Below are 140,032 nucleotides of genomic sequence, written 5' to 3' on the forward strand. Positions count from 1 at the left end.
TATGAACTTTTTTTCCTATATCCCTGCCCTCTTTCCCCTGGATTATTTCAAAGCAAATTCCAGACACCCTATACTTGCTTCTTAGTTATGTTTTATGTTACTCCTCCAAATAAGGGCACCTTTGAAAATAATATCATTACCTCACCTAAAAAATTTATAATCCCAGATTATCAGCAAGTGTCTAGTGTTCAAATGTCCCCATTTGTATTATACATTTTTAAATGAATGGTTTGAATCATGATGCAAATAAGTCTCACATGTTATAGTTAGGTGATATATTTCTTAAATTTCTTAATTTATGTACTCCTCATCCACCTCTTTTATCCCTCCTTGTATGTATTTGTTGATGAAAAGAGATAGTTTTGAAGACCTTCAATGAATGTATTTGGAATGGATTTCAAACGCACCCCACAGTATTAGTTTATATGTTCCTCTGTTTTCTACATTTCTGGTCAATTGGTGGGTAGATCTATTGATAAGATTCTGTGTCGGGAGCCAGTACAGGAGGCCTACTATAAGAGCTGTAAGGGACTGAATATGATTGGCTGTTCATTTAGGTCCACTCACGCGGGAGGTGCATGAGCACTGCATTCTGATTGGTTAACACTGCCTGCATAAAAACCCATGCGCCTGGGGTTAGAGGAGAAGGAAGAAAAAAGTGATTAATAAAAAAGGTTCGCCGCTATGTGAGTCTCCGAGTCGTTCTTGCTGGCGAGAGCGACAATTCTGATTCAATTTTCTGTCATTTATGTCATTTATGCTTCAGAGGTGGTGTGACCAACGTGCTTTCTTCAGGTTGGGATGTTAGGCTGTCATTTTTTTGTGATTTTATTAGTAATTGGTGGTTATTGCCTAATAACACTAACTCACAATGGTTTACAAAATAATGATATTCTATCACTCTTCTTCACTTGTTATAAAAGTACTTTTATGAAGAAAAGCTTTCTCTCATCAACTGCTAGCTTTGATCAAAAATGATACAAAAAAGCAGAATAAATGTTTGATTCTTTCCCTGTATTTAAGCAAATTTTAAATTAATGAAATGGTTTATAAGCATTTCTAAATGTGACATAGGAGTTGTTTTTATATCAATATGAACTCCTGGATTTAAACATATTTAATGTGCTTTGAACCATTGCAGTTATCCCTAATGATGCTCAAATTGTCCCATCTTTCACCAGTGGAAGCTTCTTCAGTTGGTTTCTGACTTATTTTGACATGACAATAGTAGTCTTTGAAAGCTTCCTAGCCAGCTGGAATAACATGATGGTCCAATACAATTTTACACACTTCCTTTTACAGTCATAAAATCACTCCCTGATTGCTTTTAGTGAGTAATGGTATATATAGGCTCCCATCCAGATACTGGGAATGCTCAAGGCCACTGCATTGACCATTGCTTCTAAGTCTTTTCCATAAACAGAGCTAGAAAATAACTACTTTTTAACCATAAAAGACATCATGATTCACATTGATACTTGTTTATATTTTTTACCTTAATTTAAGTGTAGTAAACATATAGTGTTATGTTTTAGGTGTACAATATGGTGATTCAATACTTCCATATTTACTCAATGCATATCAGTTTAAGTGTACTCTTAATCCCCTTCACCTATGTCACCCATTCCCCCACCTATCTCCCCTCTGGTAACCATCAGTTTGTTCTCTATAATTTAGAGACAGGTTCTTGGTTTGTCTTTTGTTTCTTTCCTTTGTTCATTTGTTTTTTTCCTAAATTCCACATGGGAGTGAAATCATATTTGTCTTTCTCTGACTGACTTATTTCCCTTAGCATTATACTCTTTAGCTCCATCCACGTCATTGCAAATGGCAAGAGTTCATTCTTTTTATGGCTGAATACTATTCCATTGTGTGTGTGTGTGCATGTGCGCACATGAGTGTGTGTGTGTGTGTGTGTGTGTGTGTGTATACCACTTTATCCATTCCTCTATCTGTGGACACTTGGGCTGCTTCCATAGTTTGGTTATTATAAATAATGCTGCAATAAATTTAGGAACGCATACATCCCTTTGAATTAGTGTTTTTGTATCTTTTAGGTAAATACCCAGTAGGCTGATTACTGGATCATAGAGTAGTTCTATTTTAAATTTTAATTTTTTAAAAAAATTTTAATTTTGACGAACCTCCATACTGTTTGCCACAGTGACTGCATCAGAATTGCATTCCCACCTACAGTGTGCGTTCATTTTCCTCCACATCCCTGCCAACACTTGTTTCTTGTGTTGATTTGAGTCATTCTGACAGGGATGGGGTGATATTGTAGTTTTGATTTGCATTTCCCTACTAGTAAGTGATGTTGAACATCTTTTCATGTGTCTGTTGGCCATTTATATGTCTTCTTTGGAGAAATGTCTGTTCATCTCTTCTGCTTATTTTTAATCGGATTATTTGGTGGGGTTTTTTGGTGTGGAGTTTTATAAATCATTATTATTTTAAATATTGATTATCGAATCATTTGCAAGTATTTCCTCCCATTCAGTGGGTTGTCTTTTAGTTTTATTGGTTATTTCCTTTGCTGTATGGATGTTTTTTGTTTGACGTAGTCCTAATAGTTTATTTTTGCTTTTATTTCCCTTGTTTTAGGAGACATATCTAGAAAAATGTTAAGACTGGTTTTGTGGGCTGATATGTGATCTATTCTGGGAAATGTTCCATGTACATTTGAAAAGAATGCGTATTCTGCTGTTTTAGAATGGAATGTTCTGAATGTACCTGTTATATCCACCTGAGTGTGTCACTCAAAGCCATTGTTTCCTTTTTTTATTTTCTGTTTGGATGATCTGTCCATTGATATAAGTGGGATGTTAAGATGCTCTACTATTATTGTATTATGGTTGATTAGTTCCTTTACTTTTGTTATTAACTGTTTTATGTATTTGGGTGCTCCCAGGTTGGGTGCATAAATATTTGTAATAGTTATATCTTCTTGTTGGATTGTCCCCTTATTAAGTATAAAGTGTCCTTCTTTGTCTCTTGTTGAGTCTTTTAAAAAAGTCTATTTTGTCCAAAGTAAGGATTGCAACCCCAGCTTTCTTTTGGAATTTGTTTTCATTTGTGGAACATAAGGAATAGCATGGAGGACATTAGGAGAAGGAAAGGGAAAATGAAGGGGGAGGGAATCGGAGGGACAGATGAACCATGAGAGACTATGGACTCTGAGAAACAAACTGAGGGTTTTAGAGGGGAGGGGGCTGGGGGAAGTGGTTACCCCGGTGACGGGTATTAAAGTGAGCATGTATTGCCTGGAGCACTAGGTGTTATATGCAAACAATGAATCATGGAACACCACATCAAAAACTAATGATGTACTTCAATGTGGGAAAGGAATCCATCAAAATCCTTAAGGAGAACACAGGCAGCAACCTCTTCGACCTCAGCCACAGCAACTTCTTCCTAGGAACATCACCAAAGGCAAAGGAAGCAAGGGCAAAAATGAACTATTGGGACTTCATCAAGATCAAAAGCTTGCACAGCAAAGGAAACAGTTAAGAAAACCAAAAGACAACTGACAGAATGGGAGAAGATATTTGCAAACGACATATCAGATAAAGGGCTAGTATCCAAAATCTATAAAGAGCTTAGCAAACTCAAAACCCAAAGAACAAATAATCCAATCAAGAAATGGACAGAGGACATGAACAGACATTTCTGCAAAGAAGACATCCAGATGGCCAACAGACACATGAAAAAGTGCTCCACACTACTCGGCATCAGGGAAATACAAATCAAAACCACAATGAGATCCCACCTCACACCAGTCAGAATGGCTAAAATTCACAAGTCAGGAAATGACAGATGCTGGTGAGGATGCAGAGAAAGGGGAACCCACAACCCACACTATTGGTGAGAATGCAAGCTGGTGCAACCACTCTGGAAAACAGCATGGAGATTCATCAAAAAGCTGAAAATAGAGCTACCTAACAACCCAGCAACTGCATTACTGGGTATTTACCCTAAAGATACAAACGTAGTGATCCAAAGGGGCACGTGCATCCAAATGTTTATAGTAGCAATGTCCGCAATAGCCAACCTATGGAAAGAACCCAGATGTCCATCAACAGATGAATAGATAAAGAAGGTGTGGTATAATATATACAATGGAATACTATGCAGACATCAAAAGAAGTGAAAATGTGCCATTTGCAATGATATGGATGGAACTAGAGGGTATTTATGCTTAGCGAAAGTCAATCAGAGAAAGACAACTATCATATGATCTCCCTGATATGAGGAAGTGGAGATGCAACGTGGGGGGTTTCGGGGGTAGGAAAAGAATAAATGAAAAAAAGATGGGATCGGGAGGGAGACAAACTGTAAGACTGTTAATATCATGAAACAAACTGAAGGTGGCCGGGGGGAGGTGGGTAAGGAGAGGGTGGTGGGGTTATGGACATTGGGGAGGGTATGTGCTATGGTGAGTGCTGTGAAGTGTGTAAACCTGGCGATTCACAGACCTGTCCCCCTGGGGCTAATAATACATTATATATTTATTTAAAAATTAATTTAAAATCTTAAAAAAAACTAATGATGTACTCTATGGTGCCTAATATAACATAATAAAAATAAATTTAAAAATAATAAAAAATAAGGATTTTATTTATTTACTTGAGAGAGGAGGGAGGGAGAGAGAGAGAGAGAACATGAGCATGGGGAGAAACAGAGGAGGAAGAAGGGAGCCCAGTGTGGGGCTCAATCCCAAGACCCTGAACTGAAGGCAGATGTTTAACTGACTGAGCCACCCAGATGCATCCCCTGCTTTTTTTGACATCCATTTGCATGAGCGATGTTTCTCCATCCCCTCACTTCCCATGTGCAGATGTCTTTGGTCTGAAATGATGGGTCTTGCTTTTTTTATCCATTCCATTACCTGATGTCTTTTAATGGTTTGCAAAGCCTAAAATATTTATTCTCTCATCCTTTTACAGAAAAAAGACCACAGAGGATTGGTTAGAATATTTAATTCCATACATTAAATATATGGCTTCATTACTAACATTCTATATAGTATCTGACTAAATTATGCTCATTATCTATTAGAATCAAGTTATAAAGATAGTCATAATTTAGTCTGATTAGCATAAATTCAGCAGACTAATTAATAATAGTTCAGAAAGCATATATTTCTACTATATATTATACACAATCATCATTGCACTATATGCCTGTGATTCTAAATAATCCTTTCGTATCATCCATAAACAAATTTGTTTTCAAAGGTGGTTTGGCAGTAATCCGAAATATTTTACTTTATAAAATCAAACGTTCATTATTTTTAGGGGCACCTGGGTGGCATCCTACTCTTGATTTCAGCCCAGGTCTTGATCTCAGGATCGTGAGTTCAAGTCCCGCCATGGGCTCCAAGCTGGGCATGGAGCCTACTTAAAATAATAAATACATAAAAATTAAAAACTACGATTAAAAAAGATACTTCCGTATTTTCTCCCCAGTATTGGCTTCCCCTCATACCTGTCAACTCCAGCCAAATGGAGATGAGCCTCTCAGATTCCTCTTCTAGAAAGGACTCATTGCCCAGCTGTAAGAAGTGTGGTTACTGGAGAGACTCCAGTTAGCTCTGCTAGGCTTCATCTCAGCTTTAGCACTAAGGGCCTGCTATTCTCAGGGCTGTCTCCAGCCTATGACTGAGCAATGAGGGGGTTCAAAGGGCTAGGTGGGACTCCTCTAACAGTGAATCTTTGCTCTGGAGCTCTATGTTGGGCTAGCGGCAAGTCTGTCAGGTTGACATCATGGTCTGAAGCTCCCACTGCTCAATCCTGCTTCCCCACTTTGCTTTCACAGGTGCCCAATACACCTGCACTTCTAATTCCATGTCAGTATCTTCTTCCTGTGACACCAACAGTGTATTACATATCCTTCTGGTCTTTTCCAACTTGATACATGAAAAACAGCATTTCACAGGTTTTCTTTGGCATTTCACTATGACCGAGGATGAACATATTGTCACATATTTAGAAGTGATCTGCATATCTATGAATTGTCTCTGTCCTGTTTCTTTTAAACTGCTGGGCTTTTATATTGATTTACAGGAGCATGTTATTGATTGCATCTGTTGCAAATTTTTCTTTGCAACTTGCCATTTGGCTTTAAGGTTTTTAAGGTTAATTGAGCATCCAGTAATTTTATGAACACAGTGTATTGATACTTTCACGACTTCAGAATTTTATGGCATCACTACAAAGGATTTCAGTCTAAGATAATAAATACTTTCCCATTTTTTCCTTCTCACACACTGATGGTTCCATTTTTATATTTAAATCTTTAATCCACCTGGCATTTATTTTAGTGTAGGAAGTAAGGGAGAGTTCTAATTTTATTGTTTCCTGGAGAATGACATGAAATATTTCCTTCTGCTGATGAACTGGCATGTTTTCCTCGTGGACGATACAAATCATGTAACTGACTCCATTTCCCCTTTTGCTATTGTTGTAGAAAGATCAGAGACAAATTCACAAGCACACAAGTGAATTTCATACCAACATCCCAATTTTCCTTGATGTCAATTTTCTATCTGTTTGTGTTTTTTGTGATCCTCCCTTTATTTTTCAATTTTATGAGATGTATTCTTACCAGGTTCCAAGTATCCAGTGGAAAATAAAATAGGGAGTAAATGAATACATAAGCTCTAACTCAGCTGGGCCTCAGTCATTTCTTGCTCTTCCTTCCCTTTGGGTAGGAAGCTGGCTGGGAGGGAGAGAAAATACAAATGTAGATGAGAGACACGGTCTGACACGGTCTGCCTCACCTCTCCCAGAAGCACCAGGCTGGAAACGCCCACCCATGAGCCAGGTAAGAGGTCACCAGTGGAAGCTTGGGAGGCCCACATGCTTAGAGCACCAACGTATGTATTGGTGACTGGCAGAGTTGTACAGATATGACATGATTGGGGCTGGCAAACCTCTCCTATTAAAGCCCAGATAGTAAATACTTCAGGATCTTCAGGCTATCTGGTCTCTTTGGCAGCTACTTTGCCAGTAACAAGCACGAAAGCATCCACAGACAATAAATAAGCAATTGAGTATAGCTGTGTTCCAATAAAACTTTACTATTTGACACTAAAGTCTGAACTTTATGTACTCTTCAAACATCACAAAATATTCTTCTTTTTACTTTTTCAAGCATTTAAAATAGGGAAAACCATGTTCTTAGATTTCAGGCTGTAAAAAAAAGGGTCAGAAACCCTCGATGCAGAGCTTAGATGAGAAAGTTTGTTATTGGGAATATGTGTATCATTGTTAATGCTTGATTGTCAATGCAGTGACCTCCTTTAGATCAATAATTCTATGTCTAGAAATTTATTACAAGGAAATAATCACGGTGGTACACAAAAATCTGAAAGCAAAGACTGTTATTCCATCCTGGATTATAACAATGAAAAAAATTGGGACACATCCAAACATCCAATAACAGAGGAGTGGCTCAAAAATCTGAGGCCATCCAAAACATGGAATGTGATGCAGCCATGTCAATTATCGTGTGGCTCACAAAGAGAGAAAGCAAATGCGGTCAAATATTAACATTTGTTGAGTCTAAATGCAGGCTCTATGCACTGCCAACTTCTCTGTAGTTTTAAAATGTAAAAATAAAGTTGGGTACATGGTTTTATAAGGTAAAAAATGAGGGCACCTAGGTGATTCAGCATCTGCCTTGAGCTCAGGTCATGATCCCAGGGTCATGACTCCCAGGTCATGAGCCCAAGTTGGGCTCCCTGCTCAGCTGAGAGTCTGCTTCTCCCTCTGCACCTCCCCCTGCTGGTGCTCTCTCTCTATGTCTCCCTCCCTCTCTCTCTTAAATAAATAGAATCTTAAAAAAAAAAAAGTTAAAAATGTTGGTGTGAAATATAAGTTAATAGGCTTGTACGGACTCATCTCCAGCTCATCAGAATTCTGTGTTCTTTTGTGTTAAATAAAGATAATAAACATAACACTCTTTTTTCCCCACAGGAAAATGGTATAGATTAACTCAATAATACTTGTCTACCTACCTGGTGTCTGTTTTGGTCATACCAAATGTAATTCTAACTATATGAAACATGAGAAGATTTTTTTAAAGATTTTATTTATTTATTTGACACAGAGAGAGAGATCACAAGTAGGCAGAGAGTCAGGCAGAGAGGGTTGGGGCGGGGGGGGGGGCGCGGGGGGTTGGCAAGCTCCCTACTGAGCAGAGAGCCCGATGCAGGGCTCAATCCCAGGACCTTGAGCTCATGACCTGAGCCAAAGGCAGAGGCTTAACCCACTGAGCCCTCCAGACGCCCCTGAAACATGAGATTTAAAAAAAAAAAAAAAACCACATTTTAAAAAATCACGTTTCCTTTACAAGCATCTTGTTCTAAGGGCAAAGAAAAGCTTGACTTGCTTAGGTTTTGAGCATTTGAAAGAAAAACTTGATTTTACATGGGAAACACACAAATTATCTGAGAAGACTTCCCTGGTAGAAAGGTGTTCTCTAGGCCCTATAAGCGGAACAGCATTTGAGGGATCTGGCCATCTAGGTTCTCCCTTCAGACTCAGCCTCCACTTCCTGGGTTTGATGCTATTATTTGAAAATCTAACATGGGAAAATAAATTCATTAACTTGCGTGCGTACAAATAAATAAAAAGTTTACATATTTAAGTAATGACATAGGAACTATTTCTAACTACAGAACAGAGCACTTGAGCAGAGGACTTGAGCGATCTTGAGCAGAGGACTTCAGCGACCCTCCAGTCGCCGCCTTTCTTAAACGAGGTAATAGACATAGTGCGTTGTCGGTATCTGCTTGAAACTTAGTTATGGATTGCAAACTGCAAAACTGGAGTTATCGAAGACGAGTTTCAGAAAATCTGTCTCCGTTTAAATTTGTTTTTTTAATGCTCACATTCATTCCTATTACCGGGAGTCAAACCGGGACACATCTCCCGCCTGAAAAATCAAAATCACAGCGATAGTTCACAGGGAGGTACACTCCCTTTTACAAACCAGAACCATAATCAATTTTTGCCCGTCTGCTTTCAAAGCTCTGACTTTTAAATACTAAACGATTTACTTTCTTTACCTCTACCTGCGCGACCCGCCTCACCCAAAACCTGCCAGATCCCAATAAAGTCCGCCCCCGCGAGCCACTTACTCCCCAGAGGCTCTGCGCGTCTCCCTGTTCCCACGCTCTGCGGTCGCGCGTACTCTCTTCGGATTCCCTGAAGCCCCGCCCTTCTCTCCTCCGCGTTCAGCCCTTTAGAACCGCCTTCCCCACCTGGCTATTTGGTTGGCCAGCGCCCTTGTCATACGTCATTCTCCCGCGCCACCCGGAAGCCACGGTTTATAGAAACGGTTCTTATTGCCGGCGGCTCTAAGGTGAGGGCCGCGTTTGGGTGTCCCTGGGTGGCCGAGTTCCAGTGTTGGGAGGGGAAGAAGGCAGAACTCCCTGGCAGGAGCCAGACGAGCCCACTCCCGCTGTTGAGAGGGTGCAGATGTACTGTGCCGGAGGCACAGAGTGGTCAACGTGGTCTACCCCCTCCCGATTCCTCAGGAGCCCATCATGGCGACGCCCCCTAAACGGCGGGCGCTGGAAGCCACGGGGGAGAAAGTGCTGCGCTACGAGGCCTTCATCTGTGACGTGCTACAGCGGGACCTGCGGTGAGTGACAGCGTGGAGGGCCTGGCGTGTGGAACGTTCCACGTGGGGGGCGGGGCGTTCGAAGTCAGGGCCTAGCCTTCTGATTGGTGGGGGAGGCGTTTGGCGTCCGGCCCCGTGCGCGGATCCGGCGAGAAGGAGGGGCGACATCCGGGGTGCGACTTGGGCTGGGAGGTGGCGGTCTTAGTAGAGGGTGCGTCCGCGCAAGAGCGGCCTCCCATATCACTTACAGGTTGAGCTAGAGTCCAAAGCGGGAGTTCTCAGGTTCGAATCCATGGCCATTTCGCCATCCGTGTGAAGACGTTGTACCCTGACTCGCCTTTCATTGCCTCACTTTTCTTATCTGTGAAATGGGAAAATTGATGGAACCTTCTTGATGGGGTGGTTTTGAGTTTTTAATGTGTTCAGTGCCTGTAAAGGATTTAACATGGATACTACGGGCTCAGTGTGTATGAAAATTATTACTATCATTATTAATCTGAGCAAGAAGTAGAGTGTCCAAAAGTAGGATAATGAACATCCTAAAAGGGATGGAAGATTTTTTTTTTTTTTACAGTGAGAATGGGACACTTTTTTTTTTCTTTTTTAGAATGGACATTCTGATTGGAGGGAGGTATTGGGAGTAGAGTGTGATAATAGAACTAATAAATAGTAGCTAATACATACATAGAGCTTACTATTTGGTTAGGCACTCCTATAAGTACTTTGTAGTAAACACTCGTTTAATTCTCCTAATGCCTCTGAGGTAATACTTGTGATCCCTTTCCTATAGATAGGGAAATTGAATCCTAAAGACGTTATTTAATTGCCAAAGTCACACAACTAGTAAAAAAGGGGAGCCTGGGTTCAAACCCAGGCAGTCTGACCCACAATTCAAATCTTAACTTCTGCACTAAAATGCTTCTTTAGAGCATGGCAACATGAGGGTCTTGGTGATAAATTGAGGTATTCTGAAAGGGCCAGGGTTTCCCTTTGGTCACTGTTGTCCTCTTGCCCCATCAGAAAAGTGCTGGACCATCGCGACAAGGTATATGAGCAGCTGGCCAAATACCTTCAACTGAGAAATGTCATTGAGCGACTTCAGGTAAAAACACCAAGGTTAGGTACCATTTTGGTGTGTGTGGGCAAGGGAGGGGGATGGGAGGAGAGACCCCAGACCAAAAGCTGTCAGCTGACCTGAAAGTTGACCACTGACCCCTACCTCTTTTTCCCTGGCCTCACAGGAAGCTAAGCCCTCGGAGTTATATATGCAGGTGGATTTGGGCTGTAACTTCTTCGTTGACACAGTTGTGTGAGTGTCTACCTGCCCCTCTGAGCCCACAGGGCTCAGCTTCCCCCTTCCTTCATTCAACAAATATTTTTTTGAGTACTTGCTGTGTACCAGACGTTGCCCTGGGTGCTGGGGATATGACAGTGAATCAAATAGGACAAAATCCCCGCCCTCCCAGAGCTCCAGTTTGGGTAAGGTGGGAGGAGTGGACTGAAAAAAAAAAAAATCTTTAGTAGGCTATATGGTATGCTAAACAGTGATAAGGACTTCCCCCACTTCCTCTAATGATTGTTTCCTCAGCTCAGACACTTCACGAATCTATGTGGCCCTTGGATATGGTTTTTTCCTGGAGTTGACACTGGCAGAAGCTCTCAAGTTCATTGATCGTAAGAGCAATCTCCTCACAGAGTAAGTCCATCCTATGAGGATAGTGTCTAAAATGCCATCATTTGCAACACCCTTTTCCCTTTCCCCATGGCTCCCTGGGATGAGACTTCAGGGGCCATTTCCCCTCCTCCTCAGGGCTAGGGCTGAGAAAGTGGAGAAACAAAGCTTAGCCCCAAGTATAGCACATAGTAACCACTCAATAAATAAATGGTCTTTGTATTGTTCATTCACCACATTTGTTGGCTCTCTGTTCTGTGTCAGGCTCTGTACTTGGCAGTGGGGAGGTAGCAGTGAACAAGACAGAAGGGTTCCTTGAAGGTCTAATTTTGACCAGATCCAGGAGGTTTTGGCCTATAAATCAGTAACAGCAAGACAAATTACCTCTGAATCCACCTCCTACTAATTTTCCTGCTCATTCACTGTACTCTCACCACACTGACCTTCCCGGGCTTCTTGAAACACCCTCAGAATGATCCCACCTGAGGGTGACTGCAGTGGCTGTGCTCTCTGCCAATAACACACTTTTCCAAAGTGCATACATGGCTCCTTTTCTCCTCAGTTTGAGTCTTTCTTAAATGTCACCTCCTCAGTGAGGCCTTCTGTAACCTAACTTGAAAATTGCAACCTCTGGGGGTGCCTGGGTAGCTCAGTTAGTTGAGCATCCGACTCTTGGTTTCAGCTCAAGTCATGATCTCGGGGTTGTGAGATAGAGCCCCACATCAAGCTCTGGACTCAGCTGGAAGTCTGCTTGGAAATTCTTTCCCTCTCCCTCTGCCCCTCCCCACTCACTTTATCTATCTATCTATCTATCTATCTCTCTCTGGGTAAAATCTTTAAAAAAAATTGCAACCCCTGGCACTGCTCATTCCTCTCTCTTGTTCTACTTATGACCTCTTAATGTTTACTGTATAATTTAGTTCTTTCTAAAATTCATTGCCTTCGCCCATTAAGGGGAATAGATTGTCTATACCTTCAAGAGACCAGAGTAGTACATAGCATTCAGTAGGCATTCTATGTTTATTGAATGAATTTAAAAGGGTATGCCAGAAGGGGGGGATTGAAGCAGATCTCTGGTGGTGGAGGGGAAGGTAATGTGGGGAGAAAGTGTGAGCTCCAGTTGAGTTTAAGGCTTTGTGCAGGGAAGGGAAATTGGGAGTGTGGATGAGAGGTTTGAAATGTAGCTAGGGAAGGCTTTCCAGGGGGAAATGACATTTGAGTCTCTCGGTTGTGTGAACAAGCCGTGGGGCTATTTCTGGCGAGGGGACCACATGTGACTGCCACATTTGCAGAATTGCTAAGAGAGGCAAACATGCCAGGAGAGGGAACACCGAGCAATATACTTAGATGAATACCATCTTACAAGAGTGAATATCACTTATCTAAAATGGTTAAATTTTTCCTACATTCATTTCTTCCAGACTTGTCTCTCTCATGGTTTTAGTAATTCTTCTCTTTTCAAACCACTCCAAGGTTTCAGTGTTAGTAGACCCGAAAGAGCCTCAGATCTGCTGAGATTTATAAATCTCAGTGATCAGACCAGTTGGTGAGGGGGTCAAGGGGCCTGCTCTCATGGGCCAACATGAGACCAACCACGTGGTCTCATCGTGGCCAATGGACCACGAGTTCTGAACTAGTGGTCATTTAGGCCACATCCATTTTTTATAACAAAACTTTCCTTGTTCTGTGACAGGACTTCTGATACTTTCAGATAGAGATTTTAATTTTTTTAAGATTTTTTTTATTTGAGAGAGAGAATGAGAGAGAGAGCTTGAGAAGGGGGAGGGTCAGAGGGAGAAGCAGACTCTCAATAAGCAGGGAGCCTGATGCGGGACTCAATCCAGGGACTTCAGGATCATGACCTGAGCTGAAGGCAGTTGCTTAACCAACTGAGCCACTCAGGCGCCCCGAGATTTTAATATTTTGAGACTTGATGTATTTACCAAAAATATATTTACATTGTCAGTGCCTGCCCCCCTTGTCTGTCTTTTTGATATATTTATCTGGTTTACTAGTGTCATGAGAAATGTGATTCGCTCTCTTATTATTTTATTATAATTAGGAGGGCTTCCTAGAAGCTTAATCTTTCTAGGAGATGAAGATTTGAGTCTGGGTAGCTCGCTCTCCTCTTTAAAATACTTTGTTCTGGGCACCTGGGTGGCTCACTGGGTTTAGCCTCTGCCTTCAGCTTGGGTCGTGATCCCGGAGTCCTGGGATTAAGTCCCACATCGGGCTCTCTGCTTTTGCGGGGAGCCTGCTTCCCCCTCTTTCTCTGCCTGCCTCTCTGCCTACTAGTGCTCTCTGTCTGTCAAATAAATTTTTAAAAATCTTTTAAAAAAATACTTTGTTCCTTGGGATACACTTGGAACTAACTTTCTTTCAGGTTATTGTATGCAGCCAAAAAGACTGTCAGTCCTTATTTTTAGCATATTTCTTTGGGGATTGGGAGGATCAGGTCTGTGTGTGTATTCTTTCCTAATTACACAGAAAAGAGTAGACGTCCACAAACGTGTAACTGTAGAAGAGACAGATTAAGGGCACCTGCTGGGCTCAGTAGGTGGAACATGTGACTCTTAATCCCAGGGTTGTGGGTTCAAGTCCCACACTGGGTGTAGAGACTGCTTAAAAATAAAATCTTTTTAAAAAGAGAGAGAAGAGACAGTAACCATTTGACTGTTAACACTGCCTTACATATTGAAACAGTAGCAAAAAACAGAACATCTCTCATTTGTGTTACAACTAGCCTTTGGTGGACTTTGCATTTCCCTCCTTTTTAAAAAGTATTGCAGCTCACAGCCCTTCCTAGACCAGGCTTGTACCATTAACTAATTTTGTTCTCTTTATGGATGTTCCTATTGCCCTTAGAAGCTGATCAGTTTCATTACTCTGTTCTTTGAGTAGTAACCCTGATATTCTTGAAAGCATTCTTGCTCTCTGGTAAAAATACCATGCTTCACTGGTTTCTTGTCTTTAAACACATATTCAACCATCTCCTGAGGACTTCAGGCACCTTTGCATGGAGTAGCCATTCAGTCATTCATTCAATATACTTTGGTGCATACTATGGGCCACACACAGTTTGCATCCTGGAGAGACAGCAGGGAACAAAGCAGACCAGTCTCTGTTCTCTGCCCTTACATAGCTTACATTCTAGGCAGGGGAGCCAGACAATAAAAAATAAGTAAATGATGTAGTATGTCACAGGTTGGCAGTGCTACAGAGAACAGCAGGGAACAGAGAGAAGAAACATTGCCTGGGAAAAATTTTTTTGTATGATGATTTTTTTGTATGATGACCATTACCAATTAGTCTTATTGTGATGATCCCTTCACAGTGTATACAAATACCGAATCATTATGTTGTGCCCTTGAAACTAATGTTACATGTCAGTTATACTTTAATAATTTAAAAAGGGATGGGTGCCTGGGTGGCTCAGTCGGATAAGCTGCCCCACTCTTGATTTCAGCTCAGATCATGATCTCAGGGTCCTGGGACCAAGCCCCACGTCGGGCTTTGTGCTCAGTGGGGAGTCTGCTTGAGGTTTGTCTCTCTCCCTCTCCCTTTGCCCCTCCTCCACTCTCTCTCTCTCAAATAAATAAATCTTTAAAAAAAATTTAAAAAGGAAATAAAACACTGCCTAGGATGGGGTGGTTGTAATTTTTTTTTAATTTTATTTATTTATTTGACAGAGATCACAAGCAGGCAGAGAGGCAGGCAGAGAGAGGGGGAAGCATGCTCCCTGCTGAGCAGAGAGCCCGATGTGGGGCTCGATCCCAGGACCCTGGGATCATGACCCGGGCTGAAGGCAGAGGCTTTAACCCACTGAGCCACCCAGGCACCCCGGGCGGTTGTAATTTTAAATAGAATGCAGGGAGCTGCCATTATCTGAGAGGGAGATGATAGAGAAAGAGCAGATTTAGAGAGAAAGACCCAGGAGTTCAGCCTAGACCCATTAAGTATGAGGTGCTTATTAAACGCTGAAGTGGAGTTTTTGAAGATGTAGTTAAAACTCCCAAGGCTGGAGTTCAGGAGAGGGGTCTGGACTGAAAATATAAATTTGGGAGATAGTGATACATAAATGGGTTCATAGTGCTGTATTTTTCCCCCCAATTTAATCTTCTGTGTTGTTACCTTCTACTTTCCTTATCTAGTTTGCTTAAAACTGATTTCTACTTTGATGGATAGTTCAGCAAAATAAAATATACATTCCTTATCACAGTTTCAAGACCCTGCACGATCCAGCCACTTCCTACCCCTCGGACCTTCTCTCATACCACTTTCCTTCCACCATTCACTTAATTCCTAACACTCTGACTTCCTGACTGCTCTTTCCTGCATCTTGGCCTTTTTGAGGAAAAGACCCTATCTTACTATATTACTTACTCATTCTTCATTCTTCATTCTTCAGAAGGGCCTTCCTTGATCCTTTCTATCAATTAGGATTCTTTTGGGTGAGACTGATCCCAGTCGGCCCAGAAGATATAAGGAACTGACTGGTTTCTGTACTCAACAGTCACGGGCCAGAGTGGTTTCCGGCAATTCCAGCTTTGCAGTTGCTTAGGCCTGAGCATCCTTCGTGAGTCGTCTCTCTCTCTCTCTCTCTTTCTCTCATACCTGACATCCAACCGTTTGGTAAATCCTGTTGATTCTGCCTTCAGAATATATTCCATATCCAGTCACTGATCACCTCAGCTGCTGACAGTGGTCTGAGTCTCCCTCTCTCACCTAGGCTATTACAGTAGCCTTCTCACTGGACTTCGGCTTCCACACTAGCTCTCCTTATCCCCAGTTCTCCATACTGCAACCAGGTGGATCCACCAAAACCCTAGTCAGCAGAGCCCCTGGTGGTTCAGTGGGTTAAGCGTCTGCCTTCAGCTCGGGTCATGATCTCAGTGTCCCGGGAACGAGTCCCACATCGGGCTCCCTGTGTAGTGGGTGGTCTGCTTCCTTCTCTCCCTCTGCCCCTCCCCCTGCTCATGCACTCTCTCTCAAATAAATAAATAGAATCTTTAAAAAAAAAACACCCTTTGTCAGTTCACATCCCTTCTCTGATTACAAGCTTCCCTTGGCTCCCATCTCACTTAGAGTAAAAGTCAGAGCCTTGTGGCTTTCACCTGATCTGCCTCCCCAGCTTACCTCTCTGACCTCACCTCCTACCATACCCCCTTCACTTATTCTTCTTCAGCCACACCAGCCTCTTTGCTGTGCTTCAGACATGCCACGTACACCCCCACCTCAGCATCTTGCCATGTGCTGGCCCTTGTGTCTGGGACTTTCATCTTCCATCTGTCCACATGATTCACGTCTTTAAGTCTTGACTCAAGTGCTTCTCAGTGCAGCCGTTTGTAAGTACCCTCAGAATTAGCAGGCCTCACTCCTGCACTCCGTATCCTCTCTCATCATTTAACTTTTTCATTCTGCTTACAACCATCCAACATATTCTTGGTGTTACTCTATCATTCGTCCCTCTTAATGAGAGCTCGAGCTCTGGAAGACCGAGATTTTTGTCTTTTGTGTTTGCTGTTTTCTCCCCAGTACCTAAAATTGCCTGGCATAGAGTATGGATTCAGTAAATGTCTCCGAGTTAGTGCAGTCCAGAGGGTGGCTAGGCGTTTGTGCACAGGAGCAGGTCAGGCAGCAACGTATCCTACCACCTGTCACAGGAGGTAGGTAGTTCTCGAAGTGATGTGGAAGCATCATTCTCATGAGCGTTAAGTGGGGCCCACTTCGCCCTTTCTTGTTTCTTTTCTCCAGGCTCAGCGACAGCCTCACCAAGGACTCCATGAATATCAAGGCCCATATCCACATGTTACTAGAGGTGAGAGCAGCTCAGCCCACTCTTAGACTCTGTCTCCAGATGTGTTCAGGGTGCTGTGACCTGAGGAAGGGAGAGAGCCAGGGACTGGAAGGACCATCTTTCTCTCTAAGCTGAAGCCAAGCTGGAGCCAGGCGAGCTCTGAGGGAGGGGAGGTCACAGCAAGCCTGTGTGGAGGCCCAGACCCAGTCTCTGCTCAGTGCCTTCTGTCCTCTTTTTCAGGGGCTTAGAGAACTACAAGGCCTGCAGAATTTCCCGGAGACACCTCACCATTGACTTCTTCCCCGCTTCCTCAGACATTAAAGAGCCTGAATGCCTTTGAGTCACATGGCCCTTTTTTCCCTACCTCAACCCCTGCTGTTTGCTGAAGGTGCCCTGTTTCTAAAGCACAAAGTTACCAGGAGCCCTAGAGATATAGTCTCTGTGTGGAACCTATAAAGTAACCCTGAAGTCCCGCCTCCAGCCTGTTGCCTGGCAACATTTGCCACTTGGCTTTCCACTCTGCCCTCTCTTCCGTTGTCTTGGCAACCTGGGCCTCCCACCTGACCTTCTCTTTTTTCTATTTCTTTTCCTGGACATAACTCTTACTTGTCTTAGAGAATGGGCCGATTCAAGGTGGAGGTTTGTAACCAAGACAATCAGCCTTTCCCTCCTGGCCCAAAGGTTTATCCCTCTTCCCCACCTCAATCGTGACTGGGGTGCCTTACGTTACACCCACGCTCGCCTCGGCCCAACTTTGGCCTCGCCCCGCTTCTAAATAGTTCTAGGTTCCACCAAGGGCTGCAGAACCGCATCCCTCCCTCCTCGGTCCGGCCCCTATTTTAGGTTGAGTCCAGCTTTCGCCAATCAACACAGAGCCAAGTTCCGCCCCTTTCTAACTGACTGCTACTCACCGCTGACCTCGTAGGCATTTAGTTTCCGCCACTCAACGCTCCTTTGCGTGCCTGGCGGCTGTCCAAACCTCCTACCTGGGCTCGGTTCTAAACTCGTCTTTTCTAGCCAATCACGGTAGAGTTATCCTGCCCACCTACGCACGGCCCAGACCCAACCCCCTCCTTGCCTGCTGCTCCGCCCGCTTCCATACAAGTCCAGCTTCCGCTGAGCGGCGTGGAGTACAGCACCGCCCCGTTGGTGTTTTGGCAGCTGTCTGGAGTCCCTCATCCACCAATCAACAGGGAGCAGAGTCCATCCGCCCCTGTCCTCGGAGGCTGTCTTTCGTATAGGCCAATTGTTGTGAGGCAGGCGCCCCCAGGATCTTGTCAATCGCCCACGGGCTGTCAGGCTTGAGCCAATCAGCGTGAAGCACCGGCGGGTTCCCGCACGCCTGCTCTGGATGCAAGCGGCCATCTGCGGTCCATCAGTTCCCCTTGGACCAATCACGGCACAGCTCTATGGAGCAGGACCCGCCTCTCAACCCTAGAAGCCTCGCGGTCGAGCCAAGCGCTCTGTCCAATCAACGAGTGGCAGAATGCTCGGCTCCTCCCCCGTAGGCCCACGTGAGCGGTGAGGAAAGGCAGGGGCGGCTTCTAGGTGCTGCCGCCGCCGCCGCCACCGCCGCCGCCGCCACCGCCGCCACCGCCGCCTCGGAGCCCGGGCCTGGGGGGCGGTGGGGCTGCGCATGGAGCCCCCGCCCCCCGGAGCTGCCAATACTGCCACTGCGCTACACACAGGTGAGCCCGGGGCTTGGAGGGTGGAGGGCCCGTCCGTGACCCCACGTATCCTTCCCGCCCCCGCGCGAGGGATGTGGCTTGGCCCGTGGCCTGCTGATGTTCGACTGCCCACCGCCGCCACCACGGCTGGTGGACCTGCCTGTGGTATTGTCCCCTCCTTTCGCCCCTGTAGTGGATCTGACCGTGGCCTGACCCCCCTTCCTGTTTTATAATGGATCGGTCTGCGGGCTTGTATTTTCTCCCCACCCCACCGTACAGTGGACTCGTCCGTGGTCCTGCCCCCACCCCCACTTATAGGGGAGCAGTCTTTAGCATTGTCCGATTACTTGACAGTAGGTGCATCTGAATGTTTTTCTCCCGTCCTTAACTTTCAAGGGCCCCGTCTGTGGCCTTGTTTGTTCCGCCACTCCTTTTCCTTGCAGTGAATCAATCCATGGCGTTGTACACCCCCTAACCCCCTTTAACAGTGAGTTAATCTGTGAAGTTGTATTCCTGCCTCCTCCAGTCCCCCAGTGCATTAGTCCACGGTTTTATCACACACTCTGTTTTACGGTGGACCCGTCTAAATGCCTGTATTCACATCCCCTTAATCATCAGCCCATTGCCCTAATCTTTTTTTTTTTTTTTTTTGTAGACTATTGCCCCAGTCCCTGGGATTCTCCCTTCCTTTTAATAGTGGGTCAGATCAGTGCTTTTTATCTCCCCATTTTCAGTAGCCTAGTCCATGGCCTCGTTCTCTTCTTTTAATTGGTCTGTGTGATGGCTTTTCACCCCATCTACTGTGGTACAGTCAGTATGCCTTTCTGCTCCCCTTGCACCACCCCAATAAGATGAGCCTTTGCACTCCCCCACCCCCGCCTTTGCAGCGGATCTGTTCATTGGCCTCCCTGCTACCCATGTGCTTGCATTCAGGCACACACCCCCATGCCCTCCCCTGAGTCCAGTGTGCTTTGTAATCCCTCTTCCAGGAGGGGGTTTTATTTCGCCCCTCTTTTCCTTGTGATGGATCAGTCCATGCCTTCCCTGCCCCCCCATCAGTGGCTCCTCCCTTGTGCTTGTTGAACCCAGGGCTTTTTTACTCTAGAATACACCCCCCTCATACACATAATTAACTCCTAAGACTGTCTGCCTCCTTCCAATAAGTGGGTGTATCAGAGATAGTGATAATGCCTTTAGGCGCTAATGTTTACTGAGTGCCTACTAAGTACCTGCCAGAGAGCTTTGTGTCAGTGAGCTCATTGAATCCTCACCACAACCCTGGAGATAGGTACCCAGGAAAGTTTCAGCATAGGGGGTTCAATACGTCATTTGGAGGTAAGTACACAGTTAGGCTGCCCCTCAGAACACAGACTAATTTTTGAGGCTCCCCTCTCTCACTCCCATCCCACCTGAGACCCCACTCCCCAAACACCACATTACTTGCCATCTCCAAGCTTTTGTTTTTGCCATTCTCCCCGGGACTGCAGAGCTGTCTCCATTCTACACCTTGTCTCAGCACCCATCCACCCCCAATCACAGCAGCTTATGACCTGAGTGACTTAACCACTTTCTCTCTGCCTCCGCTTCCTCATTTCTAAAATGGAGGAATCAGAACCAGAACCCCCTCCAGTGTGAAGCATCCCAGGGAGTTAATAAAACAAGTCACCTCCCTGACCTCACCTCCTGCACCTCATCCTCCCACCTCTGTGCCAGCCACACTGAGCTCCTCACTCATTCCCAGGTGCAGCAAATGCAGTCCAGCCTCAGGGCCTTTGCTTCGGCTCTGTTTTCTGCCTGGAACGCTCTACCCCCAGTCTTTGCATGATTGGGTTCAGAGCTCTGATCAGATGTCAGCCTGTCCCTGACAATCTGAACCTGCGTAGGTAGCAGGCCTCAGGTCCCTTCTTGGCTTGACTGGTCCCTTTGCCCTCGGTCGCTATCAGACACACCGTGTAGTTTACCAGTTTATTGGCCCTCACCATTAGAACAGGAGTCCCATGAGGGCTTACAGTTTCTTGTCCACTTATTTATTGCTGGGTAGATATACCTAGTATATAGTAGCTGCCCAATAAGACTTTATCACATGAATGAATGTGAAAAATACTATTTTAGACAGATCAGGGTTGGGAAGATGGAGATGAAGAGGGCATGGGAGAGCTAGTTAAAGAAGCTAATTGGGACTGTTCATTCAGCCAACACTTAGCACCTACTGAGTACCAGGCACTCTTCTAGGTGCTGGGGATATGGCAGGGAACAGAACAGGCAGAAATTCCTGTCCTTGTGGAGCAGACGTTTGCTAAAAGTAGGGGAGATGGACTATATAAATAAAACAGTAAGTAAAATTAGATAGTATGTTAGACAGGCGCTAAGGGGGAAAATGAAGTAGGGAAGACAGGGAGAGAATATTAGGGTGGTTGAAATCTTAGGCACCGGGCAGGCCTCCTTTAGAAGGTGACTCTTGAATTAAGGTCTGAAGGAGATCAGGGAGGAAGCCATCAAGTCTAGGGGCAGAAGGACCAGCTGGTGCAAAGGCCCTGAGGTGGGATTATGCCTAGTGCATTCAAGAAACATGGAGAAGGCCATTGTGGCTAGGGCAGAGTGGAGGGAGGGAGGCAGGCAGGAGACAAGGTTAGAGCGGTGATGGGAGCCAGGCGGTGTAGGCCATGGTAATACATAAGGTTGGAGAGTGAGGGGATGGAAACAGCTAATACATGAGGTGAGAGCTAACATTTGTCCAGTGTCTACCACATGCCAGAGAGATTTTTCTAAGTCCTTTACATATATTGGCACTTAATCTTCACAAAAGCCTTTGAGAATCATGTATCTGGAGGATATTTTGCAGATGCAGAAACAGACCCAGAGAGGTTGAGTAACTCACCCAAGGACACACAGCTAGAACAGGGCAGAGGAGCAGGAGACCAGAGAGCCAGAGAGAAGGGCTTTGCAAGAGCAGACAGGTTTATTTGGCACACTGGATCACACAGAGGAGGAATTCATTCTGCCCAGGAGATAGGAGAACCTGAGGACCGTAAAGAGTTCATCAGGTGTGAGAAGGGGGAAGGGTATGTGCGTGTCCTCAGAGATGGGAACTGGGTGAACTCACAGTGCCCATGATGCAGGGTGCCAAGCTTGTGGGCACTTTAGTCTTCATACAAAGGCCCTTCCCACAGATGTTCACGTGGCTTGCTACCTCCCCTCCTTGAGGTCTCTGCCAGCATGACACTTCCTCGGGGAACACTCCCTGCTCACCCCATGGGAAACACCATCCCCGATACCCTCGAGGGTCTTGCCTCTCTGTCTCACTTTAGAAGGAGCTGCTCTTGTAAAGCACTGGGACCACTGCCTGCAGCCAGGCTGCCTGGGCTTGAACCCCAAGTCTGCAAACTTCCAGCTGCATAATGTGGGACAGGTGACTGAAGTCTGCGCCTATTTCCTCCTCAGGAAAATGGGAGGATCATAATAACGCCCGCCCCCACGGTGTTGCTGTGATGATTACATGAGTTAAATGATGAAAACGGTGTGTGATACACAGTAAGGGTTGTATGACTATTTTCAAAATTCTCATCATTATTCATAGTGTGCATGTAGGTGTCTAACAGGCCTCTGAGATCTCCTGAATTGACCTGACCTTGTCCCAACCCCTGCTCTCCTGCTATGCTCCCAGCTCAGAGGGTCCCAGGTCCATCCTTCCAGGCACTCAGGCCACACACCTAGAATCCCCTTTGATGATGTCTCTCTCACTGCCCCCCACCCCGGCCCACCGCCATACTGTTTGATCAGCAAGTCCCACTCACTCTCTTTCCACATTTCGTCCAGAACTCAGCCATCCCTCCCCAGTTCCACTGCAGCCGTGGCCATCACTCACTTGAACGGTCACCATAGCCTCGCCAGACCCTCCAGCCAGTTCTCCTCACAATAACCAGAAGGATCCAGTTAAAGTCCAGGTCATGGCCTGTTGCCCCTCTGTTCACAGCCCTCATGTGGCTCTTCTCTCAGAGTCAGAGTCCTGGCAGGGCCCACAAAAGCCTTACTCAGCCTGGCCCCCATAACCCCTCTCTTCTCACCTCACTACTACTTTTTGGACCCGTACTCCTTCCTCTCTGATCTTGCCTGACACCTTGCTCTTCCTCTGACCTGCCCTGCGCGCTCCCGCCTCAGGGTTGTTCACCCTAGCGGTGTCCTCTGCCTGGATCACCCTGTTCCCCAGGTCATCGCTGACCTGACTCGCTCACCTCATTTAGGTGTTTGCTCAAATGTCACCTGCTCAGGGCCTACCCTCCCCTGACCACCCTTTTCAGAAAGAACCGCTTCTTCCCTGCCTCCTTTTTTCATAGCTCTTCTCACCGTCTGACTTACTCTTTGACTCATTTATCTTCTTCCTTAATTGTCTTCCCCACTGAGATGAGAATTTTGTTTTGTTCACTGCTGTATCCCCACCCAGCCCCCAGCCCACAGTAAGCACTCAAGAGACTGGTTGCTAAATGAATGAGACAAAGAGATGTAAACACACCTGAGTGAGGCAGATTACTAGGCCTCTTCTGAGGGGTCAGGTGGGAAATAAAATAAACAAAACATGAAACCCTGTGTGCTGTCAAGGCTTGGAGCAAACGGTCAGATATTACCTTAATTAGTAGGTCTGATCACAGTTGGAAGAGGATCTGGTAACATTGCCAGTCTTGGCCACCAGGAGTCACACTGGACTCTTTGTGCCTCTGAGACAAGCAAGTCTTTGAAGTCAACTCAGTAAAGCCTCTGATGACAGGACTCTCAAATGTGGACACTTTCATGGCTTTGTGACTTGTATAATGGCCTAAAACTGTGTCCGCCCAGTGAACTTCAAAAGAGCTCAGACAAGAGAGACTCATGCCGATCATATTGTATATTTCATTACAGATTAAAGAATGAAGGATGGTTCTTTAAAACCTGGTTTGGAAGGTCTTATTCTTAACCCAACAGTCCCAGTCTGTGAACAGGTGATTGATGAAAGCTTGTTCCTTAAGGAATAGGAAGCTCCATGTTCATTTCCAGTTCACCGTCCAGTTCAGCGAAGAGAGCAGTTTTGGGGTTGGGTGGGGACGTGCTGAGGGAACAAGTCAGAGCAGTTTAGCCTAACAGTTTACATGCTTAGATAGCGGGAATCTGACTGCATGGGGTCCAAATCCTGGCTGTGCCACTTGGGCTCCATGGCCCATAGGACGTCATCTGGACATTTTGTATCTTAGCTCCCTCCTCTGTAAATTAGCGATGATAAAGAGCGCCTACTTTCCCAGATTTGTGATGAAAGATACATGAGTCAGTACTTATAAAAATAGCAGTACAGGTCTGCATGCCCTTATCCAAAACCCTTGGAACCAGATGTGTTTCAGAATTTCAGATTTTTCAGATTTTAGGAAGGTAACAAGGTGCACATACAAAATGTTACATAACGCCCTCAGTAATCAGCCACATTCAGATTTATGTAGCAGAATGTAGGAACAGTCAGCACTGAGTGAGGATCACTAAAGACCAGAAAGGACTTCATTGATTTCCAATCTGGTTTTGCTGCCCAAAGGGTGATAAAGAAGTTTTCTGGGGTTTTGGGGTTTTGGGTTGTGTTGGGTTTTTTTTTAAGATTTATTTATTTGAGAGAGCAAGCTCACACATGCACAGGGGGGAGGGCAGAGGGAGAAGAAGAGTGAGAATCCCCAAGCAGACTCTGCGCTGAGCCCAGAGCCTGATGCATGGCTGGATCCCATGACCCTGAGATCATGACCTGAGCCAAAACCAAGTGTCAGGTGCTTGTCTGACTGCACCACCTGGGCACCCCAAGAAGTTTTCTGTTTTTAGAGTTTGGGGGATTTTGTAATAGCAGATAAGGAATTATGAATAAATTGGAAACTAGATTCTATTAAAAGCTTATCATACTCCAAGCACGTGATATCTAATCTGTAGAATAACTCTGTGAACTTGGTATTATTAGTATCCTATTTTACAGGTGAGCATGTTATTATCCCTATTTTAAAGATGGGAAAGTTGAGGCACAAAGAAGTTAAAGAATATGCCCAGGGTCAGGGCCCCTGGGTGATTAAATCCATTAAGTGTCTGCCTTGCTGCTCAGGTCATGATTGTAGGATCCTGGGATCAAGCCCCGCATTGGGCTCCCTGCTCAGCGGGAAGCCTGCTTCTCCCTCTCCAACTCCCCGTGTTTGTGTTCCCTCTCTCGCTGTCTCTCTTTCTCTGTGAAATAAATAAATAAAATATTTGGGGAAAAAAAGAGAGAGAATATGCCTAGGGCCACACTGCTAATAAGTAGCAGAACAAGGATTCCAGTCCTGGCAGTCTGGTTCTAGAGCCTGAGTGATTGTCTGGTAGGCCATATTGCCTGATTGGAACAATACCAGCCAAGCATTATGAACTCAGCAAATGTTAGTTATTGCTGTTACCAAGAAGGAGGACCGAAAGGGACAGTAACAGGCCCAAGGAGTGCAAAGTTGACAGAAGAAAACAGGCATTGAGTTTCAGGAAAGCTTAAGAAAGGCTAGGCTCCTGTGGCTGGGACTGGAACGATGGGGAAGACTTCTAGAGAGAAGAGAGCAGCCCCACATGGCATGAACAGCTTTTGCGAGGGGCTGGCAGAAGGAACCTCCTGGAAAACTTGATCTTTAATGCGGCAGAGATTGCAAATGAAAACGTTCAGGTGAGGGAAACTATGCTAGTTTTCTACTCCTGCTATAACAAATTATTGCAAATAGAATTGCTTAAAGCAATGCAAATTATTATCTTGGCACTCCAGAGGTCAGAAGTCCAGCCCAGCCGCACCAGACTGAAACCCAGGTATGGGCGGGGCTGCATTCCTTTCTGGAGGCTCCAGGGCAGGATCTGGTTCCTGTTCATGCAAGCTGCTGGCAGTATTCAGTTTGTTGAGGTTATAAGATTAAGGTCCTTGTTTCCTTACTGATAATCAGCTGAAGGACGTTCCCACCTTTTTGAAGCCACCATATTCCCCCAGCTTGAGCCTCAGTCTTCCATCTTCAAAGCCAGTAAATGGCAGGTCAAGTCTCTCTCATGCTTTAAATCTCTCCTGCCTCTTCTGTCATTGCAGCTCTCCAAGCTCTCTTTCTGCCTTTTGCTTTTTTTAGTAAGAGTTCCTGTGATTAGATTCAGCTCACTCACATAATCCAGAACAATCTCCCTAAGGTCCGTACAGTAGTACCCCCCATCCACAGCTTTGCTTTCCGCGGTTTCAGTTACCCGCAGTCAAGCAGAAGATGGTTCTCCTGATCTGTCATCAGAAGGTCAGTGGTAGCCTGACACTGTGTCTCAGTGCCTACATCATTACCTCATCTCGTTATACGAGTACTTAATCATCTCACATCATCACAAAGAGGAGGGTGAGTACAGAACAATGAGATATTGGGAGAGCACATTCACAACTTTTATTCTAGTATATTGCCATCATTGTTCTATTTTAGTATTAGTTATTGTTAATCTCTTATTGTGCCTGATTTATAAATTACATTTTATTGTGTGTGTATATATAGGAAGAAACATAGTATATATAGGGTTTGGTACTGTCCTCAGTTTCAGGCATCCTCTGGGGGTCTTGAAACGTATCCCCTGAAGATATGAGGAAACTACAGGAACCTTAAGTTCACCTGCAAAGTTCCTTTTTCCATGGACGTAACATAACATATCATAGGTTCCGGGGATTAGGATGTGGACGTTTCTGAGAGGGCCATTATTTTGCCTACCACAGTGTGCCCTCTGGCCCCCCAAAATTCATGTTTGTCTCACATGCAAACTACATTCACACCATCCTCTTGTCCCCAGAAGTCTCCTTCCATGATGGGGAGTCATCCAAAGCCAGGCTGAGGGCACATAGAATTTAGTCTGAGGGTGTTTAGGGAATGATGGTGCTTTGAAAACAGAAGCAGAGACAAGATGGAAAGAAAGGACTCCTCCTCCTGCTGACCTTTGCTGCCTCCTGTGTTCACAGCCTCTCAGCTCTGAGCCGTCTGCCCTCCAGGTACCCCTGGGATGGCGTGAGCACCCCGCCAGTGATGGACCCCTCTGTGACGCTGTGGCAGTTTCTGCTGCAGCTGCTGAGAGAGCAGGGAAACGGCCACATCATCTCGTGGACCTCACGGGATGGCGGTGAGTTCAAGCTGGTGGATGCTGAGGAGGTGGCCCGGCTGTGGGGGCTGCGTAAGAACAAGACCAACATGAATTATGACAAGCTCAGCCGGGCCCTACGTTACTACTATGACAAGGTAAGGCCTCTGGGACCGGGACTGGAAGCTGCCGACATTTATATCGGTTATTTCATTTTCCTGTCTTAATTGTCATAGCGATAACTTTGAAAACAGAGTTTACTGTTTTTTACCCTACCCTGTCATACTCTCAGACCAATGTTGGGCACCCCAAATATTTATCTCAGGTATTTTATTTTTCTTTTCTTTTCTTTACTTATTTGAAAGAGAATAAGTGAGAGAAAGACCATGAGCTGGGGCGGGTGGGGAGAAGCAGACTTCCCCATTGAGCAGGGAGCCCGACACGGGGCTCAATCCCAGGACACTGGGATCCTGACCAGAGCCAAAGGCAGTCGCTTAGCCAACTGAGCACCCAGGCACCCCAGTCTAAGGTATTTTCTCTCTCTTACTGCTTTAAGGCTGAAACCTTCATAGTAATACTAATACCCCTACTCACCCCTTTTCTGAGGTCCCCAAGTTCATGCTGTTCCACTTCCCCCCCCACAACATTTCATTTTCTTGCCTTATTCCTATAGCTAAAAATTTGGAAAACAGTATAATAATGACTTCCTTATCCTATCTCCTGGAACTGGACCAGTCCTGGACTCCTCAGTTATTTCATTATCTGCCCTTATTCCAGAATAAGAACTCTAGAATAATCTTATTCCTAGCATCATAATGTCCATGGCAATATTATACTAACTTTTCCTTATCTCATCCTCTAGAATAGTGAACGCTTTTGTCAGTTCTTTTCTTCTCAGACCTCCAGAACAACATGTATAATGCCAGCTCCACACACCATTCTCGTGCATTCTCAAAGCAACACTGGCCCACCCCACCCCAGCTTTTATTATTTTATCCTCTTATGCCTATATCTAAAATTTTACATTTTCCTCATCCTCTCAGATTCTTAGACAAGTGCTGGATTTCCTGTCCCTCACAATAGACCAGTTATTTCATTTTCTTCTTTATTTGAAACTTCCAAAGCAATATTAATGAATATTCCCTTTTCATTCATTTTCTGAGAAATAAAAACCTACCCTGTGAAATACCTGACCATCATTAAAATGTCTCTATGGAGCCCTGGTGCCCCCCAGATGCCTTTTGTCCCCCAGAACAGTCCTGGACCTATGCTGCACACTGTAAATCATCATAGCATTCATTCCATTCTCATATTTTATTCCTTTAGCTGAAACCACCAAAACAATATTGAGGCCACCTCATTCTGTGCCCTGAGACCACCACAGCATTCCTGAGACCCTCCAGACCTATCCTGAAATATCTCAAACATGGTCTGCAATCTACCCAGCCAGCCTTGAGATTCCCTCCAGTGCTTATACCAATATTTTAATGCTCCTGTCTGGTTGCTGTCAGTCACTTCATTTTCTAATTGCCTTAGCTTAAACCTGTACCACAATATTTTTTAACGTTTTTGAAGATGTTATTTCTTTATTGAGAGAGTGAGCAAGTGAGGAGGAGGAGAGAGAGAGAGAGAGAGCGCCAGCCCATGAGCGGGGTGGGGGGCAGAGAGAGAGAGGAGGAAGCCAGCTCCCTACTGAGCAGAGAGCCCAATGCAGGGCTCGATCCCCAGACCCCGGGATCATGACCTGAGCCACCCAGGCACCCCTTAAACCTGTACCACAGTATTAAGAATGAGGCTCCTCAGTTACAGCTAAGTCCAGAAATAAATTATGACAGCTCAGAAAAAGCCCCAAAACAAAAAAGAATAAGGCTCTTCAGCCTGTCCTCCCTAGTAACCTTGCCCTGTTCTGCCTCTCTATTGATAGCTTTAAATAATCCTCTTTATTAATAATTCACTGCTGCATTCTTCTCTATTAATTTAGTCTCTAACAGTATTTACATCAGTTACTTCATTTTCCTGTCTTACTGCATCAGCCACACTCCCCAGCTGTCCTGGCAGCTACTCCCAAGGCCTGGCCCTATTAGCCCACAGACTCTCCCGGTTCCAGGAGCCAGGAGAAAAGCCTGTCCCTGCACTGGCTCCCCTAGGTGGGGCCTCTTGTGGAGAGGTGCTACAGGGTGTGGGGGTGTGCCTCTGAGGAGGGAGATGAAGGTGGAGATGAAGAGTGACGGGAAGACATGGAGAGGGATGGATGGGAAGGAGACATGGAGGGAAGGGCAGTAGACTAAAGAAAGAGTTGTGGAAGGGAGAAGAGGGAAAGGGGAGAAAATGGGAAAACTACAAGAGAGGGGAATCACAATGGCAAGAGAGGTAGAAACAGAAGGAGGGGAAGAGAGGAGCCCCCCAAATTTTGAAAGATGTGGGTGAGAAATGGGCTGGGGGGTGCCTACTTGGGGGAAGATGTGTTAGTGGAATGGTGTATAGGTAAAAAGCCAGGAGAGGGGCAAGAAAGACCCTAGGAGACACCCCTCTGCCCCCTCTTCCATACCCTCCCTCCACTGCGGCCCTCTCAGAATTCTAAGGCCCTTTATCCTGTCTCCTCCCTTCCCAGAACATCATCCGCAAAGTGAGCGGCCAGAAGTTCGTCTACAAGTTTGTGTCCTACCCTGAAGTCGCGAGGTGCTCCACTGAGGACTGCCCGCCCCAGCCCGAGGTGTCTGTCACCTCTACTGTGGCAAATGTGGCCCCCACTGCTGTACATGCTGCCCCCGGAGACACAGCCTCTGGGAAACCAGGCACACCCAAGGGTGCAGGAATGGCGGGCCCCGGGGGCTTGGCGCGCAGCAGCCGGAATGAGTACATGCGCTCGGGCCTCTACTCCACCTTCACCATCCAGTCCTTGCAGCCACAGCCACAGCCGCCCCCTCATCCTCGGCCTGCCTCCGTGCTCCCCAACACCGCCCCTTCGGGAGCAGCAGTGCCCCCATCTGGGAGCAGGAGTACCAGTCCCAGCCCTTTGGAGGCCTGCCTGGAGGCCGAGGAGGCTGGCCTCCCTCTGCAGGTAAGGACTGGAAGATGGAAATTCAGTAGGAGGGCGGGTGTACAATTCCCAGATGAGGAGGGCTGCTGGCAGAAGGGACATAGACATTCTATTTAGATACCATGGAAGGAGAGACACACAAGTTCTCTGGGAGAAAGGCTTGGGGAGGAGAGCCGTGCAAGTACTAAGAACGGATTTGTTTAATGCATAGGTTCTCTCAGCTTAGCATTCATCAGAATCACCTGGAGGGCTTTTGAAACGACACATTTCTGGGGCCCATCGCCCCCCCCCCCCCCCCCGCGCGAGTTTCTGATTCTGTGGATCAGGGGACAAGCACGAGAATTTTTTTTAGACTAGTTTCCAGATGAGGCACATGCTGTTAGTCCCTAAAGCAAAGTTTTGAGAACCACTGCTTTCATGAATGAGGGCAGTATCCCCAGGAGGCCCACCCTTAGGGGAAGCCCTGTCCCGCAGAGAGAAGCCTCCCCAGAAGCAGCCTCACATCCTCGGCAAAGCATCACGTCCTGCTGGTGGACCTGTCTTGACGTGTAGTCATGCCCCGCCCCGTACGAAGGACAAGTCCTTCCAAGACAAGTCCTTGGCTTCACTAGCCCAGCAATCCTTACGCGCCCCCTCTGCCCGCCCCCCCCCTCCTCTCCCAGGTCATCCTGACCCCACCCGAGGCCCAGAACCCTAAATCAGAAGAGCTGAATGTGGAGCCCGGGTCGGGCAGGCCACTGCCCCCAGAAGTGAAAGTGGACGGGCCCAAGGAAGAGTTGGAAGCCGCAGTCGGTGGGGAGGCGGGGTTTGTGCAGGAAGCCGCTAAGGCCGGGCCGGAAGTCCCTCCTGCGGAGGGCGTGCCAGCCCGGCTGCCCGCGGTCGTCATGGAGACTGCAGCGCCGGTGGGCGGCCTTCCGGCTCCCACTGCTTCCAGCACAGAGATTGCTCAGCCTCAGAAGGGCCGGAAGCCTCGGGACCTGGAGCTTCCAATCAGCCCCAGCTTGCTGGGTGGGCCAGGACCCGAACGGACTCCAGGATCGGGAACTGGCTCTGGGCTGCAGGCGCCGGGGCCAGCGCTGACCCCGTCCCTGCTACCTACGCACACATTGGTGAGTGCCTGTGAAGGGGTGGGGCGGGCAAGGGAGGAGCTAGACTGGAAGGGCCAGTGCAGTCATCTCTGGGTGAGCGGGAGGGTGGAGCCTCCGAGTGCCATTGACTAGAGGGGCAGGGCTTGATTAACGGGGAGGGCGGGGAGGGCGAGCTGGTCTCTAGTTCCCCGGGGCAAAGAGTGCCTTTTGGAATGATGGGCAGGTCTCGGGGGCTTTGTGGGCGGGGACCGAGAGGCCTTGGGCAGGGCAAAACTGTTTCCTGGATTGGGGCATGGCTTGGGGATCCTGCGTGGGGCTTTTCGGGCTGGGATTTCCTTAGTGGGTTTCCTGTGAGGTGTATGAGTTGGTGGGATGTAAGAGTTGGAGGTAGATCCTAAGCTGATGGGATGGTGACGTGTGAGGTTTGAGAACAACATGCGGATGGGGTCTTGTAGGTGGTCTCGCCCAGTGAAGCTGGAGGTGGGCTCTCAGGAGCTGGGAGGGGTTGTCTGTAACATTGGAGAGGTGTCGTGGGCTTAGCAGTCAGGGGGTAAGCCTGAGCACTTTGGGAGGGTGAGCTCAGAAGGCTGAGTGGGAAATCTGGTGGGACTGGAGCCAAGTTCCTTCCATCTTCCCACACCTGCTCTCTACTCACTTGAGCTCCAACCACCCCTTCCCTGCAGACCCCGGTGCTGCTGACGCCCAGCTCGCTGCCCCCCAGCATTCACTTCTGGAGCACCCTGAGTCCCATTGCACCCCGTAGCCCAGCCAAGCTCTCCTTCCAGGTAGGATCCCCTTCCCCCATGTCGGAGAGGGTGAAAGACCCCAGCATGGCCCCCATGCGTGATCTTTCCCTATTTCTGTCCCCAGTTTCCGTCCAGTGGCAGCGCCCAGGTGCACATCCCTTCCATCAGCGTGGATGGCCTCTCAACCCCCGTGGTGCTCTCCCCAGGGCCCCAGAAGCCATGATTACCACCACCACCACCACCCCCTTCTGGGGTCACTCCATCCATGGCCCTGAACTTCTCTCCAGCCAGCCGTCTCAAGGAGAAACATAGTTCAGCTGACAGACTTGTGCTCTAGTTGTGGTGGGATAGGGATTCTTAGGAAAGATCTTTTAGTAACCCTTCCACAGGAAACATACAACTTCTCTCTTCTTGGTCAGTTCCCCAGTGGCCGCCCTTACACGTCTCCTACAGCAGTGGTGGGGACGGTTTATTTATTTATTTTTTGAAGGCCACTGAGAGGAGCTTGGCCCAACCCTTTTGAGGGTTTGGTGAGGACATCTCCCCCATCTCCACATTTTCTCCCAAGATGAGACAATCGGGGTCTGGCTTGAGAAGGACCTTTCTTTATTTATTTCTCAGCCGGCCCTTGGAAAGCTGAGGGAGCCCTGTCTCCATTTTGGGGTGTGAGTGGAAAAGGTAGCTTGTTGTTGTTTATTATTCCTGGCCACACCCAATGGCCCAGGAAGAATTTGTGCCATTCAGCAGTTTGGGAATCTTGGCCAAGGAAAGACTCACACCCTTGAAGTAGGAATTTCCACCACCACCATCCCCCCCAGATACCACCTTTTCGGCCGGGGAGGAATGCCCCTTTTGTTCTCCTCCCCCGAGAAGCCATTCCTGTGTCTGCCAAACTCCTGGGGTCCTGCCTGTTACCTCCCAATGGAGGGTTTTTTTGGGGAGTTGGTTCCCGTCTGGGGGACCCCTCCAGCCAGTACTCCAGGTCTCCTTGTCCCCCACCCCTTGCCATTTTGATAGTATAATCTATTTTTAAACAGGGCTTTTCAATAGGGGAGAGGAAAGCATCTCTTCCTATATCTGAGATGGGGTGGGTGGGAAGGAAGGGATTGGGGGGGGGGTCTTCCTGCCACCCCCAAGTGTTTATTTTTGATACCAAACGTGTATTTTCAGCTCCCTCCCTCCCAGCCCCCCAATTTCCTGCGGGCGGGTACAAAGGACCCTTTAAGTGTCCCTGGAGTTGGGAGGGAGGAATGGGGGACATAAATCCTGTCCTATCTGAATTCCAGGCTGGAGAGGGTGGGTTCACAGGACTCCTGGGCTCACCTCCTGTTAGCACCGGCCCAGCCTGGGCCTGGGGACCTGGGGGTTGGTGATTTGGGGGACGGTGCTACACCTGTCTCCACTGTTTGTTTTACTTCCCCAAAAATGGATCTTTTTTTTTCTAAGAGTCCCAGAGAATGGGGAATTGTTCCTGTAAATATATATTTTTAAAGGTGATGCTGGAGGCTGCTAGCCTTTTTTCCCCCCGAAGCCATTGGGACTGACTGTGACAGGCATGAGCTTCTGTGAAAGGCAGCGAGGGTGTGAAATTGACCGTGAGAGAGAGTGTGATGGCGTGCATGGGAGACTGCAGACTGGTAGCCCCAGTGTGCGAAGAAGAGAGAAGGTGTGGAAAGCTACAACTGCGTGTGCATGTGTGTGTGAAGTCGCGCACATGTGTGTGTGTGTGAAGTCGCGTGTGTTTGTGAGTGGCAGCTGTAACCACAAATGACACCAGGCCTATGTAAGAAATGATGGCCCTGTGCCCGAAAATCACTATGAGACCGAGTCCGGATTAAGGTTCAAAAGTCTGGAGGTACGTGGGACGTCCTGTTTAGGCACAGGTAGCGGGAATGGCACCCCCGACACCGTCTGACAGGCTGATGGGGGTAAGCAAGACAGACTGAGTGACCAGAACAACATGTGGTCCCGTATGGGCATGAAGGTGTGGCGGAGACAGATGGTCAGGGACCAGGTGCCAGCGAGAAGGTTGCCTATAAATAAGCAAGTGACTGCGTTTGGGAGATGGATGGTGTGTGAAACTTCATGCAAGGCTGTCGTAGTGACTGAGGTCCTGGAAGCCTTGTGGAAAAGAGCTGTTTGTGTGAGAGAAAATGGCTGTGAGGTCCAAGATCCAAGAATGCGTGACCGTGTGTGTGAACACCGTTCATGTGAGACTGGCAAGACTGTGTGAGAAACTGAAGAAAAATTGGCTCTGATGGAGGGGGAGCATGAGGCTGTAAGAGTGTGTGTGTGTGTGTGTGTGTGTACCTGAGACCAGTGGCAGATTGGTTACAGTTACTACTCCAGTCTGGCCCAGAGGTTCAGGGACTGGGACAGCATGAGAGAAAAGGATGGCAAGGCCGAGTGACTGAAACAGTATGAGAGACCACATAAGTGTCTGAGTGAGAGCCAAGGAGGAGCCTGGTGCCACGTGAGAGAAGAACCAACAGCCGAGCAGTGTGGGCACGTGTGCAGGTATGCGAAACATGTCATGAGGGACTTCAGTGGGACGCCTTATGTGAAGACAAGACCCTGGGATTGGGGGGATTGGTGTGTGGGAGAAGTGGGTGAGGCCCTAGTCGTGTTCAAGTGTTGCTGCTGAGGAAACGATGGCGTAAAGGACCAAGGCCAACCGGCAAGACTGTGTGACACGTTGAGAACCTCAGAGCACTTGGGAGTTAGTGACCACAGATGGCAGAGGCTGACTGAGGAAAAGTGACAACGATGGTGAATGGGCGACTGAGGCAGTGGCTGAGAGATTGGTTGTGTGGGGGTGCATGTGAACGTCTCTGCAAGACACTTAGAGGCCATAAATGAGACCTGGGTGTGCCGCTCGCCGCTTGAGATGTGAGATGAGGTGACTGAAGCAGCGTCTGAGGCGCTGTGTGATGGTGTGTGCGTGTGCATCTTAGCTTCCACCAGGGACTGTGGGTGTGCGAGATGGGGGCCTGGGTGAGAAGGAGTAGGAGAGGTGGTGATTTGAGTTCGTGTGCGAGAAAGTTCCCGAGAGACCAGCAGGGGCTGTAAATCAGGGACTGAGTGGTAAAAACATCTAAAGGCGTGACTGCATTTGTGTGCGTGTAAGAAACTGGCAAGAGATGTTGGTGATCGTGGCTGAATGAGGGAGGCTGTTAAGACATGAGCGTGTGTGTGTGTGTGTGTGTGTGCGCGCGCGACACTATTAGTAGGAGACCGGGAATCCATGACAGAGAAAATGACACGAGCGTGGGACTGAGGGCCAGTCCAAGAGGCTGTGGGACTGAGTATGTATGTGAGTATGTATGTGAGCCTGTTCCTAAGCCTCCTGGTAGAGGCTGCAGGTCCAGAATTGTGTGTGTAACTGTGTTAAGGAAGAAAAGTAAGAGAAAATGACCAAGACCAAAGGAGACTGTATGAGAGACCACGGATCCAATGTGCCAGGCATGGGAAAAAAGCCACTTCCTGCATTGGTCTCTCCTCCTCCAACCGCTGGACTGTCCTCTCCCAGTTCTCCAAAATTTGAAATTCTGGAGTTTCCCAGGGCCTCACCTAGGATTCTCCTCCCCGTCCAGTCCCAGCACTTGAGACACAACTTGATCCCCCACCGGTGGCGCCCACATTTTTTACCTCCATTTTTGACTCTTCTTTGTCACACGCATCGGACTCTCTCTAGAATTTTGACCAGTGGTTTATCTGTCCAGTGCTTGTTTATTGAGCCTGGCAGACCCAGCAGTTCCCAAACCAGACACAAACCCATGCCCTTTGGCAAGCAGGTGTTTTAGTGAGGCCAATGGACAAGAAACAGATAAGTATGTCATCATCAGTGCAATAATTTCATGAGAAAAGACTTGGCTCATGCTGTTTAGATAAGAAATCTGCAGCCATTTCATTGCGCAAACATAGGGAAAGAAAGCACCAACAGTTCTCTTCCCACGGGGAGTTCTCGGGGTATACCGTTTAGGTGCAAAGGAAATATTGATTTTAACATTACCGGGGCAACCAGTGATTAGAAAAAAACAGCCAACCAGAATCACAGGTTTCTGGGGGAATTTCTTTCCACAGGATAACACAGCGCTGAGGTCTAAAGTCTTGGAATCTTAACAAAGCCCCTTTGTTCAAAGCGTACTTCCAAAAACACGCCTGTCTGGTCAGGAAACAGTACATGTGTAATGGATACAGATGTCAACACACCTTATCGCCCCATAACGGCAGACCAAAATTCTTGAAAAAATTATCTTTTAACAACCTGACCAAATCAAAGTCTATTACTCTGGGCTAATTTACAGAACAGTACCTCACCCTCCACGAATGCAGAGCAAACAAGACCTTGCCTTCCTAACTTTCTTTGACTCCTTTTTGTTCATTAAAGAGATTCCTGGTTTTAAAGTGAGCTCTGGAGTTCCACTCATCAGGGCTAATAAGAAACAAGAAAAGAGGGGGCTCCTGGCCAGCTCAGTTGGAAGAGCGTGCAACTCTGGATCTCAGGGGTTGGGAGTTCGAGCCCTATGTTTGGTGTAGAGATTACTTTAAAAAAAAAAGAAAGAAAGAAAAGAGTGGGTCCGTGGAGCTTGGTTTTACCTGCATGGAAAGGGGCTAAAAAGGACTGAACAGTAAAAGAAGGAGCACTTAGCATCATCTTTACAGATGACGTCTACAAAGAATAAGAAGTGTCAGTGGCTAGAATGGCTCTTGAAATGTGTCTCCCAGACCAGTAGCAGCAACGTCCCCCCAGGAGCCTGTTAGAAATCTTTAGAAAAAAAAAAAGAAAGAAAGAAAGAAATATACATTCTCGTGTCGTGCCCCAGACCTACAGAATCAGAAATGGGGGTCGGGCGCAGCACTCTGTGATTGGACATACCTTCCAGATGATTCTGAGGCACACTAAGGTTTGAGAGCCCCTGCACTACAGAGTGACAGGGGTCCCATACAAAAAGGGTAGCTGGGGAAGGCCTCAAGAGTGGGGACATTCTGTGTCTGTCTCTTTTAGAGCATAAGCCCCTCGAGGGCCAGGATTTCTGACCCTCTTACCATCTGCTCTGTCCAGTGCCAGGAACAGCATCTGACACCCAGTAGGGGCTTAGCAGGTGTTGAATGGAGTTTTTTAACACACAGCACCTACTGCATGCCAGGTACTGTTCTGAGGACTTTTAAAAAACCTTAAACTCCCAATCTTTGCAACAAACTCTGTGCTGTAGGCTGCGGGGGGGAGGGGTTGTCCCCATCCCCGGTTACTCTGAAAGAACACAGCCAAGCTGATTCCCTCCCCCAGGCCAGTGGGAGGGGGTGTTCCCAGCTGGAGCCCTGGGACAGCCGAAATCCCCAATTCACTCTCAAACCCTCTCCCCACACTCTTTTCAGTTCCCCTTCTCACTTCCCCCGCTGCTGACCTGCCCTGCCCTGGCTGACCGAAGGCAACCTCACTCTCAGGAAAGGGGATGAAGCAGTGATCTCGCTGCCTGCCCCACTCAGTCAGGAGCACCGCACTGAGCTCCTTTCACCCTTGTGAGGTTGACCCCATTGTGGTAGAGACCGCATTTCCGGGGAGGGGGGGTCCGGGGGGCGGGGAGGTGAGGCTCAGTGAGGTTCAAGCGACTTGCCCAAGGTCACACAGCTGGGAAGTTTATGCTCCATCTCCTCTCAGTAAGAATGTGCCCAGGGGACACTGATTGAGTGCTAAAGATATGGTGCGCAGGGCGTGTTTGCTGGGGATACAGTGACAAGCAAGATCGGACCAGGAGTGAGACAGGAAGTTGGTGGGAAGCAGGAGGCTTCAGGGCAAAGGTGCCAGTAGAGAAGTCGGAACTGCTGGGACTCTGCATGGCGCCCTTCGCACCGCCCCCCCCCCCCCGCCTCCCCCGCCCCCTCCATTCCCAGCTGCCCTTTACCCGCCCACTTCCTCCTGGTCCAGTTCCTCTTTGCCACGGATCCCAGAGCCAGGTCAGTCTGTACAAAGCCAGGCCTCCTCCCCGGTAGGGTGGCAGTGCTCAACATGGGCATCCGGGGACACGTTCCTCAGCTGCTGCTGCTGCTACTCATCCTGCTGCCGGCCACAGGTGAGTGCAGGAGGGTCCAGCTGGCCCGCAAGGGCGCCAGGACTCATCACACCGCTGACCATGTCCCCCACCCTATTCCAGACTCAGCCACCGTATTCTGCTACACCGAGTATGAGGAGTCCTCCGGCATGTGCAAGGGCCTCCTGGGGGGAGGTGTCAGTGTGAAAGACTGCTGTCTCAACCCTGCCTATGGCTTCCAGGAGCCTGGCAGCAAGCTTTGTCAGGCATGCAGGTGAGGGGGAGCCTGGGGTACAAGGGCCACCCAGAATTGGGCCCTCTCCTTCTCTGGAGTTTCCAAGGGTGACTCCAAGACTCCAATTGCCACCAGAGCTTAGGGTTTCTCAGCCTTGGCTCTACTGACATTGAGGGCCAGAAAATTCTTTGTTGTGGGAGCCTGACCTGTGCTTTGCAAAGCCGGTGTTTTGCAGCATCCCTGGCCTCCCATTAGACGCCAGGAGCAACTCCCCCCAAACCGATGGTGACAGCCAAAATCCTCCAGATATTGTCAAATGACACCCCCCCCCCGCTCCAGGGCAGAGTCACCCCTGCTTGAGAACCACTGCCATAACTTACATTTACTGAGCCCCCCCCCCCCCCCGCCTACTGGAAGCATTGCAGAGGTCAGGCATAGTTGGAGGATTTCTGAGGGTGGCTTTAGGCTCCTAATCATGACGCCAGCCTACATGTAATGAGCCCTTACTGTATGCCAGACATGTTTTCCCACAGCTTAGCATATATCCCAGATACACCATGGGAGTGGGGAGCTTGAGGGTTTTGGAAGGCAGCCCCGGACCCCTAGTAAGGTCAACAGTTGACAGCTATTTAGTATTATGCCATGCATGGAGCCAGGGAGAGATCTGGAGTATTTCTCTTCTTTTTTTTTTTTAATTTTTTAAAAGATTTTATTTATGTATTTGACAGACAGAGATCACAAGTAGGCAGAGAGGCAGGCAAAGAGAGGAGGAAGCAGGCTCCCTGGTGAGCATAGAGCCCGATGTGGGGCTCCATCCCAGGACCTGAGCCGAAGGCAGAGGCTTAACCCACGGAGCCACCCACGCGCCCCTGGAGTATTTCTTTTCTTAATTTTTTTTTTCTTGAGAGAGAGCAGGAGGAGGGGCAGAGGGAGAGTTTCACATGCTCAGTGTGGAACCTGATGCGGAACTCCATCCCACGACCCTGAGATCATGACCCGAGCCAAAATCAAGAGTTGGTCGCTCAACTGACTGAGACAGCCACCCCCCGCCGCCCCAGGTGCCCCAGACCTGGGGTATCTCTGACGGGGTCTCTGAGCTCACTGGGACCATGGCTCCTATTAAGAAGTTTCCATTTGCCAGCTACCAATCATGGTGGTGGCCTGGTAGGTTTCTGAAGCAGTTATGGGCCCTTAGTCCTACATTTGCTTACTGCATGTCTGGAACTAGCCTTGGGGGACTTCAAAGGGTTCCAGATCCCCAATCATGAAGGTCAGTGGTATTATTAAGTACTTACTGTGTGCCCTCCTCTTCCCGTTCGATCCCCAGCATCCCTGAGGGGTAGGTGCTCTGATCAATCCATTCCACATGCATTTATCCTGCACACCTGCCTATGCCTGCCCTCACCCTGCAGTCCCGTACACCGCCCACCCCCCACCCCCCGCCCTGGCCAGCTCAGGCTAGGGTAGCACACGTGTGCTCCCCTCGACAGGCTCCCACGATGGTCTCAGTGGTCTGCATGGGCCCCCTGCTCGGTGACCTGCACCGAGGGATCCCAGTTGCGGCACCGGCGCTGCATAGGCCACGGTGGGCAGTGTGCTGAGAAGGTGGAGCCTGGAACCCTGGAGTGGCAGCTGCAGGCCTGCGAGGACCAGCCGTGCTGTCCTGGTGAGGAGGCTCAGCGAGGAGGCCGAGCACTGTCAGTTGGCTGGCCCTGGGAATTCACAGTCAGGGCAGGGGCCCAGAGGGTAGGACCGCGCCACCTGACATTTGCGAAGTGCTGAGGAAGAGGCTGGTGGGGTTGGAGGAGAGCTGTGGGAAGCAAGGTCCAAGGAGAGACCCCCTCCCCCCTCATCCTTGTGGGCCATGGTGAGGACACTGGCTTTTACTGGGTGCTGGCGGGCAGAAGAGAGATGTGATCTGACTCCAGGTGTGACAGATCCCTCTCACTGTCCGGAGGAGGGCAGATGGTCTGTGGTGAGGGCTGAAGCAACAGGACCCACGGGAAGGCAATGGTGGTGGATTGTGTGTGGTGGAGGACGTGGGGCACACAAGGAAGCAAGGACCCCTGAATGATGGCCCCACTTCTCTCCTGTCCCCTCTCTTCTCTCCCACAGAGATGGGTGGCTGGTCCAACTGGGAGCCCTGGACGCCTTGCTCTGTCACCTGTTCCAAAGGGACCCGGACCCGTCAGCGAGCATGTAATCAACCTGCCCCCAAGTGTGGGGGCCACTGCCCAGGAACGCCACAGGAGTCTGAGGCCTGTGATACTGAGCAGGTCTGCCCCAGTAAGTGAAGGTCACTGATGCGGGCACCGGGGACGGGTCTGGGGGGTTACGGAAGGGAACTTCCAGGGTGGGAGGACTTCAGCACACTGTGACCATACTTGGTGTCTCCCCACACCCCCTATCCCACTACAGTACATGGGGCATGGGCCGCTTGGGGTCCCTGGGGCCCCTGCTCAGGGTCCTGCAATGGCGGACCCAGAGCGCCTACCCAGAGACGAAGCCGCACGTGTTCTGCACCTGAGCCCTCCAAGGAGCCTCCTGGGAAGCCATGCCCAGGGTCGGAGCACGACACCCGGCCCTGCTCCAGCCTGCCACCCTGCCCAGGTACACAGGGATGAGGCCCCTGTCACTCTGTTTTTCATTCGGGCACAGATGCTCTGCCATCTCAGGGGACAGAGATCTTCTAGCATGTGATCATGGAACCCTTCAGTTTGGGGCAGTCTGCTTCAAGGGTCTAGGGGCTGAGGGGGGTGGGGGATGGAGGTGGCCTTTCTTCTCACACCTATCCCCCACCCCCACAGTGGCTGGGGGCTGGGGGGCATGGGGCCCCATGTCCTCCTGCCCTGTGACCTGTGGCCTGGGTCAGACCCTGGAAAGCCGGAAGTGTGATCACCCTGCGCCCCAGCATGGGGGCCTCCCCTGTGCTGGTGAGAACACTCGAACCCACATCTGCAACACAGCCGTGTCCTGCCCTGGTCAGTAGCTCGAGATGTGCCGTCTCTGTGCCTAAGCCCCTCACCCACCCCTGCTGCCCGGTTCCCACTGCTGATGCCTTGTTCCTGCCTCAAATGCCCCCATTCCCAGCCCCAATGCCTCGGCCCCCATCTCTCCTCACTGCCACCCCTTACCCCAGTCATCATTCCTTCCTCCAAATCCCCTCACTGGCTCCCTGTCTCTGCAGTGGATGGAGAGTGGACCTCCTGGGAGGAGTGGAGCCCCTGCACCCGTAGGAGCGTAGGCAGTATAAACTGTATGGAGATCCCAGGCCAGCAGTCACGCTCGAGGAGCTGCAAAGGCCGTAGTTTTGGTGGTCAGCGGTGCCCCGGGGAACAGCAAGACATCCGTCATTGCTATGACATCCAGCGCTGTAGATGTGAGTGCCCCCCACAGACTCCACTGTGAGGATGGGGCCGCCTGTGTAGCGGCGGGGGAGGGGGTTCTGCCTTTCCCTTGAACCCCGTGTCCCTGCCACCTCTTTCCTTCTCCCTCTCACCACCCCACTGAGACCTCTCACTCTGACTCATTGCAGTGAAAGGCTCGTGGTCGGAGTGGAGTTCTTGGGGACTGTGCATGCCTCCGTGTGGACCCAACCCCGTTCGCACCCGCCAGCGCCGCTGCACAGCTGAGCTCCCCAAATTCGCGTGAGTCAGGGGGCAGAATGGGGGCAGAACGTGCCCAGGAAGGGGGTCACGAGATCCGTATGTGAGCAGTAAGGGTGGGAGAGTCAGCTTAGCTCCCCACAACCAGGACATCTGCCACTGGGTCTAAGGTGCCTGCCTTGAGAAGTATCCTTTATCTACCTCCTGCCCAAGAGGAGAGACACTGAAGAAGCAGCCGAGAAAGAGGCTCCTGAGGGGAGAATGGGTGGCCTCTGTGCCCTTCAGGAAGTTTCTCATTCAGTCCCTCAGCCAACACGGCCACTGCATAGTCCTTCCTGTGACTATGCACTCGGCCCTCTTGGTTACCTACACTTCCATTTGCTCCTTTGGTCACTCAGGCCTTGGTCCGCTTACTCATTCCTTCAGTCCCGCCGCATCTCACTCAACGTCTCACCACCCCGAGACGCTTGAGGCCTTTTCCACAACAGTTGCAGACACAGAGAACCCAGGTCCTGTGGGTTCCCTGAGGGCTGCTGGTCAGCACGGCCCTGCCAGAAGGCAGATGCGGAGAGGTGGTACAGGGAAAGGGGGCTGACACCCTGCCCTGGAGCGAGGAAGCTGATCCGGTGTCACCCTGCAGAAAGGGGTCAGGAAAAGCATTCCCAGTGTCAAGACTGCGTGAGCAGAGTCCTGGACCCTGGTGACCATTTCCCAAAGCTGGTTTCCTGGTGGCCCAGGTGTTAGAGAGCAGAAAAACACTCACTCCTCCCTTCTTTATTTCCACATACGTCAAGCCGCTAGATGAAGTGGGAGATTTTAAATTCATGGAAGGTCTGCCATCTGGGAAATAGTCTCCAGCTCTAGGGTTTCTAGTGGGTCCTGAAGAGGAGTTAGAGGTGTTGAGTGGAGGCAGGAAGCACTTGACAGAATAGAGAAATGAATGGATTTGATTGAGGGAACGGGGGTGAGAGTGAATGAATGGAATGCTTGTCTTGTGGGAGGAACAAGCCAGGCACAGACCATTCTGGATGTGGGACTAAGTCTGGATAGAGGGGAAGAGAGAAAGATTGGCTGGGGGCAGGCATGTGGGCCCCAAAACAAGGCCTTGAATACCAGGGCAAGGCATTTTGTTTTGTCTTGTTTTTTTCCCCAGTGGGCAATAGGGCGAGATGTAAAGGGATTTGGAGGTAGGAGAAGGTAGTTCTTGTTAACTAATAACAATTACTAGCATTTATTGAGTACTTAACTGTGTACCAGACACCACCCTGAGCACTTGACCAAAATGAACTCGCTTATCCTCACTTAGCCCAGTAAGCTGGGTCTTATTATTCTTCCAATTATTCCCATTTTTCAGATGAGTACAGGGAAGATAAAGAAATTGCCCAGTATCTCATAGCTAACTAATAGTGTTGGACACAGTAGGCACTCAATAAGAGTTTGTTGAATGCATTCTTGCCTTCCCTGAGTTTCTCCCTTCCATTCCCCCTCTAATGCCCCAGGCCCACCATTACCGTGGTCGAAGGTCAGGGTGAGAAGAACATGACCTTCTGGGGGACACCATTTCCGCGGTGCGAACCTCTGCAGGGACAGAGGTTGGTGGTGGAGGAGGAACGGCCATGTCTACACGTGCCTGCCTGCCAAGATCCTGCGGATGAGAAGCTCTAACACCTCCCTCTCCCACTCTGACACCCTGCCCTCCCAGACCTCAATAAATGGGCCACTTCCCCAGGAGTGGGACAATAGCATCTTCTAGGCCAAAGGGTACAGCACAAGCAGGGTCACAGTGGCTTGTTGTGGAAAACAGTATTTTCCACTGTGGTCATAGTTTGGCAGAAGTGAAGTGGAGTATCAGTCCCTGTGCCACTGCCTTAGCTCCAGGGTCTGCCTCCCCCACCCCCACCCCTTGCGCAGCATTGCGGGGCGCCCAGCACGTCCCTCTGCAGAACTCCGGGTCACAGGTTTTCTGGTTGGCTACTCGCCCTGGTGGGCACTTTCTGATTGGCCGGCATGCCTAGGTTCCCACCCGCCGGAGCCCCTTGGCTGGCGGGCTCCGCATCAATCAGGCACCGAGCAGAGGCGGCAGAGGCGTGGCTAGGGTTGGCACCCAGCCGCGTGAACACCTGCACCCACCCACTCCCAACAGCCCAGATCCAATGCCGCAATTAGCGGAGACCGAAATGGGGGTGGCGGTTGGCCGGGGGTGGACCGAGGAAGTGCCTGTGAGGTGCTCTGAGCTGGGGCGGGAGCGAAGAGAAGCCAGAGTCAGCACCTGCCAGAAGGGGCCCCTGAGACAAACCCAGACACATATTCCTTTAGTATTTGTGCATTCATTCAACACTTTATAGCGTCTACTGTATACTAGGACGAAGTCTGGGCATCTGGGGTGGAGGAGGACTGGTAGAAGGAGAGGACATGTGAGAGAGGGAACAAACTCAGAATATGCGATCCTTTCGTTGAACATTTTTTTCAACACTTATCAACGCCTACTGTATACTAACAATAGTGCTGGACCTCATGGAGAATAGAGGAGTCAGAACAGCACGTGTCTCCACAGTGAAGGGAACAAACCCAGACACTAATGCTGTTAGCATTTGCTCATTCAGCGCTGCACTAATTAGCATTTACTGAACACTTAGCCCCTCATGATGAGACAAATCACAAGAATCATCATAGTTATGGTATTAGCTAATACTTAGAGAGTACTTACTGTGTGCCTGGTAGTGTTTTAGGTTGCACAGCATGAATTCATTTACTCCACAACAAGCCTATGAGGGTCGCTATTATCGTTATTCCCATTTATAGAGGAGTAAACTGAGGCACAGAAAGGTAGCAGGCTGGACAATTGAAGCATGATGTGTGGTGTGAGAGGAGGGACCCCTCTGTGGAAGGGTTCAGTTGGGAGATGAGTGACACCTGGATTCTGTCAGGGTGCTCACTTCTCTGGGTCGATTCCCCCCATAAGATAGGTCGTTGATGGGTCATCTTGGGAGGAACGAGCTGAAAGGGAGAGGGTACGAGAGGTACATGTCTATAAGACAGTGGAACTTTGGGCATCATGAAACATATCTTTGTGTATGTGTGATATGCAGATCGATAGGTCTGTGCAAGAATTAAGGATGCATTGAGTGTATGTGGAGTGCGTGTAAAGTTACACCTATGTGTGTGCATAACAGTCTGAGTTATAGGTGTGTGTGTGTGTGTGTGTGCACGTGCCCACATGTACACGTGCATTGAGATGTCATGGACATATATGTGTGTGAGTTATAAATGTGGGTACAATACTGATTACAAACATATGTCAAGGGTGTGTGTTTGAAAGTCATGGTTCACCAATGCACAGCAAAGAAAATCATTCATGGAACCCCTTCTATTTGTTCATTCCTGCTAGAGAAGATGGAGACAGTGCAGAGAAGCCCTACCTCTGCACCAGAGAGCTGAGACACTCCTAAGGGGAAATCCTCATTCTTCTGCAAAACAATCTCCAAAACATTAATTTCTGGAAACCGAGCCACCTGGAGAAAGGGAACGATGCTGGGGGCCATGAGTCCTAGAAACGTGGGAATAGGAACCCTGAGAAGAGGCATTCTGGAGACATATTCCTAAGGGGAGCAAGATAGGTCTATAAGACTTGCAGATGCTCCTGTGCCCCAGAGAGGGCACCATGGGTCCAGCACAGCTTGTTTACTTCAGTTACTGAGCAAAAAACTGAGAAGCACATACTTCTAAATGTTGGAAAATATGTGATTCATGGGAGTTCCCCATCTGGGCAACACTGGGATGCTGAATGCCTGAGACAGCATCCACGAAAGAGAGGGAAAGAATGGCCAAAGCAAAGGCTTTGGAGGTAGGACTGAAGCTGCCTGGCATGGAGGAGGGAGTAGAGAATGGTTTGTAAGTATTGGACTTGAGGACTGGAGAGGCTAGGGGAAGAGGGTATGGAATCTGAGTCCTGGGGATCCTGGCCAAAGATGATCCTTGAGAGAGAGGTAAAGGACATTACTGGTGGAAGTCACAGCACATGTGAAAATATAAAGGTTTCCTCCTCCCCCCACCCCTCCCACACCCTTAGAGATGGGTCAAGTGATCATCTTAAAAGATGAAACCAAGTCTCAGCGGGGATAAATCACTTTTCCAGGGATATGGTGGAAACCTAGTTTGAACTTTAAATACTCTGACTCTAGACTCCACACCTTTACTACCTTGTTTAAAAAGGCCAAGGACTTAATGCATAAAGAATGAACAAATGAATAAATGGATGATTTACCTGAAAATCCTGCAGACAGAGAGACTCCAAATCTGCCTTTTTCTTACCGTACCTTCTTTTACCTCACTTGATCCACCAACATCACTCACTATGGCCCACAAGGACCTGCTCAATGTGGTCCCTGCTAACCTCTCTGACCCCATTTCCTGCCACAACCCCCCCCCACACACACTCACGTTGTTTCAGCCACACTGACACCACTTTCTAGCACATTCTTTTTTTAAAAAATGCATGGATCACAAAGTGAACATGACCCTTTGAGAATGAATTGGAGCTCCTGGATTCCTTCATTTGTAAAATGGGAACATTTCCCACCCCATTGTATTGTTGTGAGGGTTGGATGAAATAATACATGTAAACAGCTTAGTTGGGTGCTGTCAACAAATGATTGCTTTTAAATAGATTCACACTTTCATTGTAGTCAGGATCTTAAAGGAGCTGACAGGGTGGCTTCCACAGCCCCCGCTGCCTGGACTATCAAGGTCATTTGCTCATGTGGCAAACATCATTTGGCACCTACTGTGTGCATACCCTAGGATGGGTCTGCCTCTGTCTGTGGAAAGTTCTCTGGTGCGGGGGAGACAGCCATGGGCACTGATGATACCAGATGGTTATGGTGGGTTTTGGCTTTTCCAGGGCAGAGCAATGAGGGCATATAGAATGAGTCTGTGTGTGTGTAGGGCCTGGGTTGGAGGGACAGAGATGGACACACATCAGGTCTGGAGCTTCAGGGAATGTGTCTTTGTGGCAGATCTAGGTTTATCGTGATCATCTGTGGGTATGTGATTTGTCTGGATGTGCATGTTCGTTTGAGTTTCCTTGGGTCTCTGTGTGTAGGTGTGGTGCCTGTGTGTGTGTGTGTGTGTGTGTGTGTGTGTGTGTGTAGGCATATGCGTGCATGTATGCATGCATGCCCACATGTGTTACCCTGGGCATCTGTGTAGATACCTAGATCAGTGTGATCTCTGTGTATACGTGCCTCTGTGTTTCTTTACTTTTGTTTGTGTCTATATGTATCTCCACATGTGTGTCCTTCCTCTGTGCCTCCAGGCCCCAGCAACCCAGGGCAAGGCTGTGTACCCCGCCCAGGTGTCCAAGTCTCCCTGTCTGATGCTGTCTATGCCACCCCCACACCCTCTCTCTGCCTAGCTGAGCCCGTAGGATATGGGAAATTGATCTCCCCTTACAGGGTACTGCTTGTGACCCCCATCTGTCGCGGTGAGGAGGTTATTTTTCTACTTTTGATTCTCTGCGTGTGCCTCTATTCCCCCCACACCCCACATGACTTCTGTGGTGAATATCAACACTGGAAACTTGAGTATCTGCAGAGAAACCTGCGTGTGGGTGCGTCTGGGTGTGAAGACCAGAATTGGGCGGCGTGGGGGGGGGGTCTTGCATGACCACTCACCCCGACCCTCCCGAGAAATATCTACCCCGCCCCCACCCCCCAAATTGCGCATCCCCAATCGGACGAGGGGGAGGGGAAACAGGATGCGGCGTGGCGCGTGCGCACTGCCGCCTTCAGCACCACGGACAGCTCCTTCGCCCCCGCCTGCCGGCGCGTGCCACCGCCTCCCCAGCACTGAAGGCGCGCTGACGTCACTCACCGTTCCTCCCCAAACTCCCCTTCCCGGTCGCCTTGGTCGCGTCCGCGCCGCCGCCGGCCCAGCTGGACAGCACCACGAGGGGCGCGAGATAGGGGGGTACGGGCGCGACCAACAGCTCTGCGGCGGCGGCGACTCAGCGCTACCTCAGTCTGCAGCGGGCAACCGAAGAGTCGCGTCGTGCCTGGGAGCGCAGCAGTGCTCTTGGGCCCCGCGCGGTCCGCCCCCGCGGCTCCTGATCAGACTGCCCCTAGGACCCCCTGCCCCGCGCCGCAACCATGAACTACCTGCGGCGCCGCCTGTCGGACAGCAACTTCATGGCCAATCTGCCAAATGGGTACATGACAGACCTGCAGCGCCCGCAGCCACCCCCGCCGCCGCCGGCTGCCCCCAGCCCCGGAGCCACGCCCGGTCCCGCGACTGCCACTGCCGAGAGGGCCTCCGCGTCTGCCCCTGTGGCCTCTCCGGCTGCCCCTAGTCCTGGGTCTTCGGGGGGTGGTGGCTTCTTCTCGTCTCTGTCCAACGCGGTCAAGCAGACCACGGCAGCCGCGGCGGCCACCTTCAGCGAGCAGGTGGGCGGCGGCTCTGGGGGCGCAGGTCGTGGGGGCGCTGCCGCCAGGGTGCTGCTGGTCATCGACGAGCCCCACACCGACTGGTAAGCAACTGCCGCGGACGTCTTCCCGCGGGCCTGGGTCCCCAGATAGTTCCACGACGAGCACTTACCAAGCACGGCTTGTGTAACAGGCACCTGGCCCCCTAGCCTAAACCCTTTTCCTTTAAATTATTATACCGTGTGCATCCTCTGTGCCCCACCCTTGCCCCCCACCCGGCCTTCTCGATCCATACAGGGAGCAGTTATCCGGCGCCTGCTGTGTAACTCCTTCCCCAAAGACTTGGCTTTAGGATATCCTGTGAGCGTTCCGGAGCCTAATGTGCCTTGCCGCCCCCCCCACCCCCCCCCCCCGCCAACCCTCACCCCAAAGGCCTTGTCCTTTAATGGATCTTGTTAGCATTTTTCAAGTACCTGCAGTGTGCCTTCTCTAGGAATCCTTCCCCAAAGCCTTTGGCTTCCCTGAATTTTGTGAACATTCATTGAGAGTTTGCTCTGTGTCTTGTCCCCCTCAAGTCTTGCCCTAAGGCCTTCTCTCTAACAGATCTTGTGAGCATGTATCCAGAGTGTGGTATGTGCACCATCCCAACCCTCCCCCCAAAGACCTTTCAAGCTATTCAGTGAACGTGGATTGCCTGCTGTGTATCCCATCCCCTCTTCTCCCCGAAAGTGTTGCCTTTAATGGATCCTGTGAGCCTTTATTGAATGCCCTCTGTGTGTCCCAACTCCAAGTCCCCTCTCCAAGAGCTTATTGCTCCAAAGCACCTAGAAAACATTTACTAAGTGCCTGGTGTATGCCCTATCTCCAAACCCCTTTCTCAAACGTGTTTTGCTCAAATGAGTCCCATGAGCATTTTTGAGGCTCTGTGTGTGACTCATCTTCAGACTCTCCCCCAAATCCTTTTCCTCCAATGGATCTAGAAAGCATTTATTGAGGGCCTTGTTTATTCTCCATTCTCAGGCTACTCCAAAGACCCTTCCTTTGGTGAACCCACCTAGAATTTATTCCCTGCCTGCTGTGTGAGCCTACTCGAAAGCTTCTTTCCTCCAGTGTATTCAGCAAGCATTTATTGCCTGCTGTTTACCCCATCCCCAAACCCTTTCCCCAGTGACATCAGTTTGCATGTGTTGAACACCTTCTGCATGACCCAACCTTAGACCTTCTCCATAAAGACTTGTCTCCAGTTAATACAGTGATCAAATATCTAATACTTGGTATGTGCACCATTTCAGTCCTCTTTCCAGAGGCCTTTTCTTTTTACTCACCCCTTGGAGCGTTTGAGGAGGACCACCGTGTGCCTGATTCTATGCCCTCACCACAAGAGCCTTTCCTTTCATGGATGGAGAATCAAGCTTACATAGATCAGGCTTCTGCAGCCCCATTCCCCTTCCCTGAAGACTTTTCCTCTAGTGGATCCAGTGATTGTATGCCTACCTCTAGCCCACCTTCCAGCAAAGACCTTTTCTTTTAATGGATCCAGTGAGCATCTCTTTTTGTACTGTCTGCCAGGTGCTTGATTCTAATCACCTTCCCCCAGAGACCTTTTCTTCCTATGGCTCCTGTGAGCATTTATGGAGTGCTGTCTGTGTGCTCTATGTTCACACACCTCCTTCCCAAAGTCTTTTTCTTTTAGTGGATCCGGTAAGCACATATGCAGTGCCTGCTGTATGCAGGGAGTAGACATCTCTTCCTTATCCCTAGAAGAAATTGTGCCAGTCATAAAGCCTCTCCCTAGGGTCTTTTTTTTTATTAATCTAGAGCCTAGTTTATAAGGATTACCCTTTTTCCACTCCCCTCAATGTCCGTAGGATTCCCTCTCCCAATCTTAAGTCCATACCCCAAAAGGTCTTTCTTCTACTTAAGCCAGTAAACACTTACTTGAGTTCCTACTATATAAGGGCCATTCTGAACGCCTTCTTTTCCAAGTCTGAAAGTTGCTGTCCTGTTTCAAGACCTCTCTCTCCAGGAGTCTACTTCAACCTAAATTTATTGAGTACCAGCTCTTTACTGTTTAGATCGCTCCTCCCCCGCTGCCTTTACCTAGCAGCCTTTCTCTCTATTCAGAGCCGTTTATTCACTCTATAGGTATTTACTGCATAGTTTCCATGTGTCAGAGTGTGGGAGGTATCCATTTAGCATTACTACATACTAGGAAGATCCCTCCTTCAGTTCCCCTTCCTTTTAACCCCAACTACCGGCTGGATTCTCTACATCTTTTTCTCCATTCAACCTCACAATTGTTTAATAAACACTTACTATATACTAAGGTCCTCATATTCAGTGCCTCTTTCCCTCCCCCTCTTGAAGCTCTAATTCCCCCTTTGACAATCCTCATCTGACCTTTGAGTCTATGCAATCTGGAAAGTTCACAATGTGCACCTACCGTATTCTGGCGAGGTCCCCTCCCTCCCTTCGCAGCCATCTTCCCAGCTGCTTCCCCCCACTAATTAATCCAAAAAGCATTTGTTAATCTCTGACCGTATTCTTTTCAAACAACCACCTCCTTTTCTCCATCAATCCATAAAGCAGTTCTTGAACACTTGCTGTAATTCCTTCACCAACATCCTCTCACACAGGAGCCATCTTCTTGGCTAAATTTGCTCCACTGAAGTCAACAAACATTAATGGGGCCCCTGCTGTGTACTGGTAGCCACTCTCCTTTAGACTTCCCTTCCCCACTCCCACACTCCAGGAAGTTCCTTTGCTGCATTTTCCTTTAGTCCAGCAAACATTTATTAATTATCTACGGAATACTGACAAGACCCTCCCCCTTTCCATAATTACAACTCCAATGTTTTCCATTGTTTTCGAAGTTATCTGGCAAGCATTTATTGAGCACCTGTTAAATTCAGTGAAAGATTCTTCCCTTCTCATCCTGCATCTCAGAAACCCCCCTTTATCCAGCTGTTCTAGTCTTTTCTTCTGGTCAATCTAGCAAGTGTTTACTTAGTGTCTACTATAGTTGGGGTGTGATGGACTTGTATACGCACGGCAGGCTCAGCGTGGGGAACAGAGACCTCTGCATCACCTGCCTACAGATACTGCAAATACCATCCAGGCTTTGGGGATTTCAGCCTGGAATAGAGGAGGAGTTGTGCAGACTCCGTAATGGATTGGACTCCTAGATAGAGTCTGACACCTTTTCCACCAAATCTCACCACTCTCACCCTTTCCTGGGTCTCAGGTCCTCTGTGGTGCACACTTGCAAACTCTGAGTTGAGAATCATCTCCCCCTTTTAAAGAGAAAGTAGCTGAGTGTTTAGTTCAAACTGCAGGTCACCTACTGGCTTATAACCAGGATTTTGTTTTCTTCATGCAGTAGTATAAATGAAAATAGACTCTAACAAGAAATATATTACACATAGTAAGTGGGATTATTACCATTTAGTGGAACTGTTACTCCAGGAAATATAATCAGTAATGTATGCCATGTATTACATGTGGCATATGCTCTATCATACATTTGCTATATAATTGGTTTATAGTACATAATACATATATATATACATATGTGTGTGTTTTTCTTTGTGAAATGGAAGAAAATGGAATAGAAAATATCAAACTCCATTGCACATAGTAAAGGTAATCATTTACTGAAAGTTTCATTCCAGTTCTATAGGTATGTTTATGTACCTTCTAGGTACATACATGGTTAGTATGTAATATGTAATATATGATATATTACATAAGGCACACTATATTATATTTGCTGTGTAACAGTAGAGGTGTCATATAACATATATTACATATATCTCTTCTTGTGGCTTCTTTTCTTAGACTTCCCTGGAAGCAGGCCCTGAGACTCTGAGGTTTGTGTGCAGATTTACTGGGGAGAGCTCTTGGGAACAACACCTGTTGCGGGGGAGGAGTGAGGGAAGCAGGATTTAGTGGAGGGAAAGGTTGATCTATGATGCAGCCACAACAGAAGCCTCAGCCAACACTTGGGGGGAGCTAGGGAGCTAGGATGACCCTTCAGAGAGACCTTCATGGGGGGGGGGTGTCCAAGCTTTTGTATTCTTACATCAGTCAATCATTAGGCATGGGCTGCCCCCTGGAAGGAGGCCTTTTCTTGGGGAAGGCAGACCCCTGCTGAAGAAGGCAGTTCCCAGTGAGGGACTCCCAGTGAGCACTGAGAGCCTTCAGCAGCAAATCTCCCCGGAAGTTGGGAACTAGATAGGAAGGCTTGAAGGTGAGCACATGGTGTGGCGGGTGGAGGCGGGGTGGGGGTGGGTAGAGCAAATGGGAGTGGGGGAAGATCTGAGGGGAGCACAGAGTCCACTCCTTATACTGCTCAGATTCACTTCTTAGATTAAGTTAATCGCCCCATCTGGGCACAGCATCTCCAGGATTGTGATTGGTCAGATTTTCCGGGGAGGTGGGGGAAGCTTGAAAGAGAACGGGTTAGTAGCCTCCACTGCTGCAGAAATAAATGATCTGCTTCTTCCGTTTCCTTCTTCTACCATACATTCTAGATTCCCCTCCCCCTCAGCTAGCGCCTCTCTTGGTCTCTGAAGCTTACCTGATGAGTGATCCATTCCCTCATCCTTGAGGGATCCCTGAGCCCTTGGTCCCCATGCCCTTCTCAGGCTGTGGCCACTGTCCTTGTTCATTTCCCTGCAGAGCTGTGCAAGGAGTACCCACAGACAGCCAAGAAGATCGCCTGTGTGCCAAACATATCTCTCCCCACCCCCCGCTCTTGCCGTGTAATAACAACCCCACCTCCTCCTGATGTTCAAGGCCACGTACCCCTGTGAAGACAGTGATTCATTCCGCTTCATATTCATTGGCGTGTGAAACCTAGGTGTCCAGGTGGCATCCGTAGCTTCGAATGTAATAGGATTCTTGCTGTGTCCCCTGGTAGCGGTGTTCCCCCTTGGAGAACCAGGACCTCTAACCTTGCAGAGCCTTGAGGGAGCAGGAAACACCCGTTCCAAAAGTGGATCACTGGGACTGATGGTAAGCTGGGCCCCTCCTACTTTCTCCTCCGAATTCCCAGACCCGTATGTTCTACCTACTGGGAACACAGCACAAAGAATGGGCCACTGATTTGGGGTGCTTTGGAGGACGGTGCCCCATTCTTTGACAGTATCATGTCCAAGCTAGCATCTTCGCCCTGGCTGCAAGCTGTTCCAGACCAGCAGCTCCTGGGTGCTGTGATGTATAACATCACCAAGCAACTCCAAGGTCATGGGCCCTCTTCAGGACCTCCTTTGCTATCAATTGTGTCCTTCCATTTGATGCAGTGTTATGAGAGATCTCATACCGGTGGCTCCAACATTGGGTAAGCCCTCGGGCAGTGATACTGGCTATGACCCTGCGGTCGGCAAACCCCCCACATACAATATTTATGTCAAAATGAATCCTTCGTCTTTCCAGGGTGGATGGGGCCCAATGGAGTCAGCTCGCCACCAAGTGGCTAGCTAGGCTTCTTAAGGGATAGGGACAGTGCCGTGTCACAGGCTTGGTGTTGGTCTCTGCTGCTGAAAAATTGGACTTCAAGCAATAATGCCATTGGCCCCACTTAGAGCCACTCTCTCTGCTTGTCCTGCTACTTCATTCATGGGCCCATCTGCTCGCACTGGGGTGGCCGACTTGAGAGGCTGGCTGACATCATCGAGCTGACTCATTCCGTCTACCTGGTTGTTTAGTGCCTCTTCCATTGTGGATGCTGTCTGGTGGGTGTTAACACACAATGCACAAATCTTCCCTCCTCACTTTTTGCCCACTCCCATGTCCACCCACGTTTCTGTGCCCCAGACCTTCTTGTCCTGATCTTCTTTTTTTTTTTAAGCTTTTATTTAAATTCCAGCTAGTTAACACACAGTGTGATATTAGTGTCAGGTCTACAGTCTAGTGAGTCAGCACTTCCTTACGTTGCCCGGTGCCCATCGTCTATTTCACCCTTGCCCTTCCACCCCTGTAACCATCAGTTTGTTCTCTATAGTTAAGAGTCTGTATCTTGGTTTGCCTCCCCGCCTTTTACACTTTGCTCATTTGTTGTGTTTCTTAAATTCCGCCTAGGATTGAGATCATATGGTATTTGTCTTTCTCCACGACTTACTTTACTTAGCATAATACTCCTTGTCTTGATCTCCTAATATTTTTCCTTCAAGGCCTCCGATCAGCCAAGCCACCCACCATGGCCCACCGGTGAATGTATATTCTAATGGTGGGCCATTTCCCTTTGCTTGCTAAGTAGATTACCAGGGGCCCAGCCCAAAGCTCTGCCCATTGGGAGCTCTGCCACTGTCTTCCACAATCACCCTGAGTGGGGCTATGACACAGCCTCTGTCCCTTTTTGGCCTCTCCCCACACACCAAACCAGTCCATTTGTGAACCAAGCTGAGGTTTTTTCTCCCTTCCTTCAGCCACTGGCTGTGAGGGGTCCCCTTGGTGAGCTGAGAGAGACATCCGGGCACCAGGATGGGTGACACGGGCATCGGGATAACCTGTTCAGTTAGCTTGCTCAGTCCTGCTTAAGCCTGATCCCAGCTGCTGGGTCCATGTGACGTTATTATTTGGTGGGCCCGGCCAGACCCAGCTCATGAGGGGCACCCAGAAGCACAATCGCTTGGTGCCCCATAGCCATGCATTCTGTCTCTTCCAGAGCCTGGTAGGGCACCAGAAAGTGGTTCTCAAGAGTCACGTGATTCTCTGCTGCAGATGGCCTGGCTTTGCTCCAGAACCCCCAAGGCCTCCCACTCACACTTCCCATAAGCTCCACATTGCATCTTTTCCCACTACTGGCTTATCCAGTATCATAGGATCTGCGGGGTATATGGCCTAAGTGGAAAGATGGCTGGCACCATGGTCTGGCCCTCCTGCCGATCCCTTTCTGCTCTGGCCCCCGTTCAGGGAGGGCAGCCTAATGCTCCCCCTGAAATAGGAATCAGAGTAGTATCTTCAGGTGTGGGATAGGCTGCTTCTAGAACCTGGTAATGCCTACCAAGTGCTATGCGCTTTTCCTCGTGACAGGAGGTGCGAGATGTGATGTTTTGCCCTATTATTTGGAGGGGGCTGTCCTGGGCCTGCCTTGGGCTATTGGACCCCTGGAACTTTTACTAATGCTCCGGGCCCCTGAGTCTTTGTAGTGTTCATCTCCTGCCCTCTGGAGAGCATACATCTTAGCCAGACAACGTGCTACTCATCCCTTGCTTGTCTTGCCCAGTCAATAAGATGCCATTGATAAAGTGGTCCAGTGTGACATCCTGGGGGATGTCCACATGGCCCAGTGCCTTTGGACCATAGAATGACACATGGTGAGAAAGACAGCATGACCCCATGGCAAGACCTTCAACAGATATTGCTGTCAGTTCCATGTGAACATGAAAGATCACTGATCTTCTTTTCTGGTCAGAATAGAAGAGTGCATTCAGGAAGTCAGTGGCTACCTGCTGGACCCGAGTTCTGCTCTGACAATGGCAGCCTATCCAGTATAGCTGCTTCCCTTAGGGATACTGCTTGGTCGAGCTTTCAAGAGTCTGCAGACATTCTCCAGGAGCCGAACTAGTCCATTCAATGGGAGATACGATGGGACTAACACCCCTGCATCCCTTAGATCTTTCAAAGTAGCGCTAGTTTCCACCATCACCCTTGGGATAGATATAATCTTAGCTTGGATTTGCTGATTTGATCGGAGGGTGAGGGTGTGGTTCTAGAGGCGTCCATTTGGACCTTCCCACCACAATAGCTCTTACCCCACAAGCCAAGGAACCCACGGAGTGGTTCTGACAACTACAGATATGTCCAGTTTAATTATGCATTTGCGGACTGGAGAAGTGGCCGTGGGGTGGACCTGTGGACCCAGGGGACCCACTGTGAACGGGACCTGGGACAGGACTTCAGTTACCACCTTCCCACTACTGTGCTTCTCAGCCCGGCTGGTGCCACTCTTACCAGCATATTCCTTATTGATTTTGTGAGTTGGGTAGATCCTCTGGCCCTTCCCATAGAACATAGTCAGCTCATGAGTTTCCTAGACTCATGTAGCATAACTTCTCTAACATGTCTGCTTCTTTGAGTCCTTTGATCCTTTCTTCCACAGTCTGCCATGGAAGATTTGGCATTTCTGCTTTACTTGGTGTGGGCCACTGTTTTCTCCAAGCCTCCACAAGTCATCCAACGGTCCTTGCTAGGGTTTCCAGTTCTGGGTCCTGGGAGAGCGCTCCAACTTCATGTTCCACCTCCTTGTTCCATTGTCCTTAGGACCCAGCTTCTTGCATACTTTTACAGCTCTTGTCAGTACATACTGGCCAGATTTTTCAGCTTCTGTATACTGTTTCCTTCCTTTGCAAATATACCTCTTCAATCAGATGTACTAGGATTTGACCCTGCTTATTGATCTGGTTGCTAAGAGGGAAGGGAGGGAGGTTGTGAAAGGGGCGAGCATTGTTTTAAAAGGCACCTGCTTCCTTCAAGGCCTCTGTATTACCTTCAAGTAGAGGGAAGGTCTATATTTTAACAAGGAGGAGAAGCCTACCTCTGCAGGCCCAGTGGTTCAGGTGAAGCAGTAAGTTTAAGGTATTACATGCATCTTCCCAGATATCCCCATCCCAAGTCTAAGGGCTTCAATCATGGCCTATTTGGGCCCTGATCATGACATAAGAGATGTGCTAGGCCTGAGAATTCAACCTCCTCTGAAGTTTTGTTACACTTAGGATCATGCCCTAAGTCCCTGGTCTTCCCCAATGCCTGCCCTCCAGTTGCAAAGGATTAGGGTTTCTTTAAATGTAACCAAGGGGATCCTCTCGCTTCCACATTTTGCTTTGGATTAGTGATCACTCACCCTGAACATATCCCATCTTTCTTCAGCTAATCATTGGCATTTAGCAAATAGTCACTGGAGTCTGCTGACCATTTCCTCCAGGCCTTTAGAGTACCAGGGACATTTCACCAACTGGTGCACTCCCTTCTGCCAGATCTTATTACAGTTGACCCTCAGTAAAAGTTACTGATGGCCCCACACCCCAGGGGATGCCACACTGTAATTCTTATGCTCATGAGAATGAACTCCACACTGCCTCTTTTCCCACCACGGACAAGTCCAGTATCATGGAATGTGCCAGAACATAAGGGTGTGAGTGGTTTCCTGCTGGTACCACAGTGCAGACCTGCCGCAGAGTGTGTTATGTGGCTACAGTATGTGGGTGGCTTTCCGTGCCCCCCAACAAAGGAGGGTTCCTCCTTGCCTGCTGGCTGCTGGGTGACCCAATTCCAGAATGGCATTAGAGTCTTTTTTTGTGGTTTGACATCTCTGGCACACTGGTTTAGGCTGGGTTCTCTGGGATCGGATTTCGAGGTAGGCATTTGTATGCAGGAGGCTTGGGGGGGGGGGAGGGGGATGTGTGCATTTAGGATCAACCCCGGTAAGAAGGGCAGGGTTGGGCAGAGGGGACAGCTGGTCCACAAGGCAGCTGCATCAGAGACTGACTAGGGGGAACGCCTGCGGGTGGGATGGTCCTTCAGAGTCAGCCTATACTGAGGCCAAGAGGCTAGCCTTTGTATTCACCCATGGACCAGAGAGAAGACACGGGCTGCCTAAAGTAGGTCTAACCTTGGCCAAGGCAATTCTCTATGAGAGAAGACAGTTCCCAGTGGGACATAGCCCTAAGATGTCACCAGCTGACACTCAGGGTGCATTGGCTGTGAAGAGGCCATCTGAGCAGAGCACCACAGTATTCACTATACTTAGGGTCAAAAAAGTTTGAAATATGGGGCACCTGGGTGGCTCAGTCAGTTAAGCATCTGCCTTCAGCTCAGGTCATGATCCTGGGGGTCCTGGGATGGAGCCCTGCATGGGGCTCCCTGCTCGGTGGGGAGCCTGCTTCCCCCTCTCCTCCCCACTCTTCTTCTCCTCTCTCTCTCATTCTCAAATAAATTAAATGAAATCTTTTTTTTAAACTTTGAAATACAGTGATAGAGTCTACACTCATCATTATTTTATAAATGAAAAAAATGTGCCAGTCTCAGAGAAATTCCCCTCCAACGCTTGTAAGGGGACAGTGTCGGTAATGGAGTGTGCTTGTGAGAGAGAGGGAGGGAGAGGGAGGAGAGAAAATGGCTGTGCTTGGGGTCTTTGGGGTTTGTCCATGAAGTCTGTAGGGCCCGTTTATGTTGGGTGGGTGTCTGTGTCAGAGACAAGCCTGGGAGTGCCTCCTTTCCTCATCCCTCTTGAGTGAGACCCCTGACCAGAGATGATCTTCTGCGTGTAGAGAAGCCTGTTGGGTAGGAATCCTGCGCCTGGGGTAGGATGCCGCTGGAAACCCAGCCTGGCCCAGGGATAACGAGGTGGGAGTTCGCGCTGCACTCCTGGCTGGCTTCCCCTCGCACTCCCCTGGCTGGCTGGCTGCCAGCCACATCCCTCCCTACGCCCATCATTGCTGCCCTCCCCCTCCTCGCCAGTTCTAGTAGAACCACCGCCAGCCTGCACCCCTTGGATCTGCTCCTCTTTTATCTAGTCGCCCAACCATAGTTGGGTCCCTCAAAGCGCTCAGGCACACATGGACAAGTGTGATCCTCCACGGGGAAGGGCCAGGGCATGGAAGGATCCTTCAGGACTCACATGCAGACACAGCCGACTGAGGCATTCCCCAGGCACACTTCATATATACATAATCTCTATGGGGTTTTGGTTTTGTTTGTTTGTTTGTTTGGGATTTTTAGGTGTTTTGTTTTGTTACCATTTACAAACCTCCATGCAATTCCAAAGTACATTACCACTTGCAGAGTGCACTCCTCCTTTGGCAACGCTTTTTGAAGAAAACATTTCTGGGAGCGGTGTGAGGAGCAAACAACCCTCTGGGGAATGTCTGCCTGCGACTGTGGTTTGAGAACTTCGTTTAGAGTTCACAACGTCCTCTGACATTTACACACCTCCGGAAGGGATCACAACAGAACTTACGGTACCCCAAGCACTGTTGAGCTTTGCAAAGGGTTTCAACAATCACGAAGCACTTTATGGCTCTGAAGGATAAATGGGTCAAAGGAACTGGCCTGGGTTTTGACTTCCTGAGACTGATGGCTGTGCTCTGCTTTTCCTCTCCAGGGCAAAATACTTCAAAGGGAAGAAGATCCATGGAGAAATTGACATTAAAGTAGAACAGGTTAGTTGGGGCAGATGGATCTGGGGGTCGGCTGTCCAGACCGAAACCTGGATGGTCGTTTTGGTTTGATGTGGGTAAATCACAGATATTTTTTCTCCTTCCTAGGCTGAATTCTCTGATCTCAACCTCGTGGCCCACGCCAATGGTGGATTCTCTGTGGACATGGAAGTTCTTCGGAACGGGGTGAAGGTCGTGCGGTAAGCAGAGAGGTGAACTTGGTGTTGTGGGACAGGCATAAGGACTCCCTTAGAGCTGTGGGAGCGTCACCCCCCCACCACCCATTCTCCTGGGAGCAAGAACTTAGGTATGTTACAATAGCCAAGATATGGAAACAATGTAAGTGCCCACTAGTGAATGAATGGATAAAGAAGATGTAGTGTGTATATACTATGAAATATTTGGGCACTAGAGAGAAGGAAATCCTGCCCTTTGCAACAACGTGAATGGACCTTGAGGACATTATGCTAAGTAAGATAAATCAGAGGGAGAAAGACAAATACTGTATGATATCTCTTGTCTGTGGAATCTAAAAAAAGCCAACCTCATAAAAATAGAGAGTAAAATGGTGGTTACCGGGGACTGAGGAGTGATAGAATAAAAGAGATGTTTAGGGGCACCTGGGTGGCTCAGTGCGTTGAGCCTCTGTCTTCGGCTCAGGTCATGATCTCAGGGTCCTGGGATGGAGCCCCGCATCGGGCTCTCTGCTCAGCGGAGAGCCTGCTTCTGCCTCTCTCTAAGCCTGCCTCTCTGCCTACTTGTGATCTCTCTCTCCGTCAAATAAATAAATAAAATCTTAAAAAAAAAAAAGAAGAGTTGTTTAAGGGTATAAACCATCAAATAAATAAATAAAATCTTTAAAAAAAATAGAAGAGTTGTTTAAGGGTATAAACCTATACCTGGAAGATAGGTCCTGGAGATCCAATGTACAGTGTAGTGAATATAGATAACAATATTGTATCTTTTTTAAAGAAGATTTTTATTTATTTATTTGACACAGAGAGAGAGATCACAAGTAGGCAGAGAGGCAGGCAGAGAGAGGGGAAGCAGGCTTCCCGCTGAGCAGAGAGCCTGATGTGGGGCTTGATCCCAGGACCCTGGAATCATGACCTGAGCCAAAGGCAGAAGCTCAATGCACTGAGCCACCTAGGCGCCCCAACTATATTGTATCTTAACTATGGAAGTTATTAAGAGGCCAGATCTTAATTATTCCCACCACAAAAAGGAAGTGATAATTATGTGACATGATAGAAGTGCTAAATAATGCTACAGTGACAATTCTATTACAATATATGTGTGTCTAATTGACATCTTTTTTTTTTTTTTTAAGATTTTATCCATGGGGCGCCTGGGTGGCTCAGTGGGTTAAAGCCTCTGCCTTCGGCTCAGGTCATGGTCCCAGGGTCCTGGGATTGAGCCCCACATCTATGCCTGCCTCTCTGCCTACTTGTGATCTCTGTCAAATAAATAAATAAAATCTAAAAAAAAAGAAAAGATTTTATCCATTCACTTGACAGAGATCACAAGTAGGAAGAGAGGCAGGCAGAGAGAGAGAGAGAGAGAAGGAAACAGGCTCCCCGCTGAGCAGAGAGCCCAATGCGCTGGATCCCAGGACCCTGGGATCACGACCTGAGCCAAAGGCAGAGGCTTTAACCCACTGAGCCACCCAGGCGCCCCTAATCGACATCTTTTATGCCTTAAACTTACACAGTGTTATATGTCAACTTAAAAAGAAATTAGTGGGGGCGGGTGCCTGGGTGGCTTAGTGGGTTAAAGCCTCTGCCTTCGGCTCAGGTCCTGATCCCAGGGTCCTGGGATCGAGCCCCGAATCAGGCTCTCTGCTTGGCGGGGAGCCTGCTTCCCCCTCGCTCTCTGCCTGCCTCTCTGCCTACTTGTGATCTCTGTCAAAAAAAAAAAAACTTTAAAAAAAATGAAATTAGGGGGGCACCTAGGTGACTCAGTCGGATAACCATCTGCCTTCGCCTCAGGTCATGATCCCAGAGTCCTGCGATCCAGTCCCATGTTTAGCTCCCTGCCTGGCATGAAGCCTGCTTCTCCCTTCCCCACTTCCCCTGCTTGTGTTCCCTCTCTCGCTGTCTCTCTGTGTGTGTCAAATAAATAAATAAATAAAAATCTATATTAAATAAATAAATAAACAAAAAGAAATTAGGGGGGTGCTTGAGTGGCTCAGTTGGTTAAGCATCTGCCTTCAGCTCAGGTCATGATCCTGGGGTCCTGGGATCGAGTCCTGCATCGGGCTCCCTTCCCAGCCAAGACCTGCTTCTCTCTTTCCCTCTGCTACTCCCCCTGCTTGTGCTCTCTCATTCTCGTCTCTCTCTGTCATATAAATAAATAAAATCTTTTTTCTTCAAAGATTTTATTTATTTATTTGGCAGACAGAGATCATAAGTAAGCAGAGAGGTAGGCAGAGAGAGGAGGAAACAGGTTCCCTGCTGAGCAGAGAGCCCTATGCGGGGCTGGATCCCAGGACCCTGGGATCATGACCTGAACCGAAGGCAGAGGCTTTAACCCACTGAGCCATCCAGGCGCCCCTAAAAAAAAACCTTAAACAAAAAAAACGAGGTACAGAATGTGGGAAGATCGCCTCTCTTCTGCAGAGCCAAGGGTCCTAGCAGACCGCAAGCCAAACTTTTTAGATATTAAATCAGAAAATATTACTTGAGCATCTACAGTATGCCAGCTGCTGCCCTCAGCATTTTACATTCAAGAAATATTTACTGAGTGCTGATTGTGCACCTGGACCTGTTGCATGTGCTGAGGACCTGGCAGTTAAGAAAACTGACCTCCCCCCCCAAAGAGCCCCTGCTCCCCCCACCTCAAAAAAACCCCTCTGCCCTCACGGACCTTGTGTTCTACTGTGGGATACATGCAATAAACAAATCAGAAAATGTAAAGTTGCTAAGAAAAAATATTTAGCAGCAAAGGGATAAAGGATACGTTGGATGCTGGAGGGGTCTGCAGTTTGGAGGAGGAAGACCGATATTGTGAGAGATATTTTTTTAAAGGTTTTGTTTTTTATTTGCTTGTTTGAGTGAGAGAGAGAGAGAGAGAGCGAGCCCGCACAAGCAAGGGGAGAGGCAGAGGCCAAGAAAGAAGCAGATTCCCCGCTGAGCAGAAGCTCGCTGTGGGGCTGGATCCCAGGATCCTGGGATCACCAGAGAGTGGGAAAGTGTGAAAAGGGTATTGCTGCGGAAGGAAACAGCTTGCATGTGTGTGCGCGCGCAGACCTGAGCAACCACTTTGCAATTTCTAAGAGCTGCAGAGAATTCGAGAGGTGGTTTTTGTTCTAAGGGTGGTGGGGAGCTCTGGGGGAGTGGGGTGAATATCCTCGACACCTCTCCCCCTGCCACCCCAGGTCTCTGAAGCCGGACTTTGTGCTGATTCGCCAGCACGCCTTCAGCATGGCTCGGAACGGAGACTACCGCAGTTTGGTCATCGGGCTGCAGTATGCCGGGATCCCCAGCGTCAACTCTTTGCACTCTGTCTACAACTTCTGCGATAAGCCCTGGGTGGTAAGTGGCGGGAAGGGCGCTGCTGGCGGAGGGACTATCTCCTGTATGCATGCGTGTGGGAGTTCGAAATCCCTGCGATCTTGGAGGGGGGTTGCTCGAAGCTCAGAATCCCAGCTTGGAGACTGTCCCCGAGGAGGGCGTGCTGACCCATCTCTCCTGGCTCTCCTAGTTCGCCCAGATGGTTCGACTGCACAAGAAACTGGGAACAGAGGAATTCCCTCTTATCGATCAGACCTTCTACCCCAATCACAAAGAGATGGTGAGTCTGGGGGCCGTAGGAAGGGCAGGAAGGGAAAGCGTCGTGCCTACAGCGACCTTATTGCCAGGGGACGCATTATTAGCAATGGCGACGGTGTCAGGGAGCGCAGCCAGTGTGTGTGTGTTGGGGGGGGGGCGGTGAAGTTGCTTCGCGACCGGGTTTATTAATAGCATGAATTTACTGATGGGCTTACAAGTGTGATTGCAGTCATTGATCCTGTTTCTTATAGTATCTTTTCTCACCGGTATTAAAAATCAACTTCTACTGTAAACGAACAGAGCTAATGTAATGAATCAGATTATATTACATATAGAAATCAAGTCATGGCTACTTATATTAGCAAATATGCTTCGTGATAGAAATGTCACCCATGTTGCAAATGAGGATTGACAATGAAAATCATCACTAGCGATGTTACAAATTAAATTGCTTACCAGGAGCAATTGAATTGTGGGTTACTATGATTGTAAAATAAAATCACCAATATTACAACCTATCACTACTACTAAAAATTACTGTTATTGCAGCAAATTATGAGGACCCATGTTACGAATCAAATTGCAGTTCCTTACAGAAATTGAATAATCATTACTAGTGTTATTGAAGATCATAACTATTATTACAAATTATTATCAATATTACAAATTATGTTCTAATATAAATTATAAGTCTCTGTTTTGAATTATATTATGCTTACTAGAAATTTTATGATCATTAATAATATCAAATATTATAACTAGTATTACAAATTTCTGCCAATGTTACAACTTAAGATTACTAATGTGAATTATGAGTAACTATATTTTGAATTATCTGGTAGCTTCTAATAGAAATTATTATTAATATGGTTTTAACAACTCCAGTTTATATTATGAATAATTACTAATATTAAAGTTACGAGTACTAATATAATTTATGAGTACCACAGTTATGAATCAAATTTCAATTGCAAATAGAAATTGAATCACCATTACTGATGCCATCAAACTTTACAACTAATTTTATAATTTTATAAGTTTTTAACAATGTTATATATTTTGTTTGCTTATATAAATGATAACACCACTTGTGTGAGTTAAATTACAGTTAAATGTCAATATTGACCCAACGTTACCAACTTGGTTAAATAAACATTGGTATCAATATTAAAAATTCTTACCAGCATTACCAATTATAGCCACTGATATAAGTTAACAGTGTTACGAATTAAGTTTTCTTACAGATGAAGATGAAATCATTAGTTCTTAGGAAACCCAATTTGCTTATCATTATTATTATTCAAGTTCTTTGAGAGGACAGAATAGCTGACCGTGGTTGAGAGCGTGGACTCTGGCCAGAATTTCTATATTGGAATCTGAGACCTACAACTTATTAGCTCTCTAACATAGAAAATGTTACTTAATGCTCTGTGCCTCAGTTTACCCACCCACAAAATGGGGGTAATAATAGGTCCTGCCTCCCAGAGTGGGTGTGAGAACTAAATTATTTAATGACTGTAAAGTGGTTAGAACAGTGCGTCTGACATATGTTAACTTCTCCCTCCGTGTTAAAAAATTTCCCTTCTATTCCTAATTTGTGGTGTATTATTATCATGAAAGGATGTTGAACTTTGTCAAATGTTTTTTTCTGTATTTACTGATATGATCGTGTGGGTTTTTTTCTTTTATTTTTTATTTTCTTTTATTGTGTGAATATGATGTATTACATTACTTGAGTTCCATGCGAGTTGAGGCGCATTGGCATTCCTGGACCATCTCTCACTTAGTCTGGTGTATAATCCTTTTTAGGATTCAGTTTTGTTGAGAATTATGGTATCTATAGTCAGAAAAGATATTGATCTACTGTTTTCTTATGATGTCTTTGTTTTTGGTATCCAGGTACTAGTAGCCTCACAAAATGAAATGGATAGTGGTCCCTTCTCTTCTATTCTGGGGAAGAGCTGTGGAAGATTAGTGTTTAATCTTTTAAATACTCGTAGAATGTGCAGGTGAAGACATCGACATCTAGTCCTGAGCATTTCTTCTTCTTCTTTTTTTTTTAAGATTTTATTTATTTAGGGTGCCTGGGTGGCTTAGTCAGTTAAAGATCTGCCTTCGGTTCAAGTCATGATCCAAGCGTCCAGGGATCGAGCCCCACATCAGGCTCCCTGCTCTCGGGGAGCCTGCTTCTCCCTCTCCCCTCACTTGTGTTCCCTCTCTTGCTGTCTCTCTCTCTCTCTGTGTGTGTCAAGGAAATAAATAAGATCTTATTTATTTATTTTTTAGAGAGAGAGAGAGAGAGAGTGTGCACAAGTAAGGGGAGGAGCAGAGGGAGAGGCAGAAGCAGGCTCCCCGCTGAGCAGGGAGCCCAACAAGGGGCTTCTTCCCAAGACTCTGAGATCATGACCCGAGCCAAAGGTAGACGTTTAACCGACTGAGTCACCCAGGCGCCCCTTCCTGGCATTTCTTTGTAGGATGTTGTTGTTGTTGTTATTATTATTATTACTGATTTTATAGGATTATTCAGATCTTCTAGTTCTTTTTCAGTCAGTTTTGGTAGTTTGTGTCTTTCTAGGAATTTTGTTGATTTTTTTCAAAGAACCACCTTGTGATTTCATTGATTTTCTCTATTGTTCTTCTATTCTCTATTTCATTTATTTCCATTCTAATCTTCATAACTTAGTTTTTTTCAAGATTTTATTTATTTACTTGACAGAGAGAGAGATCACAAGTAGGCAGAGAGGCAGGCAGAGAGAGAGGGAAGCAGGCTCCCTGCTGAGCAGAGAGCCCTATGCAGGGCTTGATCCCAGGACCCTGAGATCAAGACCTTAAAGCAGAAGCTTAACCCTCTGAGCCACCCAGGCGCCATCACCCCTCATTACTTATTTTTTATTGAAGTATAATTAACATGCAGTGTTATATGTTAGTTTCAGATGTATAATATAATGATTCAACAATTCTGTACCTCTCTCGGCGCTCATCAAAGATAACTGTACTCTTAATCTCTTTTATCTATTTTGTTCACCCCCCCCCCCAACCCACCTTCTCTCTGGAAACCACCAGTTTCTTCTCTGTATTTAAGAATGTGAGTTTTTTTAAAAATTATGAACAATTTTAAAGATTGTATTTATTTATTTGTCAGAGAAAGAAAGAAAAAGGACAAGCAGGGGGAGTGGCAGGCAGAGGGAGAAGCAGACTCCCACCTGAGCAGGGAGTCCAACTCGGGACTCAACCCTAGGACCCTGGGATCAGACCTGAGCCAAAGGCAGATGCTTAAGCAACTGAGCCTCCCAGGCATCACTAGGCATTTTTTTCTATCTCCTTTATTCTTGTTTTGTTTCTTATTTTTATTTAAAATCAATTAATTAACATATAATGTATTATTAGCTTCAGAGGTATAGTTTAGTAATTCATCAGTTGCATATAACACTCAGAGCTCATAACATCAGGGGTCCTCCTTAATGCCCATCACCCAGTTACCCCATCCCCACATCCACCTCCCATCTAGCAATCCTGTTTGTTTCCTAAAGTTCAGAGTCTCTTTTTATTTATTTATTTATTTATTTGGACAGACAGATCACAAGTAGGCAGAGAGGCAGGCTGAGAGAAAGGAGGAAGCAGGCTCCCTGCTGAGCAGAGAGCCCGATGCGGGCCTCGATCCCAGGACCCTGAGATCATGACCTGAGCCGAAAGCAGCGGCTTAACCCACTGAGCCACCCAGGCGCCCAAGTTCAGAGTCTCTTATCATTTGTCTCCCTCTCTGATTTTGTCTTCTTTTTCCCTCCCTTCCCCTAAATCCCACATATGAGTGAAATCATATAGTATTTGCCTTTCTCTGACTTATTTCACTTAGCATTATCCGCTCTAGCTCTGTACATGTCTTTGCAAATGGCAAGATTTCATTCTTTTTAATGGTTGAGTAATAGTCCATTGTAAATATACTGCATTTTCTTTATCCATTCATCTATCGATGGACACTTGGGTTGCTTCCATATTTTGGCTATTGCAAATAATGCTGCAATAAGCATAGGGATATATATATATTTTTTTAAAGATTTTATTTATATATTTGATAGACAGAGATTACAAGTAGGCAGAGAGGCAGGCAGGGAGAGAGGAGGAAGCAGGCTTCCTGCTGAGCAAGAGAGCTCGATGTGGGGTTTGATCCCAGGACCCTGAGACCATGACCTGAGCCAAAGGCAGAGGCTTTAACCCACTGAGCCACCCAGGTGCCCCAGGGATATATATTTTTGAATTAGTGTTGTCCTTTCCTTTGGGTAAATACCCCATAGTGGAATTACTGGATCACATGATGATTCTATTTTTAATTTTTTGAAAAGCCTCCATACTATTTTCTGCAGTGACAGCACCAATATGCATTCCCACCAACAGTACATGAGTGTTCCTTTTTCTCCCCATCCTCGCCAACACTTCTTATTTCTTGTGTTTTTGATTTTAGTTTTGATGGCTAAAATGGGTGATATCCCATTCTGGTTTTAATTTGCATTTCCCTGATGATTAATGATGTTGAGGATCTTTTCATGTGTCTGTTGGGCATCTGGATGTTTTCTTTGGAGAAATGTCTATTCAAGTCCTCTGCCCATTTTAAATTAGATTATTTGTGGGCTTTTTAGTGTTGAGCTGTATGAGTTCTTTGTATATTTTGGATATAAACCCCTTATCAGATTAACCCCCACTGATTTGAAAATATCTTCTCCCATTCAGTAGGTTGCCTTTTTGTTTAACTGGTGGTTTCTTTTGATGTACCAAAGATTTTTATTTTGGTGTAGCCCCAGTACTCTAATTTTGCTTTTGTTTCCCTTGCTTGAGGAGACATACCTATAAAAATGCTTCCATGGCTGATGTCAAAGAAATTATTGCCAGTGTATGTCTCTAGGAATTTTATGGTTTCGGGACTCACGTTTAGGTCTTCAATCCATTTGAGTTTATTTTTGAGCATGGTGTCCAGCTTCATTCTTTTGCATGTAGCTGTCCAGTTTTTCCAACACCAATTGTTGAAGAGACTGCCTTTTCCCCATTGTGTATTCTTGTCTCCTTTCTCACCGATTAATTGACTGTATATGTGTGGGTTTACTTCTGGAGTCTTTATTCTTTTCCATTAATCTACATGTCCACTTTTGTGCTGGTAGCATACTGTTTTGATTACTGCAGCTCTGTAGTATATCTTCAAATCTGGGATTGTGATACTGTTAGTTTTGTTCTTCTTTTTCAAAATTTCTTTGGCTATTTGGGGTCTCTTGTGGTTCCATACAAATTTTAGGATCATCTGTTCTAGTTTTGTGGAAAATGCTGTTGACATTTTGATGGGGATTACTTAAATCTGTATATTGCTTTGGGTTGTATGGACGTTTTAACAATAATGGTTCTCCCAGTCCATGAGTATGGAATACCTTTCCATTTGTTTGTTTCATTTTCCATTTCTTTCATCAGTGTTTTATGGTTTTCAGAGTATGGGTCTTCCATGTCCTTGGTTACGTTTATTTTATTTTATTTCATTTTATTTTATTTTATCACTTTTGGTGCAGTTATAAATGGGATTGTTTGTTAATTTCTCTTAATTAGTTTCTTAGTTTCTCTTTCTGCTACTTCACTGTTAGTGTATAGAAATGCAACAGATTTCTGTATATTAATTTTATATCCTGTGACTTTTCTGAATTCAGCAATCAGTTCTAGTAGTTTTTTGGTGGAATATTTAGGGTTTTTTTTATATATAATATCATTTCATCTGCAAACATTGAAAATGTTACTTCTTCCTTACTAATTCAGGTGACTTTTATTTCTTTTTCTTGTCTTATTGCTGTGGCTAGGACTTCCAGTAGTATGTTGAATAAAAGTGGTGAGAGTGGACATCCTTATCATGTTCCTGATCTTAGAGGAAAAACTCTCAGTTTTTCCCCATTGAGTAAGATGTTAGTTGTGGACTTTTCATGTAAGGCCTTAACTTATGTTGAGGTATGTTCTCTCTCAACCTGCTTTGCTGATGGACCCTGTGCACCTGTTGGGGCCTGCCTTCAATGCTCTGGCAGGCTGTTTGCAATTTTGTCTTAGCCTTTACTTCCCGGTTTTGCAGAGCCTCAAGGTCAGCCAGAGATCCTGAGCATGCACACAGCCTTGGGCATATTTGTGGTTTTCTAGATTCTTGGGAATTTGTCAATGTTTTTCAAAGCCTCCTATGAAGATCTCCTTACCCAACTTTTCCTGTTAGGTTTTATGGTCTGCTTGTAATGTTTGTCCTAGCTATAATCACTGCCTCCAGCACTTGCTATGCTAAACAATTGCTACTGATTGTTTTTGAAAAAACAAAAACAAAAACAAAAAAACAGGGAAAGCTGTTCACACTAGATGAACTTTGAGTCAAATCAAATAGACAAGCCCTGTGAATGGAGTTTTCTAGGAAAGTGCCAGATAGGTCAAATGAAGATAGTTCTCTAGGAATGGGACTTTTGGAGGAAATTCCAACCCTGTTCTTCCTCCCGCTCTGGCTGATAGGCTGCTGGTTTTCATCAGGACTACAAGACTGTTGATTTTCAAGGCTGTTGTGGAAGTAGGGAGAAGGTGAGAAAGAGAAAGTCCGAATGCCATAAAGCATACTGTTCTTACTGAGATTCAGCCACTTTTCTTGAATAGATACTTCCTGAATTATTATAAGCCTTTGGCCAATTTTTAGAGTTCTGAAAAATTAATTTTGACAATTTTTGCCAGTATTCCCATTGCTTTTATGGAAGAGAAGATTTTTATAGGCCCTTACTCTGGCATTCCACTGACATCACTTCCAGACACACCTTCCTCTTTCCCACCCCAGCCCTAAGATGATAGCATTTCAAAACCAGGGTGTGGAAGCCAGATGTACTCATTGATACTAGAATATCTTTGCTTCTAGGCCTTCTCATTATATAGAGCAAAGAAATTTATATATATATATATATATATATATATATATATATATATATATGTGTGTGTGTGTGTTCACACTGATACCTCTAATTGTAGCCCAACACATCACAGGGTCCCATCTAGCTTTCCCCAGTCTATACTTATATTTTTCTTCTATAACAATGGGAACACTAGCTTCCAATATCATCAGTGTGTTTACTCATTTGCTCAGTCCCACAATACACAGAATGTATTTTTAGAATTTCAACATCCACACCACTATGAAAAACAAATTAAAAGCCTGAGATTTGTTTGCCCTTTTTAGATCTTCAGATGAGGATGTATAGTCAAAGTGCTATATTCAAAAGTTTCTTGGTTATTTTATTTTTCATTCAGCACAATTACCTTATTCATTGTATTTTAAATATAATTTGTTTCTCTTTCTATTAAATTTTAGTCTTTTCCCTATCTATGACTTAATTGTATATTTTTTCATTTAAGACATTAGCATGATCCAAAAGTCAAAAGATTAAAAAGCATACAAATTTTTAAAACCTAGACAGAATGGATAATTTCCTAGGGAAGCACAATTTACCAAAATTGACCCCATTAGAGCTTAAAAGACCAATTTCCATAAAACAAAAGAGAAAATGAGTAAGAAACTGCCTCATAAAAAAGCACCGGGCCCAGATGGTTTCACAGGAGAAGTCTCCAAACTTACAGAGCAGTTAATCCTAATGCCAAATAAATTGTTCCAGAGAACAGAGAATGAAAAGAAATTTCCACATGGTTTTTCTAAAGCAATTATAACATTTATTGCACTCAAAAAAGCATGAACTATTTTCACTTGTTAATAACAGTGCAATAATCCTAACTGAAATTTCAGCAAATTAATTCAAAACTACATTAAGAAAATAATGTAGCATGACCCAGTAAGTGAGTTTCCTTCTGGGAATGCAAGGATGGTTCTTTATAAGTAATGTGTTAATATCATACAATTTATTAATAGATCTAAAGAGAAAACCATATGATGTTTCCATAGCTATTTTAAAAGACTTTGGCAGAATTCTGATATGATCATTCAAAAATAGAAATCAACTGATAACTTCTTAACAAGATAAAATTTGTATACGTCAATCCTAAAGTTATCCTAATGAGACAACATGGAAGGCATTTCCACTAAGATCAGAAACAAGGCAATGGGGTGCCTGGGTGGCTCAGTGGGTTGGGCCTCTGCCTTCGGCTCAGGTCATGGTCCTGGGGTCCTGGGATCAAGCCCCGCATCAGGCTTTCTGCTTGGCGGGGAGCCTGCTTCCCCCCCCCCCCACCGCCTGACTCTCTTCCTACTTGTGATCTCTGTCTGTCAAATAAATAAATAAAATCTTTAAAAAAAAAAAAGAAACAAGGCAATGCCTTCTGTCTGCACTCCTTTTCAAAGTTGTACTTAGAGGTATTAGACCAATGCAGTTAGACTAAGAAAAATAATTATAGATGTAAGAATGGGTAAAGAAGATATAAAAATTTTTTAAAGATTTTGTTTATTTATTTGAGAGAGAGTGTGTGAGAGAGAGAGCACTAAAGGGGAGGGTCAGAGGGAGAAGCAGACTCCCCACTGAGCAGGGAGACTGTTGCAGGACTCAGATCCTGGGACTCCAGGATAATGACTTGAGCTGAAGGCAGTCACTTAACTGACTGAGCCACCCAAGGTCCCTAAAAATATCTCTGTTTAAGACAATACCAATAGTATACCTGGAAATTTCCAGGAGAACCAATAATAAAGTTAATTCAAGCAATAAAGAATTCAGTAATACAGTAGAATATAAAATCAATATATAGAAATTAGTTTTCACACACACAAAGAACCAGATATATAATATAAGGGAAAACACTATTTATGATAACAAAAATGGATAAGATCTGTCATGATAAAGTCAACAAGGAGTAATGCAAACTTATATGAAGAAAAATTTAAAACACTTCCTGAAAGACACAAAGGTAGACTCACACAAAAACAAAGACATTCCTTGTTCTTGGATAGGATGAATTAGTATCATAAAGATGTCAGTTTCCCTTCTCAAGTCTTCATTTATAAATGCAATGTGATCCCCAGAAACATACCTATAAGCTTTTATCTGCAACTGATAAAAGTTGATAGTGAACTTCACATGAAAATGCAAACATGAAAGAATATCCATTAAAAAAAAAAAAAGAAAAGAATAATGGGGGTGGGGGGTATTAGCCCTAACAGCCTTGAGGGAGTCTAATGCCTCTGCCAGCAAACATTCTATGAAGGTTTTCTAATTTAAACAATATGATGCTGACACATGAATGGGCAGTCTGGCAGACTAAAAGAAAAATTAAAGTCCAGATATAGATCCATGTACACATGGGAATCTAGTGGATGATAAAAGTGGCAAGTTTTGTTTTTGACATTTAAATCCTTTGTCTGAAATGATTTTTCCCCCTTTTTTTTTTTAACGCTGTTATGGACATCTCTATTACATGTGTTCTTGAACACTTCTCTACATGCATTACAGGATGGTTGAAATGTCCATTCACTTATGTAACACTGTTCTTCACATAGCGAAGAAGTAGCACTCTCACAAATGTCTTTATTACACATGTTCTTTAGAATTGATTTTCCTATACAGGATGAAGTAGGTTGAGATCCACTTTCATATCTTTCCTTTCCTCCCCCACAGATCTGGTATGCCACCTCCGCCGTGTACCCAAATCTCATGTGTTAATGGGGGCCAGTTCTGGACTCTGATCCAGTCCATTGGTCACTTTCTTTACACCTGTCCTGGGGCAACCCTAGCTTAATGACTATATTTTCTCATTGACTACTGATACCTAGTAGGGCAGTCCCACCTCCTGGCTGTTCTGTAGCTATACATAGGCAGGAAGAACAGGACCGAAGAGGCCGGGAAGAAGACAGAGCTAATGGCGGGCGATGGATGATGGCGGCTGGATCACATGGGCATTGGACTTCCTGCAGGCTAGCTTGCCACTCACATTTCCTCTTTTGTCCCCCATCTCAGTGTGCAGCATGGAGGGGCATAAGGTAGGCCTGGATTTGTGGAAGCTGTCTTCCCCACCCCGTACTTTTGAAGCTCTGGTGGGAAGGTTGCCCAACCTCCATCACGTGGTGGGAGGTACCTATGGAGACTCTGACTCCACTACCCCATCTACTCCCATCCAGGCTGCAGGGCACCAGGAATCATCAGGGTTGCTTCCCCTCCCTTGCTTCCTACACTCCAGGTGATACATGGCTCAGTGAGTATGTATGGAGGGTTCCCAGGAGAACAGGTGGAGTCTGATCCCAAGGCTTGTCAAGATCCAGTCCCTTCTCTAGGCCCAGGATTCATGGATTTCGTGCTGTGGGGAAGGAGATGGGTGCTTGGGAGTGTGAGTCAACAGTCAGGCATGTAAGGATTGTGTGAAAAAAGAGAGGGCAGGAGTAAGTAAGGCAGTGAAGGAAGGCACGTGGGAGACGCATCAAGAGGATGGGGAGTTTTATTTGGAGGGCCCAATCTTACGGAGATATGACAAGTCCAGGAGAGAGGAACCCGTCCCAAGTGTGCAGCTTCTTACATTGTCACAAAGTGAACGCATTCCTGTTGTTTGTGTCCAGACAAAGAAATACGATGTCATCAGATAGATCCCTAGAACAGGTAGAAGGCGATGGTCTGTGGGAGGCTTGAGGGGCCAGTAGTGGGAAGTTGGTGGGCTTGAGGAGTCTTGCAAGTGAGAAAGGTGGAGAGTCCCTTACTTGCTGTGGCTGAGTAGAAGGCCGGGCTCCAGGCAGAAGGCCGTTGTACCTGAGGGTTCAAGAGCAGATACTGGGTCATCAGGGAAGGCAGCCAAGTTCGTGGCTTCATGCTCTTTTTTTTTTTTTAAGGTTTTATTTATTTGAGAGAGGGCGCAAGAGAGAGCACAAGCAGGGGGGAGGGGCAGAGGGAGAGAGAAAAGCAGACTCCCCGCTGAGCAGGGAGCCCGATGAGGGTCTCGATCCAAGGACCCTGGGATCTTGGATTGTAACCTGAGCCGAAGGCAGCTGCTTAAGCATAACGACTGAGCCACCCAGGCTCTCCTCATGGCTTCATGTTCTTGCCCATGCTCAGATAAGCAGGTGTCCCTCCACAGACACTGCGCAAGGTTGGGACTTACGGATGTGGCTTTGTTGAGGGAGGGGGGGGGCGCTGCTGGCAGGAAGGCATGTAGAAGTGGTTGGGCAGAGCACCCCTCCTCGCACTTCTCATAGCTTTTTGCTCCAAGGAGAGCAGGGTGGTGGGCACAAAGGATGGGCAGAGGGGCCAGGGAAGAGGGAAAGGGAGTAGCTCATGGTGGGGAAGCAGGGAGGAGCAGGGTGGGAAGAAGAGAGCTAGGAGAGGGAGCAGGAGCAGGGAGAGGGAGAGGGGACATGGAGGAGAAGCAGGGGGCAGGGGACACGGGGAACAGGGTGAAGGGGCAGGGGATGCAGGGAGGGAGCGGGGAGCAGAAAGAACAGGGAAGAGTGGCACTGTGGCCACGCACACCTGAGAGACACACTCAACACCCAACCGCCCACCCTGGGGCACCCTTCCCTGTAGATATTGAGGAAGCCTCCCTGACAGGCTCCTCTCAAAGCCCCTTCCGAGGATACACCACTCATTTCCGGAAGTGCAAGTTCCCATCTCTTGCAGAGCCTAGAGAGGACAAATGCCATCCCTGACTCCCGGAGGTCAGTAAGGTGTGACCAGAAGTCCCTTGGCTAGGAATGTGATCCGCTAGTGGTCAATCCCAAAAGCTCAGAACACTATGGTATTGGGATAGAATTTGCTGGGATTAGTCTAACCTGGGGGCACAGTATCCGGGGGGGGGCACTTGTGGGAAAAATATCCTGGGCAGGGGGTACGGAGTTCCAGGACTGAGATGGGGAGAAGCCTGAGGATGAGGAGTCCATGCAGGGTAGAGACTCTTCTCGTGGATGTCTCAGCTGTTCTTCATGAGCATGTAAATAGAACGAACCACATTGCTCTTTATATTTGGGTACACTTGTGAACCAGAGGTTCCCCTTTAGGAACCTTGATTGTTTGTGAAACAAGGAAGGAAAGGGAGAGGTACCCCGAGGAGCATTTATGGGGTGAGGGACTGAGGTCTTAGTATTACATCAGTAGCTTTTTGGTCTCAGAGACTCACCCATTTCCTCTGCCAGTGCAGGGTCAGGGACTTATATTTTGGTGGGGAGACAGGTGTGAGGAAGAGGTTGGCAAAGTCTCCCACATGATGGTCCCGCATGAGGAGGACTAGCCCCCGGAATTAAGCCATGAGAACTAGGAATGGGAGAAATGTGTCAGGGAACCCTTTTGGGTTGAGGCAAGATTTCCACCATCCCTAAAACTCCTGAAAAAAAGTTTGCAGAGCACCTCCCCTCCAGGTTCTCTCACCTCAGGGGACTTTACCTCCCCTTCTGGAACCTCACCATGAGCCCCTGTGTTGGAGGCCTCTCCAAGGTCTGGCCAGACTTATCCATGTCTGGGTTATGATAAATAGTATGGGTGTGTGGATGGTAGCATCCAAAGGCTTGCCCAAGGGTGGTCACGGACAGAGCCAGGAGCAAAGCAGGAACCAGCAGGAAGGTGGGACTCATGGCAGGTGCTTGAGAGACATGGGTAGGGGTTAGAGCTGAGAAATGGTCTTTCTCTGGCCCAGCTCACCCCTAAGCAGGAGAAGATTCAGGGAGCACCTCTCTAACACTACTGCTTTTCAGGGTCCTGGGGCCAGGGGGAGGCCCCATGGTGGAGTGAGGGAAGACACGGAGTCTGGGCCTCTGGCCAGCGGCCCCACCTCCATCCATCAGAGCTATAGCTCTCCTCAAAGATTCAGCAAGAGACCCAAGTTCAGGGGTAGATAAATAGTCAACAAGAGGGGCACCTGGGTGGCTCAATGGGTTAAAGCCCCTGCCTTTGGCTCAGGCCATGATCCCAGGGTCATGGGATCCAGCCCCACACTGGGCTCTCTGCTCAGCAGGGAGCCTGCTTCTCTCCCCCACCCCCGCCTGCCTCTCTGCCTACTTGTGATTTCTATGTGTCAAATAAATTAAAAAAAAAAAAACTTTGTAAAATAAATAGTCAACAAGAGGAAGGTGTGGCGTGGGTATCCCTGCACACATAAGCTCTCTTTTCTTCTTTCAAGGAAGCGTACCTCCAGCCTTCTAGTGGAGTGGGGAATCAGGAGTTGGGCAGTCTATCTGAGGTTCCAGTGGCCTCTTAAAGAGACTTTCAACTTATCTTTTTTTTTCTTTTTTCAAAAATCTCCACCTTCATTCCCACACTGAAAGACAACCTGTGTCCTAATTGTTTCCTTTGGAGCAAGCTTTCCAGTGCGATAAGAGTTGGTTTTGGGGTTTTCACTACTGCCATAGAGGAGGCGTCCAGGGCTGGATGGTGAGACCTAGGTGTCCATCATTACTGAGGAAAAGAAAGGGCTGGTCTTATTATAGAAATCTGCTTCTTCATGTAGAACGCCTGGCTGGCTCTGTCAGCACAGTCAGTGGAGCATGAGGCTCTTGATCTCAGGGTTCTGAGTTCAAGCCCCAGGTTGGATGTAGAAATTACTTAAAAAAAATTTTTTTAGGGGCGTCCGGGTGACGCCTAGGTGACCCCTAGGTGACGTCCGTGGGTTAAAGCCTCTGCTTTCGGCTCAGGTCATGATCCCAGGGTCCTGGGATCGAGCCCCGCATCGGGCTCTCTGCTCAGCAAGGAGCCTGCTTCCTCCTCTCTCTCTCTCTCTCTGCCTGCCTCTCTGCCTACTTGTGATCTCTGTCTGTCAAATAAATAAATAAAATCTTTAAAAATTTTTTTTAAATTCCCCCCAAAAAAGAAAAGAAATATACCTCTTCATCTGTCATTGGTGGGCTGGGGAGAGATATTTCAACATATACGGTAATACATTGGGAGCTGTTCCAGCAAGGACATTTTTCCAACTGGAGGTATCTAAGAATGGGGAAATTTCAATGAGGGTCGATCAATAGGGGGCTATATGGGGCTCAATGAATGGAAAGATTTTCAAGCAGGCTAATCAATGAGATAGAGATCAGTGGTGGGTATTTCTGAATGGGAAGATTTGACAAGGGGTTTATCAATGGGAGCATTTTGATGGGCCTGTCTGAATGAGGAGATATGTCAGTGGGTAGAGATACAGGAATAGGGTGATTTGTCGATAAAGCTTGTCAGTGGGGGATGGTGAGTGGCTGGGTTCAGTAGACAAAGCATGTGACTTTTGATCTCAGGGTTCTAAGTTTGAGCTCCAGGTTGGGTGTAGAGATTACTTAAAATAAAATGTTTTTTTTTTAAGATTTTATTTATTTATTCAACAGAGAGAGAACACAAGCAGGCAGAGAGGCAAGCAGAGAGAGAGAGGAGGAAGCAGGCTCCCTGCTGAGCAGAGAGCCCGATGTGGGACTCGATCCCAGGACCCTGAGATCATGACCTGAGCCGAAGGCAGCGGCTTAACCCACTGAGCCACCCAGGCGCCCATAAAATCTGTTATTAAAAAAGATTTTATTTATTTATTTTTGAGAGAGGGACAGAGAGTGCCTGAGCAGGAACAGAGGGGGAGGGGCAGAGGGAGAAGCAGGGAGCCCGACCTGGGGCTTGATCCCAGGACCCTGGGATCATGACCTGAACCAAAAGCAGTTGATTAACTGACTGAGTCACCCAGGCATCCCAAAATAAAATCCTTTAAAAAAAAAAAGATTGTCCATGAGAATTATGTCATAAATTGGGAATATACCATTTGCAAATAGATTTGTGAACTGGGTGGTCAGTAGGGGATATGCAGATAATGGGTAATTATGAAGAGAGATATTTGTCCCTGGGATCCCTCAGTGGGTGATAGATTGCTGCCAGGTATTTATAAATGGGGAGATTTGTCAGTGGGGGGTCACCAATGGGGAGATGTCAGTGGGGTATTTATGAATAAGGCAGTAGCTCAACAGAGATATTTGTTATGGGGCTAGTTGTGAAAGAGGGGATTTGTAGAGTGAGAAGAGAGAACTTTTCCAAAAAAAGATTTAGCAAGTACTTAGAAACTGGTCACCTGTGGTCTTGGCAACAGAAGAGATTTGTATGTGCGGTGATTTCGTCACCACAGTGAGGACTTGGTAGCAGGGAACATTATCACTGACTTGGGGCGGTTCCTTAGAAGGCTTTGAAAATGTTGGTGTTTTTCGGTCGGGGAGACTTGCTCACTGGGAAAAAATGTACAAGCTTCAGAGGAATAAGAAAAAACATCCCAAACGAGCATATTAAACATCTATAACATCTCTGGGGAGGTTACCAGGATCTCAAGTTAAACTAAGGTTTTCCGAGTGCATTAAATTATTACTACTGATATTATACATTATTTACAATACTGTAAATAATCGTTACTGATAAGAATGATCACTACTGTTGTTATATGTGAAATTATATTCGGCATACAGCTACTACTAATGATAACTAATACTTGTAAGTGCTACATATGACCTCATTTATTGCAAACACTGTCCCTGCAAGTTAGGCATTCTTTCTATCCCCATTTTACAGATGTGGAAACTGAGGCACAAAGAGGTCATGTGATTTCCCCAAGGACATAGGGCTTGTATAGGGAAAGGGCAGGACTGGAATGCAAATGGCCTGGCTCCAGCCTTCATGTTCATGTTCTTATTCACTACACGTCACCTGTCTAGAAACAAAGTCACTGTTAGTGATATTATCCATGAAGTTGTTATTTATGAGCGTTTTGTGTTTTGACCTGAAAAAAATACCCATGGGACGAACGCACCCATTAACCATCCTCCAACCATAGCATGGACCTCAGAAGGATTCATGGGGTGCCTGGGTGGCTCAGTGGGTTAAAGCCTCTGCTTTCGGCTCAGGTCATGATCCCAGGGTCCGGGGATCGAGCCCCACATCGGGCTCTCTGCTCAGCGGGGAGCCTGCTTCCTCCTCTCTCTCTGCCTGCCTCTCTGCCTACTTGTGATCTCTGTCAAGTAAATAAAATCTTAAAAAAAAAAAAAAGGATTCTGAGTAGGCACCTTGAGGCCCTTTTTTTAGGGAGAATTATTGAGGCTCAGATGAGGTTCAGATGAGGGCCAGCCCCCCGGCCACTTGTTAAGCTGGGACCGCCCCCCGCCCCCCCCCCCCCCCCCCCCGCTCCATCCTGCACACCTCACAGGGCTGTCACCCCCACGTGCTTCCTCTCACTCATCCGTCTGTCCCGAGCAGAGATTCACACCCAGACACATGGAATGCTGGGGGTGGGGGCATGTGACTCACTTTACTGGAGAAGCTCTTCTCTTCGAGAAGAGCTATGGGGAGAATGTAGGGACCCCAGGACCATAGAAATCTTGCCAGGGGCTCCTGCTTGGGGAGGTGGCCTAGGATGTTGTTTTGGCCTCCACAGGGCCTGCTGGTCGGCCGGCCTTGAAGCCCTGCCGTCTGGAACCAGGGCACCACCTGCTGGCGGGCAAGGCGGCAGGAGACCGGCCTCCACGCTCGGCTCTGGCCTTTTCCGCTGCCTCGTCCTACCTCACCTTCCTCCCATGGATTCCAGCCCAGCCAAGGGCTCGGAGACTGGGCCCTGGGACCAGGGAACAACAGTGGAAGAATGCAGGGAGCTGCTACTAGGGTTTGGTGAACTGTTGGGAGCAGCTGAGCCCATAGCAATGAGGGCACCAAGGGTCCTTACCGTCACACGCATCAGCCAAGGAGCCATTTGCCCCTTCCAGTGGACGGGGTTCAGAGCCTGCCAAGGCATAACTGAGGTCTCAATGTTGACACAGAAATTTTCGGTGCAGTGGTTGTCCCCGGAGTGGGCAGAGAATCAGGTGCAGAGAGCTCAAAATCTACCCATCCTGATTTAGGACGTATGTTGGACCCTGGGGGCATCTCCCAGGAGTGCAAGAGCAGAGGGCCATAGAGGATCCAGGGGCCCAGCTTGCTGACCCCAGAACTCCCTGGAGGAGATCTGGCTTCTTGTTAGGAGCGGTGGGCAGTCCGATGGGAGGGCATTGGAGGGGGCCTCCTTTCCTTCACCTAAGAAGGCGCACTGGAGCCTTTTTGCAAGCAGGTTCGGATCAAGGGTGATGCTCAAGTGTGCACCAGTCTGAGGTTCTGGGTCCCAGGAGCTCACTTGAATCAGGATCTTTGGGGCATAAGGGACAGAAGCCAGAGACTGGGAAGGGCCCTGCTGGGGAACAAGAAGGCCTGCGGAAGGGAATGTTTGGAGCATCTGTCACTCAGGATTTATGGGGGAAGATGAGCCAGAAAGGTGAGGCTTGGGTCTAGAGGCCCCAGTTTGGATAAGGCAACGTCTGTATGGGAGATACATGGGCAGTGTAGGCTGACATACCTGGCTGGTCTTGATTTTGAACCCTACCTGCACTTCACTGCTGTAGTGCCTTCAGTGGTAGTCAAAGGAGTTAGGGGAGGGGCTCCTGGGTGGCTCAGTCCATAAGTGCCTGCCTTAGGCTCAGGTGATGATCCTGGGGTCCTGGGATCAAGCCCCGCCTCGGGCTCCCTGCTGAGCGGGAAGTCTGCTTCTCCCTCTCCCTATGCTCCTTCCTCCCTGCTCCTGCTCTCTCTCCCTCTCCCAAATAAATAAATAAATAAATATTAAAAGGGGGGGGAGTTAGGGAGAAGTAGGGGAAGGGGATGAAGGGCAGAGGTTGGGGATTTCCAGATCACAACTTCTCCTCCTCCCTCCTATTCCTCAAATGGCCACTCTCCCGCAGGCCACAGGTGGGGAGCCCTGACTGCCCCTTCTTCCAGAGGCCCTGGCTGGGTCACGTGGTGAGATGGGACACTGGGGCGCTCTGAGCAACACCCCCCCCCAGCTTTCCCCTTTCACTTAGGGAAGACTCACAGTACGAAACCTAAGGGTGGGGATGGCAGTACCACAGATGTGGAGGGAACAGGGCTTCCTCCTGGATGACATTAGGACAGTGCCCAGGGGAAGAGAGCTGTTTGCTGATCTGTCAGACATTTGTTGATGAGCTTGGCGACTGGAGAGGGGCTTGTGAATGGAGGAGGGGTCTGCCAGGGAGGTAGTGATTTGTCAGTAGTGGGATAATTTTCTAGAGGGCCCGGTGCAAACAGGATCAGAAATTAGCCTGGTAAGCTGTTCTTAAGTATCAGGGAAAGCAAGATTATCTGGTACGTTGTGGTGGGTAACGCAGGTGAAATGGCCATTGCTGGTGTGGCCGATCGCGGGTGCCGATGCCGATGCCGATGTGGAGAATGACTCCCAATACCTGAAATTTTAGGCGAAATGCAGATTTCCCATCCCTCACCCCCCTCAGCCTCGGTCCCCTGATGCTGCCACCAGGTCATCAGCGACATGGATTTGTTCCCAGACATGACACGGGGACACTGCCTGCTGGATGGTAGTTCTTTATTTCATTGTCTTGTGGGATGAAGACAGACAGGAGTGGGAAGTGGGGTGAACACTGTGCAGGCTCCGGCTTCCGCCGGGGGTGGGATCTAGGCCACCCGAGACCGCAGGGACTGCCAGGTGCAGAGCCCAGGCTCTCTGGGCAGGCAGGCAAGCTGGCGGCTCTGGAAACCCTTGTCCGAGCCGGAGAGGAACTGGTCGGTCCACAAGCAATGAGTGTCACTCTGCAGCTTGCAGGGGAGGGATGAGCAGGGGAACACCTAGTGGAGGGAAGGGAGGCGTGTCTCAGGACTTCTCCCCCTGCCTCTACCTCCCCTACACAGCAGAATCTTCCCCTCCTCAGTTTTCAACACTGAGCTGCTAGGGAGACCTGGTGTTGCCCCACCTGGGGAGAGACTCGAGAACAGCCCCTCCTGCTGGAGGAACAGTCACTGGGCTCGGCCACAGTAATCCAGCCAACTGTGATCAGTTTCCTGGAATACTGGTTGGGGAACAGTTATGTGTGGGGGGCGGTCAGGCAGGCTTCCAAGGGAACTATCCCGAAGGATAGGGAGCAGCTGGCCCAGGGATGGGGGGTGGGGACTTGGGAATAGGAAAGAGCCATGGGGCTCAGACATAGCCACTGGGATCAGAGGACGTTCAGGGCCATAGGGAGAAAGCCTTGGACAGTCAGAAGGGCAACGTAAAACACACCCCTGTGTGTGAGGCAGTCAGAGCAAGAATCGGAGGTGCTGGGGAAAGAGTCAGTGGGTTGGGGGATCAGCACTTTGGGAACTTGGAGAACATTCTAGGGAACCAAGAAACAATCCCGGGGTGGGGGTGGGGGGATCAGGAATAGACAGGGGGACTAGAAAATAGTCACAAGGGGGATTAAGAGGGAAAAGCAGCAGCTCGACAGTCAGGGGAACAGCAGAGTCCTCAGGAATCAGACACAGCTAAGAACAACCAGAATTTTCAGGGAACAGTGTCAGGTTCGGAGGAATAACAAGAGAGATCAGGGGCAGCCCTAGGGTTTGGGGAGCAGCCATACGGACAAGGAATAGCCAGAGGGAACAAGAAACAAGCCACGGGTTAAAGGAAGAGCCCTGAGGGTCACTTTCCAGGTGGGGGGCAGGGCCCAGGCTACTCACCGTGCACTCCTCGCAGCCGGCGGCATAGGTCTTGGTGAAGCCCCGACGCTGAGAGCTACTCAGTCCGTTCCAAGGAGCCACGAAACTGCAGGTGTTGATCTGCAGGTGTCCATTCTGCAGGTTTCCTGGGGTGTTGAGGGGGGGGGCAATAGGCAGCAGCTGATTGGCTGGGCTGGGGGGGGTGGGCAGGACGGCACCTGATTGGCGTCCCTGGAGCACAGACCCCGGCGGGGGCAAAGCCCCGGCTTTTCTAATAGGCTGAGATCGGACGATCCCCATTTCAACTGGGACCAGCCCCGCGGAGCCTCGCCTGGTCCTGGCTGCGGGGCAGTGTCGGAGGGACTGGCTGGCCTGGCACCGGGCGAGGGGGCGGGGCCTCACCGGCGATGAGAAACTCCTCGCTGCGGTTCTGGGACTTGTGGAAGTATCCGCAGACGCTCTCCAGGGCGGGGGTGTCGACGAACCGGATGTCAGAGGCATTCCCCAAGGCGCTGAACCCTTTGAACATCTGTCAACAAGAGTCTGTCTTACTGACAGCCCTCCCACTCCACGCTCTTCCCTGAAGTCCTCTCTAGCATCCTGACATCACAGCTAACTTCCTGGGCTTTGACTTTGACGGGAAGGTGTTAGGAAGTGCTGGGGAAAGGGCGGGAGGGATACCTTGGTCATCTTGATCTCGTAACGCCGGTTTAAGTCGGTCTGGTTGACTTCTGCGGTCCCCACGAACTTGGCCCTGATGACTGCAGGAGGGAGCGAGGGGAAGACGAGTCAAATGGACTGCCTGAGCCAATAAAGTAAAATAATCACAGTCCTAACATTCGCGAAGCCCAGACTTCAGTAGGGATCGCTGGAACACCAGCTGGCACGCCAACTGATGTACACCCTGGGTAATCGATTAATCTCTCTATATTGAGTGACTACTCTTTGCCAGGAGCTGCTTTAAGCCTTTCTCATATACTCGTCGTGTGTTCATTGGCACCACAGATATTTCAGAGCACGCCGTGTGCCAGGCACTGCTATGGGTGTTAGGAACACCACAGTGAACAGAAACCACAGAAGCCCCGCTCCCTTGTGAAGCTCACATTCCAGCCAGGAAGAGACTGAACACAAGCGAAATAAATAAGCGTATGGGAGGTATTCAGTGTGTTGGGGAATTTTAGAGCTGGGATCAGGAGTACTAGGGGATGGGGGTTAAAATTTCGAACAGAGTAGTCGAGGAAGACCATCTGACATCTGGGGCCGCCCCACCCCAAGACCTTCGCAAAACAGTGTCCCAGGAAGAGGAAGCCGCCAGTGCAAAGGCCCTGGGGTGGGACTGGGCCTGGAGAAATCAAGGAAGCCTGGGGATGCCAGGGTGTCTAAATCAGTCAGTGCAGGGCTGAGTGGGATTGCTCTAAAGGTAGGAGCCATTGTGAACCTTGCGGGACTGAGGGGAAACCAAAGCACGGAGTGTGGGGGGCAGAGTGGGGTGCACTCACCGATCTGGGAGTTGCAGAAGGCTGTCTGCGGGTGCGGTGGGGCACAGGTACAGGCCCTGCTGGGGGCTGTCAGCCACAGCAATAACAGGATGCAGGAGGCCAGGGGTGCCAAGGGTGCCATGGTGGGTGCTGCGGGTTGGGGAGGAGTGGTCAGTGGTCCTCTGCCAATGTGTGCAGCACCCCCTCCGACTCCCACTGCCAGCTTGGAAGGCAACTAAGCCACTGCACTCTGGGCTTAAGGGGTTGGAGGTGTGTGGAGATTTTAAGGAAGTTGGGGATTTGGGAGTTGGGAGCCCAGAGGAGCTGAGAGGGCTGGGGGTTGGGAGAGTCTGGGAGTTGAGGTATTTGAGCGATTTCAGGGACTGGGTGAGTGGGGAGGGCAGGAGATTGTAGGATTTAAAGAATAAGGGGGCAGAGGGGTTACAGGATTTAGGGACGCTGGAAAGTTGGAAGGTCGAGAAGCTGGGGTGAGGAATTTGGGGTTTGGGGAGCTGGAGGAGTTTGGGGTTTCAGGGTTGTGCATATTAAGATTGGAGGAATGGAGAGAAGCTCAGGAATGGGGAGGACATTGGGGGTTCAGGAAGTTTGGGGACTTAAGGGGGTGGGGTGCCTGAAGGATTTGGGAGCAGAGAACGTTGAGGAGTTGGGGACTTAGGAGTCTGGAGGGTTGGGGGAGCAGAATTTAGGGGAGCTGGTGGCCTGGAAGGCAGCTGTGATATTAGGGGTTCATGGGTTCAGAGGAGTCCGGGGTAGATGTCGGGATTCCAAGGAGTTTGGAGCGTGGGGATGGGGGGGGGAGCCGGTCCAGCACCCTCCCGCCCTCCTCCCATTGACCAGCCCAGGATCCCAGAGCCCGCCACCGGCCAGGCTGAGCGGCCAGGGGTCTGGCAGGAAAGCTCCGACCTGGCTCCAGGCCCCGCGGGGCTGCCCAGGGCCCCAGCCTACCTCTGGTGTATCTCTCAGGGGTGCTGGGTCTGCGGCGATGGCGGCAGGGCCTGAGCAGCAGGGGATAAATGTCCATGCGAGGGGCGGGGGTGGGAGTGGTGCGGAAACCACAGGCCTCCAGGCTTCCTGGATGCATTACTCATCCGCCCACCCTCGGTGGAGGCCAAGGGGCGGGCCGAAAAGGAGATGCACCCTCCTCCTCTCCCTCCCTCTGGGCCTCGCCCTGGCCACCCACCCCCATCTCCACATCAGTCACCATCCTTCCAGGCAGCCTCTATGCAGGGCTTAGAGGCAGAACTAGCCCCCCTCCCAAGGCAATTCCCTAAATTCTCCAAACTCTCTCCAAAGTCTACCCAGTCCCCCGCCCAGCTCCCCATGGCTGAAGCCCCAGTGAGTTCATCCCTTTAATAAACATTGCTTGTGCGCCTACTGTGTGCCTAGCACAGCCGAAATCCCTCTCCTGGGAGATCTGACAGTCTGGTGAAGGGCAAGCAAGGCAGAGAGGAAACAAATGGAGTAGAAGCAGGGAAGAGAGATAAGGCAGGTGGGGGGAGCGGACGGAGAGGGGGGTGAGGGTCGTGCAAGGCGCCAGCTTTTGCTTTGTCTTCAGCCAGCCTCGTGCTCCCTCATCAAGTGGAAGAGGAATACAAGGTAGGACAACTGAGGCACGGAAGGGTTAAGTGACTTAGCCAAGATCACCGCTAGTAAGTAGCAGAACTGGGATTTGAACTCAGGTGGCCTGAAGCCAGAGCCTGGATCTTAACCCCTCAAAAAAACACAGGAAGGGGCTCCTGGCTGGCTCAGTCCGTGGAGCTGACTATTGATCTCGGGGTTGTGAGTTCCAGCCCCACGTTGCGTGTGGAGATTACTTAAAATAAAATCTTTAAGAAAAGCAAACAAACAAACACAAAGACAAATGATCATAGATCATTTATGAGAGCACCAGTTGAGTACCAGGCACTCCGCATAACTTTTCTCACTGAAAGCTCACAGTAAAACCTCTGAGATGGGTACTGGTGTTATTCCCATTTTACAGATGAGGAAATAGGAGCATAGAGGGATTGGAGAACTTTCCCAGGATCACAGGACACGGCTGGGATTTGAACCCAGGCTAACCGGTGCTAGGCTCTCACTGAGGCGTGGCACAGCCCTGGCAAGTGGGGAACGTGCCAGTGAATTAGTGAGCATTGGGGGCTGGGGGGGTAGTTCACTGGTGGGGAAAGAGGGCAGTGAGTCAGGAGAAAACAGATCCGCTCCCATCCTGCCCTGCCCCTTCCCCACCAACCCTCCCACACCTCTGGAGGGGGGTGGTGGTGAGGCAATCCCTGCCCACCAGCTTCCAGATGCTGCCTGAATCTTCACTGGGGTCCTGAGAAAGGGCTCTAAGGGCTCATTAACGTCCTTTGTTAGTCAGGGAAGGCAGACCAGTAATAATAGTGATGGGAGCGTTGCCGGCAGCCACTTACTGAACACTTACTGAGCGCTGTGCCCTATATTCTTTGTATAAATTCTCCCATTTGGTCTTCATTGCCCCCTTGCTCCTGAAGCTTGCGGAACTCAGGGAGGTGAGCTCCGCCAGCACCACCACCTCCAGCTGTTATGGGTATTAAACCCAGCTGTAAAATCTCGGTGAGTGCTTTGATCCCAGCTGCTTCCTTGTTAATCAGTGTTGGCTGCCCCTCCCCCCCCACCCCAACCCGTGCTGATAACGGCGCCCCGAGCTTTTTGAGGATGGAGGAGGCTTCCTGTGCGCAAGATAGCGCGCTAAGCACTTTTCCTGAAATAACTAATCTCTTCCTCCCAACTTCCCTGGTAGGCACAGACTTGCGTCTCTCCCTAGGCAGATGAGGAAAATGCGACACACCAAGGGGTCAAGAGCCACCAAGCAAGGAATGAGGATGAAGAAATGACCCTGATGGGGGGAAGGGAAGTAAACCAGGAATTTGGGGAAGCCGGTTGTGAAAGTGGGGAGGGAGAGTGAATGAGGCAGGGGCTGAGTAAGTCAGCGCTTGGCCGGAGGGAGCTGCGCAGAAAGGGAAAGCCCCTCACGGACGCTGCTTCCCAAGGCCGGCTCTGACTCCCCAGCCTGAGTCAGCCCCAAGTCGGGCTGCATGTCTACACGTGAGGGGTTCTGGGCATCTGGTTTGTAGTGCGGGCTTTGAAACTGGGGCGGGGGGGGGGCGGTGCTGTCAAGGAGGGGTATCCAGGTGTGTGGTCCCCGGGGGGAGCCCGATGGGTGGTGAAGAAGGACCGTGGGGCCGGCCGGGTGTGCGGAGCAGACGCCCCATCATTGCCCACAGCATGCCAAGTGCTTTGGGCCTCCGTGGTACCCCTTGTACAGATCAGGAAACTGAGGCCCAGGGAAGGTTCAGCGACCTGCCTGGGGGTGCCATGTGGCCTGAGGAGGAGGAGAGGCCGAGAGTCAAAACGCAGGGCTCTCCGGGGTAATCCTAGAGAGCAAAGCTCCCTGCCCTCCTGCACACATGGGCCAGCACAATCGCGCACCGACACCCGACACCCAGGGCTGTGTTCAGGCTCAGGTCCAGCGCAAACAGGGAATGTTTATGAAAAGAGGGGCCTAGAAACCTGGGGGATTGGCGGTGGGGTGCGGGGGGTGCGTGTGCACTAATGCGCAGCTCTCCTGTGTCTCTGCCTCCAAGAACTGCATGTGTGCCTTTAGGTGGCGTGTGCCCCTCTGCGTGGTGCAGGCGTGCTCCATGTCACTTCGGGGAGTTGCCCGTCAGCCTCTGCAGAGCGGGGCGAGGTTGCACGTGTAATTGTGGACGTGGTGTTCGGCTCCGAGCTGCGTGTGCGCTGGAGCCTTGCGTCAAGCGCCGCCTCTGCATTGTCACACTGGAATGCTAACTAGAGGATCCCCATAACCCCTGTCCCAACACCGTGCCTCTCAGGGCCCCGTCATGACGCCAGTCATTTGGGAAATGAGGAAGGTGGGGGTGCGGGGAGAGAGGGTGAGGCCTGAAGGTCAATCGGTCATCCTGAGCCTGCGGGCTTCCTGTGCCTGTCGGGAACTGGGAACCGCTGCCGCCGCCCCCAGCAGCCCCTCCGGGAAAGCCATTTCTGGGGGCGAGAGGGCGAGGGGGCGGTGGTGCAGGGCCCCCGAGTTGGGGGCGCCCGGCCCCGGCCCCTCTCCCCAGCCAGGGTCGCAGGGCACTCGGGATACCCCCACACTCAAATGCGTGTGTTTATTTCCGTTTGTATAGATGGCAAGGCATGTTTTGTGTGTGTGTGTGTGTGTGTCCCTAGATGTACGTTTTGCTCCCCGGGGGGCGTGGTGTGGGTGGTTATGTGACTACCTAGAAAGGTGGGTATCTCTATAGGATGCATGGGTTCTGTTCTTTGTGCAGATGCCTGGGAGTGTTGCGTGTGTGTCTGTGAGTGTTGAGTCTGTGCCCGGTTGTGTCATGTGTGCCTGTCAGTTGTGTGTGTCTCTGGTGCATTCTGAGGGTCGTCTCTGTATTGCGTGGGTAATCCTCCATGTTGTGTATCCTTCTGTCTGGTAGGTTTGGGTGAGAGGAAAGGGGCTGCACGCACGTGTGTGTGTGTGTGTGTGTGTGTGTGTCTGCTGCTGGGCAAGGAGGCTGGCCGGGAGTGCCTGCCCCAAAGTGTGAGCACCCGGCTGGCTGAAAGACTATGTGGATATCTGTAGCCAGAGAGCAGAGTGTGCCCAGAGCCTGTATTGGTTCTGGGTCTTTCCATCTTGCTAGTGTTGACATGTGTGGGAATCTCTGGGTTTGGTTGTGTAGGTCTGAGTTCTGAGGGTTTGTGAGCAGGTCTGTAGGTTGCGTCTGTGTATGACTGATGCTCACACGAGGCCTGGCTGAGGGGTCTGGTTACTGTGTGCTCACCACCACACCCCCGTGCACGCACAAGTACACACTCACTTCTCTATTATCCATTCACTGTCAAAACAAACTTTCCCTTTTCCGGAAAAGTCCCCCACCCCTATCCCATGCCTCTGCCCGGGAAAGCAGAGGCGGAATGTCTGGCACTTGGGGGTAGTGGAGGGAGGGATGGGCAGGCAGGGCTCAGAGTTCGATTCTGGGCTCAGAGACGCTGTGTGACACCCTTGCTGCTGTCTGTCTCTGACTTGCCTCTTCTGGGAAGTGGCTCCTGATGTGGCTCCCGCTAAATGGGCTTCTCTCAGTGCCATCCCCCTGGCGATCAGACCCCCAGCCCTGACCATGCTCTGCCCTCCCCTCCCCAACCAGCTCAGCAGCACGACGTACCCTGTGGTGGTGAAGATGGGGCACGCACACTCCGGGATGGGCAAGGTGAGTCCCCAGACGGGTGTGTGTGTGTGTGTGTTTGTGTATGGTGCACACTCCTGGCATTGTGCATATGTGTGTACATGTATATTGCATAGTCAATGCACCGCAGTCATTCTGTATGCTTGTGTGTCCTGGGGCATCTTTATCAATGTGTATTGTTTCCCTTGCATTCTTAGATTATGGTGGCCCAGTCTCTGTCAGACATTCGGCCAGTTCTGTGTGTCCTGTTCTTTTGTTCGTGCATCCTGCTTCGTGCCTCTGTGTATGCATGCCTCTGGGTTGAACATACAGCATGTGATCTTTCAAGTTCAAGGGTTTCAAGGTCCTGTATGCTTTCCATCCCCCTGACCCTGGCGCTGTGTATGTAGGAAACAGACTTGGGATGTGTATGTTCGTGTCTGTGCTTCTGCGTGCTTTCCTGTTGTGTGGACCACTGACTTTGGGTCTGGGTACTCCATGCACAGCTTTACTGAGATAAAAGTCACTGCCCATAACACTTACCCACTTGAAGTGGACAATTCAATCGTTTTCAGTATGTTTCAAGTCGCATCTCCCCACCTGTGTGTCTGTTGCGTCCATGTGAAAACTCTACTCAGCTTCCCGGGCCGTCGGCGTGCATGCCCCCACCCAGAGGCCTCCCCAGGCCCACGGCTGCCCTGACCTCAGCAGGCCCTGATCCCCACCCTGCCCCCACAGGTCAAGGTGGACAACCAGCACGACTTCCAGGACATTGCGAGTGTTGTAGCGCTGACCAAGACGTACGCCACCGCCGAGCCCTTCATCGATGCCAAATATGATGTGCGCGTCCAGAAGATCGGGCAGAACTACAAAGCCTACATGTGAGTGAAGAGACCAGGGCCGGGGTCAGGGTCCCCTGCCCTGGGCAGCCCAGGCTCCCCTGAGCTTCTGTCCTCTCTCCTCTTGCCCCCCACCCCAGGAGGACGTCAGTGTCAGGAAACTGGAAGACCAACACTGGCTCCGCGATGCTCGAGCAGATTGCCATGTCTGACAGGTAGGGGTGGCCCAGGCCTGGCTGGCGGGCAGGTTGGGGGAGGGGGGTAAGCGTGGCGCGCCCCAAGCCAGGCGCTGACAGGCTGCTTTGCTCCCCATCTCGGCAGGTACAAGCTGTGGGTGGATACATGCTCAGAGATTTTTGGGGGACTGGACATCTGCGCAGTGGAAGCACTGCACGGCAAGGACGGAAGGGATCACATCATTGAGGTGGGAGCACCCAGAAAGTGGTGGGAGTAAGGAGGGAGCGGCGGGCGCATGAACCCTGCAGCTCTCCATGGCCCAGCTGGGGGCTACTAAAGCCCTCTGCAAACTGTAAAACACCTTATAAAGCAGGAAATGCCATGGGAACAGCAAAGTGCCTTATAAAACTATTTAAAAAAAAAAAGGAGCTCTGTAAACTGGGAGGGAGGTCCCTGTTATCGGAGCAAAGCACTTCAACATTCCAGAGTTCTTTATAGACAGCTGTGCCTCTGGGAAACAGTAAAGCCATTTATAAACTCTAAAGCGCCTTGAAAAGTGGAGGGCTTGGTAAACGGTAGGTAGCACTTTATCCGTGGTAAGGCATTTTGTAAACAGTGGTGCCCTTGCAAAGCACTTTCCAAAGTCTAAACACACCATGTATCCCCTAGTCCCTTGAAAAGGATAGCGGCATTGTAAACTGTAAAGCACCATATAAGCCACAGAGTTCTTCGCGAACGAACAAGCACCAAGCACACTGTAAAGCAGGGGTTGGTAAAGGTTTTCTGTCAAGGGCCAGAGAGCGCACATTTCAGGCTTTGTGGGCTGTATGGTCTCTGTTGCAGCTGCTCTGCAAAAGCAGCTGAAGTCAATATGTTAAAAGAAAGTAAGAAAGAAAAAAAAAAAAGGCACGGCTGTGTTCCCCTAAAACTGTATGGACATAGAAATTTAAACTTCATATATTTTCACGGGGCATGGAATCTTCTTGTGGTTTTTTCCTCCCCAACAATTAAAAAATGTAAAACCCAACCCTTAGCTTGCAGGGTCATCCCCAAACATAGGGGGAGGTGCAGATTTGGTCCCACACCCCACAGGCCTGATTGTGGAACTCTACTCTACGCTATAGGTCCCCCACGCCCCTTCCTGAGCTGTAAGTTACCTTGTGAACAACAGGCCTTCCTTACACTGCGAAACTGATGCCTCTCAGCCTGAATCTGCTTCCTTGGCAGCAGCCCATGCCTTTCAAAACAGAAGGCGCTTTGTCACTGTCCCCCTCCCAGGGACCTGCCGCCTCTCTCCTCACTGGACCCCATTTCCTTCCCCAGGTGGTGGGCTCCTCCATGCCGCTCATCGGGGACCACCAAGATGAAGACAAGCAGCTCATCGTTGAGCTTGTGGTCAACAAGATGGCCCAGGCCCTGCCCAGGCAGCGGCAGCGGGATGCCTCCCCTGGCCGGGGGTCCCACAGCCAGGTCAGGCCCCCAGCGCTGGGAGAAGGCCAGGCTGGCCCGAGGAGGCTGGTGGCGGGCCAGCCAGCCCCGGTCACACCACCACAGAGCTAATCAGTAGCAGGCAGAGGGCACAGCCATGACCCATGTGTGGCGGCAATGACCAGTGGTTTTAAAAAAAACATGATAAAACAGCTGCTATCCTGATTCCCCCCCACCCGCCCCCGAGTGCCTCACAGCCACCCCCTGGGAACTAGCCCCCCGCCAAACACACACAGCCCCACATCCCCTCAGCTCAGCCACAGACTCGACAACACCCAGCACAGGGGGAGCCCGTGTCATTTTGATTGGCTGAGGCTCAGGCTGGCCGGTAACTATTTTGAACCTCTCCTGCTCTGCTCTTCTGCCACAGACTCCGTCCCCAGGGGCCCTGCCCTTGGGCCGCCAGACCTCCCAGCAGCCCTCGGGGCCTCCGGCTCAGCAACGACCCCCACCACAGGGTAAGTGAGGGACCAGCTTCCGGGACCCCTACGGGACTGGCAACCCCCCCCCCACGCCTCTAACGTGTGTACTTTTTCTGTCCCTCAGGTGGCCCTCCACAGCCGGGCCCAGGCCCGCAACGCCAGGGACCCCCGTTGCAGCAGCGCCCACCCCCACAGGGCCAGCAGCACCTTTCGGGCCTTGGACCCCCAGCTGGCAGTCCCCTGCCCCAGCGCCTACCAAGTCCCACATCAGCACCCCAGCAGCCTGTGTCCCAGACCCCACCGCTGACCCAGGGTCAAGGCCGCCAATCCCGGCCGGTGGCAGGAGGCCCTGGGGCACCTCCAGCAGCCCGCCCCCCTGCTTCCCCATCTCCCCAGCGCCAGGCGGGACCCCCACAGGCTACCCGTCAGACATCCGTCTCTGGTCAGGCTCCACCAAAGGCCTCAGGGGCCCCTCCGAGCGGTCAGCAGCGCCAGGGCCCACCCCAGAAACCCCCAGGCCCTGCCGGCCCCACACGCCAGGCCAGCCAGGCGGGTCCCATGCCCCGCACTGGGCCACCCACCACGCAGCAGCCTCGGCCCAGTGGCCCGGGCCCTGCTGGACGACCCACCAAGCCACAGCTGGCCCAGAAACCCAGCCAGGACGTGCCACCACCCGCCACTGCCGGGGGACCCCCGCACCCCCAGCTCAAGTAAGAGGACCCCACGGCAGCCCTTGCTTTGCTGCTCACAAAACAGGCTCCCGAACCAGGAGAGTAGCCCCAGCTCCCAGGCTCCTCGGACCCAGGCCCTATACAGGAAATCCCGAGAGTTCCATCTCTAGTCTGAGCAGAACCCTCCTCCGAGCTATCCAACCCCCAACCTTGCCCCAGTTCCTGGGGGCGCCTGCCCTCCATCCCAGAGATTCGTTCCAGAATTCCAGAGAAACTTGTTTTTCTTTTTGTCCTCCAAATAGGCCCCTGGGAAAGCCCCCTCCCCCAGCCCCTCTAGGCCCAACCCAGGCGCCTTGCTGACCCTCCCTAAGTATCTCCCTGCCCAGCAGATCTTCCTCCCCGCCTGTCTGGAGCCTTCCCAGCAAAATGCACCCTTCTCCTGCCCAAACAGACTCCTCCCAGGCAAACCCCCAAACTCCTCCCGGCCCAATTCACAGTCCTCCAATCGCTTCGTGCTCTTCCCAGCTGCCCTCATGCTTTCCCTAGGCTCCTTTCTGGGCCATCTCAGTCTCCCCCCAAATCATCACACCAACCTCTCTACCTCTTCTGGTCTGCTCCAGACCTCCCCCGCACCTTAGCTTGAAAGTCCTCTGTGCCACACACAACCACTCCCCTAAGGGAGACCCCCACCCCCCACCAGCCTGTCCTGGGTGCAGACCCCACCGCTCTCCCTCCGGGACTCCTCACCCAGACTGGAAATATCCTGGCCTGTCTTCACCTGCCACTCCTCCCAGTCCAGCCTAGAATGTGGAGGCGGTTCAGCCCAGGGCTCTTCCCACTAAGCCCTGACTTCCCCCTAGACCCAAGTCCTCCCAGCCTGGCCCAGGGCTCCCCCACTCCACCTGAGGATCCATCAGGGTCCAGGCCTGTGATGGTGGTGGTGGGGGGCGGGTCACAGGCACAGCCCCAGGACTAGAGGGGCAGGGCTGGGCTGGGCCTGGGGTAACATTGTGTTTCTCTCCCCTTCCTCCCTTCCTCCCCCCCCCTTCCTCCCATGCCTCCACCTTGTCTCTCTCTAGCAAATCCCAGTCTCTGACCAATGCCTTCAACCTTCCAGAACCAGCCCCGCCCAGGCCCAGCCTTAGCCAGGACGAGGTGAAAGCTGAGACCATCCGCAGCCTGAGGAAGTCTTTCGCCAGCCTCTTCTCCGACTGACACCCCACCCTGAGAACCCTTAATTCTTCCTGGGCAACCCCTCTCTGGGCCCTGAATCCATTTCTCACTTTTGGAGTCTCCAAATCCCTTGAGAAGCCCTCTCCTGGTCCGAGACCCCTCTTCTCACTCCGCTGAATGCCCTACTCCCTGGGGAAACCTCACTCTTGGTCCTAACTCCAACTCCCACTTTTGGAATCCCCAAGTCCCTTTAAAAGTCCAGTCCCTACCACCTCAAGACTTTTCAGTTTTAGAACCTCCAAATTCCTGAAGACCTCTACTCCTGGCCTCCCAGAGGGCACTTTCCTTCCCAGAAGCTCCCAAATACCAGGCAACCCATTCTGGTCCTCACACCACTCAGTCCCCTTCCAGAGCCCTGGAATTCTCGGAAAACCATATTCCTGGTCCTGGATCTCTCAAGTATGCCTTGTTCCCCATCAGAATTTCCAAAATCCTTAAGAAACCCCTGCCCTGGAGCCCCTCCACGGATGTCCCATCTCTGGAGAGCCGCCTCATCAGATGCCCCTATCCAGCCCCACAAAGATTTCTCCTACCCGCCCCCAGCCCCTTTCCGACACACTGGGAGGTCCCCCACTGCTAGGACCCTTCTGTTCCCCAGGGACCCATACTCCCACTTTCCTGCCTCTGACAGCTATCTTTAAATATGCAAACTCTAACCATCCTCCCAGAATCCTTTGCACATGGAGGGCCAGTGGTCCTCCACTTCCCCACCTTTGCCGTGATGTCTGTGTCTGTGACTGATGTGGCCTCCTCTTGTGCCGTGCTTGGCATATGTGGTCTTCGTTCATCGTGCCGCCTGTGGTGATGCGTGCAGTGGCGCTGTTTGTGTGGTCCGCACTCCCCCCCCAACCACTCCTTGCCTGGACTCACCCCCACCCTTCAGCGGCTCTGAACCCCATGAGAAGAGTCGGGAAGCAAAATAAACAAGCAAAGGCCCAGCAGAATTCTGTGCTTCTTGGTGAAGAGGGGAGTCCTTGAATGGTGGGGAAGACACAGAGGGGACCCCCCTAAATCCACAGGGGGTGCTGGGGACCCCAAAATCCAGTGGAAGGCACATCAGGCACAAATTCCAGAGAGGTTCTGAGTGGAACCCCTGCCACAAATCCCAGCCATTGCAGATGGAGGAGCTCCCAAATTTAGAAGTATCCCCAAAGCCAAGAGGAAATCAAATTACAGAGGAAGCAGGGGTGTTGGTCTTTGGGGGTTCCCCCAATTCCAGAGGAGCTGGAAAAGCACATGGGGACACCCTCATCTCCCGGGATGGGGATGGGGGGGTCCTGAGGCAGTTATCAGAGCAGAAACAGAACACTGGCTGGCTGGTGGGCAGGGCTCCTTGGCGTGGCAGGCTGAGATGGGTTCCCTGGCCGCTGGGGGCAGGGCCTAAGGCACGAGACGGGCCGCGCTGAGGAGGCAGGCAGGCAACTCATCAGCCTGGGTGCGGTGCAAGGAGGGTTCAGAGGCACTCCGCTCAATCTTGGGGAGTGACCGCTGCAGCAGCTCAATCGTGGCCAGGATCTGGGGGCAGGTTGGGGGGGGTGTCCAGAGCCATGTAGGCACCCCGACAGCCACAAACCCCAGCCTACAGGGGAAGCACACATGCATGCGCACACACACAATTCCCGTGGACACCTCAGAGTCGTCCTCCTCCTCACACTCACCCTCCCCAGTGTGTCCAACCCTCCTGCCCAGCCCACCTGGGGGAAGAGGGGACGTTCCTCCCGCTGGAACTTGAGGCAGTCAGACAGCAGGCGCCGCATGGCCTTTGGGCAGTTGCTGGAGATTTTGCTGAGGTCCGGGGACAGATAGCCACGGCCCACCATAAAGATGATCTGGAGGGACAGGAATGGGGTGGTATGGGGGTGTGGGCTGGGAGGCTGAGGGAATTGTGGCTCTAAAGGGGCTTTGGGGGCTCCTTTTGGGGGAAACTAGGGCACTCTGGGTATTGGGATCTGGAGTGCTATGGGGATCCAGTGGATCCAAGGACACTGGGTCTCTGAGCACAGGGCTTCTCTGCAGAACAGAGGGATTGAAGCTTGGGGGAAATCCAAAATTACAGGTATCCCTGACCTCACAGGTTTCTGGGGGCTTACAAGCCTACTGAGTCAGGGGAAACATGAAGTTCTGGGTCTGGGAGGAGCCAGGGGAGTCAAAACCTCAGGGGCCTATATTTCTGCAGGGATCTGGGGCCTAGAGAACTATGGGTCCATGTGGCCTGTAGGATTATGAGTGCTTGGTTCTTAGAGCCTAGAGGACCCCAGGTTTCTGAGGGCCTGGAAGATTCCAGGCCTTCAACCTGGAGAACTCGGGAGAGCTTGGGGCCCAGAGTACCATGGGTTCCAGGGCCCCCAAAGCCTGGCAGATACCCAAGGCCTGAATGACTGTGTTTATCTGTGAGTAGTCCAGAAGCACAGGTGGCTTCTGTCATTAGGAGAAATGGGATGCTGGGCTTTGGGACTTGGGAGATTTGGGGTACTGCAGGCACTGGAGGACTGTAGGTATCCCAAGCCCCAGAGGGCTTCTGGGTGTTTGGGGGCCATGGCGGGTTCTGGGTAGACAGAATTCCGGGGGTTCTGGACCTCAAGGACCCAAAGGATTGTCAATGTGTAGGGAAGGAGGGGATTCTAGGTAGGGAAGACCAGAGGATTCTGAGAGTTCTCAGCCCAGAAGATTTTGGGTTTCTGGGGGCAAGTGTGGCATTCCTGGTCTTTACAAAGGAGGAAGTCTAGGCTTTGGAGGCTGAAAGGAATCCTCTGCCTGGGAGACTGTGGGTGACGCGTGGGACTCACCTGGTCACGGCTGCCAATGTGGCTGTAAGGCAGCGAGCCGGTCATGAGCTCATAGAGCACAACCCCATAGGCGTAGACATCCGACTGGAAGCTGTAGGGGTTCGGGTCCTGCATACGGATCACCTCAGCCGCCTTCAATGGGGCAGACCAGACCAGGCAGGGGGACCACGGAGGTCAGCCAATGGCCAGCCGCACTCCCAGATCCCACCAGCCACACTGGGTACAACTCAGATCACCGATGTGAGGCAAAGCACGAGCAGTCTAGACACCCCCATCTGGCACAAGCATTCCCATCCCCACTCAGCTCCCCCCATCCCACCCCAGTCACCCAAGCTCCTACCCAGATGGCCCCAGTCCAGCCTGGCCCAACTCACCATCCATAGCACGGAGCCCGAGGGCTGCTCCAAGGGTTGGGCCCCACTCCACCGTGTCTTCACTGTGGCCAGGCCAAAGTCACCAATCTTCACTGTGAGCCCCTCATGTAGGAAGATGTCCACCAGGGTCAAGGGCCACTACAGGAGCTCCCAACAGCCACATCTCCCATCCTGACTGGGTGGTTCCCACTGATGCCCCCACACCAGTCTTGCCCCTGACCCTGACCAGAAGCCCTCCATATCATACAAACTAGCTACAATCTTGACTTGGGTAGGGAACTCCCAATTATTGCCCCTTATGCTACCCCCCACCCCATGACTCCTGACCAGGAAGCACCTCGCGTGGGACTTCAGACTTGCACGGTTCACCAAACCTTGGACCCCATCCAAAGTCCCCAACAACAGCACCGAAACCAGCCACAGCCTTGAGCCTGACCAAGAGACTCCCCCTGCCTTAGAGGACCTATTAAGCCACATGCCATGTGACCCTTCCATGCACCCCCAGAAGGCCCCCAACAAAAGCCACCCCGCTAAGCCCCCACCCTGGCCCAGCCTGCGCACAGGGACAGGCAGATACTGTTAGACTTGAGATCTCGATGAATGATGTTCTTGGCGTGGAGGTAGCTGTAGGGGTGGAAGTGGAAGGCAGATTGGCCGGGGGGTTACCTCCTCTCCCCACCCCAAGCCTCCCACCGCCCCCCATTTTGTCCCCAGGCCGGGAGGCTCACTCCATGCCCTGGGCAGTCTGCCGGGCCACGTCGATGAGCTGGACCATGTCGAAGCGAGTGTCGGCCACGTGCAGGTGGTGGTAGAGGCTGGAGCCCTCACACCACTGCGTGATGATGGCAAATCCCGGCCGGGTCATGAAGCCCATGAACAGCAAGATGTTGACGTGACGGGTCTTCCTACAGGCAGGGAGGGCAGTACCAGGACAGGAAGGAAAAAGAGCAACAATCACTCACTTTCGGAGCATCAGAAACAGGGCTATTCACTGCTGCCCTCTGTCAGCACTTCTGCCCTTTCAGGAGGCTCAGGGCCAGACTGCCGCCAGACTCAGTGCATTTGTGAGATACGCTTGATGGGCAGGGATTCCCTCCTGGTGGGGGTGGCGTATGTCCCCAGCTTCCTCAGCCAAGTCTCCCAACAGAAGCAGGAGAGACTACTGCCCCCTTCCCGCCCCTCTATCGACCAGTGGCTCTATGTCATCAACACCTGCCAACCTCCAATCTTGACCGTGACCTGGGCCTGTGACCATTTTATAGACAAGAGAGTGGAATGCCAACCTTCTTCATTGATACAGCAGCCTGATACTGACATGCCAGTAAAGATACCCAGTAATGTGTGGCTATTTCCTGTTAATTGCCACGAGAGGCTCAGAAGTATAGAGCTTGGAGTTAACACTTGGATTAGATCCTGTGTTCCAATCCAGGCTTCCCCAGGTACTCACTGTGCAACCTCAGGGATGACACTTAACCTCTCGGTGCCTCACCTTTGTCAACTGCAAAACTATGATCATTATACTAGCTACCTTATAGGGATGTTGGCAAGAATGGGTACCAAATGATCTGTAAGGCACTTGGAACAGCACCTACCAGAGCACCCCGAAAATGTCACTGTCCTCGTTATTGCCACTGGGTGCCTGAGTCTACCTCAAAGAAACTGAGACACGGTGAACAGACGCCACCGCTCTAGTTTAGGAGGACACCTTCCCTCCTTACAAAAGGAGTCACCGTGGGTATAATGGCAACACAAATGTGAACACCAACAGTGCTCTGCGATTTTGTTCATGTCACAGTGGGTAACGGAGGACAAGAGTGCTCTTCACAGTGGTCCAATTACGGTTAAAATATTAACATGATACAGGCTAGCAGTGGGCTCAAATCATTTCACAGAGAGGAAGAGAATAAAAGTTTTCTTACTGCGGTGTCCATAATGAGGATAAATGTTAAAATGGCACAAGAAATTATGAGAACATCAACTCTGTAATGTACCTGTACCCATTGGTTAGAGGGCACGCCCATGTCAGCAAGCCCAGGACTGGTAGGTAGTAACCAGAGCGGCAGAAGAGGAACACCAGGGCTTCTCAGGGCAAATGAACTGATATAGTATGAGGGGCTTATTAAGCAGAGAATTACAACTGTTAATGAAAACAAGGACTAAATCCTAAGTGAAACAACACCCACCGTTCTTTAAATCATGGCATGACTGTGATTAGTAACAGGAATCCAGTAGGATAAACCTACTGCTAACAATGTAACACAAGCAGAGGGGAAGGAGAGGCCCAAGCTTCCTGGCAATGTGCTTAACATCAAGCTATGAATGTGAGAGCACGTGGTAACATGGCCGGCCTCGGCCATATCCACTTCAGTGCCAGGCAAATAAGAAGATGCACGTTTTGGAGGCGTTAATATCAGTATCAACCGGAACACAAACAGTATCATCATCAGAGGGCCTTGAAACGAAGCCATTTCCCAGAGGGGAAAGGGATATTCCCTGATTGAGAAAGAGCTCATTAACACAACGCAAACGTGGCTGACCTGCGGGAAGCGCCCCAGCTTGGCCCTTCCCCGGGGAGGTGCCCCGTCCCTCTGCCCCACCCCACACACGTGTCATCTCACCTGAGCACCTGCATCTCGTTCTTGAAGGCCTGGGCCTGCTCAGCTGTGGGTTGGGCCACCTTGAGCACCTTCACAGCCACATCGCCATGCCACCGCCCACGAAACACGGTGCCGAACGAGCCTGTCCCGATCCTCTTCAGCAGCTGCACCTCGCTGGGCGGTACCTCCCAGTAATAGCCCGAGTCCCGGTACCCCAGATTCTTCTGTGGGCCACATGGGCGGCATTTCAGGGGCCTGCCCGCTTCCCTCATCACTCAGCCTGTGGCGCCCCCATCAGAGGCTCCCCTGGAGCTTACCACTTTCTTCTTGTCATCGGCCAAGGACTTCCGCTCCCGCTGCTCCGACGGGGATTTGGAATGGGGGGACTTCCTCCCCGAGGGCACGCTGGCTGGGCTGGGGCTCCCCCGGGGGGCTCCATCACCACCACCTCTACTACCGGCAGCTGCGATCATTGTGGGGGAGGTGTGAGCAGAGGTGGCACAGGGGTGAGGGGGTGTGATGCAGGGGCATAGGGTGGGCGGGGTGGACTCACCATCAGTGCCGAAACTCTGGGTAGTGAGCTGGAAGAAGAGGGCCAGGAGTCAGAGAGGGCACACGGGAGCCAAGAGGAACGGCCCTCTTCTCGGCCCGGTGCCCTCAGGCAATGACCCCCATGCCACCAACCTGGATGAGGCTGGAGTCCGTGGCGGCTGTGGTGCTGACCATGTGGACATTAGGAGTGGATGTGGAGCGGATGCGCTGGAGCGGGGCATTGGCCGGCGCGGGGAAGGGAAAGTGCTCGGGGTCTCGGTGCGGGGCGCAGGAGCTGGAGGGGGGGTAAAGGCTGGGAAATCACTGTGGGATGAACGCAAGAACAAGGAAAGCTGCCCCCCCAGCCCTGTAAACGTATGTGTAGACCAGAGTCACCGTCTACTGTTACTATTGCCATTCGTTTCCTCAAGAGCCACTTACTGGGGGCCTGCCCACTGGCAGAAAGCATTCTAGGTAGTGGAAATAAAACCAGGGGCAAAATGAAAACAAGTTCCTGCCCTCATGGGACTGATGTTCCAGTGAGGAGAGCGCCCCCCCCCCCGCAAAAAAAAAGAAGAATATTTAATATGTCCATTGGTGACAGGTACAATAAAGAAAAAAAAAACGAAGCAACACAAAGAAAGAGAAAGTATCATGGGTGATATCTGGAAAGGCTTCCCCAAGAGGACATCTGAGTAAAGACCTAAAGGAGGAACAGCAAGCCACACAATATAGGGGGGAAGAAAGTAATATGTAATATCTTCTAACTGTGTGCACTACTCAAATATGTTGTTATATAATATATAACATATTATCTGTATTAAGATACCAATGTTTCCAAATATGTGTACTCAGTAACATTACACAGCGGACCCTTGAACAATATAGGAATTAGGGGCACCACCGACCCCTGCCCAGGTGAACGTCCATGTATAACTTCTGACTCCCCAAAAACTAAGAGCCTACTACTGACCAGAAGCCTTAGTGATAACATAAACAGTCGATTAAGCACGTATTTTGTATGTTTTATGTATTATATACTGTATGTTTACGATAAGAGTAAGCTAAAAAAAATGTTTCTAAAAAAAATCATAAGAGAAAATACATTTATAATATTGAATGTAAAAAATCCACATGTAAGGTGGACGCACGCAGGTCAAGCCCATGCTGTTCAAGGGTCAACTGTGTATGTTATATGTAGATGTAAATACATAAAGATACATGTTATATATATTTTGATGTCACAAATGCATTTTTATTTTTAATTTTTATTATATCTATTTTTTAAAGATTTTATTTATTTATTTGATGAGAGAGAGATGGCAAGAGCAGGAACACAAGCAGGGTGACTGGGAGAGGGAGAAGCAAGCTTCCCGATGAGTAGGGACCCCAATGTGGGACTCGATCCCAGGACCCTGGGATCATGACCTGAACCGAAGGCAGACACTTAACAACTGAGTGACCCAAAAGCCCCACAAATGTATTTTCACTATCCTGAAATGAAATGCATAGGTAATCCATATATACCCATAATTAAAAGTAACATAATGCCCTACACTATTTTATGTTGCATAAAAATGTGTTTTATATTATAGAGTATACATAGAACACATGATATATTAATATAATGTACCATATGAATACATCCTACAATATACAGACAAATACAATGTATATCTTATAAATTTGTGCTATCTTAGAGCAATAATATACTTTAATATAGAAATACTACAGTATTGGAGCGCCTGGGTAGCTCAGTCGGTTAAGAGTTTGGCTTTGGCTCGGGTTGTGATCCCAAGTTCCTGGGATTGAGCCCTGCATCAGGTTCCCTGCTCGGCGGGAAGCCTACTTCTCCCTCTCCCGCTCCCCCTGCTTGTGTTCTCTCTCGCTGTCTCTCTCTGTCAAATAAATAAAAAAAATCTTAAAAAAAAAAGAAATACTACAGTATTATAATACTGAACATAAAAGAGAAATAAAAGGGAATTTATGATAAAAATAATATGTATTGGGCACCTGGGTGGCTCAGTGGGTTAAGCCGCTGCCTTCGGCTCAGGTCATGATCTCAGGATCCTGGGATCGAGTCCCGCATTGGGATCTCTGCTCAGCAGGGAGCCTGTTTCCTCCTCTCTCTCTCTGCCTGCCTCTCTGCCTACTTGTGATCTCTTTCTGTCAAATAAATAAATAAAATCTTTAAAAAATAATAATAATATGTATTTCAAAATGGAAAGACTTGAGCATGATTATACTGTAAGAATTAACGATATAGTTAGATGCTTATATATATGTCCTTGTAATTAATAAGGATTTTTAAAGATTTTATTTATTTATTTGACACACAGAGAGAGATCACAAGTAGGCACAACAGCAGGCAGAGAGAGAGGGGGAAGCAGGCTTCCTGCTGAGCAGAGAGCCTGATGCGGGGCTCGATCCCAGGACCCCGGGATCATGACCTGAGCCGAAGGCAGAGGCTTAACCCACTGAGCCACCCAGGCGCCCCTTAATAGGGACTTCTTATTCTCTACCAGATCTCGTTCTAAGTACTGGATACACCTCAACACATTTAAATTCTCACCAGAACGCTATGTGGTAAAAAGTATTATTATCCCCTCTTTGTAGACAAGAAAGCTGTGGCCCAGAAAGATTAGGTGACTTGCCAGATGTCCTACAGCTCCACACCTAGAGGTGCTCAATAAATGTGTGCAAATAAACAAATGAATGAAGTACGGCTTGTGATCTACAAAGGCCTCCAGATCTTTTTCTCCTGACAACAGGCCTTCAGCTAAGGCATCCCTACCTGGGACCCTGAGGGGTTAGCGGCTCATTCAGGGGACGGTTCGAGGGAACTTCATGCTGCCTGGAGCCTCCGGACAAATCCTGGACACTGTGGTAGAACCTTGAGAGCATTTAAGAGGATGGAGCAAGAGGACAAGGGTCAGCTATCTGTAAGAACCCTGTGGCGTCTGTCATCCCCATTCCCCCACCCACCATAGGCCAGGCTCACTGTCGGCAGTTGGTGCTCATGTCAACACAGACTGTGGGGACTTTAGAGGAACAATGCTGGTGGAACTTGTAGCCACAGGTTTGGCAGCGGAAGCCGTGGAACAGAAACTTAAGGCAGAAGTCACAGAATGCCAGGCTGAAGAATGTCTTCCGTACCTGCTGCCACAGAGCAGGGAAAGTTGAGGCCTGGTCAAGGAACCTCCCCACACCATGCCCACAGTCTGCCCCGACTCTCCACTCCACACTCACAAAATTGTGCATGGTCAGTGGAACATCTTCGAGGACCTCTACAATGAGTTCCTCTCCATCCAGGGGGGCAATGGCCGTGTCCCAGGCGGTGACTGTCTTTCGCCTGTACGAAGCATGGAAGGCAGTGAGTGAGAGGGTGGACAGAGACTGTGGGAGGAAGGGAACCCCTAAAAGTCCCTCCATGCCCACCATCCATGGAGCAACATCTGACGTGTTTCATTTTCATCACAGCAACTTTAGGAACTAGTTACTATCCTTGCCCCCATTTTACAGATGAGGAAACGGAGGCTCAGAGGGATTCAAGTGGCCCAAGGCCACAAAGGACTGTGACTGGCTGGCCCGTGTCAAGAGTCCATGCTCTTAACCACAAGGTGAGGGGGAATAAGCCACGAAATCCCAGAAGCACTCAGCAAGCCCCTGAAAAAGTGGCCGACTGGCACTGAGACAACAAATAAAAAGCCATGTGGGCATGGAATAAAACAGTTCAGGAAGCCCAGGACAGAGGAATAAATGGAAGGCCGGCATGGCCCAGCTCAGCAGACCAACCAAGAATGAGAAAGCGGAGGACGCAGAGAGCTGGCAAACAGATGAAATCGTGAAAGAACACCACAGACGAACTCCCACATGGGGTGCAGGAGCTGGGCAAGGACCTGAGGGCCAAGGAGAGATGAGCTGCTGGCCTCAAAGGCCGGTGAACGAATGATGTTATGAAACAAAAGCTGCATGCACTCGTGGATTCACTGAGCTTAAGGAAAGACTAACGGGACACTGCGCCACAGAGGGAAGGAGTCAGGGGCCTCCGAGGAGGGGATGGGAGGCTGGGGAGCCCAGTAGAGGGAGGCGAAGTGGCAGGGTGGGGGCACACTTACCCCTCGATGAGCCGGTAGACCACACAGCAATCCTGATTGAGACCCCGTACCTTGAGGGCCTTGTCTAGAGAGTCGTAGACACTCATGCCATCCCGGACAGTCACCTATGCATTTGTGTGTGCACACGGGGGATGGAAGGGGTGGTCAGTGCCCAACATGGACCCCAGCTGACTCTGCCTGGCCTCTGTAGAAGCCTCCTCCCCCCACCCCCAGTCACAACTGGATCTGCCCCGACCTCCTGCCAGCTTTGCCCGTCAGACTCACCACCGTGCGTTGCTTGTTGGGTAAATATACTTTGACAGTGCCCACTGCCCGGGACGGCTCGGCCCCGTTGGCAGGGGGGCCCCGTGGTGGCTCCATGGAGCCTAGGACTTTGTCAAGACGGGTTGAGGTGGGGCTGAGCAGGTGCCATGGGGCTCCTAGAACACAGGAGGAATTCAGAGGTCCAGTAATGACAGTCTGGAAGCAAAGTGGCAGGGACAAAAAAAATTTCAATGTCCAGGCTCCACATCACCCCCTCCCCGCTGTTGCCCAATCTACACACAAAGGCCAAGGGATCTTGTAAACACCTCGAACTCATCCAGTCTCTCCTCTGCTCAGGCTGCTCTCCTGTTGTTTGTCTCACTATTTTAAGGGCCAAGGTCTAGGATTCACTGCATAGGGTGGGGGCAGAGGAGAGGGGAGTAACGAACAAGGAGAGGCAGCACATACTGTCCTGGAGGGCACAGGCGTACCCAGTCCCTGTGCTGGGGGGTTAACAAGGAAGTCAAACCACACTGCAGTTGGGCGTGTTACGTCCATAAAGGACATGAACAGGCTGTCCTGGCTTTTTAATGGAGAAAGGGTGGTTACCAGATACTATGGTGAGGGAGGAGTCACAGACAGGATGATGGGAAAGAAATGGAAGAGATCATCAGATACTGCCCTTAGTTGGGGGGAAATGGGAACCGCACCAAACGGTGTTCTTAGGGGCACTGGGGGAATCCCTAAGCCCTGTAGCTGTAACGATAGCAGGCTCTCAAACACTGTTAGGTGGCTAATGGCTGTCATCAAACTATGATGGGGACTTCATAGGGCCTCAGCAGAAACTGTGCTGAAGGGACTGTAGTGGGGAGAAGTATGGATAATGGACATCACCAGACACTGTCATGGGGGAATGGAGGGACATGGTGCATTACCAAACACTACTGAGGTGAGATAAACAGTTTGAAAGCGGGGGTGGAGGGGTCCAAACTCTACCCTAACTAATGAAGGGGTCACAGACCTATTACTGCTGACAATGGAAGAAGGCTGGGTAGGGTTAAAGAGGAGTAACGGAGAAATCCTCAAACGTTCGCCCAGTTCGCGACTAGTAAACCACAGCTCCACGCACTCCCCATTGCCGGCAAGGCAGGGTCATCAAGACATCTCAAGGAGGTTTAGAGGGAGTCCGGGCACACCACAGCCCAGGCCCCATTCAGCCCTGCCCCGCCTACCGAGGGCTTTCCAGCTCTGCGCAGGCGCACTGCCACACGCGACGGGCGAAACCATCCCCCGCAGCCTTGCACCCCTATTCCTGTCTACCCACCCCACCCCCGCTGTCGACGATGGTCTCGCCCCAGGTTAAACCACTCCTCCGGTTCCGGGCGGGGGGCGCCGGCGTCCAGGCGAAGCCATCCTGGAGCTAAGCTTTCGGTCCCGGCTCCCTGCCCGTGCCCGGCGGTCGCTCCAGAAACCTAACCCCGCCGGACCCGCCCTCACCTGTCACGCCGCTACGGCCACCGCCGCCTCCATCTTGGGCCTGTCTTCTTGTTTCCTCGCTGAGTCCGCCTCCACCGCCCCTCGGACTTTCACCATTGGCTCCGCCGGATTCACCTCTCCATCCTTATTGGGTTAGGGTCACGCCTGTCAAAGCAGGACCGGCGGAATGTGGGTCGTGTTCCGGATTAGGAGGGACTGCCTGAAACGTCAGGGTCTGAGGGAAATTCGCCTGTCCGGACTCGCGCAGGCGCAGTTGGGTGGAGAGCGGCGCGCGATGGACTTTAACCCACATCGTGCCGAGCTGGAGTAAAGCTGAAATTTTTTTCAGCAACTTGGGGCTGACTCTAGGGGTTCTTGAATCTGGGAGGGGAATCTTTAAGTGCCCTTTTTTGGGCCAGTGACCCGAAGCCCTAGGTAGCCATTTGGACTTTCCCTGTGTCTCGGTTTTACCATATTTGAAGTGAGTTGCCATCAGACCGCAGAACTGCAACGTTTGCCAGTTCTAAGAAATTTGTAGTCATAGCTTTTGATAACAGCGGGTCTCAGGTCGGGCCGGGGCCGGGGTGTCTGGCCCTAGCAGAAGCATCCTGCCCCATTCTGTGCAGCTTACTTGAGGAATGGCTTTGGTAAGGATTTGGGGGGAGATTAGTCATAGGTGACCATGTTAAAGAGGGGAGGGGAAGTGTGGACCTGGAATGGGGCACAGAGCAGGGGAAAGACCTTGTAGGGTGAAGAACTTTTCAAAAGCCGAATTTTCCCTGGTGTCAAAAGTGAATGAGGCTTTCCATCCTCCTTTTTCTTAGAGCTTTTCCTTTAGAAAACTTGTAGAAGTTTTTCCTTCTCCCTTCCAGATGTATGTAAATCTTGTAAAAAGCTAAATAGGCCTCCTGTCCATATCATTACCCAGGAATGTTGTTCTCAAGGGCCTTGGAGCCATCTCTTTGAAGTGTAAACATCAGCGAGTCTAGTACCCTTATCTTCATGTCTGGGTAGGAATTTGACCTAGGCTCTTGGCCCCATGTTGTTAACAGGTTAACTGCTTGTCAAAGAAATAGGTGTTTTATTTTTCCTTTGGGTAAGGGCAGATGGCGACCCCGATCTCCAGGTGGATTGGAGATAAACTATGGATAGCAAACAGTGCTGTCAAGTTTTCTTGCTGGAGGACAAATTGCCATTCTTGAGAATGTGTATATAACGGGTCAGAGCTGCTCGGCTGCATAGAAGATGTTTCTTTCTGTCTTCCAAAGCTTTTTTTTAAAAGGTCTTTAAAAAAAATTTTTTTAATTCTTTCTTAAAGATTTTATTTATTTGTTTGGCAGAGAGATATCACAAGTAGGCTCCCCGCTGAGCAGAGAGCCCGATGCGGGGCTCCATCCCAGGACCTTGAGATCACGACCTGAGCAGAAGGCAGAGGCTTAACCTGCTGAGCCACCCAAGCGCCCCTCTTCCAAAGCTTTTTAGCACATTGCTTGAGTTGCACGTTGCCATCTGGTTTAATGTTTATTCAATAATAAAACTATTTCAATCTTTTCTACCTTTGTGGAAGGGATTCACAAGCAAGCACAAGATTTTTATTTTCTAATTATTTCCCCAACAGTGTGAATTCTGTGGTGTTTGAACTGGCTACATTCTCCTGTTTGGAGCCTCAGCTTCCTTATGTGGTAAAATGGAAAAGAGCAAGAGAAAAGTCAGTAGGTGCGGAGACAGCAACATGCTTCAGTGTGTATTTAACGTTTCTCTGCCTATAAAGAGAGAGACAAGTTTGGCTTACTGGGCTGTCATAGAACCTCCATTTTTCCACCGCCCCATTTTATTTTGGGATTTTCACCATTCAGTGGCAAAAATTAAAGACTGACAATAGGGGTGCCTGGGTGGCTCAGTGGGTTAAAGCCTCTGCCTTTGGCTCAGGTCATGATCCCAGGGTCCTGAGATCGAGTCACACATCGGGCTCTCTGCTCAGCGGGGAACCTACTTCCCCCTCTCTCTCTGCCTATTTGTGATCTCTGTGTGTCAAATAAATTAATAAAATCTTTAAAAAAAATAAAAAGACTGACAATAAAGACCACATGTCATTGAGAATGTGGAGCAACTGGAACTTTCATGCATTGCTATTTGGGAGTGTAAAAATGGTGACCCACTTTGGAAAGAGATCGAAAGCTTCCTATAAAGGTAAACACACACAATCCAGCAATCTGACTCCTAGGTATTCAAAGAAATAAGAGCTTATGTCCAGTGATGTGCTGGTAGATGTTCAACAACCAGCTCTCCAGGAAAAAAAAAAAAAAAACCTCTAATGTGTAGCATTTGCCAACTATGGTGTAAACACTCCCACCATGACTTATTTCAAGCTAGGAATATGACATCTCTTAACCACAGTTGAGATTTGAAAAATTAGCTCAGTGAGCCATCCACAGCATGCAATTGCAATAAGTGCATACAAAAACTTGCATGCAGATGGCCATATTAGCTTTATTCATAATAACAAAAAACTGGAAACATCCCAGGTGTCCAGTAACAGAAGAACTGACAAGAAACTCAATGGTGGGATCATGGAATACTACTCATTAATTAAACAGACTACTTCCTATGTCTCTGAATCTTGTAGACATAAGGTTCAGTGAAAGAATCCAGAATCAGGGGTGCCTGAGTGGCTCAGTGGATTTAGCCGCTGCCTTTGGCTCGGGTCATGATCTCAGGGTCCTGGGATCGAGCCCTGCATTGGGCTCTCTGCTCAGCAGGGAGACTGCTTCCTCCTCTCTCTGCCTGCCTTTCTGCCTGTTTGTCATCTCTCTCTGTCAAATAAATTTAAAAAATCTTTAAAAAAAAGAGAGAGAGAAAATCCAGAATCAAAGAAGAAATATTGTATTATTCCTTTTGCATGAAATTCTAAGTCAGGCAAAACTAATCTACAGTGAGGGATTTTCAGACTAGTTGTTATCTTAGGGGAGAAAAACTCGGAAGCATATGAGGAAACTTTTGGAGGTGATTGGGCTGTTCAGTATGAATCTGTCCAAACCACTGAACTCTGTACTGAAACTGGGGACATTTTATTTTATGTAAAGCATACCTCATAAAAAAACACATGGCAAAGAAATGGCTTCAAACATAATTCCAAACATCGTGATTTCTTGCAAATTCTTACTGGTTAGAGAATTTTTTTAAAAATTCTCTTTTCTGAAATTGAATCCCTGGACCCCAAATTTCCATTTCTCAGTCCAAGAGCCCTGGCGCCCACCTCAGCACCACATGGGGTCAGGAACAACTACTGGAGCTCAGCAAAGGGCTCCAAAATACTCCGACTAAGAATAATTTCCAGGGTCGGGGAGATACATTTTAAATTCCAATTCACTGAAATATTATTCAGTTATATATTATTAAATTTGTTTAAAATTTTTAATTTCTAGGCAGTATTTGAAGACAGACTTCCTGATTGTTGCTCGACCATTGCAAAGAAAATCCCTCCATGAAATCACTGCACAGGTGCCAGGGGGTGCGGTGGCAGGAAGGAATGGATGGTTCTCTCCCGAGGACTCATAGACTCACTTCAAACCTATCCTAACTGGCACGACTTTAGCCAAGTGTCTCACAGGTACCTAACAAAATATGGAGGCCTTTAGAGTGACTGGTGGGGGAGCCTGGGTGGGTCAGTCGTTAAGCGTCTGCCTTTGGCCCAGGTCATGATCCCAGGGTCCTGGCTTCGAGCCCCACATCAGGCTCCCTGTTCTCCCACTCCCCCTGCTTGTGATCCCTCCCTCTCTGTCTCTGTCAAATAAATAAATAAAATCTTTTAAAAAATTAAAGTGATTTGGGTTTTTAACATCACTGTCTTCGTACATTTAAAACCATCAGAAGCACCATGTATTAAAACAAAAATTAAAACTGGAACTAGCTGATAACGATTTTTTCAAAATTACCCACCTAGAAATTTTAAACGATTTAAAAGTGGTTGTTGGTTTTTCTTATTGTTGATTTAAAAGCCTTAGAAACCTGTCTAAAAACAAAATTACAGGGCGTCTGGGTGGCTCAGTCTGTTAAGTGTCTGCCTTCCGCTTAGGTCATAATCCCAGGGTCCTGGAATCTAATCCCACCTGGGGCTCTCTGCTCATCCGGGAGTCGGCTTCTCCCTCTCACTTTCCCTCTGTGCTCTCCCTCTCTCCCTCAAATAAATAAATAAATCTTATATATATATATAGTCTTAAGTGTTCACTGACTGCTGTTGCAATGCTACCCATTTTTCAGATGAGCAAACCGAGGTTCAGGGTGCCCTAACTGGAGGGAGAGAGAAGAGAGCTCAGTCCAGGAATTCAAGTTTGATAAAACTGTTTAACAAGGGTGGAGGCCAGGGACACCTCCTTAAGGAATCTTGGATCCACACCAGCAGTCCAGACTCCCTGAAGCCCGCCTCCAGAACCTGCTACGCCCATTTCCCTAAGCCAACGCCCTGACTCCCGCCGCCGCCGCCGCCGCCCTGAGAATGACATCTTTGAGACCTGATCGCAATGCCTCCCTCTCAGCTAACCATTTTCGGAAGAGATGACCGCGCATATACACATTTCACTGAGGAGGGAGACTTGGCTGGGCGCCCCTCACGCTTTACTCAGGACCCTCACCTATCGACTCCGCTAGGCCACTCCGCCCTCCAGCCCTCGACAGGAGATCAGCCAATAGCAATGGAGAGGAGGGTGGACTTTGGGATGCCGCGGGCATTGATAGGTTCTACCTCAATCCCGGGGTTTAAGAATGAGAAGGGAGGGGACGTCGGGACGCTGAGGAGCCACTGACAAACCAATAGCTACGCACAGGAGGTGGGCTTTGGGCCATCCCAGCCAATAGGAGGTGATGCAAGCCTGAGACTTACTACAAACCAGCAACTTAACGTTAACTTTTAAATTAATGGCAATTGTCCGTAATCGGGTCCCTCTAAAGCAGAGTGTGGAAGTTTCCATTTCTGAATATTCCTGGAAGAGATTTTTAATATACAACCCAGGGGTAAGAAGTGTGAGGAATTCACATGTGAACCAAAACATTACGTTTAACATAAATTTTCCTCATTATAAAGTCTAACAAAATGCTTTGAGCAGGAATTTGAATTTGCTATCCCTATGATCCAAATGGATGAGAAACACCATTAAACCAACCGGGATTCTTTTGTTTTTTTTAAAAAAAATTATGTTCATTATATGCTACATATGGCATTCCCATGCTTTCATAAAATTAAACAAACGTGCTGGTTTATTATGTATTTTCAATTTCCAAAGGATCAGAGGAGTAAAAAAAAAAAAAGTCAATTATTCCTCAATAAAGAGGGGAAAAATAATTAAACCAAATAACAGTCCTGTAATTGTTATTAAAAATTTCCTCTGGTGGGGGGCCTGGGTGGCTCAGTGGGTTAAAGCCTCTGCCTTCAGCTCAGGTCATGATCCCAGAGTCCTGGGATCAAGCCCTGCATCGGGCTCTCTGCTCAGCAGGGGGCCTGCTCCCCCCCCCCCACTCTGCCTGCCTCTATGCCTACTTGTGATCTCTATCAAATAAATACATAAAATCTTTTAAAAAATTTCCTCTGGTGACGGAATCCTTTGGTCAGTGTGTTTATTTTTTAGAAATAAAACAAAGAAGTATTTTCAAGTATGAAAATATTTAATACTCGGGCAAAAGGATCAAAAAAACCCTACAAACAGCAATGGATCCACCTTTGATGTGCCATGAACAGTAACATTCACCTCTGGTCCTCCTTGGTAGCTTCCTAGGTAGGAACCACTATTTAATATGGTTGGCAATTATTTTTAAATTTTTAATTAACTGAACAGCAAACAAAAAATAATTTCCCCAAAGAAAATGATTCAGGGGACACCTGGGTGGCTCAGTGGGTTAGGCTTCTGCCTTGGGCTCAGGTCATGATCTCAGGTCCTGGGATCGAGCCTGGCTTTGGGCTGTCTGCTCGGCGGGGAGCCTGCTTCCTTCTCTCTCTCTGCCTGCCTCTCTGCCTACTTGTGACCTCTGTCCGTCAAATAAATAAATAAAATCTTTAAAAAAAAAGTGATTCAGAAGGGTCTACTTTGGATTTCATCAGAAATGCATCTGGTAAAATTTTTCTTAAGGTTAACAGATTTATTTCAAGCACATATACACTGACCTACAGGCCCATCATAGGTGAAAGAAAAAGTTTAGTATCTGTTGGTTTACATCTCACATACTTAATAAATTTCTAGTCAACATCTAAAACCGTTGTAAATGAGATTTCACGCCAATGTACTTCAAGTAAGTTTTCATTATTTCATTCATTAAATGACCCACATGTGGTCTTTTCTATACCATTCCTGATACAATATGCATATTATATGTAGTCCTTTGTATATGTAAAAGAATTCCTCATAGTTTTTATGCCACTTAAGTCAATGTTATGTATGGTCACGTGGTTTGAGAAAATCAATTCTAGATTACCTAGAATGCCTTAGGATTTGACCACTTGTCTAGTTAGTGTGCAGGTATCCACATGTCCTGCTCTGTAACTGTGTGACCTTGGACAAGTTGATTCCTCTCTCCACGTGTCTCAGCCTTATCTTAATATTATCTTAATATTTCCTAAATACTGATGTCATTTAAGGACTTCCGTAATACTCTGTGAACTAATCTATATCAAACTTTACACAGTGCCTGATACACAGTGACTAAGCAGGAATTATTAGCTATTCCCGTTATCACTATCATCACCATCAGTATTGTTAAAGTATTAGAGCAATGATCTATGGCCCCTGGCAGAACTTGGTATGACCCAAGTTCAAGGACGCTGACAGGATTATAGAAGGTTAAACATTCCAAAGAACCCAATATGAAGACTAGTTTCATTTCAGAAGGCTCAGTACCCATTAACAGATGTGTGAGCCATTCTGGGTTACCAGCCCGTAACCAGCTCAGCCTGTGCTAGGGTCTTGAGAAGGTCTTCCATTTCTTCTTTCCTTTTCCTTTTCAAAGATACCCTCTAGAAGGTTGATAAAGTTCCCTTTTATGCTAATATTCTGGGAGTTTTTACCAAAATGAGTGTTAGATTTTGTAAAATGCTTTTCTGCCATATGGTTTTCTCCTCTAGTTTGTTATTGTTATTGTGGTGCATTCTGTTCAATGATTTTCAAATGCTAAGCTAATGCTACATTTTTAGGGTAAACCCTACTTGGTCATAATGTATTATCATTTTAATAAATTATAGAATTTGATTTGCCAAAATTTTGTTTAGAATTTTTGCATCTATGTTACTGAAGGATATTGGTCCATAGTTTTTTTTTTTTCTTCTTTTCTGTTAATGTTTTTGTCTGATTTTGGTGTGAGGGTAATGCCAGCCTCATAGGATGAGTTGGGAGGTATTGCCACCTCTCCAGTTTTGGGGATGAGTTTGTGTAGAATCATTATTACCTTTTTTTTTTAGATTTTTATTTATTTATTTGATAGAGAGATCACAAGTAGACAGAGAGGAGGGGGTGGGGGAGCAGGCTCCCCGCTAAGCAGAGAGCCGGATGCAGGGCTCTATCCCAGGACCCTGGGATCAAGACCTGAGCCGAAGACAGAGGCTTTAGCCCACTGAGCCACCCAGGCATCCCTCCTCTTTAATATTTGATAGACTCACCAGTGAAGCAACCAGCACCTGAAATTTTCCTTGTAGGAACATTTTAAAGATTTTTTAAAGATTTATTTATTTATTTATTTATTTGAGAGAGTGACAGAGAGCAAATGAGGGGAGGTCTGGGGACAGATAGCCAGTCCCCACCATAGAGATAATCTGGAGGGACAGGAATGGGTTGATCTGGGGGTCTGGGCTGGGAGGCTGAGGGAATTCTGGGTCTCAAGGGGCTTTGGAGACTCCTTTTTGGGTAAACTGGGGTACTCTGGGTATTGGGGCCTGGAGGACTGTGGGGATCTTGTGGATTCAAGGATTCAGGGTCTCTGAGGACTTGCAACTCGGGTTCTAAGGATAGGAGTTCTCTGCTTGCAGAACAGAAGGCTTGAAGCTTGAGAGAAGTCAAGAATTATAGGTATCCTTGGCCTCACAGGTTTCTAGGGGGCTTACAAGCCTAGAAAGTACTGAATAAGGGGAAACATGAAGTTGTGGGTCTGGAGTTTGACTGGGGGGCTCAATCCCATGGCCTGTGAGTTCATGACCTGAGCTGGACCCTTAACCAGGTGTCCCACATTGAGTATATTTTCAAAGATTTTTAAATTTATTTTAGAAAAGGAGAGAGAGAGAGAGAGAGAGAGAAAGCGTGAGCAGGGGGAGGGGCAGAGGGTTAGAAAGAGAGAATCTACAAGTAGACTCCCCACTGAGCACAGAGCCTGATACTGGGTTTGATCCCAGGACCCTGAGATCATGACCTGAGCCGAAACCAAGAGTTGGCAGCTTAACCGACTGACCCACCCAGGCGCCCTGTGGATTGCATATTTTTATGATGATGCCATGTATCTCCTTGAGGGTTTTTGTGGTTGCTTTAGGCTTTATAATAAACATACTTAACTTACTAAAGTCTGCCTCTGAGGGACAATATACCACTTCATAGGTAGTACAAGAACCTCACAACAGTATACTTCTATTGCTTCCCTCTTGAGATTTATGCTCTTGTTGTCGTGCATTATATTTTCACATTAAAATCCCCATAACACGTTATTATGATTATTTTAAAGCAAGCAAATATCTTTTAAAGCTATTTAAGTAGGGGCGCCTGGGTGGCTCAGTCGGTTAAATGTCTGCCTTCAGTTCAGGTCATGATCCCAGGGTCCTAGGATGGAGCCCAGAGTCAGGCTCCCTGCTAAGCAGGGAGCCTGCTTCTGCCTCTCCTCACCCACTCCAACCCCCATCCCCAGTCCAACAAATAAATAAAATCTTAAAAAAATAAAATAAAGAGGTTTAAGTAACATCTTAAAAAAAGATTTAACTATATGAAATCTTGTTTATTTACCGATACAACTATTACTTCTCTTGTTCTTTTTTCCTTTATGTAGGTCTTCATTTCTATCTGGTATCATTTGCTTTCTGCCTGAAGGATATCCTTTAGCAGTTCTTATACTGAAGGTCTGCTGGTGATCCATTCTTTCAGCTTTTGTATATCTGAAAGCAACTTTATTTCTCCTACCTTTTTTAGAAAAGATTATTTATTTATTTATTTGACAGACAGATCATAAGTGGGCAGAGAGGCAGGCAGAGATCGGAAGGGAAGGAGGCTCCCTGCTAAGCAGAGAGCTCGATGTGAGGCTGATCCCAGGACCCTGGGTTCATGACCCCAGCTGAAGGCAGAGGCTTTAACCCACTGAGCCACCCAGGCGCCCCTTCTCCTACTTTTTAAAGGAATTTGTTCGTTTATTTATTTGTTTGTTTATTTATTTATTTGAGAGAGAGAGAGCACAGGCAGGGGGTGGGTGGCAGAGAGAAGCAGACTTCCCGCTGAGCAGGGAGCCCGACGACTCAGGGCTCAACCCAGGACCCTGAGATCATGATTTGAGCCTAAGGCAGATGCTCAACCACTCAACCAAATGAGCCACCCAGACATCCCTCTCCCACTTTCAAAGTTAAGGGTTTTGGTTTTTTTTTTTTAAGGTTTTGCATTTTGAGATAATGGTAGATTCACATGCATCTATAAGAAATAATACAGAGAGGGACGCCTGGGTGGCTCAGTTGGTTGAGCAGCTGCCTTCGGCTCAGGCCATGATCCCAGCGTCCTGGGATCGAGTCCCACATCGGGCTCCTTGCTCGGCAGGGAGCCTGCTTCTCCCTCTGCCTCTGCCTGCCATTCTGTCTGCCTGTGCTCGCTTTCTCCCCCCCCCTCTCTGATAAATAAATAAAATAAAATTTAAAAAAAAAGAAATAATACAGAGAGATCTCTGTTCCATTTTCCAAATTTTCCCCAGTGGTAACATCTTGCAAAACTATAGCGTGCGATCATACTATAGCATGCTATCACAGCCAGGAGCTCTCCTCAACTCAGGGAGTCCACTGGGCTCCATCTCATTCGTTGGTCCTTTGCTGGGTCTAGAAACTCTAAAGACAGTAAGCTGGGGCAATCACAGGGCTGATCTTGTTTATTTTCCATTTCTCAGGTATCATGGTCCTTCAGTGCGTGATGTCCAGTATCTTAAAAACCATTGTTTTATTTATATTGTCTGGGATTTTTTGGTTCTTTTGGATGGGAGGTTATATTTATTCCCTCTTACTTCATCTTGGTTGGAAACAGAAGTGTTTACTCCGTTTCTTAATGACTCCACACAATCCCCAAAACCAAGACCTTGGGTGTTTTTCCAAAAGAATGATATTACTGGCCAAAGTTTCTTTAAAAGCTGCTGCTTCCCCGAAACTGTGTGTTGTTTTTTTTTTTTTTTTTTTTTTCTCCTCACACTGGCAGAGTTTCTTCCTCTTGAGAAGATTCATCTGTCATCCCCAGGATTTAATTCTGAGCTCACAGTTAAATGCATGTTCTAGAAATAATCTAGGAGCACCTGTCTGGCTCAGTCAGTGGAGGGTACAGCTCTTGATCTCAGGGTTGTAAATTTGAGCCTCTCATTGAGTGTAGAGGTTACTTGAACATAAAATCTTAAAAAAAAAAAAGGAAAGAAAAAATAGGTATACAATATGCCTCCACACAATATTTCTGTCCAACAGCTATTTTGAAAAACAAATACCTTTGGGCATAGGATGAATATTCTCTGAACCTTCTGAAAAAAATTTTCCATGTTGTGGAATTCCATCATCAACCTTAACATTGAAAGAGATTTATCAATATATATATATGGGAAACCAGCACATCTAGTACATCCAGCTTATTTATGGAAGAGAACGTGGACAGCCTCACTGTATGTTACGGACTGAATACTGTGTCCCCTCAAAATTCCTGTGTTGAAGCCCTAACCCCCAGTGTGGCTGTATTTGGATATGGGGCCTCTAAAGAAATAATTAAGGTTAAGCAAGGTCATTAGAGTGGGGCCCTGATGTGATGGATTAGTGTTCTTATAGGAAGAAAGAAACACCAGAGAACACTCATGTACTCTCTTCTCCAGCCCTTCCTGCCTCCTTCTCTCCCCTCACAAACAAGAGGTTCTGTGAGCTCACAGTGAGTTGGTTGCCATCTACAAGCCAAAAGAAGAGGTGTTGGGATGAAACCTATCTTGCCAACACTCTGACCTTGGACTTCCAGCCTTCAGAACAGTGAGAGATACATTTTCATTGTTGAATTCCCCCAGCGTGGTATTTTGTTATGGCAGCTCGGGAAGACTGATACACCCTATTTCTCACCCAAGGATGAGGATTTGGGAACATTTCTTTCCTCTAGATTACACAGTTCTGTTTCAGAGTCATGTTCCCAATACCTATATGAGCAAAGACAACATTATGAAAAGGCATGGAAGGAAACTATTCAAAAATGCCTTTTTATCAGTGATTCTTTTGGGAAATCACTAACAGAGTGACAAGTTCTTGGTACTCACAAATGCACACACATTTGAAGATCTTTACAATTTTATAGATGATGCCTATTTTTCTAGTCTAAATATCATGCTATCTCATGGGCACCCTTTTGCAGTACAGAAGGAAAAGGGATATCTCATGGCATTAATTTAGTGAGGTGTCCAAACTGGCGATCAGTCCAGGCAGAGGCTGGCAAAGATAAGTGAGAAAATCAGACCCCTCTTCTTCCTTCCTTGTTCCCAAGGATGAGGAAGCTGAACTTGCCAGGGACAGAATGAGGGGACCTAGAGCTGCCTTTTCCAGCAGGGCCTAGCCTAGGTCTCGAAACTTGGGTCCCTTCCTTTATTCCCAGTATTACTCCTAACATAATGTAATTTGCATTGTAATATGAGAAGAATTTTAATTGAGACTGAAGACAAATGGTGCCAGAGCTTCCAAGAATGCCTCAGAAGGGTGAGTTTCTCTCAAAACTTTCTCTTCAAAAAAGTTTGTGTTTCCCCATCATGGAACAGTGGGTGGGAATGCAAACTGGGGCAGCCAGTGTGGAAAACAGTATGGCGATTCCTCTGAAAGTTAAAAATAGAACTCCTCTACAATTGAGCAATCACACTGCTGGGTATTTACCCAAAGAATACAAAAACACTAATTCAAAAGGATCCATGGCCCCCTGGTGTTTACAGCAGCATTGGCTATTTACAATAGCCAAGATATCGTAGACAATGGAATATTACTCAACCATACAAGAGAAGGAAGTCTTTCCATTTGTAACAACATGGATGCAGCTACAGAATATAATGTTAAGTCAGATAAGAATGATGTCACTCACATGTGGAATTTAAGAAACAGAACAAATGAGCAAAGGGGGAAAGAGAGAGAGACAAATCGAGAAACAGACTCTTAAAGACAGAGAACCAACAGATGGGCACCAGAGGGGAGTTGGGTGAGGGGATGGGTGAAATAGGAGACAGGGATAAAAGAGGGCACTCCTAGCCAGGAACACTGGGTGCGGTTTGGACCTGTTGACTCACTTGGAACTAATATAACACTCTATGTGACCGACATGGGCATTAAAAGAAATAAATATAAAAAATTTTTAAAAAGTACAATTAGGAAAGTCTAGAAGGGGGGCGCCTGTATGGCTCAGTCGGTGAAGTGTCTGCCGTTGGCTCAGGCCATGATCTCAGGGTCCTGGCCTCAAGCCCTGCCTTGGGCTCCCTGCTCAGTGGGGAGTCTGCTTCTCCCTCTCCCTCTCTCCCTTCCCCTGCACCGGCTTATGCATTTCCTATCTTTCTCTCTGTCTCAAATAACTAACTAAATAAATAAATAAACAAATAAATAAATAAATAAAATTTTTAAAAGCTTTTAAGGCTCTTAAAACCAGCAGTTGTTAAACCTAGCAAGTTCTCTGGTACCAAGTGTTTGCTGCTCTGTAGGCCCTCTAGTGGCACTATTGAAAGATTTCTACAGAGACTCGCACTAAAAATTTATAATTTTATAAATATCTATTTATATTCCACGAAATGGGTCATTTATATTGCACTAAAATACTATTTCAAGAAGATGCAAGTCTTTTATTCTGATATTAAATGTCTCTATTCAGAATAATTTTAAATTTTATGTCATATAAAAGAATAAGAAACAAAAAAGACTAAGGTGGTGAAAATTACTTTCAGCCTCAAAATGAGGGTTTTTTCTTTTTTTTTAAGATTTGATTTATTTATTTGACACAGAGAGAGAGAGAGAGAGAGCACAAACAGAGGGAAGCGGCAGAGGGAAAAGGAGAAGCAGACTCCCCACCGGACACAGGGCTCCATCCCAGGACCCCGAGATCATGACCTGAACCAGAGGCAGATGCTTAACCAACCGAATCACTCAGGTGTCCTAAGAGTTTTTTCTTAAAGATTTTATTTGTCAGTAATCTCTACACTCAATGTGGGCCTTGAACTCACGACCCCGAGATCAAGAGTCCCATGCTCCACCAGCTGAGCCAGCCAGGCACCCCCACCACCCAGTATGAGGTTTTAATTCGTATAAAAACCCTTACATTTCTAGAGCACTGATGTTCTTCACAATTAGCAGGCAAATTTTCATGGTTTTTTTTTAAAGATTTTATTTATTTATTTGTTAGAGAGAGTGAGCACAGGCAGACAGAATGGCAGGCAGAGGCAGAGGGAGAAGCAGGCTCCCTGCCGAGCAAGGAGCCCGATGTGGGACTTGATCCCAGGACGCTGGGATCATGACCCAAGCCGAAGGCAGCTGCTTAACCAACTGAGCCACCCAGGCGTCCCAAATTTTCATGTTTAATCCAAGACTCTGTGTGCCTTAGTATTTGTACAAACGAACAGAAATCTGAGCTGGGTTAAAGGATATTTTCCATTTTTATCTTTGTTCAAAATGCCCCTATTTCACAGTAGGCTGAAGCTTTGTGGCTTGAGGCACAATCTAGATACACAGTATTAACTATATTATATACAGAAGTTTATTGAAACCATATACCTTGAAGCCAAAGACTAGTCCATCTGCTCTGGTAGTCACAATGTCTGTCATTTCCTTTAAAATCTGACAGCAGAGGCCTCAAGATTGAAAGGTGACTGTGCAAGTTGGGTTTTCTAATAAACAGGCCCTGTGGTGGAGTTTAGTTCATGGACTGTTTATTCGGGAATGTTCTTGGCATCGGTGCACATGGAAACAATGGGAGAGGCTGGATTGGACTGACGGACAAGGAGAGCTCTTATGTGCAGTGCCTTGGACAGCCTTGGCTGATCACGCAGAATAGCTCTAGATGGAGGGTGGCCCATCAGAGATTTCCAGAGCAGGGCCGAGATAGCCAGGCCTTTCTACCCCCTTATTAGTCAGTAACTGGGTGTGGACTGCCCTGGGGAGGGCATAGCCTTGTGCAAAGTGGCTCTCTGCAGCCATAAGCACCCTTCCGGGGTTTGATGGCTAAGGACTGTGTTCTCAGTGCTCCCAGCAGCTGGGGCCACAAGTTCTTGCTTGAAGGGGCATCTAAGTGCCACATCAGAGTATCCCACCATAGCTGGGTTGGGGACTTTTTCTAGCTTTATTGAGGTATCATTGACCATAAAAATTATATATATTTAAAATGGACAAGGTGGGTGCCTGGGTGGCTCAGTCATTAAGCATCTGCTTTCGGCTCACGTTATGACTCCAGGGTCCTGGGATAGAGTCCCGAATCGGGCTCTCTGCGCAGCGGGAGCCTGCTTCTCCCTCTCCCGCTCCCCCTGCTTGTGTTCCCTCTCTCGTTTTCTCTTCTCTCTGTCAAATAAATAAAATTTCAAAATGGGAAAGGTAATGGTTTGATATACCTATATGTTACAAAATGATTACCACAACCAAGTTGACATAACCCATCACCTTCCATAATCACCATCTTTTTTTGGAGGGGGGTTGTATTACAGAGACAGAGCATGAGTGAGGAAGAGTGGGGACAGAGAGAGAGAGAAAGAATCCCAGGCAGGCTCCACCCTCAGCATGGAGCCTGACGTGGGGCTCCATCTCATGACCCCCAGATCATGACCTGAGCCAAAACCAAGAGTCAGATGCCTAACTGACTGAGCCACCCAGACACCCCCTTATCGAGATCTATAATGCCTTGTTAGTTGATGTTTCGTAGATAGTGTGAAATAAAGAACCAATTTCAGTTTTTTTCCATATAGATACACAACTGGCCCAGGACCATTTATTGAAAAGGCCCACCTTCCCCCAATGCTCTGTAGTAGCACCTGGATCATAGATCAAGGTTCTGTGCTGGGCGAGTTGCCATGCTTTCCATTCAGCTAAATTTATTTGCTTGTCTATTCCTGTTTCATTACCACATTGCCCTAATTTATAGACATTCTGACACCTGGTGGAAAAAAGTCTTCCAAACTTGCTCTTCTTCGAGAAGAACATCTATACAGCCCAACACTCCCTCCCAGCAGGTCCTAAAGCGAAAACACAAACACAGGCCAATTGGGTAGTTGAAAGTTATAAGTCAATCAGAGAAAGATAATTATCATGTGGTTTCACTCATATGTGGGATATAAGAAACAGCACAGAGGATCATAGGGGATGGGGTGGGAGCACTGAATGGGAAGTCAACAGAGAGGGAGACAAACCACGAGAGACTCTTAACTCTAGGAAACAAACTGAGGGTTGCTGGAAGGGAGGTGGGTGCGGAGACAGGGTAACTGGGTGACGGGCATGAAGGAGGGCACTGACGGGATGAGGCCTGGGTGTTGTACGAACCTGATAAACTGCTGAACACTGTGTCTGAAACTAACAATGTACTGTATGTCGGCTAGTTGAATTTAAATTAAAAAAATAAAAAGTTATGAGGCAAATTAAAAATTTAAATAAATATGCAAGAATAATCAATGAATAATAAGCGGGAGGGAGGAGTTTGGTCTACAAAACGTCCTACCCTAGGGCACCTGGGTGGCTCAGTGGGTTAAAGCCTCTGCCTTGTGCTCGGGTCATGATCTCAGGGTCCTGGGATTGAGCCCTGCATTAGGCTCTCTGCTCGGCAGGGAGCCTGCTTCCTCCTCCCTCTCTGCCTGCCTCTCTGTTTACTTGTGATCTCTGTCTGTCAAATAAATAAATAAATAAATCTTTAAAAAAAAGAACCCTACCCTCATCAAAGTGTCTATGTACCATTCTTGCAAGTTTTCTGTTAAATTTAAAAACATTTCAAAATAAACATTTAAAAATGTAAAATAGGGCCATGCACCTAGGTGGCTCAGTCGGTTAGGCATCTGCCTTCGGCTCAGGTCATGATCTCGGGGTCCTGGGATCGAACCCCACATCGGGCTCCCTGCTCAGTAGGGAGTCTGCTTCTCCCTCTCCCTCTGGCCCTCTTCTGACTTGTTTCCTCTCTCTCTCTTTCTCTCCCTCTCTCTCAAATAAATAAATAAAACATTTCTAAAAATGTAAAAGAAAATATGGTGGGAAAGAGAAGAAATACCCTATCTTGGAACTAGAGAATGCGTACAAACCTACTTATTCCATAAGTACAGCCCACTCAGGCATACATGGCATTTCCATGTCCGCAGGTTTGGCTCCAGGGTTTCCTGGCCTTCCTTCTTGATGCCCACAGTTAAGCAGAAGACCTGGTGTCGGCAAGGAGTTTGAGGAAGGTGCCCATCCAGGGGTACAAGAGAAAGCAAATGCCTGAAGGGCAGAAGCCAGCTGCAATGGGAGACATGAGAAGGTCTCCCTGAAGCGCAGTTGAAGAACTAAGGAATGAAGGGGCCTTAGCCAAGTGACAGCTGGGCTTTCGGAGAGAGAAGATCTACCAGAGGGAATGAAAATGGTAACAGTGCTGGTTTCCTGAGATGTAGGGCTTGCAATCTACATCAGTCAGGGAAGTCTTTTGGGGGGTGGGGTGGGGAGAGAATTAATGGAATGATAAGCGCCCAGTACCTCAAAGGAATTTGTAAATATTTGTGGAAAAAAATAAATAAATGATCTCTTAATTCAAAACACACTTTAACGACAGAGAGTCATTGGACAGTTTCTTCCCCCCTCCTTGAAATCAAGATAAAATTTCTTCCTGGAAAAGTGATCCATGCCATCTTCACATAAGTACATTCTTCCACTTTTTTGCTGAAAGGATAAAAATGACCAATGAGTGGCGCCTGAGTGGCTCAGTCGGTTAAGTGGCTGACTCTTTAGTTTCTGCTCAGGTCATGATGTCAGGGTCCTGGGATGGAGCTGAATGGGGCTCTGTGCTCAGCACGGAGTCCACTTGTCCCTCTCCCTCTGTATCCCTCTCTGTCTCTCTGCCAAATAAATAAAAATTTTGAAATACATAAATAACAAAAAATCAAAAATTAAAAAATTAAAAATTAAAAAATGACCAATTAGGTAAAGGCTGAATGAGTCACTCTCATGCACATTTTAGACTGTTCTAAAAAATGTTCTTAATAAAAATTTTAAAAAGTTGGTCCAAATGTCTTGAATTTTTTAATTTTAATTGAATTGAATTATTATTTTTGAAGCAGGCTCCTTGCCCAATGTGGGGCTTGAACTGATGGCCTTGAGATTAAGGGTCCCGGGCTCTACTGACTGAGACAGAGAGGCACCCCTTGAATTGTTTTGATAGGCATGTATTTACTTCCTGTCTCTTGATGTTCCCTTCTGTGTTTTCTCTTTTTGAAAACGGAATATTCCAAACCAAAAAAAAAAAAAGTGCTATGTTTAAAATCAGGAAAATAAAAGAATGCGGCAAAATCAGCCATAATCTCTTCAGGAAGACATTGTGATGTCTTCCTTTTTAATGCATTTTTCCTAAGCATTCATATTATGCGTCTAGATATCTTTCAAATACATTTTCAAATGCGGCTAGGAGCCCTAGGGGAATAAAAGCTGCAGTATAAAATACTTGCATGGTAATTCACATAATAGAGATATTTTCCCAAGCTGGTAGTTATTCTTAGAAACCATTTCTTCTGCCTCCTTGATTAAAAGGAAGCTCAGAAGCCATCTGTTGTTAGCCAAAGGGCTGTAACTGGAAACTGATGAGCCTGTGGGTGGAGTGTGGGAGGTTGGAAGCCCTCATTCCTCATTTCCTAACTGGTCTCTGCAGTCTTAAATACGTGCCTGATTGTGGCTCAGAACACAGGGCCCTCTACTGGGTTACGTGCAAAATCCCATCCAGGGAATTTTCTGGAAGGAAACAGGCCATGGCCAGTATAAGGGAAAAATTCTGAGAACCAAAGAAAACAAAGAGGTATTCCTTTGATTTTGTACACATTTTGAAAACTGCTTAGAGGATACAATATTTAGATCATAAAGTAGCTGTTTTTCCCTCTCTCCTTCTGGTTAACAACACCTGACCTGTACTGATGTGTTGTTCATTTTTTTTTCAAGTTAATGACTAAAATGGTACACTTTTATCATCACTCTGGAAAGCAAAACTTTGTAATTTTCCAACCTTTGTAACTTTATGGTCTTCAGAATCTTAATTACTATTTTTTTAATATTAAAATTCATATCTACCTGAGAGGTGGTGAAAAAATATATATGTTCTGTGACTCAGCATTTTGTTTTTCCAGAATCCTTTATCTCTAGTTACACACTGGAGCAGAGGATGTCAGAAAACCTTTGGATTAGGTCCTTTGAAACCCTTTGATAAGATTCTCTGGGCATTATAAATATCGCTGTGGGCTTATTTGTTGCTTCTCCTGTAACCTAGTTAGTTAAGATATTAACAAAAGAGGAGAATATGAAAGAGAGTACATTCTCAGTTCCAATGTAATGAGATACTTCTACATCCATTAAAACAAAGGCACTAACTTGGAAAGATGCCATTATTCCATTGCCAAGTGAATAAAAATAAGTTGCAAAGCAATAAGCATTCACTGCTCTCATTTTTTTTAAAATTATATTGGTACAAGAATAGCAAAATGCTCAGAAACATCCATAATTATATTTTTAGGAGGCTAATTGAGCGATTTTTTTTCTTTCATGACAGCTGATTTGTCAGTTATAAAAATTTTCGCGTGTGTTTTAATTTAATAGTTCCAATGTGTTTTTCTTTTTCTTTAGGCTTGTCTGGGTCGTTTTGTTTTGTTTTCAGCATTTAAAGCTTCTATCCTAACGGCATTTATTTTGGTATGAAGCATAGGATAGATCTCGAGTTTTCTTTTTTTTTTTTTCTTCAAAATAACTACTAGATACCCTAGAAATGTCTGAAATTTCTTTTTTTTTTTAAAGATTTTATTTATTTATTTGACAGAGAGAAATCACAAGTAGATGGAGAGGCAGGCAGAGAGAGAGAGGGAAGCAGGCTCCCTGCTGAGCAGAGAGCCCGATGCGGGCCTCGATCCCAGGACCCTGAGATCATGACCTGAGCCGAAGGCAGCGGCCCAACCCACTGAGCCACCCAGGCGTCCCAAATGTCTGAAATTTCTTGGAACCGGTCAGGAAAATAGCATGTAGGGAAAATAGTGAAAACTTTCAATCGAAACATTTCAGAGCACTTTGAATGTCTGCTGTTTTACAAGCAGTGAGATGTAGAGGAAGAAAGGCCACAGAACGGGTAATTCAACTAATCACCTCCCGAAACAGAAACATGTCAGGGTATTACCTGAGGAGGGAAAAGCCACAGCACTTGGAAATACATGCCCTTTTGGCATCAAAATCTCCAAGCTGGTAAGGCAGAAAAACGTCTGTAAGAGAAGAGTCATTTAAAAATAATTAACAGTTGGGGCACCTGGGTGGCTCAGTCATTGAGTGTCTGCCTTTGACTCAGGTCATGATTCCAGGGTCCTGGGATCGAGCCCAGCATCAGGCTCCCTGCTCTGCAGGAAGCCTGCTTCTCTCTCCTGCTTCCCCTGCTTGTGTTCCTTCTCTCGCTGCCGTCTCTCTCTCTGTCAAACAGATAAATACAATCTTTAAAAAAATAAAAATAATTAATAGTCCAAGTAAGTTTTGCTCTCTGGCTATGAGCCCACAGAATGTAAGGCAGCTAACTGTAATATGTGTTTCCTTTACCCATTTGTGAGGTAAAACTGTTGGGTAAAGAAAATATTGCTGGACATACATCACTCACCAAAATGAACTCGAAATGGATTAAAGACTTAAATTTAAGACCCAAACCCATAAAACTCGCATAAGAAAACACCAGGAAAAAGCTCCTTGATGTTGGTCAGCAGTGGTTTCCTGGATGTGACCCTAAAAGCACAGACAACACAAGGAAAAATAAACAAGGAGAACCACATCAAATTAAAAAGCTTTTGCATAGCAAGAGGGACCACCAAACATGAAAAGGCAACCTAAGGGTATGGGAGAACATATTTGTGAATTGTGTATTTGATGAGGGGTTAATGTTTAAAATATATAGAACTCCTATAACTCAAAAGGGGAAAATGAACAATCCAATTTAAATTGTGGGCAGAGGATCTGAAGAGACATTTTTCCAGCAAAGACATACAGTGGGCAATGGGTACGTGAAAATTGTTCAGCATCACTCATCATCAGAGAAATGTGGGAAAACCACAATGAGAGATTACCTCCCACCTGTTAGAGTGGCTATTCTCAGCAAAGATGAGAAAGAACAAGTGTTGGCAAGACTGTGGAGAAAAGGGAACCCTCGTGCACTGTTGATGGGAATGAAAGTTGGTGCAGCTGTTGTGGAAAACAGTATGGAGGCTCCTCAAAAAATTAAAAATAGAACTAGCATATGATCTACCAATTGCACTGCTGGGTATTTATCTTAAAGAAATGAAAGCACCAACTCAAAAAGATTTATGCGCCCCTGTGTTTATGGAGGGTTATTTATAACACGTAGAATTAACCTAAGTGTCCATCAATGGATGAAAAGATCAAGAAAAAAATAGATAAACACACACACAATGAAGTATTTACTCAGCCATATAAAAAGAAGGAATTCCTGCCATTTGCAACAGCCTGGATGGACCGAGAGGGTACTAGGCTAAGTGAAATAAATCAGACAGAGAAAGACAAATACTGTTGTGATATCACTGATATGTGGACTCTAAACAAAGACAGAGAAATGGAGTAGAGTGTTAATTACGGGGGTAGAGAGGGGAGGATAATGGGGAGACATTGGTCAATGGGTACAAATTTCCAGTTATAAGATTAACAGTTGGGGGATCTAAGGTACAGCATAGCGCTTCAAGCTGATGACACTGTATCATATATATATATATATATATATATATATATATATATATATATATATATATTTTTTTTTAAGGATTTTATTCACTGATTTGATGGAGAGAGACACACAGCGAGAGAGGGAACACAAGCAGGGTTAGTGGGAAAGGGAGAGCAGGCTTCCCATTGAGCAGGGAGCCTGATGCAGGTCTCTATCCCAGGACCCTGAGATCATGACCTAAGCCAAAGGCAGTGGCTTAACCCACTGAACCACCCAGGTGCCCCTTTATATCAACTTTTATATGTCAATATTGTCAATTGCCTGTTTCAATTTCTTGTTTATTTTTCTATGTAGTTGTCCAACGACTTTCTCTTTTTTTCTTTTTTAAGGATTTTTCAAAAAGATTGTTTATTTTTTTATTTGACAGAGATCACAAGTAGGCAGAGAGGCAGGCAGAGAGAGGAGGAAGCAGGTTCCCTGCTGAACAGAGAGCCCAACGTGGGGCTCGATCCCAGGACCCTGGGATCATGACCCGAGCGGAAGGCAGAGGCTTTAACCCACTGAACCACCCAGGTGCCCCAATACATGCTCTCCTTAATACCCATCGTCGGGCTCACCCATCCCCTCCCCCCAACACTCGTACTTTCTAATCCTCAGACCCCGTCAGTGTTCACCTCTAGTTCCAACAGTGTTCAGTTATGTTTAGTGTTGAGTGTTCATATCTCTTTAGTGTTATTCAATCAAGATTAGTTCTCCAGGGCACCTGGGTGGCTCAGTGGGTTAAAGCCTCTGCTTTCAGCTCAGGTCATGATCCCAGGGTCCTGGGATCGAGCCCCACATCGGGTTCTCTGCTCCGCGGGGAGCCTGCTTCCCCCCCTCTCTCGGCCTGCCTCTCTGCCTACTTGTTATCTCTGTCTGTCAAATAAAGAAATAAAATCTTTCAAAAAAAAAAGATTAGTTCTTCAGTCTGCCTTTGTCTTTCATAAACTTTTGAAGATTGCAGGGCAGTTATTTTGTAGAATGTTCTTCAGTTTGAATTTGTCTGATGTTTCCTCATGGTGAGGTTCAGGTTATGTATCTTTGTCAGGGATAGAACAGAAGTGATGCTGTGTCCCAAGGGCATCCAATCAGGTGGCACATAATGTCAATTTCTCCCCTTACCAGTAATATTCATTGTAACTGCTTGATTGAAGTATATCTGCCAGGCTTCTCCCCTGTAAAGTTACTCTATCCCCCTTTGTAATTAACATGTAATTTATGGAGAGTCCCTTTGAGATCATGCAGATATCCTCTCCCTCATCAAATATTTAATTTATTCATGGCTTTATATCAGGATGCACTCACAATGCCCTGTTTTAGTCTATGGGCTATAAGTTACTATTATTATTTATTTTTATTTTTTAAATTTAATGTTGTTTTTATTATACAAATTAGGATAAAGGTGGAGAAGAATGGTTCTCCACCCGCCTTCCGCTCGGGTCATGATCCCAGGGTCCTGGGATCGAGCCCCACGTTGGGCTCTCTGTTCAGCAGGGAACCTGCTTCCTCCTCTCTCTGCCTGCCTCTCTGCCTACTTGTGATCTCTGTCAAATAAAAAAATAAACAATCTTTTTGAAAAATCCTTAAAAAAGAAAAAAAGAGAAAGTCGTTGGACAACTACATAGAAAAATAAACAAGAAATTGAAACAGGCAATTGACAATATTGACATATAAAAGTTGATATAAAGGGGCACCTGGGTGGTTCAGTGGGTTAAGCCACTGCCTTTGGCTTACAAAAAGAAGACAGCAAGTCTGAACAGTCACACAAATGGGTACATATAGTATACGTTAGTTATCCCCAGAATAATGAAATTTTCATAAGTTAAATATTCATCTGATGTAGTTTTACGGTACTTTTTAAAGATATCAACCTAGCATTTTTTTAGTGTGCTGGGGAATCAATGTCAGAAGTTGAGCATTATCCTTCCTAGGTGAAATAATAGAAATAATAAGAAATCCTTGAGTGCTAGGTGAAATAATAGAAATAATAAGAAATCCTTGAGTGCTAACTATGTATCAGGTGCTGCTCTAAGTGATTTATACATATTAACTCATCTACATTTTATAGATGAGGAAACTGAGGCACGGAGGAAGGGAGTTAATAGCCAGGGCTGTAGAACAAGTATGTGGCAGACTCAAGATTCTAGCCCAGGCAACGTGACCCCTGCCACCACATGCTTGCTTGTTTTCTCTGTTGTTTCCAGAAGATTCCTGCCTTCCCTACTTTATTCTCATCACCCTCTGGTGACTACTTTGTAGCCATGATCTAAACCAGAGATATATGACCATCAAATGTGAGCTATGCATTTTTAAAAATAAAACTTATTTTGAGATCATTATAGATTTACCTGCAATTGCAAAAAATAATACAGAAAGATCCTTTATCCAATTTCCTCCAATAGTACACCTTTCAAAACCATAGTATGATATCACAACCAGGGGATTGACATTGATATAATTCACAGGATCTCTCCTGCTGCCCTTTAATAACCACATCCGCTACCTTTTCACCCTCCATCCTCACCTCCATGTCCCTGTTCCCTGACATGAATCTGTTCTCTGTATCTATCATTTTGTCACTTCAAGACTGTTACACAAATGGAACCATAGAGCATATGACCATTTGGGTTTGGCTCCTTTCATCCAGCATCATTCCCTGGAGGTTTACTCAAGTTGCGTGTTCCTTTTGGAACATTTCATTCCATTTTATTGCTCTGTAGTGTTCCATAATATGGATGTACCACAGTTTATTTACGTGTTCTCTGGTCGAAGGAATCTAAATTGTTTCCACATTTTCACTATTACTAATAAAGCTTCTGTGAACATTTGTGTACAATCTTTTCATTTGAACATAAGCTTTTATTTCTCTGGAATAAATGCCGAAGAGTATAAGTGTTGAGTCATATGGTAATTACGTTTAGTTTATAAGAAACTGCCCTACTGTTTTTCAGAGTGCTTGTACCTTTTCACCTTCCCACCTGCCATGTATGAGTTATCCAGTTTCTCTGCATGCTTGCTAGCATTTGGTATTACTATTTTTATTTTAGTCATTCTGTTAGGAGTGCATGGTGAAAGCCCATTCTGGTTTTAATATTCATTTCCCTAGGGATAACAGCGTTGAACAACTTCTCATGTGTGTATTTGCCACTGCATATCCCATTCAGTGAAATGTCTCTTCATACCTTTTGTCCAGTTTCTAATGGGATTTTTTTTTACAGTTGAGGTTTTTTTGTTTGTTTGTTTTGTTTTGTTTTGTTTTTAGTAGGCTCCATGCCCAGTGTGGAGCCCAACACAGGGCTCAAACTCATGACCCTGAGACGAAGACCTGAGCTGAGATAAAGAGTCAGACAATTGGAGCACCTGGGTGGCTCAGTTGGTTAGGCATCTGACTCTTGATTTTGGCTTGGGTCATGATCTCAGGTTCATAAGATTGAGCCCTGCAATGGGTTCACTCTCAGTGCAGAGTCTGCTTTCCCTCTCCCTCTCCTCTTCCCCTCACTTGCTTGCACTCTCACATGCACTTTCTTTCTCTCTCTCTTTAAAATAAACAAATTTTTAAAATCTTAAAAAAAAAAGAGTTGGACAGTTAACCAACTGAGCCACCCAAGTGGCCCTTTACTGTTGAGTTTTGAGAGTTCTTTATGTATTCTAGCATGTTATCTGATCATGTTTTTTTTTAATTTTTTTAATTTATCTATTTGACAGACAGAGATCACAAGCAGGCAGAAAGGCAGGCAGAGAGAGAGGAAGGGAAGCAGGTTCCCTGCCGAGCAGAGAGCCCGATGCGGGGCTCGATCCCAGGGCCCTGTGATCATGACTTGAGCCGAAGGCAGATGCTTTAAGCCACTGAGCAACCCAGACGCCCCTATCTGATCATGTTTTTAATCCACTCTGCCAATCTCTCTTAATTGATGAACTTAGATCATTTACATTTAAGGCCATTATAGATATATTACAGTTTAAGTCTGCCATGTTAATATGTTTTTTGTATGTTTTCTCCTTCTTATTTCTTTCTCTTATTTTCCTGTGGGTTATTCGAACATGTTTTAGAATCCCAACTTGATTTATTTATAGTGTTTTGAGTATATCTCTTTGTATAGATTTCTTAGTGGTTGCTCTAGGTAACAAGTAGATACACATAACTCATCTGTCAGTATAAGCATTTACTAATTTGAATGAAGTATAGACACCTTACTTCTTTCACCCTTCCCCCTTTTAATTTTTTATTATTTATTTAATTTATTTGAGAGAGAGCAAGCACAAAGAGAAAGAGAAGCAGACTCACTGAGCAGAGAGCCCAATGTATGGCTTGATCCCAGGACCCTGAGGTCACGACCTGAGCTGAAGGCAGACGCTTAACCAACTGAGCCATCCAGGTGCCTCCCCTTTCCCACTTTTTAAATATAATTCTCTTAAATCTTTTTTTTTAACATTTTATTTATTTATTTGAGAGAGAGAGTATGAGTGGGAGGAAGGGCAGAGAGAGAGAGAGAGAGGGACAAGCAGACTCCCCATGGAACAGGGAGCCTGATGCAGGGCTTGATCCTAGAACCCCAGGATCATGACTTGAGCTGAAGGCAGTCGCTTAACCAACTGAGACACCCAGGTGCCCCTTAAATCTTTTTTTTTTTTTAAGATCTTATGCATTTACTCAATGGAGAGAGAGAGAGAGATCACAAGTAGGCAGAGAGGCAGGCAGAGAGAGAGGGGAAAGCAGGTTCCCTGCTGAGCGGAGAGTCCAATGTGGGACTAGATCCCAAGACACTGAGATCATGACCTGAGCTGAAGGCAGAGGCTTGACCCACTGAGCCTCCCAGGTGCTCCAAATTAATGTTTTCTTTTTTTAAGATTTTATTTATTTATTTATCTATTTATTTATTTATTTATCAGGGAGAGAGAGCACACAAGCAGGCAGAGTGGCAGGCAGAGGCAGAGAGAGAAGGAGGCTCCCCACTGAGCAGGGAGTCCAATGTGGGACTCAATCCCAGGACTCCGGGATCATGACCTGAGTCGAAGGCAGCAGCTTAACTGACTGAGCCACCCAGGCATCCTTATATCTTTTTTTAAAAAAATATTTTATTTATTTATTTGACAGAGAGACAGCGAGAGAGGGAACAATAGCAGGCCAGTGGGAGAAGCAGGCTCCTGGGGGGGCAGAGAGCCTGACATGGGGTTTGATTCCAGAACCCTGGGGTCATGGCAGACGTTGAAGGACTGAGCCACCCAGGTGCCCCTTAAGTCTTCTCTCTACTTACACTGAGCACCATATCAGATATTATCTTCAAGAAATTCACCGCAAACACAATGACATAATTAGATTGAAAGTAGAAGAATGGAAAAAGATATGCCATGCAAACATTAACTTTCTTAAAAAGTAGTGGCTGTATTAATATCAAATTAATAAAACCTTAATAAAAACAAAGAGGGATATTGCATAATGATGAAAGGATCAATATACTATCCTAAATATGCAAGTACCAAACAAAAGAGCCTCCAAGTACATAAAACAAAAACTGATGCCCACCAGTCAGAATGGCTAGTATCAAAACCACAAGAAATAACTAGTGTTGTCATACATTACTGGTGGGAATGTGAATTAGTGCAGCCACTATGGAGATTTCTTTAAAAATTAGAAAACATGGGCATCTGGGTGGCTCAGTTGTCAAGCATCTGCCTTTGGCTGAGGTCATGGGATCGAGCCCTGAATGGGGCTCCCTGCTCCACAGGGAGCCTGCTTCTCCCTGCTTCTCTTACTGGCCCTGCTTGTGTTCCCTCTCTTGCAGTGAATCTCTCTCTCTGTCGAATAAACAAAACTCTTTAAAAAATTAAAAATTAAAAACAGAAATACCATATGATCCAGTAATTACTACTGGGTATTTATCCAAAGAAAACAAAAGCACTAATTCAAAAAGATACATGCACCCCTATGTTCACTGCAGCATTATTGTCAATAGCCAAGATATGGAAGCAGCCCAAGTGTCAGTCCATAGATGAATGGATAAAGCAGATGTGATATACATACTCAAAATGAAATATTACTCAGCCATAAAAAATGAAATCTTGCCACTCACAACAAGATGGATAGGCCCAAAGGGTGTTAGGTTACGTGAACTATGTCAGACAGAGAAAATCAAATACCATATAATTTCATTTATATGTGGGATCTAAAAAACAAAACAAAAGAAACAACAACAAACAAAAAAGGACTCAGAAATACAAAGAAGAAATTGGCGGTTGCCAGAGAGGAAGAAGGGCTGGGGAGATGATTGAAAGGTGAAGGGGATTAAGAACTACAAACTTCCAGTTATAAAATAAATAAGTCATAATGTTGAAAAGAACAGCATAGACAATATAGTCAATAATACTGTGATAACACTGTATGCTGACAGACGGTAGCTACATTGTTTGTGCTGAGCCCTGCATAACGTATAGAATTGTCAAATCACTCTGTCCTACACCCGAAAGTAATATAACATTGTATGTCAACTGTACTTCCAACAGTATTTTAAAAATCAATGGAGGGGCGCCTGGGTGGCTCAGTGGGTTAAAGCCTCTGCCTTTGGCTCAGGTCATGATCCCAGGGTCCTGGGATCGAGCCCCACATCCGGCTTTCTGCTCTGCGGGGAACCTGCTTCCTCCTCTCTCTCTCTCTCTGCCTGCCTCTCTGCCTACTTGTGATCTCTGTCTGTCAAATAAATAAATAAAATCTTTAAAAAAAATAAATAAAAATCAATGGAGCTGAAAGGAGAAATAAACAAACACATTGTTATAGTTGAGGACTTCAGCACCCGCTCTTATCAACTGATAAAACTACTAGACAAAAACTCAGCAAGTATATGGAAGCTGTGACCGGCCCAACACCTGTAGAATGCGCATTTCTTTCCAAGTGCCCCGCGAAGACGGAGCGCTTATTCACGCTACCTCCTTCTACTGCAGGTGCAGTGGAAACTCATCTCCTCCCCCAGCAAGAAATTTGCCCCCAGCAAAATTAGGGCCCAGACAGGCACCACCCCCTTATCTCTGTGTGGGATTGTGAGCTCATCTGCCTGCTGGGTCCTGTTGACACCAGAGGTGAAGGGAATGTGAAATCCAGCTTAGAGCCCTCTCTCATCTGTTCACGTGGCTGGGGGTAGAGACTCAGTTCACTTCCTCCTGCTGAGGGGTGGGGTGGAGCAGGAGCGCCACATGCCCCTGATGAAATGATGAAATCTGGCTGTTGTGAGGGGAGCAGTGCTGTGGATTTTCCATTGTGTTTGGCCTTGCAGGGCTGGTATTATCTAAAAACATTTCTGTTGTCAGTCCACCTGTTTTCCCAGACCTATGGCTAAGGGGAACAGGCTTTCTTTGTAGCCTTTCATTTTTTTATATCTCTTCGGTGTCTTTCGGTGGTTGGGAATTGGAGGCTTCTGGAGCCCCTGTCCAGGATCCACAGGTAGCAATCGGAAGCTGAGGAAATTCACTGTTGTGTCCCTAGGAGTCCTGGAGTCCCTAGGAAGTTTGTCTTCTTTCCACCTTTTGGAGTCTTCCCATGTTTGTTGTTAATTACAGGGGTTTTTAGTTGTAAGAGGGAGGGCTTGGGAGGAATGGGGCTACTCCAACTTGGTGGGAACTAGAAGTCCTATTATTATTTATTTTGGTGCTTACATGGTCCAGATTTGACCCAGTGAGGCCCCCTTTGATCTATTTCCCACATCATTCTGATATGTCCCCATCATTCCTGAGCATTCCCTTACTTTCTGGTGCAAGATGCTGCAAGCTTATCTTATACTTCCCTTGCTCAGCCCTAGAATAAGCGATTTCTCCAAAGGGCCCTGTATCCTTTTGTGGAGAGTAGCATTTAGAAACCACTGATGAGGTTAGCAGATATCCCCTTCATCCCCCTGGGGCTCTAACACAGTTTTTTTCCAGATATAAGGTGTGGGAAGGCCAAGGTTAAATGTAAATACTCCTCTTGCAGCCCCTGAGCACCGCCCCCCAACCGGCTCTCCAACTCCATTCGCCCTGGCATTGGTCGCTAAGGAGGTATGGCTTTGATTCTGGGGGTGACCTTGTGTTTGGCCAACCCCAGACATACCTGGAGGGTTCTGGAAAGATCTAAACGTTGAACGAATGAATGCCTTAGTTTGTTCAGGGGCGGGGTTAGGTTACGCAATGGGCAAGGAGGCTGCTTCATCCAGAGATTGGTGGCTTTTCTAGTGTTTCCCTCCCTGGAGCCTTGTCGCCGCCCCCTCCAGCATACACCCCCACCCCCACCCCCCACCCCCACCCCCGCGCCTCTCCGGCCTCCTTGAGCACCTCGGGGCGGGCTGTTCACGTCCCACCCAGCCCCTCCTTTCTAGGTTTCTAGGTCTCCCCCAGCCCTTCGCGATCCACCCCCCCACCCCCGCTCTACCTTTGTGTCGTTCATTGGTGCGGGCGGCGCCGCTGCGGGGACGGGCTGCGCTGCCCACTGCCCAGGAGGCACATCTGACGCACCTGTGCCCTTGGCGACAGGGGCAGCGCTTGTCTTGTCGGGGCTGCAGGGAGCCTCGCGGACGGAGAGTTAACCCTTATCCCCTAGGTAATACGCAAGACAGTATTGATTGCTTCCTGAGCACCAGCCACCTCGGACGCAGTGGATACAGGTTTAAAACCTCACAAAGTCTCATGTATTTACCCTTCTTTTTTTTTTTTTTTAAGCTTTATTGAGGTAGAATCGATATACAAAATATTGCACATATTCAACCTACACACCTTGATGAGTTTGGACGTGTGCCATTGGACCTGATGCCATTGTTTTCCAGCAAGATGCTAAAAATATCCATCGCCTCCCAGAACTCCCTTGTGTTCTTTTGTGTGTGTGTCTGTGTGTTTTTCTTTGGGTGATAAGACTATTCAACGTGAAATCCTGCCTCTTAATATATTTTAAAGTGCCCAATACCTTTTTGTTAACTAGAGATGGCCTATATAGTTACCTATATGGAGATACTATGTTGCACCACCGATCTCTAGAACTTATTCCTCTTTGCATAACTGAAATTTTATAGCCTTTAGGCAACACCTGCCCATTTCTTCCTCCTCCTCACCACCCGCTGGCAGCTCCTGACACCACCATTCTACTCTCTGCTTCAATGAGCTTAACTATTTCAGGTTACTCATATAGGTGTAGTCCCGCAGTCCTTGTCTTTCTGTGACTTGCTTATTTCACTTAGCGTAATGTCCTCTAGGTTCATCGTGTGGTTGCAAATGGCAGGATTTTCTTCTTTCCAAAGGCTGAATGATATTCCATTGTATGTATGTATCACATTTTTGTATTTTTTTTAAAAAAGATTTTATTTATTTGACAGTGAGAGAGCATACACTAGCAGGGGGAGCAGCAAAGAGAGAGAGAGAGGGAGAAGCAGTCTCCCGCTAAGCAGGGAGCCCAATGTAGGACTGGATCCCAGGATCCTGGGATTGTGACCTGAGTGGAAGGCAGATGCTTAACAGACTGAGCCACCCAGGTGCCCCCGAACTACCCGCTTATACCACATTTTCCTTACGCACTCATCTGTCCGTGGATATTTAGGTTGTATCCCTAAGTTGGCTATTGTGAATAATGTGAACATAGGAGTGCAGAAATCTCTTGAAGATCCTAGTTTCCATTCTTTTAGATAAAACCCAGAAATGGGGGGCGCCTGGGTGGCTCAGTGGGTTAAGCCGCTGCCTTCGGCTCAGGTCATGATCTCGGGGTCCTGGGATCGAGTCCTGCATCGGGCTCTCTGCTCGGAAGGGAGCCTGCTTCCTCCTCTCTCTCTGTCTGCCTCTCTGCCTACTTGTGATCTCTGTCAAATAAATAAATAAAATCTTAAAAAAAAAAAAACAGAAATGGGGTTGCTGGATCATATGGTAGTTGTATTTTTTTATTTTTTGAGGAGCCTCCGTACTGTTTTCCAGAGCGGCTACAACAATTTACAATCCCACCAATAGTGTACAAGGGGTCAACTTCTCCACATCCTCACTGATACTTGTTATTTTTTTTTAATAATAGTCATCCTGACAGGTGTGAATTGATATCTTATTATGGTTTTGATTTGCATTTCCATAATGATGTACGATATTGAGCATCTTTTCGTGCGCCTGTTGGTCATTTCTATGTCTTTAGACAGATATCTGTTCAAGTCCTGCCCATTTTTACATTGGGTTATTTGGGGGTTGTAGGAAATTCTTTTTTTTTTTTTTTTAAATTTTTTATAGATTCTGTTTGTTTGAGAGAGAACGAGGGCAAGACACACACACACACACACACACACACACACACGAGGATGAGTGTGGGGCGGGGGCAGTGAGAGTGAGGGACAAAGGGAGGGAAAAGCAGACTCCTTGATGAACTCTATCGCAGGGCCCTGAGATCACGATCTGAGCCAAAGGCACGTGCTTAACTGACTGAGCCACCCAGTTGCCCCCTCCTTTTTAAAATTTTTTTGGATATTAACCCCTTATCAGATAGATAGTTTGCAAATATTTTCTGCCATTCCATAGGTTGCCTTTTCACTCTGTTGGTTGTTTCTCTTGTTGTGCGGAAGCTTTTTAGTCTGATGGAGTACCACTTGTCTACTTTTGCTTTTGTTGCCTGTGCTTTTGGTGTCAAATCTAGGAAATCCTTGCCAACACCAGTGTCCAGGAGCCTCTCCCCTATGTCTTCTTTGAGGAATTGTACAGTTTTACATCTTCCGTGTAAGTCTTTAATCCATTTTGAGTTCATTTTCGTGGATGGGGTAAGATAGAGGCCTAATTGCATTCTTTTGCATGTGGCATTTATTTCAAAATGAAGGGTCTGGCTCAAGGATTTGGTCAAAGTCCCACAGATCCTGGCAAAGCCTGGATCGGGAGAGGGTGCCCCAAAGATACAACAACTGGTTTTCCTGGACTGGATGGAGAGAGAATAGGAGAGGACAGAAAGGAGCAAAGCAGAGGCTGGGGTTACCCAGTTCTCTTTGCTCTCAGTGAGGTCAATGTGGCTCCAGTTCTGGGGGTTTACAAGGAGCTTACTCCATTGGAGATTCCCATACCCCTTCCTGGATATCTGCCTGGGGAGCACATTCCACAGAACAGACTTAACTCACATAGTTGCTGCTTTTCTGCCTTTTTTTTTTTTTACATTTCTACAAAATATGTATGAATCCTTGAACTTGGGGTGCCTGCGTGGCTCAGTCAGTTAAGCATCTGCCTTCAGCTCAGGTTATGATCCTGGAGTCCTGGGATGGAGCCCTGCATCGGGCTCATCAGGGAATCTTCTTTTCCCTCTCCCTCTGCCCGCCCTCCCGCCCCGCCCGTGTTCATGTGTGTGCATATGTGTGTGTGTGAAAGTGCGCATGTGTGCGTGTCTCTTTATCTGGCTCACTCTCTCTCAAATAAATAAATAAATAACGTTTAAAAAATTTTTTTAAAGATTTTTTTTATATGACAGAGAAAGAGAGAGAGAGATCACAAGTAGGCAGAGAGGCAGGCAGAGAGAGAGAGGGGGAAGCAGGCTCCCTGCCAAGCAGAGAGCCCGATGCGGGGCTCGATCCCCGGACCCTGAGATCATGACCTGAGCTGAAGGTAGATGCTTAACCCACTGAGCCACCCAGGCAGCCCTAAATAATGTTTTTTTAAAAATCCCTGAACTTAGAGTACTTGTGCAAGTATTTAAACTTTATTTAAATGATGTCAGTGCATGGATTCTTATTCCTCTCAACATACTTCCTGGAGATTATGCCTTACCTGGTTTTAGGACAAATAACACCCCACAGGTTGTATTATTCATTTTCTAACAGTACTACTGATTTACTAAGAGATTTGTTTATTTATTTTAGAGAGGGAGAGAGCATGTGTGGGAGGGGCAGGGAGAGATGGAGAGAAGCAGACTCCATGTGGAGCTCGGAACCCAAGACGGGACTTGATCTCAGGACCCTGAGATCACGACCTGAGCTAAAACCAAGAGTCGGACCCTCAACCTCCTGAGCCATCCAGGGGCCCCAGTATGTATTAATTTTTTTTTAAGATTTTATTTATTTATTTGAGAAAGAGAGAGAGAGAGAGAAAGCATTGGTGGGAGGGGCAGAGGGAGAGGAAGAAGCAATCTCCAGGCAGAGGTTTTGACAAAATCCAACACCTATTCTTGATTAAAAAACAAAACAAACTCTTAGAAAACCTGGAATAAAGGTTAACTTTGCCAATTTGTTAAAAATAAAATCTACAAAAAAACCCCTATAACTAACATCATACTTAATAGTGAGAGACTATCAGGAACAACACTAGGATGTCAACTCTCACCACTCTTATTCAATACAGTAATGAAAATTCTTGCCAGTGCAATGAGGCAAGAAAAAAGAACAAAAGGCATAGAAACTGAAGAGGAAGAAATAAAACTGACCCTACTTGCAGGTAACATGATGGTCCAGATAGAAAATCCCTAAGACCCTACACAAAAACTTCTAGAAGAAGGGCCGCCTGGGTGGCTCAGTAGATTAAACATTTGTCTTCAGCTCAGGTCATGATCCCTGATCCCATGGAAGGGATCACATGGAAGTCTCGAGTGAAATGGAATCAGGGTCCTGGGATGGAGCCTCACATGGGACACTCAGCGGGGACCCTGCTTTCTCTCTCCCTCTGTCCCTCACCCCTACTCATGCTTGCTCCTGCTCTCTCAAATAAATAAAATCTTTAAAAAAGAGAAATTTCTTTTTTTACCCTAAGTTTATAAAGTTATTCCCTTACCATCTCTGATTTTTAGAGTTTTGGGTTTCACATTTATGTTTCAATCCCTCTACGACTGATTTGCATGTTGGATTGTATATGGATACCGGATTGTCCCAACTGTTAATTAAGATATCCATTCTTTCCCCACTGATCTGCTGTCTGGCTCTGTCATAAATCAAATGGCTCTAAT

General features: G+C 47.8%; 6 protein-coding genes across 13 annotated transcripts; 4 read left to right on the plus strand and 2 right to left on the minus strand.

The window, feature by feature from the left end:
- Positions 1-9,250: 9,250 nt before the first annotated feature.
- Positions 9,251-17,439, plus strand: UXT (ubiquitously expressed prefoldin like chaperone). Its single transcript, XM_082718115.1, has 7 exons — positions 9,251-9,369; positions 9,545-9,651; positions 10,651-10,732; positions 10,872-10,939; positions 11,219-11,326; positions 17,057-17,120; positions 17,340-17,439. Exons 2-7 carry the CDS (start codon positions 9,554-9,556, stop codon positions 17,391-17,393), a joined length of 474 nt encoding a protein of 157 aa, XP_082574241.1. The 5' UTR covers positions 9,251-9,369; positions 9,545-9,553; the 3' UTR covers positions 17,394-17,439.
- Positions 17,440-18,587: 1,148 nt separating this feature from the next.
- Positions 18,588-33,228, plus strand: ELK1 (ETS transcription factor ELK1). Of its 3 annotated transcripts, XM_082718083.1 has the most exons (7): positions 18,609-18,787; positions 25,993-26,136; positions 26,742-27,015; positions 29,469-29,918; positions 30,560-31,006; positions 31,669-31,770; positions 31,856-33,228. In XM_082718083.1, exons 3-7 carry the CDS (start codon positions 26,806-26,808, stop codon positions 31,952-31,954), a joined length of 1,308 nt encoding a protein of 435 aa, XP_082574209.1. In that variant the 5' UTR covers positions 18,609-18,787; positions 25,993-26,136; positions 26,742-26,805; the 3' UTR covers positions 31,955-33,228. The 3 variants fall into 3 exon arrangements, with proteins under 3 accessions (XP_082574207.1, XP_082574209.1, XP_082574208.1); XM_082718081.1 differs by lacking the exon at positions 25,993-26,136 and having other exon boundaries at positions 18,588-18,787; XM_082718082.1 differs by lacking the exon at positions 25,993-26,136 and having other exon boundaries at positions 26,772-27,015.
- A 4,420-nt stretch (positions 33,229-37,648) lies between these two features.
- On the plus strand, positions 37,649-43,334 carry CFP (complement factor properdin). The gene is made up of 9 exons (XM_082718077.1): positions 37,649-37,805; positions 37,887-38,037; positions 39,489-39,664; positions 40,114-40,284; positions 40,417-40,608; positions 40,806-40,979; positions 41,186-41,377; positions 41,534-41,645; positions 43,103-43,334. Exons 1-9 carry the CDS (start codon positions 37,742-37,744, stop codon positions 43,266-43,268), a joined length of 1,398 nt encoding a protein of 465 aa, XP_082574203.1. The 5' UTR covers positions 37,649-37,741; the 3' UTR covers positions 43,269-43,334.
- A 4,222-nt stretch (positions 43,335-47,556) lies between these two features.
- SYN1 (synapsin I) lies at positions 47,557-94,834 on the plus strand. 2 transcript variants are annotated; one of them, XM_082718125.1, is made up of 13 exons: positions 47,557-48,126; positions 59,127-59,184; positions 59,290-59,381; positions 62,558-62,714; positions 62,884-62,973; positions 89,046-89,108; positions 89,802-89,944; positions 90,043-90,117; positions 90,224-90,326; positions 91,403-91,549; positions 91,938-92,025; positions 92,114-92,699; positions 93,740-94,834. In XM_082718125.1, exons 1-13 carry the CDS (start codon positions 47,750-47,752, stop codon positions 93,873-93,875), a joined length of 2,115 nt encoding a protein of 704 aa, XP_082574251.1. In that variant the 5' UTR covers positions 47,557-47,749; the 3' UTR covers positions 93,876-94,834. The 2 variants fall into 2 exon arrangements, with proteins under 2 accessions (XP_082574251.1, XP_082574252.1); XM_082718126.1 differs by having other exon boundaries at positions 93,778-94,834.
- TIMP1 (TIMP metallopeptidase inhibitor 1) lies at positions 81,247-84,988 on the minus strand. 2 transcript variants are annotated; one of them, XM_082718142.1, is made up of 6 exons: positions 84,817-84,988; positions 83,872-84,000; positions 83,054-83,133; positions 82,775-82,901; positions 82,394-82,518; positions 81,247-81,523 (listed from the first exon to the last, which is right to left on the minus strand). In XM_082718142.1, the coding sequence occupies exons 1-6, from the start codon at positions 84,950-84,952 to the stop codon at positions 81,353-81,355; spliced, it is 768 nt and encodes a 255-aa protein (XP_082574268.1). In that variant the 5' UTR covers positions 84,953-84,988; the 3' UTR covers positions 81,247-81,352. The 2 variants fall into 2 exon arrangements, with proteins under 2 accessions (XP_082574268.1, XP_082574269.1); XM_082718143.1 differs by having other exon boundaries at positions 83,872-84,032; positions 84,817-84,944.
- On the minus strand, positions 94,829-106,243 carry ARAF (A-Raf proto-oncogene, serine/threonine kinase). 4 transcript variants are annotated; one of them, XM_082718141.1, is made up of 16 exons: positions 106,040-106,243; positions 104,564-104,718; positions 104,300-104,403; positions 103,431-103,533; positions 103,183-103,337; positions 102,976-103,074; positions 100,335-100,476; positions 100,204-100,231; positions 99,968-100,113; positions 99,672-99,874; positions 97,782-97,958; positions 97,631-97,677; positions 97,054-97,172; positions 96,680-96,811; positions 95,588-95,722; positions 94,829-95,408 (listed from the first exon to the last, which is right to left on the minus strand). In XM_082718141.1, exons 2-16 carry the CDS (start codon positions 104,657-104,659, stop codon positions 95,274-95,276), a joined length of 1,821 nt encoding a protein of 606 aa, XP_082574267.1. In that variant the 5' UTR covers positions 104,660-104,718; positions 106,040-106,243; the 3' UTR covers positions 94,829-95,273. The 4 variants fall into 4 exon arrangements, with proteins under 4 accessions (XP_082574267.1, XP_082574265.1, XP_082574266.1 ...); XM_082718139.1 differs by having other exon boundaries at positions 100,335-100,494; XM_082718140.1 differs by having other exon boundaries at positions 104,564-104,758; positions 106,040-106,152.
- Positions 106,244-140,032: the final 33,789 nt, after the last annotated feature.

This window comes from Mustela nivalis, assembly GCF_964662115.1.
Source record: "Mustela nivalis genome assembly, chromosome: X".
NCBI classification, from domain to species: domain Eukaryota; kingdom Metazoa; phylum Chordata; class Mammalia; order Carnivora; family Mustelidae; genus Mustela; species Mustela nivalis.

Bases quoted from the DNA above. Each gene is read 5' to 3' on its own strand.
- UXT (XM_082718115.1), top strand. From the start codon at position 9,554: ATGGCGACGCCCCCTAAACGGCGGGCGCTGGAAGCCACGGGGGAGAAA. The intron at 10,733-10,871 runs GTAAAAACACCA...CTGGCCTCACAG, and splicing joins ATGTCATTGAGCGACTTCAG to GAAGCTAAGCCCTCGGAGTT. The intron at 11,327-17,056 runs GTAAGTCCATCC...TCTTTTCTCCAG, and splicing joins AAGAGCAATCTCCTCACAGA to GCTCAGCGACAGCCTCACCA.
- ELK1 (XM_082718081.1), top strand. From the start codon at position 26,806: ATGGACCCCTCTGTGACGCTGTGGCAGTTTCTGCTGCAGCTGCTGAGA. The intron at 27,016-29,468 runs GTAAGGCCTCTG...CTCCCTTCCCAG, and splicing joins TACGTTACTACTATGACAAG to AACATCATCCGCAAAGTGAG. The intron at 31,007-31,668 runs GTGAGTGCCTGT...CCTTCCCTGCAG, and splicing joins TGCTACCTACGCACACATTG to ACCCCGGTGCTGCTGACGCC.
- CFP (XM_082718077.1), top strand. From the start codon at position 37,742: ATGGGCATCCGGGGACACGTTCCTCAGCTGCTGCTGCTGCTACTCATC. The intron at 40,609-40,805 runs GTACACAGGGAT...CCACCCCCACAG, and splicing joins CAGCCTGCCACCCTGCCCAG to TGGCTGGGGGCTGGGGGGCA. The intron at 40,980-41,185 runs GTCAGTAGCTCG...CTGTCTCTGCAG, and splicing joins CACAGCCGTGTCCTGCCCTG to TGGATGGAGAGTGGACCTCC.
- TIMP1 (XM_082718142.1), bottom strand. From the start codon at position 84,952: ATGCATCCAGGAAGCCTGGAGGCCTGTGGTTTCCGCACCACTCCCACC. The intron at 83,134-83,871 runs GTGAGTGCACCC...TCCCTCCTGCAG, and splicing joins CTTCTGCAACTCCCAGATCG to TCATCAGGGCCAAGTTCGTG. The intron at 81,524-82,393 runs GTGAGTAGCCTG...TCCCTCCACTAG, and splicing joins CCGGCTGCGAGGAGTGCACG to GTGTTCCCCTGCTCATCCCT.
- SYN1 (XM_082718125.1), top strand. From the start codon at position 47,750: ATGAACTACCTGCGGCGCCGCCTGTCGGACAGCAACTTCATGGCCAAT. The intron at 90,327-91,402 runs GTGGGAGCACCC...TTCCTTCCCCAG, and splicing joins GAAGGGATCACATCATTGAG to GTGGTGGGCTCCTCCATGCC. The intron at 91,550-91,937 runs GTCAGGCCCCCA...CTTCTGCCACAG, and splicing joins GCCGGGGGTCCCACAGCCAG to ACTCCGTCCCCAGGGGCCCT.
- ARAF (XM_082718139.1), bottom strand. From the start codon at position 104,659: ATGGAGCCACCACGGGGCCCCCCTGCCAACGGGGCCGAGCCGTCCCGG. The intron at 96,812-97,053 runs GTGAGTTGGGCC...GCCCCATTGAAG, and splicing joins CGGGCTCCGTGCTATGGATG to GCGGCTGAGGTGATCCGTAT. The intron at 95,409-95,587 runs GTGGGCTGGGCA...ACCTGCCCCCAG, and splicing joins AACGTCCCCTCTTCCCCCAG to ATCCTGGCCACGATTGAGCT.